This window comes from Tubulanus polymorphus, chromosome 5 (genome assembly GCF_964204645.1).
Source record: "Tubulanus polymorphus chromosome 5, tnTubPoly1.2, whole genome shotgun sequence".
Classification (NCBI taxonomy): domain Eukaryota; kingdom Metazoa; phylum Nemertea; class Palaeonemertea; order Tubulaniformes; family Tubulanidae; genus Tubulanus; species Tubulanus polymorphus.
The window spans coordinates 2272663-2395562 of NC_134029.1; the positions used below are offsets into that span (position 1 = coordinate 2272663).

Genomic DNA, 122900 nt, shown 5'->3' on the forward strand with positions numbered 1-122900 from the left:
GCGTTACACATTATAGAAATCTCGGATTAATGGCCCATGAGTTTCAGTTAAAAGCTCTATTGCGTCTAGCCTTCCCTCGGTTAAATCCCCATCAGTTCATTCGAACGGTGTAATTTTATGGTGGTTAATCTGTATTTGATTGCTAAGGAAATCTGAAATTTTAAATTGCATAACGTCACCATTATCTGTAGATTTATTATCGTAATTCACGACAACGCTCGTGTACATGTAACTGAGTTCTTTGAATCAGTTTAATTTGAATATTGATGAATATGATATACAGGTTTGTTTGTTTGTTTGTTTGTTTGTTTGTTTGTTTGTTTGTTTGTTTGTTTGTTTGTTTGTTTGTTTGTTTGTTTGTTTGTTTGTTTGTTTGTTTGTTTGTCTTTAGATGCTCGTGCATTCGATATATATGTATATATATATGTATATATAAATATATATAGCTAAAGGAAAAATATCATGTTTCGTCCTCGCCTCTCCTTTGAATCGAAATCCATATATTTCTCTCTGAAGTTCAAAACTTTTCCATCTATGCGTTCAGTTTTATTTTCATCCGATTAGAAATCAATGTTAGAGGCTGACTCCAGTATGTTTGTCATCTGATGTGTTTCATGCAATATTGTGTATGCATATTTCTATTTTGAATGATAGACGTTTCGATGATTGATTCTATGGTGGTGATAAACCGTCTGTTATACCACAATATATATCATCGTTTTAAGGCTGAGTCATTTTAGTTAAAATGTTGTCGCAAATTTTGCAATGAATGTTTCATCGATTCAAGAAGAATACGCGTCATTCGGGACGTTTTATATTTCCATTTTGCCTTTGAGAAATGATCTCTCACGGAATGAGATTTTGGTCCGTTTTAATAGTGGTCAAGCAAAACATTTCATTTATTCATTCTAACATTATATGTATTGTTACCACTATAAGATGTAATACAGTGTATATTTATTTGTATTTTACAAGAAAAAATAATCTAAAATGAATTTATCGATTCAAAGCTCTAGACTTTGATGTCGAAATATGACGTATATTTTAGCCGACCAATCGGCTACATCGCGGTATCGATTCAACCAATGAACATATATCTTTAACCTAAAACTCTACGTCATTGATTAATTGATGAGCAGACAGATTCTAATTTTAGTCTCGTATCTATATAGATTATTGTTTGTTTATGGATAACAAATAACGTATAGACGCATGCCTAGTCTGAGAATCCAGTATTTAAGAATGCATGGTAGTCGTTAGTTTGTTCATGGACTCTAAAACGACTTCGTTTTTGAGTCCATGGTTCGTTGAATCAAACGAAGTATTTAGCCCTCCCCCAAACAGAATTTCTCGAATGCGGAATTTAGAAATCTCCTCACCATCTCCACTTAATACTACCAGTCCCCAGGGCTCCATCTCCCTACCACCAGTCCCCAGGGCTCCATCTCCCTACCACCAGTCCCCAGGGCTCCATCTCCCTACCACCAGTCCCCAGGGCTCCATCTCCCTACCACCAGTCCCCAGGGCTCCATCTCCCTACCACCAGTCCCCAGGTCTCCATCTCCCTACCACTAGTCCCCAGGGCTCCATCTCCCTACCACCAGTCCCCAGGGCTCCATCTCCCTACCACCAGTCCCCAGGGCTCCATCTCCCTACCACCAGTCCCCAGGGCTCCATCCCCCTACCACCAGTCCCCTCTCTGCCCTGTCCTTCGCTGCTAATTATCTTACGACAAAAGAATCTGGTTGTAATCGATATAAAACTTGGTGATGGCGTCGTCAATCGTCGTATCGTAAACAAACATTACAGCATGGTGTTATTAAATGCCGGTGTGCCAGTATACAGTAACTATACACTCAGCTGAAAATGCGTAATTTTTTCGCACACAAAGTCAACAAGATTTGCCTTTATTGGACCTGACTTTGAAACCACGTGACTGTAGGAGAATCGATGATTATTTCACGCCGTAAGAATTACTAAAAATCTTGGAAATCTCTGAAATCGGCCTTCAGTAGAGGTTATACACGTGACGTTACAATGCGTCATATTGACCGTCTAACCGATGTGTAAGACGGCTATCGCGGAAAATATGACGTTGTGAACGATACGTGGTCTTTCAGGTCTAAAATGCGACCCTGACTTTCGATATGAAAGCTGAAGTGAAGTCTCCGCGAGTCTGAACAGTAAAACTGCAGCGTGTATATAGAAATGCGATCTCCCGAGGGAACAAAGAGAAAGAAGATATTATACAAAAAAAGTTTCATGTTTCGAATGTGGACAGGCGTGAGAAATTAAAATCCCAGATATTTCTGCGACTGTTGAATTAATACCGTCTCAAATAGCAAGTTGTGTATACGTAATGTGTTTTTGCTGTAATTGAAAGTTTGCCATTATGTTGACACATTACACAGTTAACTGACGGTGAAAGTGTCTTTCTATCTTGTCAATTGTTCCTATTCAGAGATGGATGACATCGAAGCTAAAAAGGTCATTATTTCTTGACTTCGTGAATAATCAAATGATGGATTGAGGTTTCGTCGAATAGATACCGCGTCGTTTTCACTTCAATTTGAAGACGTTTGGTGGAACCGAAATTACCAACTACGAAATATCAATCATATCAAATTACAAAATGTCAAAATTCTGGCCAGTTACTCATAGCTGTATTATCGCATCACATAATTTGAAATTGTATAAAGGTCGCCCCAAAAGCCTGTAATTAGAATGATGTATATAGCTGTTAACTGCATTTGGTGTGTTGTATCTAGGGGGTTAGGTGTTACTTCTACACTTTCCAGGCTGTTATTGGAAAGTCAGTCGCTCTTAGCGAAATGAAATTAAAAATGTTACTACGAGGCTCGTAAAAAACTTCCCTACGTCACATTCGCGCGTGAATATCTACAGATGAGATCTTTTCCTATGAAGCGATGAAATGAACCATTTTTATTTTTGAATCTTGTCTAAAATCTATTTCATAGCGAGAGATTAATCAAAGAACTGACGTTTGTTTTTGAAGCTGACTTCGTAAGGTTTTTATCGCTGTTTACCGTAAAAAAGCGAAAATAAAAAATGAGTTGTTTTGCTTAAATTTCAGGTTTCATTCGTAAGAGAAAAAGTTCAAAATGAACTAAAAGTCGTTTCATTGCTTCTGTTCGTTTGCTGTTTACAACCGACCTATCTTGATCCATAACTTACCATCCATCAATAGATCAGAGGAATCTAATTCTGATGTTCGCTGTTCTAGAATTTTTTGATTGTACTTCGAAAATCCATAGTTTTGTAGTGAACTCTGTGTTAACTCTAATGACTCTTGGTAAAAATCTATAAACCACTATATATTGCATCGTCGCTTGAAAAATCTATTTTATGCACATTTAAGTGCATAATCACTGGAAATTTCTAAATGTTTTAACATTGATCTCGACTTCGCGGTTTGAATCATAATAACAAATAGTTATATAGTTTTAACAGTAAAAACCGTGGACCTTCCTCGTCACGAAACGTCTCCGAAACCTGTCGCGTATTTGATTCCAATCGCGTTTGTTCAATAAATCTTCGTGATGTTTAAATTGACTTTCAATGTTTGACAAATTGATTACTCGTCGCAGCCGTTTCTCAAATATGATTTAAACTTGTCATGCGTAGTTTTAATCGAGTTGTAGTGATTATTCTCCCTAGTCGCTCTGTGATTAACCTGCAGCCAGTTTCAGTCGATTAGCTATAGAGATATATGTTGTTTATTCTATTCGTAATGTGTACATTACAACAAGCCATGTTTTAAATAATCAAAACTTTCTAAGCCTTATCACTATATAAGCTATAGGCGTGGGGATCCCAGTACCATATTCGGGGACCAAGAGGTCGTTTCAAAGACTATATAAAACTTCCTTAAATCATGACTAATAACCCGAACTATGAAACGGGTTCCCGATATCTTCGGCTGCATCTACGAGCAATTAGATAGCTCGTAGGTTGCATGAACCCAAAATATTGAGATTGGAAGATATCGAATTAAACCCGCTTGATCACAGCAGCTGCAGTATTTCTGATCAAAACATTAAGACGAGAGGTTTCGTCGGTTTATATAAAGACACGAGTTCCCTTTTTAATGATCTTTGTGAACGATGTTTTTAGATCGAATTTCTTGGCAGCAACGAAATGATATTTGAAGTTACGCTGTCTTTTGAAGATTTTATAGTCAGATTGTTTGTTATCAATGGCGCCCGCGATTCCCTGAAGATGTTTTGATGTAATCTTCCTTTACAAACCACCACGTTGTCTCGTAGGCTTCTTTACGAAGGTCAGGACTCTCATTAAGGACTTTCAAAAATTCATTTTATAGTCATTTGATATCATGTCATCGTGCCTGCTGTATTCAGTATATTCCGATGCGTTAAAGTGGTTTTAGTTGTCGCTCAGAGGCAATGGAGAGATTTATTTCATAAAAGCCTATTAATTCAAAACCGATTTGCAGCGATCGTCTACCTATATTCGGAGTACGTCTTTATTATGACAGAAAATAGATGGATATTTTTTTTCGAATATATGCTCGGTTTTGTTGCGCGCTAATGCAGCGCTTGTGGTTCTGATCGAAAGATCTAGAAGTGACAGAAGTTGAATTCCCCCGAAGGAAATGTTGACGAAACAATCCATAATAACATGACTACATGTAATAAAACACAATAGCGCATTGCTTACTTCATCCATTAACGTGATATTTACCTCACCCGCGGGGCTGAAAATGGTATTCGTATATTTTCAGTGAATCTTTGTCTACTCTTTTTCTTGCGTAAAACATTGCTGGAGAAGTCGACTGCCATTTCAATCATCGGGGGCCCCAGGTCCCGGTTAAGGTTTAAGATTAGTTGCGATCGACAACTCGCAACTTTTTTCTTTCACTATGAGAAAGAAAAGATACGTTCTCGTGTTCAAATATAATTCGCTCGGTTATAGGAAAAAAGGACGCTTAACTCTGATTACGTGGCCTGATCTCCCTTTACATATACACTTACTGCAGGATAGGCTGAAATTAGATTAGGAAATAATGATTAAGCCTTGAATAATTCAAGATACTATTTGTGATAAATTGAGATCGTGGATTTGTGGTCAATAAAACCATGCGCTTTCGGGAGGCGCTATTCTGCTTCATACGTAATTAATTTGGTGGATATCACGTTCAAGAATCTCACCAGATACTTGACTGTCGCAGTTGTAATTACGGATTACGATTTACAGCGAATTGCTATATGTCGGCAGTAAATCTGCCGCCCTCATCGACGCTACTGCTGCGCTCAGAGATGCGGTTATTTTCACTAGTCGTGTTGGTTTTTTGTCGATGATAATCCGCTTTACACGTGTCTGTCAGCCAGGAATGTGTGAGGAAACGATACAACGACAATCTCTTCGACCCATTTCAACAATTTCTTTTCACATTCCATAGATTTTCTTTTACAGATGGGCACAGAATGCATTTCGCAGCTCAAGTTCCGCTTTGAGTGAAAAAGAGTTAATCTCCAATGCCTCTTTTAACCTATTAGTCAGACCGTTGAACTCTTTGGAACTGGGTCCTGAATTTGAATATTTCCTCACCCCTAACCCCCAGTGTTCTCGAGGTGAGCCGGACGAGAATTTGTGGCTATATTCTCGGTTGTACGGTGAGACTCCGGTGTACATATATACAATACATTAAGCCTTTGTTGCCGGAGACTTTATTGAATTGAGCGACTTTTTCAAGCTGTCTATCGATTCTCATCGATAATTGAATAGCTCGACAGAATAGACATACGACGGGTAACCATCGTGTATTCACTAACACCACCATCACCACCATCACCAGCGTTCATAGGATGTTCGGCTACATCAGTACGAACTGAATTAACTCTCGCGAAACGACGACTTACATCGTCTCTGCCGCTCACTCGATTCAAACATGTTACTGACAAGCAATCAACCGAGTCATTTATAGGTACACTAGCTTATCTTCTGCGGCCCCGCGGAAACATTCACAATTATGATTAGTTCCCCGCCAGTGTCTAATTGCGGCGCTGGTCTAATTCTGTGAATTAATTGGACGATTAACCTAGCTGACCATCGCTGTCAATCATTACTGACTGTTTAGTATTCGGGACGTTGTGCGTCAGTGTCAGCGGTTCGCAATCTGCCTCGACAGTCGACAAATCTGCGGTCACAGGCTACAATAATCATGATTAACTTCCCGGGGATCCAGCACCCGAACTCTGACACTGTTTTGACATAAATTCTCGCGGTTAAGGCAAAGAAGAAATTTATCGTCGATGAAGGTCCATCGCTAACCCCTCGCCGTGGTCCATTTATTCGAAACCGTTTTAACGAGTGTCGAGATCTCACGATCGATCCTCGCTAGTCATACCCCGCATTAATCTCGCCTCAGAGCCTTCTTTTACTCTGCCCTAGTACTCTGGAATATTTTACCTTAGTCTAATCAAATCCATCAATCGATTAACAATAAAATCGAAGAAATTGCATCCAACGAATTGAGAAATTGCGCCAAAGGATCAACTCGAAATAAAGACGGATGTTCGACACGTTGTGTTAACTCTCGCTCGTCGTTACTTCTATATATCCGCTTTGACCTATCATTTGATGAGATGGCAAAAATTTCTTAATCAAAATTCCCATCCCCTGATATCACATAAAACATATTGCGTAGTTTTTGACATCAGCGAATGCAGAAATAGTTTATGACTTTTCCCTGACCTCCTGTTACTGATTCATCGTATTAACTTCATCGAGGACTCAACAAAAATATCAGCAAAGGATAAAAGTGTAGTTGATAAGGAATTAGCCAGGTCTTGTACGAGAGTATATCGGGGGTCACATTATACACGTATCATGTTGATGGTGATCGTCTCGCCTCTGATTTGTCAATTAAGATGATTTATTTCGCTATTATACCGTTATTAACTGTATTAAGCGAATGATTACCAGGGAGGCATGAATCACGCGCGGTTTGATGGGTCAACAACTTAATTTGCGATCGTAATTTTATTTATGAGTAAAAACAACAAAAATTGTGCCCTAGGTATTTGATCAAATGTGTAAAAATTGGAGGCAGTTCAGCATGCAGTGTAAGGCGATCTTAGTATAGCCAATAATATTGAGACCAGTCCTATGATTCAAGATCATTGCCTTTTTGGACCTCAGTCGAGATTTTTAACCGGGCACAGGTTTGTATATTGGTGGTATTTGACTTCGATTCAACATATTTAGATTACTCACAGACTCTTGCGCGTATAGTCGTATTTGAATAGTTGGTGTTAGACACAGCAGTTTAGAATTTATAATCTATAAATTATTGGGTTTTTGTCTCTTTATTCTTACACGTACGAGCATCGTGACAGGTGTTACTGACACTTCAAAATGTTTATCTTTTCCATAACGGCTGCTAGTACAATCTTACGCGTGTCTATGGATTGATATCTGATGATGGTTCATATTAAATTCATATTCATATGAAACACGTTTTCATAACGACAATTTTCACCTATGTCAAGCGCGCTAATATTCTATCTATTAATGTAGTATGTATCTAATTAGAGTTACGTAGATAATATTCAAGTTTCACAGTTGTGAATTAGATTAATCTCTAATGGATGAAAATTAAATCAATTACGGTACATTTCAACAACTGCGGGTTCAGTATTACTGAATGTATATTTAAATAAATGAACGATGAAACATTCATTACAGCGCACTGATATAGATATGCTGAGAAAAATATGCAAGCTGAGGGGGGGGGGAGGGGGGATTGTTTGGGGTCGTGGCTACAAATAGCACGTGCATGTTGTAAAAATAAACTAATATTTTGAACAGTAATCATCAGGATTCAGTTTTACAGTTGCGGTTTTACAGTTTACAGTTCAGTTTGAAAAGGTAAAAGAAGCCCATTTTAAATTGCTGACTACGGGTTCAATGTATGATGATGTATATTATTAGATGACGTAACATCTCACACCTCTCTGTGTTTAGATATATGATGAATAAACTCACCCGGAGATTGCGTTATTGAATTGTTTACCGAGAGAATGACAGGTTGAACGATAACGACTCTTTGCTACCTGTTAATGACACTTGAATTAATGAATTTATCCATTAAAATCTGACAGTTCTCTTCATACATACACTCACTATGTATATATAGCTGTATACACATGTATAAATGAATTGTTTCAATGTATATTCAGAAATTGGATTTTCAGATGAATTTTGCTAAAATATATATAACCGTTTTAAGTGCGTTCAAAACAGCTGTGGGTACTTATTGTGGCTATTATTTTCATCATATCGTGGGTTTTCCAATTCGGTTATAGATGGTAATTTGTCTATGGAAACCAACATGGCACCCACGAATTTTAGACTTTTTCCTACAATTTTCGTCGTATTTTGTCCTTTTACCAAACGTTAGACATTTCTGGAATAATTATGTCTGCTTATCTTTGAACAAACTGCAGATGTGATTTTTGTACATATCTTACAGCAGTTACAGCACCCTAACATTACCCTCCATACAGCCAGCCTTTCATCTTTCACTCAAATTATTGTCCGTCGATTCTAAGACATGACCAATCAAACGCGTTATTGAATATTAGAATCGGCGTCTAATACCTTACAGCTATCATTCGGGTTCACAGAGCTTTTCATCTTCGGAATAATCTTATAACACAAACTATAATTCACATAAAACGCATCATTTGGTCGCGCGATGGTAAAAGTGACTGCGGTTTTTTTTGCCAATATTCACGACGAGTGTATTGGCAAACATAACCTGTACCGCGTATAGTCGATTGTAAAGTGGTTGTAAAGAGTACTCGGTTCGTATTAGCGGTTATAATACTCGTGAGTTATCCTATGACTGGGACCTATTGACCGATACTCTGATAAATTGCTAGCGGCGGACCGGGCAGCAAATAAAAACGCATTGAATCAAATTTGTCAGTTTGCTGACCGTTCGGACATCGATGTCGATGATGCTCTAAATCTCCGCGGTAATTGCTTCATTTAATACATTGTCATATTTACCCGATGCCACTGTTAGCTTTGATAAGGCCAGGTTTTTGCCATCTCGCTCATAAGTGCGCAGAAACAGCCCTCCACTAAAGCGATGTCTGCATTCCAGATGAAAACGCAGGAAATTGGATTAGGCGTCTTCATTCGATTATTTCTGGAGGTGGTTCGCCATGAAAAATTCGTTATTCGTTTAGCGAGATGTACTGCGCATTAAACCGTGATACCCATACCATCGTGCAGGTCATCGCAGTAAGCCGAGATACCGATAGGACCATGCTGGTCATTTCAGTTCTCCTCAATACAGTCTCACAAAATTATCTTCGTTTATAAGTTTTTGTTTTCTATAACCCTATTTCTGAACATTGAATGCAGTAAACTACACGTTATTCGGTTGTATAAGGGCTGTTGGAATCAAGGAACTCGATAGCGTTGTTGAGAGTGCTGTAAAGATTTCACTTGAGTTAACAATCAGGGAAATACAAAGTTTCTCCATACGTAATAAGTAATAGTTTAGTAATATACATCGACATGAGCGGTTTACCGAGTTGAGAATCATGGAAATGGAAAGATTTTCAAAAAACGTTAGTGTTCACCGACTTTAACGAATCAGGCAGAGTCTACACACGAATACAACCATGGACGTATAAACGACGTTTATAAGTCTATGATAACAACTTTAAGAATATAAACTATAATTAGACGTGCTTGTTTAAATGGAGCCCGCTGCGGGGTTATTTCACCACATATCTTCTTTAGGAACGGATTCGTTTTAGTTTTGATCGCGCCCGATTTTTATGTCTATTTCAGAAAAAGCAAATATAAATCAATGATGATATTCTTTTCTATCTTGTCTTTTACAGATTGTGCGACAGCTACATCAATCACTAACGAGAAGGTCATGAATAACAAAGTAATCGGAAATGCGCTGATTCGAATGAACGAATCGTTGTAAAGAGAAAACATCTCTACTACGAATTTTCTTGCGTATAAAGATTCAACCAGCGACAGAGATGGAATTCTGTCAAGCTTTAGCGATCTACTTCTTGTTGATGAATCTTGTGCATTTGCTTCTGGCCTTGACCGACCAGGAGATTCTGTTTCGGCTGCCCGAGGAGACGCAACCGGATACGTACGTCGGTGAGGTGCTATCGGCGAGCAATCTGAAAAGCAGATTCAATTCATCGGTGCAAAATAAATTGCGTTATAGTTTCTTGAATCCGGACGAGCCGGGGGTCAGCTATTTTCGTATCGACGAAGCGACTAGTGTCATAAAAACTACACAAACTATAGATAGAGATACGTTATGCAGTATAGTACAGACGTGTTGCCCCTATTCGAATGGTTGTTATATAATGTTAATTATAAGCATCCGTCCAAGGGCTTTTTTCACGATGATCAACGCTCGCGTCGACATATTGGATATCAACGATAATCGGCCCCAGTTTCCGACAACTTCGTTGACGGTGAAAATGTCCGAGTCGACACCTGTCAACTCGTCGATTATCATACCGACGGCTATCGATATCGACAGCGGTTCAAACACGGTCCAGCGATACTCGATCATCTCTCAAAACGGATATTTCGGTTTACGCGTCATGAAAAGCGGCAACGAAATCACCGATCTGGCAATCGTCAACAGAAAACCCCTCGATCGCGAAATGTATTCGTATCATCAGGTGAAGATCCTCGCTATCGACGGAGGTCTACCGCGTCTGACTGGAACCTGCACTGTCACTATCATGGTCACCGATACAAACGACAACGTCCCGAAATTTCGCAACACCACATACTCTATGACCGTACGAGAAAATATACAAATCAACTCGTCGATCTTACAAGTGTCGGCTACGGACGCGGACGACGGACCGAACGGGCAGATTCGTTACACGATCGGATACCGGGCACCGGACTGGATCAAGTCTACGTTTACGGTGGATCGCATGAACGGCTGGATTACCCTGGTTAAACCGCTGAATTACGAGAAAACCAAAGAATACCGAATTCCGATCGAAGCGAAAGATCTAGGTCCGGGTGCTATTCCGGTTCGGACAACGGTGCATCTATACGTGAAAGATGTGAATGACAACAGCCCGACTATCCGCATGAATCTATTAACATCGACCGGTAAAGCTGAAGTCTCCGAGTCAGCTGATATAGGGACGTTCGTCGCTCATGTTTGGGTTCAGGATATCGATGCCGGTTCGAATGCTCGGGTAAGCTGCGCTATAGACAACCCGTATTTCTCACTGATTAGAGAAGGTCCTCCGAAAGACGACGAATACAAATTATTTACTGCTGCGAAACTGAACCGTGAAATCACGCGCGAGTATCAGGTGACGGTGATCTGCGAGGATCAGGGAATGCCGCCGTTAGAAAGTCGCGAAGAATTCACCGTCAACGTTTTGGATGCGAACGATAATGCCCCACAGTTCACGCAGAGAACGTACACGGCGCGAGTGGCCGAGAACAACCCGTTAGGGATGTTCCTGATGCTCGTAAAAGCTCGCGATCGCGACGACGGAAACCGCGGTGACGTCCGATACGAAATAGCTGCTGGAAATAGCGGAATGGTGACTATCAACCACGAGGGGAAGATATTCGCTAACGCCGTTTTCGACCGTGAACAATATTCCGAAGTGAAATTCCGAGTGATCGCCGTCGATCGTGGAATTCCGCCGTTAAGTTCGACCGCTTCCGTTATTCTAACGATTACCGATAAAAACGACAATCCTCCCGAATTCACGAAACGATTCTCATTTTCGGTCACCGAGAACGAACCGCCTCACACGAGCGTCGGGACGGTTACAACCACGGACAGGGATCTCACTCCGAATAACATTGTTTTTTATTCCATGGCTAAAACGCGCGGTTCGGAAAATTTCGAGATTACCAGACGCGGAGTGATCAGAACTGTGAAACGACTTGATCGTGAATTCCAACCAGAATATCAACTGGACATCATCGCTACCGATCAGGGCATTCCAAAAATGTCGACGAGCACGCGAATTCCTATACGAATCATCGACATCAACGACAACGCTCCTGAATTCTCCTTCCCCAATAAACTCAACAACACCGTCTATATCTCCTATCTCCAAAAAGAAGGCGTTCGAATTACGAGAATTATCGCTAAAGATCCCGATGCCGGTAACAACGCTAAGCTGACCTACTCCATCAGACACGGTGATACTAAGGGCTATTTTCGAATGGATAATCGGACGGGAGTGATCATACTAGCCAGACCTCTTACTACTGACGACGCTAAGGTTAATAAACTGACAGTTGAAGTAAAAGATAACGGACATCCTCCTAATAGTAACGTTCGCACTTTGAATATAGTTATCGACGGGACTGGTAAACCAATAGCTATAAACGGCGCCTACATCGAATCACCTCCGAGCAATAAGAATCTAATTATCGTTATTTGTCTAGCGACCGTATCCGGGGTATTGGCCATCATACTTATCGTAGCCATCATTTGCATACGACAAAAAGATATCAGCAACCATAACTACAACGTGAAGGCAGAAACTCAACGGATTTTTAACAACAAACCGCGTCCTGAAAGTTGCGAGAGTTCATCGGATGAGTCGAAACCACCGTTACCGCGGAAAGAAGTTAGCTTCTCACTGGAAAACGATGACCCGGCGGCAGACACGCAGACTAGTTTCCTAAAAAATCCCATTCCGTGGAACTCGACGACGATGAACGATAAAAACTATGAGGTGAGATTTTACTGGCAATTTTTTTTGTGGTGTTGAGCTTTTTGTTAAATTGGTAAAAATTGTCATTAAGGGAAACGATTTCCTTTTTATCCGTTATTCGGCGATATTGATTTTAAGACACAGCAATCGCAATCCCAGGAGGAGGGAGGTTTTGAAACGGGAGAAAACTCCATCGCATAAAAACAAGTTGTCAATTATCTAAAGTTCAAATTCATTAAAGTCACAGTATGCTCTTCCTAGAACGTGATTTAATGTGGATCCCGTTCACCACGCTTCTTTCTCGTTACACCTAATTGGCATTAATTTGCGTATACATAATCCTCGACAGCGGTCGTTCGTTGAGTCGCGCAAAAATTAAAACAATTCCAACTCATTTATCGCGTTGCCAATTAGGAAAATGTAGTTTGACAACAGTGTCTGATAATTCGTGTGACAGTCTAACTGGTGGTATGCGGTGGATTCCTGCTGATATACCAGGGAATATACCTCCTCCTCTTGTCTCACCGAGTCGTGTCGCTAATAAGAACATCAAACTAAATTACTATGGGTCTCTTAAGCGACGGTCGCGCTCGATTTATCAAATTGTTGTAATCAATGTAGTCAATTATACCGAATTAGGAAGAGCAGATTAATTTTGTATCGAATATTCGTCGAGTGAGGGATTGAAGTTGTCCTATTCGTTGGAAGGTTAAACGGGTTCAAGGGCTCAAATCCTGGTGGGGTAGAGTTTCTTGACTGGCCTATCAGAGATACCCCGAACCTGCTGATAGTGTCCTGGGACTCAGTGGGTAAAGGGAATTTTTTTTTGTAAGGTTCGTACGTAGGCCTACATCTCTGCTGTTTGATTCAAACCCCAAACTATCTATTTGCGAGAACCGAAAGCTTATTTTGGAAGCGTAGCTTATCAGATGGGCTAACAGATGATTTGTTGTTTCGTGCGAGGCTGACGCATGACGTCTTATATAGACATGTCAACTATTACTTTACTTCAAAAACATACATCACGAAATGAAACTGACATCCGTAAATTACAACTGTTATTTGTCTGATGGTGATGAATGTGTAAATGATGACTTGTATCTATTTGTATCCCCGTGTTGACAGGTTGACGTCAAAAGGCACGAACGAAATTAACACTTTGAAATCATTCATCTTTAGATATAACGTCATAGATAATATTCTCGTACCTATCAATTTAAACCGTAAACGAATAACAGGTTTCAAATTGTGGACTTGTCGTCGCTGTATTGAAGGGTTGTTTCAAACACAGCCAATTTGAAGTCCCACAATAGAGTTTTATTTGTAATAAATTAATGTGTTAGAACGAAACCACAACATTTCGGTTATCACTAGGTGGAATCACGTCATCATTGCCACCTGATGAAAGCTGTTAGTCACCAGCCGTAACGTTTTGGTTTCGTTTTGGTTTCATCTTAATTCATCTACAGTTTACACGGATATTAGAGTGTAGCCAATTTGATATTAAAGTCATCGATATTGAAATGGGTTTTTTGATTAGATGAACCATGTTTGAATCATGAGCTCCAGACATTGCTCGCTGGTGGATCACAATGAATAGTTAACTAACAGTATAAACCTCGTCAGTTTCAGTGTGGTCTCTCACCTCACCACTGGTTGCGTCGTCCATGCCGATCGGTCGTGTCAGGTTAATTTAACTAATCAATATACCTTATACGGTATATCGTTGCACCCTTGAAGTCAATCTGCTGCGTGTCTGGTAACGGAGAATAGATTCCGTGCGCTGAAAAAAATATACCCTAGAGATTAATTAGCGACAGTCGTCGCAATTAACAGCACGGTCTGTCGAGATGTAGAGCGATGTCGGCTTTGCATCTATGTAACTGCCAATTTGAAAACCAGAAACGGAAAAATGGCTTGACTTCTTTTTGTGCGCAATCGACTTCCATGTTGTTCTTAATAACGTAGCGTGAACGCGGCATTAGTCCTAACAGCGTAAAGACGTAGATCATGGTTATTATTCTGACTTGTATATTTCATTTCATAAATAATTTATTCTCTTCCATTCTGATTTACCTGTAGGAATCGTAAGATAGAAGCATATATAGTGATGATTCTTTGATAAACGTTGAGTTCATATATATCCCGGAACCTGCAACTTCCGGATCTAGTATTAATCTGCTTCACGAGGTTGCCTCGGTGATTAGCTAATTGGTCTAATACGGATACACGAATCTAAGATCCACGAAGGTCTCCTGTTACGTTCATATCATGTGTACTCTTATATAGAACTCGTTTACAGCTACAGCAATCACTCGAAATTACGTCATTCAAACACTTTTTCTAATCAGTAATCTTTGCCCGTGTAAATACAGCGACTCATCCTCTGGGATTCCGTATCTAAACCTCACAAAAACTTTCAACAGACCCAGTTCTCACATAGCGCAGAAGAAACAATCATTTTAAACTGAATTCTTCGCATGGCTCGTTCCCTAGAATATCCCAGGAGTAAAAACGAATTCAAGAAGTCGACATTATTTAACCTCGGAATCTTTCAACTAAGTAGTGTCGTCTCCGGTGGTTCTCCGATGCCATCAATTTCCATCCGTACCTTGTTCTCTTATTTTACATATATGTATATATTAAGATAAAGGAAGACAAACGACGGTAGCATTTTTTTATAGTTTTGTTGTTGAGCATTTTGTCGCAAAACGATTTATGCTGTTCTTGGTCAAAACTTAGTAACTTTCTAGTTGTGCCCGGGGCATGACACAGACATCAATTTAGAAAAAAAATAACGTTTCGATCCATGCGTTTAGATTGTATTCGTCTCCGGATGATTTAAAGCCAACGTATTTCTTTTCATTCGGTTGAGGATTTAAAAACATTTTCGTTCTGACAAGATCAAGTGAAAATTTGGAGAGATTTCACCTGAGGGAGGCATCGACTTCTTGTAAACGCGGAATCGATGTCTTAACTTACACGAGCCACATCAAATGTTTATTTTGAATGATGTATCGGCGACTGAACAGCAATTCCACTTCAAACATCAGTCCACTTTCAGCCTTCATGTACGACATTCTTTTCATTTCTCCGATGAAAGTGAAGCGGACATAAACAAAAATCAACATAAGCCTCTTCCAGCCGGCACTGTTGAGTAAACCACGCCTGTGGATGGTTGATTCTCACACGCGTTTAGAGACATGTTTTGGTCAAACTGTTATTTCGGAACCTCAAGTGCTTTTCGCTGTCATTTTATAGATCGAATATTTCGGGAAAATACGCTTTATGTTACGAGTTATGATTTTAGGACAAAAAGATGTCCGGTTCTATTAGTTATTATTTTATGACCACTGATATTTTTCCGTCGCTCAAGATGTCGTGTGTCGCGGATACTTGTGCTAAATCCAGTCGAGTTGAAATGTGAATGGAGATGTCCCGTGTTTTGTGTACGAGCAATTAACTTCATTAACCACGTTAAATTCATATATATGCAAAATACTAGTAACCTGTTCTAGGTATGACAGTGCCAGTGCACAATTCAACGGTGTTGTTTTTCAATTTCAAACCAAGTTTTTACGAATTTCACCTATTTCTATTGTTTGTTCGGTAATTAAGGATGGATTTCGCTGATTGGCCGCGGTTTTTTCGGCAACTTCTCGTAGTAGGAGGTAAACATGATATCATCGTCTTCACAAAATATATGTAAGACTACTCAGTGAGACTGGTCTCTGAAGACAGTGGTATACATTACTAAGACCCTAATCGATACAACGGTTTTATGTTGATTCAAACATTGTCCTAGTCCAGATCGATGTTAGAGGTGCGTGTACTCCTTATTTGTTCTTACAATAATGTCTACACCATTCTCAAACAGTAAGCTTAGATGTGGATTGTTTGTGCCTCGTATTCCGGCGTCGATCCGAATTCGATTAAGACAATAAATTTTCCATTGATGTATTAGAGCTTACGATAATTGAGTAAATATCCCGCAGTCTGTTTAACGATACCGCGCTCTTTAAATGTCTCCAGATCTCCAGATATTTAACCGTTTGACTTGAAATATATAAATTGAATTATCAGACCCAGTGGTAGGAGATGGGAACCTGGAAGTTTGCTCCTGTGCGTAAAGAGGAGTTGCACATAAATATAGGTTTTAGATTCTAGAAACAAGAAGGTTATTGGAAGGAGACCATTTTATAATAATTCGGTTCCTACTCTTTGGTTACATCAGTTTCAGCTTTCAAATCCAGATTGAAAACATATTGGTCAATTCTACCTTGTAGTTTTGTGAAGCGCACCCTAATATACCATATCATTATGATTTAAAGTATTATGAGGTAGTCAAAAAAGAAATGTCGTCGAGACTGGAAATACCGACACCACCCTTGTGTATACCACGTATATGTAATCGAGTTATTTCGAGTTGCCCTCAAAGCTGTGACTTTCAAAATGCTGTATAGCTCGGCTTCCCTCGAGTCACTGTTACTTTTAACGGGGCTAGTTTCAAATTACGCGGCATTCAAATTCATACTTGATGTGTACAAGGATTGCAGAACTATTCATACCGTCAAACTCTGCTACATCATCACCATAGATTATATACATTTTTTGTTATTCATCTTGTGTTGGGCATTAGGCCTGAAACCGATCGGTTAGTATAGCCTTTTGGTTTGACTATTTTGTCCATTCCCCTTTTTATATATATCCACTATAAGTAGTTATGGTGAAAATAATTTTTTTCAAAAAGGAGATATATGATATCAGCATAACTCTCCGCTCCAGTTACCGATCATGTTTGGAGTTGAAATTATCCAAATTTTCTACCTAACTGTGGTAAAACGACATTTAATACGTGAATAACCTTCTAAACATATCGCATATAAGACGTTATTCGAAACGAATAAACACATAAGCCGGGCAAATCTTAGTAAGTAGCAAATTGTCTATCTCATATTTCTCGTTAAGACGTAGTTATAACTATGTGAGTAACAACCAATCGGCGCTATCATATTACTGTCTTCATCACATGTAGACACCTATTAACAACACCGATTTTTCCCAATCATCTTTCACTGACGAGAATCATTCTCGCGAATCATTTTCATCGCCGATAAGTCGTCAGTCACCAGCACGAATTTTTTGTAAACCGATTCGATTTGATTACTCGGTAACAATGTAGCGACCGATATTTTCTAAGTTTTCCATCACCGTCTAGTGAGCGCACGCTTTGCGCGCGTGAATTCTAATGTAAGTTGTATGATTTCTATGGTTTTTCTGCGATATTCTTTCTCTATTCATATAGATTTCCCTCCTTCAAATCATTCACCCGTCGGCGCAGCTGCGACGTCACACATTAGTCTCCGTACTCTCTCGGTCTCGATGGTCGTATTTTCTTCTATTCCCGTCTTGACAATGATGGACACGACTCATCGTAATCCGCGACACTTTACGCCGTTTTGCCGATAGCATTTGTCCAGTTGAATGCTTCAATTTCCCGCGTACAAACCAATCTAACCGCCGTATGATATTCAGTTTGCAAACACTTTTTGACGGCTGCGTACGAAAAGAAGTTCGAGGGCACCGGACATCGTTTGTAGCGCGGTTATTACGGGTTGCGGTGGCTTGTAGTTCGTGGCAGCAGCCAATGTTTGATGATTGATTATCCTTAGCGCGCTGGCAATCATGGCGATGCTATGATCGTTAAGAGAATGGTCGCGTTGGGAGAATTTACTCATACATGGATATATATATGTGTCTACTACAAACTGTCCGACGATATTCATCATCAATGAGCCACTTATTATTTACATGTCTCGTGGGATTGAGCGTGGATATAAAATCTAGCCCGATAATATGTCTGCTGAATCTGTGGTCGGCTTAGTTGCCATCGTTAAAAATCGGTCTCCTCAGCGCTGTTTCGAGTCGGCGCTATTCATCTTACAGGTTTGTGTCTGGTTACGGATGACAGGTCAGACAGGACGTATCTATCCCCGGTGTCTTAACGCACGCGCGCTGTTTCTTTCACGTTGTCGCGCGCCGTGAAAAGATCGAATTAACTTTGTCGGTGATCGAGCGACGTTCGCACAGACTAATACATCGATCTTTTCATTGTAACTTGATCCCGACGCCATTAGACTCATTTCCAGGTGTCAGTTTGTGCAGACATTCGTTTTTGACTCATCTCGAATATGTGTTTCCGTGCTCGAGCAGTCCAGCCACGGATTGAGTTACGCGAGAGAGAAACCTCCATCGTGGCTTATTGTCTACAAATCCCTCCGAAAGCCATTAGTCACATTATTATATACCCGTTCACTGTGTAAAGGTGAAGAGCGGGCACAACGTGCATCCTCAATTCCTCATACGTCATACTTGTAATTCTGAAGTGTGTAATCTTTAGCGTATTTCTAAAACGCACGATTTCAGTTCAATTAGACATCCTCATTACCGATGATATGGTGACGGTTGTCTGAGTGTATTCATACTCGTTACCAGACATCTCACTACCTCGTGTTCAAGTGTTCTTTCGCTACCAAGATTTTTCATCATCGTTAAGAACTAGTTTCTATACGAAAAGTCATAAACTACATAATATACAATATCGGAAACGAGGTTTCTACATGAAACCATGAATGAATGTACAGCGCCCTTTCCGCAGAGAATGTTCAAAGATGCAAGGATATCATTGCTCGAAATTCTTGTTCACGTTCTTAATTCCTTCTAGAAGGATCAGATGTATTTGAGGATATAATATCTAGTTTAAATGTCGTTGATACAATCAGGCATGTTTGTAATGATAATGTTCGCGATGACGGTGGCGGCTCCTGGACACCAGAACTACAGCCACTGAGTCCCTCTTATTAAGTTGATTGACAATATCAGAGTTGTTGTTGTTAGTTCTAGACTAAATCACCCACTCATCTACTCACAAAGTAGCCGTTGATTTCTTGCTAGACTAAGCTAATGTTATATGATTTGTAGTTGGCGATGATGACAATGTTGGTCACAACGCGACGAAAAAATCACCAGTCCGAAAGAAATGCGTCTAAACGAATATTTCGTGCGGCAGTAAGAGTGGCCAGGATTACTAATCGTAATTGCATTGCTTGTTCGTCCGTCGCACTGAAGATGTGTCCGAAGAGGCATTGATTGTATTGGGAAAACCATCTGATCTTTAAACCCTAATGTCATTACTGCGGATTCTGGCGCACTTAGTTCTGGTTTCAAGAAGCAATTTGTTTCATCTCGATGTCGATGAAGAATTCCACCGCGCTGGCCCTGATGCGCGCGCGTATATACTTATAGGATTCATGCGCCATGTATCAAACGGTAAGTCGACGTCAGACGTTCGCCAAATCCGATGACAGAATACGGGCCCGGAGCAGGGCCGTTTATACCCGACTCGTTCAGCTAGTTCATCCGCGGAGAGTCTGATGAGTATTAATAAAATGTATCGAGGCTGTCATCGTTTCGATGTTGTAGTTGTCAGATTTAAGCAAGGTGCACGATGATCGATAGCGAGCTGTAAAAACTTTATGAAACGGTTTGGCGCGGTCGAGATTAAAATCGCATTTCGAATGTGTTCACTGCGCTGTTGTAAATGGCGCTCATAAATTTACCGACTCGAACAGAGAGTGAAGCCGCTCTCGTTATAGCTGATGATGTTGTTTTCTATGCAGCCTACTCGCCTTCTGGTCTGAGGACGTTAGATCAATTTCAGTGCAGTTTCAACGAACCGAACTTTGCCTTTCTCCACCCCACAGGTAGCCAGGAGGGTTCACATTGAAGTCGGTGAACTATATTCTTTATTTTTTCTGTTGATGAAATAAATTCACTGCACCAGATCGTGCAGCACACGTTACCTACCGAGGATTGTCATTGATTGATTTCAAAACATCCAGACACTACAGACACTTGTCGTTTCTTAAAATACACCTAATAACACTACAGACAGACAGACAGATTGTATCGAGGTCTCATAGTTTATCCTCGTGTCCTCTCTCATCCTTCGATATAATCTTCAGCTATATTTTCATAAGTCTGGTCGGATATTCCCTGTGGGGTGTAGTATCATATACGGTAACTATAATGGCAATTGATTTTTGTCGGAGGATTTTAGCCGCCGTAGGAAAAAGAGAATTTTCCCAATGTCTGATGAGTACGGCGTTGTGCCGGTGGTTGCTGTTCGTGGTGACAGGTTTTCAGTAGTAAGCTTACAGACCGTCGCGTCAATTTTGATATTCTCAAAGCGTGATATCTACACCATTAGTTTATCATGGAGGTCTCTATCGTGGCTTTTATTATTTCATTGTTTCATCAAACATTGGACGCCCTTCAGGGGGTATCATGTATAACGATGACGACTAATGGAAATTGATTTTTTTTTGAAAACGAGTAGGCTCGGGGATATACGTGTATCTATAATACCTATAACACGTGAAGGTCTCCGATAGCCGCGGGATGTTGTGGTCTCGATTCATGGCGTCCTAATGCTCCGCACATCAGTGTTTTTTCCATGCGCGTGGCTAAGTTCATTGGCAGCAATTTACCAATTTGCGCCCGATCCACGCTAAATAACAAGGCTTATTATTATGCAATCAATTTGTGTTTGTCTTGGACGTTGTAGCGGGAAAAGTGAGCGGGAATATTGGATTGCGATGAGTATTGTTCCTGCTGCGGCAATCAAAACAAAAACACCTACAACCGACGCGACACACACTGAGACACAAACTTCATTCTATTTAGAGAATTATTATTCGTGTAACTTGTTTCGTTCTATTTGGTTCGATCTTTTATTGAACGATCTTCCCGGACATCAAAACCGTAGGGGTACGTTTAGAAATTGAAGCTTCAATCTGATTTATCTATCGTCTAAAACTTAGACGAATTTTGATTACGAGTTCAGTGAAGAATTTGTAACAGTTTCCTATGAGTTTGTGGTCGATGTTGTGCGTGAAGTTTATTCGCACAGGTGCCAAAATCCATTACTGATTCAAAAGTTTCAGGACTAGGATTACATTAATAAATTCATGTTGTTTTTTTTTTATTACGAGAGAAAACTCGCAGCACGGATTTATCGTTTGTTTATTTACACGCCCTAATCCTACTCGCGTTACTCTAATATCAACCCGTCTATGATCTATAGAAATATCGGTGTCCATATCGTCAGATTTCAGCAGTCGTTCGCTTTATATGAACACATAAAATATTGACGCGTTTCAATGTACGCAACACCTTTCAACATGGAAATCTCAGCTTACATTCTCTTTGAAAAAAAATCTATAATCCCCGATTGTACGGATAGTTAAATCCTCTTTTATCCAAAGAGGTGTGATGAACGATGGTATGTAAGATTAGTAGAATATAAGGCGCGCCGCCAGTATCATATTGAACTATTATCGATCAAAATGTTAAATCCATTTTGTTCTTACCCGAAGTCATTGGTCAGATTTCAAAGTGCGAGTCGTTATCGGAAACGTTAGGTTGATGTTTTGTTACAATTTCGCATGAAATGAAATAGTTGTTTAAATGGTCGATTCAAGGTCTATAGAATACTGATGAAATCTAGTGTGATTCGCGTGGGATTTGAAAAAGGAGTCAAATCTGGTCACACCTCGAAGCGTGAATGTGTTTCAATTATTTTGAAAATTACGATTTCTCATTTGCCTTCCAAACTTTCATTTCCAATGCCAATAGGTGCTAGCTATTTACAGTTCGGTTTTGCCGATCAGGGGCTGACTTTGAGTGTGATATTAAAGTATATTTTAATTACCTCCGGTAGAAAAAATGATTATTACAGCAGAATTTCTAATGCGTTTTTATTTCTTAATCGGCTTAAATTCTTTTTCGAAAGTGGATTTCAATATCCATTTTCCAAAGCATTAATGATAAGATAAATGAACGATGTCTTTACGAGTATATACACAAACTGCATGTATTTAATGACTTTGAAGCTAATAATTATTTATTGTTTTCTTGTTTTTGCTATTTTGTGCAGCCAACCAGGAACAAGCACAACGCATGTAAGTGATTTACATTAGACTGTTGTGTATTAGCATTTCCCTCAACCCCGTAATGAAAAAGCATATCTATATATATATTTCAATATTCGCTTTAAGCATGGCACTTATGTCTTTGAATTTCTGTACTTGCTTCAGTCTAATATATGTCTAATTGTAAAGGTGCTGTCTGTCAAGTTCATCCCCTGTGGTTCAGATCCGGGGTGCAAAATCAAAATACTTCCTCCATTTCTTTCTATATTCTCATTCTTTTTCAATAATATCAATGCATGCGTTTTAATCGTTCAGTAGTGTTTCACCTTCAGTTTGTTTATTCTCTGTTCTTCATCACTTCTTTTGAGACTATAATTGTCACCATTTAATAATTCAGAGTTTTAGAAAATAATTTACTTCCACGCATTTTGAGATTTAATGAAACTCGTGTAGTTAGATAGACTAGATCTGCTCTAGTATAGACGGTTATCATACAAGGACATGCGTGATAGACATTTTCCATTGCATTCGAGTTGTTTCAGAGAAGAAACGCGTGTTCTCTGCAGTGCTCTATTTACACCCAATTCGTCGTGAAAAGCACGGTTCCGGATCAAATTAATAAATTTCTCGAAAAATCCAATTTTCTCCAGCCAAATTTCATCAAAATCTCGCGCTCCATTAGGTTTGCCAATAATGCCGGTTCGCAAAACACATTCAGGCAGAAATAGAATAGGGATATTCGTATAAAACAGACTGTTATTCACTTGAACAGGCCATTCCCGATAATGCGAGTGGTGAGAATGAGATATGAGAGAGAGTGAGAGTGAGAGACTGAGAGAAAGAAAGAGGGAGAGAAGACGAGAGGAATATAGAGAGGGAGAGAGGGAGAGAGAGAGGGGGGATGAGAGGGAGGGAAAGGAAGAGGATAGCCTTGTCAGAATGGGTGTCTCTACCTTTGAAAGAAACAAAACGCGCATTAAAGAGACTCCTAGAATCAAATTCAAATGCTTTAAGCAATAATCAATATTCCGAAATATCAAAATCATTGACGTGATTAGTTCCAAATCCTGAGGCTGATGTCTACCGCATTTACTGTGTCTTCTAGCTTCCACTAGCTTCCATTATCTTTCTCCTAGTTTAAGATAAATGTATTTATTCTAGAACCTACTTTAATTGATTTAGATTGAATTGAAATTCGACCTTGGCCTATCTAGAAGAGAATGTCATTGTCGTAATTATTACTGGCGGAATTTCAGTTCGATTTCAGTACGTTTCAAAACGCGTCGTAAAACGTCATTTTATCCGCTGTCGAAACTAATCCGAATCCGAATCGAAATCTGAGAAAAAAAACGAGGCACCGATTTTGAAGTTTTTATCGTTGAAGAAGAACGTGTCGCTTGATGAATAGTTAAAATTCTTCATCATCGCCGCCAAGAAAACGAGAAACGCGTGACGATGAAGGAATTATATTTTACAGCTCGTAAATCAGCGCTTGTGAATCCGACGACGAGGTTTCGACGACGGTGAGTTTTCTCTAAGATTTACGACGTATTATCGGCTGCTGCTGCGTCGTCGTCGACGGTCGTTAAAATTTGTAAATTATGAATGACCGATTTTGCGGCGAGTTGATTCACAGCTATGAGAGTTGAGTTAACCCTCGATATAACGATTAATCAATGTCATCCCCGCTTGAAATTAAAGGCACAATTTAAGCCTTAATTGCGCCGCTGGTGCCTCGGCTCGCTGCTAATTTAACGAACGCGCAGTTGCCATAAAAGTCATCTCGGATCCCGATACGATTCCTGTGGACCACCGTAAATCCCGATACTTAAACACAGAAAAACGAATCGACGATCTTAAACATCGATATAGCGGGATACAGGCCATAATGTCTGGCTTACGTAATGTCGTTACATTGCGAAAATTCCAATCAACTCTCAGTGATGTTCACCCTATTGGGTTTAGACTTATTTGCGTCTGGTTTTTTTTCTAACGATAAGTATATTCCTATAAATAGTTTCAATAAACTTACCGCGTTCAGAGGTTAATAAGTATTCATACATAATTCAATTGTCACTTTGTCAGTGGTTGCCCACTGGTCGACTTCAACCAATATTCAAGACCGGTTACCTGGGTAGGGTAGCCTCAACCTAACGACCCCCGGATACTTTTGTATATAAGCGCAGATGTGCTGATGTGTTTAAATTCGATTTGACAATGAAAGTAATTAAAATCGACCTCGGCAGATCGTCGTAGATTGTAACGTCCTAATTGAGAATTTCCTGTTAATCAATTTGAATTTGTGTTATCCGTATCTCACACTTCCTGTTCGTGCGCCGCTCGTGCTCACGTCTTTTCAGCGTTAAAATTTAATCATCGCGAATTCGGTTTAAGCTGTCACTAAGTGACAAAAACGAATTATATACCGTTGAATCCGGACCCGTTCGAATTCTACTATTCTTCAATCGTCTCAGCTGCTCTGACTCAACAACGATCGTTAAATCCCGTGAGCCGAATTAGCGGGTTTTTAGAGTTTTTATGTTTTACACGTCGGTGCACCGTCACCGTGACGCCTAATCTGATAATTATACTCGCAGCGGGATCGTGAATTTTAAATTTCTCTCCCAATTACGATGCACTGTATTATTCTTCATATTCAGTGTTCACTGAGCTGAATTACAGATTGTAGAATGATGAAGTGATACTTTATACGTGTAAACGCCACCCCGGGAATACCAGCAGCACTCTCTCCCCATCTCTCCTCTCTCTCCCCATCTCTCCTCTCTCTCCCCACCTCTCCTCTCTCCCCACCTCTCCTTCTCTCTCTCTCTCTGCAGCCATCTCTGCTGTTGATAAGCCGCGATCACACGAGCATTCGATCCGTGCCAGCCTGATCCGTGCCAATTTGGCCGGGGCCGAATCAGCTCCGTGTGATCGCGGCTATAGTCTCTATAGTCGAAAATAATCCGCAGACTTGTTCATCTCGACCGCCCGAAATTAAAGTAAATTACAACAATCCCGAAGAGGCTGATGGGTAATCGCGAGTGCACCGTAAAATTCATCAATTATTGGAATTATTTCTGAATTGTATTTATGCACCTGACGTACTGTCCCCTCGCTGAGGTTCGGTCTATAAACCCGCAAGTGTTACGCTCACATCGCTGTGGTCGGCCGTTTATATACGAGGACTAGTAAATAATTACTCATACAACGTTGACACAGCAGGAGAACAAGATACGATTCTTAAGCGATGATCTTGATTTTGCTGATTTCTGAAGGTGTTGCTTCCTTTGACCCTCTCGCTCTCTCTCTATGTATATGATATTTCATTATATCCCGGAACGGACGACAAAATGATGATCAAAATAATCACATTTTGCCCGTCGTGTTTATCGAGGATTATTGTTTCAGATTGAATATCGACAACAATAACAATCTCCTTTCAACGCCTTCTTCAAACAATATCTACATTCTATCCTTGATTGAAAACGCAGAAACCAGATCGTTTTCCTGATGATAACGATTTCTCTCGCGGCTGAAATTTATTAACATTTGTAGAAAGCTTTTAAGAATATTTACTAGAAACCAATTTGTATTTAATGCGTGACATTTTTATCCGAATAGGACACTAGGTAGAAAAACACATTTGAATATAATACGAAGACTTGTTTTTTTCGAAGGCAACCGAGTTGACTTTTTAAAAGCGTGATATACAGGTATAAAGTAGTCAGGTGTGGTATGATATGTGCGCGGCGGAAACACGAGTTTCACGCAGAGAGGGTATACTTGTATATATAACGTTACCGTTTAAAAGCATCTTATTTCGGCCGGGAATCAGCACCGTCAACTGAGTCCCATTTCAATAAAACAGCCGCTACTTGTGCACATTAGCGACTGGTGAAACTGACTCATTTGTCACAGAGATGAGGACTTATTTCAATTAATACGTAGCGCGAAAAACTAACAGGCTCTTTCTCTCCTCTCTCCCTGCTCTCCCTCTCTCAACTCACTCTTTCGTATCGACAGTTCTGACAAAACGCATACCTTACGTCCTCAAAGTTATGGTTATCGGAGGAAACCTTTTTATGTATTATTTAGAAGGAAAATCTCATTTAGAAACTTCTAAAGTGTTCTTCACGGTGAACCATTTGGCTTTGAATTAATGATTAGGTTTAGCAATTTCTGAACACAGTAAACCCACTCGATAGACGCTTAGTTTTTTCCTGGAATTCAGAACGTTGCCTTGTGCGATAGGTTTATATGAAAGTAGATTTATAAGTTTTATCCACGGCATCCTTGAGAAAATGGAACAATCCCGTATACATGTAAATATATATATATATATATATATATATATATATATATATATATATATATATATATATATATATATATATATATATATATATATATATATATATATATATATATATATATATATATATATATATATATATATATATATATATATATATATATATATATATATATATATAAAGTCTTAAGTTGTTAGATTGGAATAAATAGAACTAAGTTGGTCGTTGACTGGAGTGAACTGCGCAACCGCAGTTTAGTTTAGTTCCGAAACTAGATGATTACGTAATATGTTGAATTACAGGTTGACACCCTCCTAGAGACGATCGATAATCGATAGGTAAAACGTAGTTCGGTTTAGTAAAAAAAAGAAAAATAATTAGAATGTGCCTGCACACATTGTCATTAGGGCAAGCGGGCGAAGTCGTATTAAATTTCCTCTGGCAGTAATGTCAACCTGGCGCGGTTAAACATGACCCTGTGATTGTATATCCGGTACTTAACCAACGATGTGCCATGCAAGAATACTCCACAGGAAATGGATATGTGACATGGTTATTGATGGTGCCAATCAGAGAGTTGCGTCGAGCCCGCTGCTGCTGCACAGCGGTCGTTTTATCAAAAACTTTTTGATTTTCGCGTTCGAACACGTCATGACAGCCTGACATATCCTGTATACGTGAACATATCGGATATGAGTTGGAATATTCCCCGCTAGCGATTTATATGTATTTTGTACATATGTCAGTTATGTTTATACGTCACAGACCTCTGGGCGGGTACCTTTAACTCGATGGATTCGATTATAACAGAAACAATTCCAATCGTTCTATATTTTGTATGAAGTAGACTAAATGATATCTTGCCCAGAGCTCAGCGCTTACAGCAGATTTCGCAACTTTTTTACGGGCGATTTCTAAGAATATACATCAAACAATTTTGTTGTATCTCTTTCATAGTTTGATATAGTTATACACATGTATATTCATGGCCTTGGATAAGGTACAAAAACAAGTTGGCATTTCAACATTCGGAAGCTTAATAACAACTTTCCTTCTCGTTCCGGAGACATTTTTCTTGACATAAGATAAGATAGGATTCCGTGGTTAATTGAAAGAAACTGCGCTTGAACATGAAAACTTAGATTCATTATGAGGCAGCCATTTCTTCATATCAAAGAACCAAAAAGGGAGCGTTTCACAGGATGTTATTAAAGTGTCATCCTGAAGTGTAAGCAATTCTGTTAAACGGTCCCTTGATCCATGCATGATCTAATGCAATTCAAATGGTTCTCGGTATTTCATTGCAAAATAGTGTGACATTTTTTTCTTTCTTTTTATTTTGATGTTATTTTCAACATTGAGGTTTTGAAAACATATATATATTTATAGCATTTCTGTAATCATTAATCTACTGATCGCCTTACAGCACGTTAAGCCGACCCGAGGGCGCAGTAAAAGACACTGTCGAGAGATTCGTGCTTTCTTGCGTATTTTTCATATTTCCATCAAAGAGATTCTTCAAATTGATACATAAATCTATAGAGAACTCTAATCAAATGTTTGACATTCAATTGATTCTTTTTTTTGAATAATGGATATATGTAACGTGTTACTGTATTTAGTGCCGCGTCAATCGACTTTTGATTTTCGTTGTACAGTTTCGCTCAGTGCGCGCTGTTCATCATATCGAGTGTAAAATAACTGCGCGATATAGATTTTCAAGGTTAAAGGATATAGAATATCGTTATAAGGATGAATATAACAAAGCTTACAGCTAGAAGAAATTATTGATTACGCGTAGATGTATCTTATAAATCGGGGTGGATCTGGTGTAATATTTTACTGTTCAAAGAGTCGTATTTACACTTTAACTTTCTGCATTAGATTGTGCATTATTTGCTCGAATGTTCCTTACGTAGATAACGATGTAACACCTCGTATAGAAATAAGAAAAAGTTTAATACTTATTTATGATATATATCTACGAAGAATTTTTCAAACTAGCTATATAGTATGCGTCCCTAATAATATATATAGATGTAGTGAATATGATAGGCAAATATTCGAAACAGGTAAAATAACACTTCAGAAAATAAAAACCGTAAAAAATTTTACCAAATTTCTATCGTTTTGACGAAATGAACGAAAATCGTTTTAAGCAATCTATCTAGCTCTAGCCATGGTCACGAGTATTTCAGTGCGGGCAATAATTGAGGGGTTAACGCAAGCTTCTGCAGTAAGACAGATCATCCTTGGATCGCGCGCACATGATGTTTTTGTATTGCTTTAAATGCGGCATCTGATAACTTGAGATGCGAGGCTTATAATCAAACCGTCGCTTCATTCGACATTAATTTTAGTTGCGGCATTCAGAACTCCCCGCGGAGAGGTTATCTAAGCTATAACTCGTATTCTTATAGGATTTCATAGGCCATTAGTGAGGAAATGGTTTTCAGGAAATGACTGAAGTGAAAATTCATAAATCACGATACAACGTGGAATTAACTTATCTACGGAGCTAACCGCAGACATGTTTTGGAAGCGTAATAAAAGTGAAAATGCCATAAAAGTGAAATCTTGGTTGAGTCGGGTTGTTATAGAGGCTGATCGCGAAACAAATCTGCGGGCGCGAAGAGAATATTCTTCAATTGATTTGATTCCATTCACTGCGTGGAACTGGAATCAGCTATATCGTACTATTGAATATAGCACAATAATCCACTATATTCAAATCTAGAAAATGAAAAGCTACTCGTATTAAATCAAAGATTGAAATGGTTCAGACTCTCGATCGTCAGGTAACTTCAAAGAGTCCGAAACGTCGTGTATTTCTTTAATTCTTTGATTTTGAATCTTTTGATGAATTAACTTCGTTTTTAGTGAATATTTATCTATTTTCTAAAGCTTTTTCATGATAGTTTTTTGGTATTTTTATTTTTACAGGTATAAATATTATTGCATTGCAGCAGTTTGGTGATTTATGATTTATTTATATCTTAAACGCACGAATTCGAAAATGATTTCCAATGCGGCATTTTATCCGATTGTTGATTCAATAAAATCCTAAAATTCACTCTTATTGGAGATTCCCGATGTTTGGTTCCATGCTAGCTTCCAAGAATATCTCAACTTACATTTGTATGTGTAATGTAGAGGGTCCCGTTAAACAGCGTGATAATTATATATTTCATTAAGTTCCAACGGTATTGTGTTATTATGATGAGTGACACTAAGATTGTTCTTTAAAGCACCCCCAGTGCCATTATTTTAGGTTCGAATATTCAATGTTCGAATATGAACTAATTTCATCTCTGAATTGAACTTAATTCACGAAAATCGAGACTGCGAGTCATACGTTTGTATAACTCCTTTGAACGTCACACGAGCTACACATTCCTTATCTTAGTTCGTCTAGTTTTCTAATTGACTTCGGTTTTTGTCGCGAACAACTTCAACATCGTTAGGAACGAAGAGTTTGTGACATCGTTCACCGAGCTGGAAGACTCCAGACTCGAGATACGAATTTACGAAATGAAAATATGATTGATCAAATCGTAGATCGAAGTCGAACAAATTTGAGTCAAATTTCTCAAATTGCTCGTCCGTGTTTATCTGAGAAACAATCAATCAAAATTGACACGATTTGACATTTTTGACAAATCTAATTCAAATTCTCAATGAAATGAGTCTCTACTCACAGTGGTGATGCAATCACAACTGTCCCGTTCTTTATATCACAACGCTCTAAATCAACGCCGACCTCATTACAGCATTTCAATTTTTTTCTAGCCTTTTAAACGGTAATTTTTTTAAAAAGGATTTTTAAATCTTTTTAACGATTCTTTCCTCATTAAATATATCACTTTTATCTCTTAAGTATATTCTTCCACGAACAAGGAAATTTTTCTCATTGTAAAACGTTCAGCCTTAAAAATGTAGAAAACATTTAGCAATTTAATCCAATCTTCTAATGAAGAAGAAACAGAATCTTCGTAAAAAGCGATCAAAGCTTTCAATTCTTCAGACGTTATCTAACGAGCTTATTTAGATTGTAAAGAATGAAAAAAATTTGAATGAATTCAGCAATTTAATGAGGGGATGATTTTCAAAAATTCTAACATCTCGTTCAAAGCGAATTGAAGAGTAATTATGTTGAATTAATTTCTATGTAATCTTCTTTATTAAAATGTAAATTACGAATTGGATAGAATGCCGCTGGTAAATCTGAAAGGTGTTTATTTCTTCACCGCGTATCGGTTACTGAATGAATATCTGTATGTGAGCTTATACCCAGTGACAGTAACTCTAAATCACAAAATACAATCCAATTCAAAAGATAAGTATACACGTGAACGCCTCAAGTCACGAACAATCCCTTTTTGGATCTTGCTTTGATGTGGATGTCGTTCGTTGTCATAGCCTGCGATTTATTAATTGTTACTCATATAATTTTTGATAGTATTCGCGGATTGAAGTTACCACCACTGCGATAAGCTCACACAAGCTTAAAAAGAAAACATGACCATGTTTTAAACTCGATTCACTTTATTCACGATTGTTTGTCGTAGTGGTTTTGTTTGCCGTGTTGTTTGTTCTGAAGAGATGAGATAATGGTGGTGGTGATGACGTCTCATTCAGTAACATTTACTCCACATTTGTTTCACCCGTCGTTTTATTTGAAAATATCACGCGTTTCTTTTCAGGATTTTAATTTTGCCTCGTGCAGAGATCAGAAGTTGTTTGAATCAACAGAGCACGAGTAAAACCATACATATACTTTAAAGTATGGTTGACTTAAACTATTTATTGAGTATTTGGCCCCTGATGCGACCGCTTAGGGATAGCAAGCCTCAACATTCAACCAATGCTTCTACTGATGGTCGCTATATTATCTGTTACTATATTTGAGACATCGCATTTTAAGCGCACTATTACTTAGATCAGTGGTAAGCGAACACGCGATTCCGCTTGTCAGTTTTGAAACTTCCATAAAATTGGAAATATGTGTGCAAAAACTTCAATTGGTTATCCTGAAATCCGTCTAATATTTGGGTGTTTACGCCTCGAGTTACTATCGATAATTATAAGGGAAATCTTTGAAGAAACTGTTTATATTTTCAATATTTTGATTCGATTAGAATCGTTCAACAGCAGCCGCTGCTAGTCATCAGTTTGCAGGTGATATTTTGTTTTTCACTGAAATGTGAAACAGCAGTACCAGCAGTACCAGTATACCAGCAGCACTAGCAGCACCACCAGCACCAGCAGCAGCTGCAGCCTGCTGTTGAGAGAATTATCGTCGATTTATTTTCGGCTCTTGAAACGACAGGATTTTTATCTCGGTTCACGCTTCGATTAGTCTTCTGTTTTAATTGCAGGTTGAAGCTTGAATCCGATAAAACAACAGTATTTAATTATCGGAAATCCATTTCTCGGTAGATCATACAGTGCTATATCCGTCCTAGTTTTCTCGTACATTGTCTTAGCTGGAAGTAATCTATTATCCATGTGAAAATCTGATATCCAAAAACGGTGGCGTCGGGTGGATTAATTTCTACACTCTCATCACCGTTAGAGCAGTGGGTGAGATTGGAATATTGTTTGCTACATCTTGTCCGCAATAAATAGCTTAAGTTATTAGATTAAAGCTTCATCGAATACAAAGTTTAGTTATGTTTTTGTAGACTGACCGCTTTTTTTAAAAACGAAATTGCGAATTGTGAAAAAAGAGAAAATATCTGAAACCGTCATAAATTACACTCAAATTTCAATGTCTCACTGTTAACGCCTATTCTCTTTATAAGACCGAATGTACTTAGCGAGTTTTAATGCGGTGTCCTTTTATGGATTTGAAGTAGTGATATATTACCGGCGACCCCCCGCAGTCGAGCAGAAGGTTTTACAGTCGGTATCAGTAAACTAGTGATTATCGTTGATTATCATCGCCCAGGATTTCAGTAGATTTATGGTTGGATATGGTTTTATTAGACTGTGATACGGAGTTACGAATTGACGAGCTCGCGTTTTACTTTGATCTGTATTTCACCTGCTGACGAGGTTCAAAGTGCTCGTAAAATATACGAGTGACAAATTATTTCGCACAGTTTTGTTTTCTCGTGTGGCGATCATTCGACTGATACGGTTTTTATGATTAGGTCTATAAAATGCAGCTGCAAAGAAACGATAACTATACCTCGCAGGGGCCAGTGTATATACCTCGCAGGGGCCAGTGTATACCTCGCAGGGGCCAGTGTATACCTCGCAGGGGCCAGTGTATACCTCGCAGGAGCCAGTGTATACCTCGCAGGAGCCAGTGTATACCTCGCAGGGCCCAGTGTATATACCTCGCAGGGGCCAGTGTATACCTCGCAGGGGCCAGTGTATATACCTCGCAGGGGCCAGTGTATACCTCGCAGGGGCCAGTGTATACCTCGCAGGGCCCAGTGTATACCTCGCAGGGCCCAGTGTATACCGCGCAGGGCCCAGTGTATACCTCGCACGGCCCAGTGTATACCTCGCACGGCCCAGTGTATACCTCGCAGGGCCCAGTGTATACCTCGCAGGGCCCAGTGTATACCTCACAGGGGCCAGTGTATACCTCGCAGGGCCCAGTGTATACCTCGCAGGGCCCAGTGTATACCTCGCAGGGCCCAGTGTATACCTCGCAGGGCCCAGTGTATACCTTGCAGGGGACAGTGTATACCTCGCACGGCCCAGTGTATACCTCGCAGGGCCCAGTGTATACCTCGCACGGCCCAGTGTATACCTCGCAGGGCCCAGTGTATACCTCGCACGGCCCAGTGTATACCTCGCACGGCCCAGTGTATACCTCGCAAGCCCAGTGTATACCTCGCAGGGACCAGTGTATACCTCGCAGGGGCCAGTGTATATACCTCGCAGGGGCCAGTGTATACCTCGCACGGCCCAGTGTATACCTCGCAAGCCCAGTGTATACCTCGCAGGGACCAGTGTATACCTCGCAGGGGCCAGTGTATATACCTCGCAGGGGCCAGTGTATACCTCGCAGGGCCCAGTGTATACCTCGCAAGCCCAGTGTATACCTCGCAGGGACCAGTGTATACCTCGCAGGGGCCAGTGTTGCTCAAACTTGTGTAAATACAATCGCAGTCTTGCGTCTACGAGTGATAACAGCTGATCTAAAAACGTGTATCAGCGCTCGTCCAGTCAGTCGTACGTACCAAACGAGAACGGACTAACTAACGATAGTGTGAACGCACGGCTTAAGACCGTGATTAGTTCGTAAAAAAGGTCAAATAACTTCCTGCACGACGAGCCACGCTGCCTTCACGCGCGATCTCAACTATATAGCAATTCAATTTATTGATGAAGTTAATATAGGTAGGAACAGTATGGCGCAAAAACGTTTCCCGGGTCGTTTCTTTGTAGCCGAGGTCTACCGGCGGAAATCAAATCGTCAGTTCAGTAATGAAAAATACCTCGCTGTTGATGTGTACGCGTATATATGTCTTGCAGTGTTCGAATTCGATATAAGATAAGTCTTGGCAAAGGGTGATTTTTAGCCGGCCTCATTTCCTTAAAATACAGCTCAGGCTAACTTAATCAATTTCTTGGATTATTTCGCGCACAATACCACTTTGAATTCGGCCGAAATATGACCCGGAAAACGCACTGCGACATATTCCTCTGATATTTTTAATTAGGGTACCATCACAACAAAGTTCAAAGAACGCCGTTAATACTGTGTTTATGTGTGCGTGTGTGTTTGCGTGCGTGCGTGCGTGCGTGTGCGTGGTTGGGTGTGATTTCATTCATTAGTTAGGAAGCCGTTGTAGTAATGTTTAATTCATTATTTGTCCACAACTGTTTCTTGCCATGAAACCTTTTATGTTCAATCTCTCGGTTCGTTGTTTGTTTGGATTAAACAGCGACTGACCACCGTGGCTGCATCCATATCCACAAATTACACTCCCAACGAAAATTACTCGTTCGATTGTTTTTATCACGAACTACAAACAGTCGAAATTGCTGTGTACCGAACTTGGAGGTTTTATCGAGTGCTCGCGATCTTATTCTTGAGAGAAAACTAATACAGCTGACGTAATATTGACTTTGATAGCGATATTGTTTGTGTTCATTAATAGTTTTAAGTGTTCAATTCATGGTCAGATGTTTAACTCGTTTTGACCAACTATTCTGATATTTGATTCCACCGCTGACTTTATTTGTGCAAACTGGAAAAATCTGAAAATAGAGAAATTCGAACTTATGATCAATTTCCAAAGGAATATCGAGAGAACGGATTACGAGTTTGAATCTCCTGTTCATAGTGAAAATTATTCATCATTTCACAACTAAAGGCGCTTTTTAGTGAATTTTACGGATGCATATTCGTGTATACTGATAATGTCCAAAAAGCCGCCGCAGCAGCCGCAGCAGCAGCAGCTACTATACTAGCAGTACGGAGAGATGTGATGATAAGGCATAAAACTCATTGCTTAATTGGTAGATGATATAATGCGTTTATGTAAATTTGATGCAGGTCACTTTATGAAGCTCGTCGTGTATTTACGTTGACATTTACGAGTAATAGACCAATTCCCTGATGGAACCGTTTCCAAATTTAGTTAGTCAATATACTACATCAGTTTTGCAACATTTGCGAACGGCACTAACTGACTTAAAAAACACAAAGCTAATGGCAAACACGACGGCGCGCGGTCCACTGCTCAGATCGGTAGCAAATATTTAACCGGCTTTTACGATATTCAGTCGTGTCTTGCATCATGCGTATTAGGTTCTTCTATAGATGAAGTAATTTCTAATCCCGGTTTGAATCAGAGATAGAGCGACATAGAGAGAAAGAGAGAGAGAGGAGGAGGGTAGATTATAGAGTGTACTGATTGAATGAATGCGTTCATCCCTCAGGATCAAATCCCTACATTGAAAATATGCATTAGAAACATGAAATACGTCGATTCTTTTTTAAAACATAACATCAGCGTCCCCGCGGTTAAAATCAGCTTCAGTTTATTTTTGAAAATTACGGGTAAAAAGTTCAGTGGAGATTATATTAGTAAATAGATACACTCAGAGTTGTGTAATTCCTCCGAGATTTCAACTGAAATGTCTTTCATTACTTCAATAAACTTTCTCTAATGGATGTTCTGATCAAACTGTATATTCTATTACTAAACGATGATAAAAGTATCGTATTTTTCGATGTTTTTAATGTTTGATGCGAAAAGTTCTCTCGGGCTTCACATTTTAAGTAGACCTTGCCGATTGAAACGATTCTAGAATTTAGTAATAGCCTTTTTGTAGCTTTAGCTTTTCAAATAACGATAGAAAATTCTGATTGAAAATACACATCGCTTTTTACCGCTATATGAATTCTTGTTGGGAAGATTTTTCGATTACCAAGCGGCCATGATCCATAACTCTTTCTAGCTCCTGTATCGGGGCGAGAAATGCGCTGCTGAACTCACCTCGATATGCGGGCGATTTTTGTCAGTAGCTAAATATCTATCGTATTTGATAGATAAGAGGCCCTGAAACTCAATTCTACTCCAGACATTCTACAATTTCAGGCAAAGCGCGGCACCTGTTTATCGAGTCCCGATGTTTTTAGATGAAGAATTCATTATAGATTCATCGCCGAATTCGCAATCAATTTCTATCGTATTGTTAAACGTATCGATAATGATACACGACCATAACAGCGATGATAAATGCAATTCACAGACAGTATCCTGATCATTGCTATATTATATTGCGCCATCACGAACAGTGAATATGTGTGACAGATTAATTGAAAAGTGGGATTACGCCGTCGATGCCATATTTATGGAAATTCGGAATTTGCTCTCGAATCTTATACACAGTCGTTATCGCGCAGGCGCCACGAGTTCGAATATCGGTCCGATTTGAACAAATACAGCAGGATCGCAAACGTCATTAACGGCGGGTTTCCACGGATTAATCTTATCCTCTTTCGTTATGATGGTAATTTGACCGAAGCCATCATTTTCAGACATACTTTAACATATGTCAGATTGGCACCAGTTAAATCCGAGTCCTCAAACGAATGACGTATATTATTGTTCTGAGTTTACAATCTTGTCGGAATCGTTTCATGTTATCATTTATAATATGTAATGCCTTTTTGGTGAAAAAGCTGCCCTCATCCTCGCCATTATATGGTCATATTAGTGAATGGTCATCACACCTATATGTACCTAGATTATATGATCGCCACATTGGCCGAACGAGGCTAACGTTTTAGAAAAGGTCTAACCTTTTGGTTATTTTTACAGCTAGCTGTCGTGGGGTACCTTTTTGTGGAAATTCCCCGTCTAGAAACAAGAACTATACCCTTGTAGAGTCTGATGTTCAGTCGCAAGCTGCATTTCTTAGATGGATTACGATCATATGCGTTCGTACTCAGTGTTGTTGATGACAAATTCAAAATTGCCTCTGGGACTGTTCATCTGTTACAGTAAAGAAATCGATCAGCCTAGTGCCAATAGCTTCTTAAATAGCATCCAATTTTGAGAACTCTCATAACCTCACTAAAATAGATTACCACACGTTTGAGAGTCTATCGTGAGAATTAGAGGCAAAATATTGCCTCATAAATACAGTTTTGATTGCAGAGCGTGCTTTAGCATATAACCGGCACTGTATCCTAATACTGTGTTAGTCAGTTTCAACAAACTGCATGAGATATAGAAAGACCCAGTATTTATTAATTCGTTCAACTTGTCGTTGAAGTTTGTCGTCAACTTTTTCCTTATCTACGTGTATCGTTCAATAATTGTTTTTCTCGGTAAGACTTTTTAAACGTAGTTAGAGGAGTTCTTACGTCGATACTATACTAAGTGATATTCCATATGATAAGCTGTTTGAAATCTGATATATCGTTGAGATCCACGTTATGTAAATGTAGGCAATTAATCGTAAAAAATCCTCCATATTGCGCGTACTAATCATCAATATGAACCGAGACACCGGATCATGAATTACCGAGATCCGTTATCAAACGAACTTACTTGGGTTTGTTGCATTCATTGCGCTTGGAAAATACTTTGTGCAACGACAACAAAACTCGAATATTCCACGACGTGAATCCGATGATATCGTTGATTAGAAGAAGATATCTGTAAGATTGATTTTCAGAAATCCGACACTGAGGAAAAATTACATTTGCTGTTTTTATCTTCTTTTTTTTAATCGTCTGAGATAAAACGTCGTGCGTCAATCTTTGTTCGATGTGAAACCGATATAGAACGAGTTCTTCGTCAACCTGATTAAAAAGTTTATATATATAGATACAGAACAACATAGCGAAAAAAACCTTTTCATTTTGGGAGTTTCTGGAAAGCAATTTTCAGCTTATCTCGCCCACTCTTTCATCAACTGGTGCGGTAACATTCGGTCATTCGCGAAAAGTATGACAAAAGATCACGGATAGAGACGCAAAAGCAACTTTAATCTGGTTTTTGATTTTGCCTTTAGCGGTTTTCTAGTCGACCTACAAAACGATTGCTCGCGAATATCATATCAAAGCGAGCTAATCAATTAGGTGATTAAAGCCAACGCGCAGATGAGGCGCATGAAACGATAGTTGGTTTAAAAACGATGGTTTTTCATTTTCCGCACGATAGACTTGGTCACAAAGCATGTCGGTTTTATTGGCTGATGGCGTATTGATCAAGATCGTACAGCGAATCCCGAGGGTTTGAAACTTTCGATTGTTGTTCTACAGCGGACTAACCACAAACTCGCTCGCCATGTCGGTGTATTTGTCTATATATTTAGATGCATAACCATCAATCTACAAAAGTCTTAAGTTCCATCTCAGACCCTACCGTAAATACCAATCGTTTCGTCTGCAAATAGAGCTAGAATTTCTAAATTTCGTCGGAAATTCCTAATTTCTAATTTCATGGTCAACGCATCATTAGTTTTGGTCGATGTAGAATTTTCGGCGTAAACGATAAGACGGTGATAATTCAGTACACGCCTGTTTAAAGATCGCCGGGAGACTCGTCACAGCTCCGTGTCAGCTTATGAAACTGTAGTTGAAAACTGTACCCTGGACACCGATTGTCATCATTAAACGACGAACAAGGAGGCGAGTGCACAAGACACCGGCATGCAAACTAACCATCTTATTTGTTATTTCTCCAACCTATTTGACGTACTGTATCACTGGTAGATCCACCAGGTGTTGGTCGGTGTTCTACGCTTCAATTTCCTTTACATTTCGATCAAAATCCAACCCATATTTCTCGTAAGTTAATCAGCTTTTTTGTATTTTCAATGGTCCAGTACGAGGTATAATATCGTGGTGGTTTTCGTGCGCTAATGAAACGTTACAGTCATCAGATTGTTGATGGTGTCCTCGCTAGTTTCCTGCGCAGTCGCGAGTCCATTAAGCCGATAGTCAACGATTTCATTATTAACCATCGCGAGGAAAAAATACGTCATTGTGTTTTCTGATTCGTGATGCAGGCGGCATAGTAAAGTGATTTTCTGTCAGAGTGCCTATCCTGTCGTATATCTTCAACATTTCCTGCAGCACAGTCGAGACAGACATGTCTAATCGAGCAGCTCCGCGCGGTTCGTTCCTCCTACAATTTACTGCCTGAAATTTCCTAGTTTGAGTCATTACTCGAAATCACTTCTTATTTCCTTCGTGTCAGTTATCAAGGGTTTATTGTCGAGAAATATTTTTGAAATCGTATATCGTTCAACGGTCCTTGATACAGAAAAACCTGCATACCTTCCAAACCGGATCCTTTAAGACCCGTAGGTGAAAATCACTTTTATCAAAAGACTCGAGCCTAACTGACTCTGATATCCTGACTATTATATCCTGATACTCGAATCTACTTTTTAACCATTTACGTAATAGTGTTTCTTTCCTTCGAGAATGTGATTACCAAAGATGGGATTAGACAGCTAGTAATTATCAGTGACTGTGTGATATGTTATTTGTAAGAGTTGGTCCAGGTGATTTACTGTGTTGTGATAATGGGGGGTATTTTCTCTGACGTTCAGACGGACGCTATATACTCTATGTAAAGACCAATTAGCCCTACTCACCGCGGTAAATATATACGACGTATAAGCCAATAATTGAAGCGTCGGTTTTTATCATCATTGTTAATTCAGGTCCCTATATCAACCTGTATATGTGCGAGGAATGTCAGTTGATACACAATGTCACGGACATTTCATGGTCAATTCTTTTTAATCATCGTTTCGTCGGTAACTCGAAAATATTGTGTTTTATGGCCATTTCGAGTTATTCAGAGGCCGCAGTTCGTCGAAAATTGGCTTTATCTAAAGATTAAAGAAAAATTCTATGGTCAGTTAGCCACTGATAAGCTGCAATCTCCCACGAGTTCAGGTATGATTTGTGTTATCGTTTACCGGTACTTTACAATTGATTCCCTCCGAGTCAATAATTCTTTTTGTTCAATATTTATTTCTCGCTCATAGAAATCTATTCTTACAAATTCTTTTAATTAGTATCATATGACTGGCTCACAATGCCCGTGTAGGTTTTTTCATCATTCGATACACTGGAATATCGCAGCAAGAAGTTTGAAATATCAGACACTGGTGAATTCATAAGGACGCACTGTCTGTGCTGTGTGGGTGTGAAGGTGTTATTTCATGCTATTTTACAGCCAGTTTCTATAGTCATAAATTGCCTGAAATTCGAACCGTTTCTCTCAATCTAAACGCGAATAACGGCTGCAGTTATAACCTTTTCACCGGTTCATGTCGGCATCGAATGACTCAATAAAATTAATGAAAATAAATTTCTATCCTTTCTAATAAATCTGTCTCGCAGTTCACCGCTGGAATGTCCATTTATACAGTCGAGAGTCTCTAGTCTTCGAATAAAACTGACTTAGTTTATTCGAGGAAATTATTGGTAGAAGATGTTAGAACAGAATAACTTCTTATCTCGTCCAATTAAAGAACTGATTTAAGTACTCGTTAGTCAGTTTGTTTTTGATTCAAGTAGGAATCTTTAATTGTTTTCTTTGCAGTCTGCTATTGCTGTATAGGGATAATGCTTTATAGTATGATATATAGTCTAGAGATGCTTCGTTTTGTATGTTTGTAACAATAGAAATGACGATAAAAATACCTTAAAAATCGATGATTTCGATTTGACGACAGGTGTTGGAGTACGATTTGGATATACAGACATCTTTATGGTCGATACTTGCTCGTGAAATATCCATCTAATGCTAGATGAATATTCATCGCTATATCTGCTGCTGGCATCATATAGTTATCTTTCTTCAACATCTGCCTTTAAAAAGGATTATTTTTAATCTGATATCAAAGATTTATAACCAGCTGTTGCGACCGGCGGCTTTTACAGAGCGGTTTGTCGCTCTATCTCGAAGCTTAATCGATTTGTGCCGCTGTCTGCGGGTTTTTGAAATGATGTTTTCGGTTTCATTGCGACGTCGCGGTTTAGAAAAATGATTCGGCGAATCATAATTAAAGATGACGCTGGGTTGACTGATTCGACATGGCGCTGGGGTGTTCGAGTCGAGATGGCGCTGGGGTGTTCGAGTCGAGATGGCGCTGGGGTGTTCGAGTCGAGATGGCGCTGGGGTGTTCGAGTCGAGATGGCGCTGGGGTGTTCGAGTCGAGATGGCGCTGGGGTGTTCGAGTCGACATGGCGCTAGGAGAGATAGCCGAATCGATAGATTGATCGCTATTTCGCAGTCTGCACCGAACTGTGTATTAAACGCATCGGAGCCCAGTCATCACTGATCAGAAAAACCGTATGCACCGAACATAAATAGTGAAAGGCAATTTTCTTCATTTCTTCGTTCGGTATTTCATTCGACGCATGATTTGATTGCTATTTATTGTCGTCCCATGACTATAATAGCAACAGCAGCACTAACCGCTGAGTTAAAGAGCTTCGTCCTGATTCGAGTCAGATTGACTCGTGAGACCAATCTACACCGTTTATCTTCTGTTTTATCATTGATATTTCAATTCATTTGATGATCCTCGGCGGCTAAAGTAAAACCGATGTCCCGGGTTGGATTTGTCGGCGATTGTTTGTCGTGCGCTTGAGAGTCTTTTCTATCGAGTTTTAAAGTTATAATTCTTGTTTTTACCGATAAAACACTTTCCATCTACGCGATGACTGACGAGAGGTTTCCTTTTTTTCTCCGAGTTGAAACTTTGAAACGGAATTGATTTCTCAATAAACATTTCCCTCAGTTTTCGATTCGACCCGAACTATTTCATTTTGCCATTAGTTGCAAGAAAGGTAAAACGTTAGACAAAAGGACTAAGAACACCGGGACTAATGACGTAAACTAGGAATTGCACTCTTGTAGGCATTCGTTTCAAGGACTCTCCGACTTTCTGCTTTATCAAATTCCCCATTCCCGAGAAACTGACTAAAATAATGAACGACAGATAAATGATGGGTGACTAAACAGGCCTCGGATTAAGCCAAAGGTCAAACTGAAATCGCATTCAACGGATGCGTCCGAGTAGAACCACTACGAACGGAGAGTGGCCATAAACAGCGAATAAACTAATCCATCAAATATGATATGGCCACTTTATCAGCTTCGTCGCAAAAGTGCATTACGTCGTCTTCATCGTCTGTCATTGAGACATCAGATGGACCGAGCTATAAAAATTGGGGATCTATATTTATGACTGGCGACAATATCTTGTCATCGTGGCCAGCAGTCGAATGCGAGCGTCATCATCACGATGGTCGTGTGTGGTTAATGTTTATAACTAGTGTGATTTAATGAACGCTTTGCTGTTGTGTCCACTGCTTTTATCGGCAATAATTTTCCCCCCGGGTGAGGATTAACGCGCTGCTACACGTACCTGTGTCCAGCCATACAGGAAATGAAAAATATGTAAATATCCTCGCATTATGAGGTGCGGCAAATGTTGGTAGAGATTCAGTAATACTCAATCATATCGATGGCGGTGGTGCAAGCGGGTTCCAGCCCCGGTATCGTTACAGCTATTCGGGCGGCAATATGGGTGTTAACCGGTATGTTGTTTATGAACGGTGAAACGAGCGAACAGTTGTGTGATAAGAATAACTAAAGACGTTATGAATATGATGAAATCGTTTCATTCTTGCAAATGATATCTTCTGCTGCTACAAACACCTCTCTCGCCAACAAACTTCTTCGCAATCGTTTTGATAATAAATACACGCGTGACTTACAGTAAATACTAGTAACATGTGCGGATACATTTCTACTACTTTAGATTGACATTAGAATCGTGTTCATTCCCGATGTTTTAACCCGGACTTGTTTGAACCCCAAATCTAAACTCACAACTTTAGAACTGATTCCATTGGTCAAGTTTCGCAAACAAGCCAACTGAAAAAATCTTTGGTTCAGTTGCTATTGAAAAATCTATACTTTCATTATCGGCAACAGTTTAGACTTAATCCGTTTAACTCTAACTTTTATTTTAACTTTAACGTTATTTGACAAACTTAATATTGACAATCATGAGCGGCATAACATTACCAGCGAAATGTACAACTCTTTTATGACACCGGGCTCTGAATTCAATTTCAATCGAGAATGATCGAGTCTTTTTCGCCAAAGAATCTAACCTTAAATCTGAGTCATGTTAATCGCCTTCGTAGTTGATTAAACTTATTTTACAGTTGAGTCAAAACCGTTTCTACCGTAACTTTCAGCAGTTTCAGAGTAATTTCAGTGTTTTTCATGCATAGCTCATTGTGGATTCAGGGTGAGACTGGCGGTTTATAATTCCCATGGTCCGTCACCGGTCTCTGTGTGCACGCCGTTTATATTTCAAATGTGTTGATGAAGTATCGAAGCTCGGTTCTTCTCACTGGAGACATGCTAACTAGCATTCGCACGAATTTAGAAAATTGCTTCTCGCTCATGGCGTATGCGAGGCGGTTTATTCTTTTGCTTCAGACGATTTTTGTCACGCAATTCGTCCATATAATAAGCTCATTTCGAGCTCGGGTACCTGTAACGACGAAGCAGTAACGTTGTCGTCACGATAAAATTGCAGAAGTACAAACCGGTTCAGCTGGGATTTAGATGTCAAATAATAACTATGCGCAGAACAGGGCTAGATTTCGCGCAGAAAGTTACAGCGGAGGAAAAGCAAATTGAAAACGGTTCTGGTGGCGATGAGACTCTCTCTCTCTCTCTCTTACTGGTGTGACACACGCTTTAACAATGTGCCAGCAGAGAAGAAGACAGATGAAGAATATATTTCTACGATGTCTTTGGCAATGTTCACACGACAACTCATAATTGATTTTGCTTGTTTCGCGCGCTGATGCAGCGTATTCACTTTTCAATCCCGGCAGAAGTAACCGCTGTTCACAGATTCGTATTAGACTCGTCGAATGTTCTCCAGTAAAACCCGCCGTTTAAAAATCGGATTACTTTTATAGCGGTAGAATTTCTGCAATGGCCGGAATATCATATCTAAAAATGGGCTTTCACTAGTAATCATTTGAAAATGGAAACCAATTTGAATAGTACTGTATTAGGTTATCGATTTTGGAATTTATCGGATTCCTTTAACCCGCTTAGCCTGACCTTGACCGAGTTAAACTAGAACTCATCTTTTCATGTTACCGATGATATTTTGCAGATAAGACGCTTACAAGATTTTGAAAGGTTGTTTTATTGTTTTATATCCAGAGATGTCTTTTATACCCAGTTCCACAGTTTCCAAAAAAGTTCACGTCTATTGTTGGGAAAAGTGAAAAATTAGACGAAGTTTGATTACCACATCCTGGATGGAACTTTCACGAGTGTGCCCCAGTTTCCTCTAGACTACAGGAAGAGTATAATGTTTGATAGGTTAAATCGAGCTGTACTGCGCCACGGCAATCAGACAGAAGAGAAAAAACCCTATGACCGCTAGATATCAATTTGATCATCTGCGTGGCGTCGGCGATTGCTGTAATCATGAATGTGGCTTCACTAGGACTCGTCGCTGATTGAAATCACATTCATAAGCTAACAATGCAGAAAATTGACCGTAATGGCACCAAGAACTATACCTAATATGACTGTCATTGACGGTAGAGTTTCAGCGTGGACGATGCGACCTAACTGGAGACCGTATTCGACTACATCAATCATCAGCTTTATTTGCGGTCGACAGTGCATGCGCCGCTCAATGATTCGTTATCGCTGATGATTTCAGATATAATACTCTCTCAGCTCTCGCCAAATGTTCCCCATATTTGATTGGATTCCCGAATGGATTTAGTCAGCGGGGAATTTTTTTAAACGTCTCAGCGGTCAACTGCAGCGGGATCCTGTACGGGGAGGGAAGGGGGAGAGGGAGGGGGTATTAAGGGTCGTTTGTTTGCGGTACGATGACTGAGCGTGAACTGGTCATCGCCGGAGTCCACTATTCACAATGAGACCGAATTGAATAATTCGATCAAAAACCGACTAAGCTCCTAACAATGGCGATATGGTGACTTCCGGGTCCTGTCGTGTAAATCAATGACGTCATATCGATCACGTGACTAAGACACACAGCCACTCGCTCCTAAAACATCGGGGAACTTTTTAGAGAAAATCAGAATATTAGATTTATTTTTCTAACTGAAAACTTTTGGTTCGCGCCGCTAATGATCATACATCGATTAGTATCGAATACATTTTGCGATGTCTCAAATGATAGCGCACTTAATAAGAGGCATAACGCGCGCGCTAATGCGACTTGAAAGTGAAAACTGATTGAGGCTTAACAACTAAAAATTGATGCGAAATGAGCCCAATTTAATGATCGGAAAACACTTCCTCGCCACGCATTCATATTCGGACGCGTTCGTTGCGCATTTTTCTGTCAGTTCTTTGTGTATTTTTTTCGTTCTAATTGACATCATGTGCGTTCGTTATATTTTGCAGCGCCGACGCACGTTCAACTTATCGACAAACGGCACTACGGAAAATCAGTCAACGTATGACAACCAACGTACGGCTATAAAGAACAAACAGTTTGAGATGCAGGTAAGGTCAACTGGTCACTACAACTGATACTTGTCGTATTGACTGTGAACATGTCACAGTAGTATTGTCAGAAAAAAGAGCACTAGTCCACTGGCCCCAGGGGCACCAATTACCAAAACGTTGATTAAACCACCAGAACCCAATTTCCACAATTTTGGCTTAGATTTTGACTCTGGCCTTGTTGAAAAATTGGAAATGTACTAATTATAACTCTGATAACTTAACCGACAACCGATGATGCAATTTAAATCGTCACTATGTCAACACTATCCACTATAGTGAACTCTGGGCAACTGGCCCTGATTTTCTAAACTCACATTACCTCATCATCCTCATTCTCCTCACGAATCTATTTTATTCTCTAAACGGAGCTGTTATCATCATTGTGTCGATGATATTGAGATAGTTGGATCTCCGATCTCAATAATTCAAACAGAGAAACGATCAGGTCACTGTGATAAAAAAGAAAGGCTTTTAGCCTTAAAACTTGCTACAAATCTCTGTCGTGGTCTATTGCACTGGTGCAAAATGGGAAACGTATTTTTCGATTTCATTAGCTGCATATTTTTGAGTTAAGACCTAACTGGGAGTTAGAGCTAATTTTCACTGCTTAGAGATAACTGAACAAGTTCACATGGCAAGGTGTGCGCTTTTATGCCGCATCTGTTCCAAGGTTACTGATATAACCACAAGAGCATCTTTAAACTGAAATTCATTAATTTACTACTGCATAATTCACATCTATTTTGTCTTTTGATCAATCAAGTCTCAAAGGCAAAACTGCACCGCTGTCTATGTGACTGTCGACTGGTGTCTTTCTCAATTACTCACGATCCGACTTCCCGCGTCTCCAGATGATTTTAATGTTTGAAATCGCCGGCGGCGTTTGAGAAATTTAAATGATGAATGTAAATAGCTCGTTCCTTTGAACCTTGCAAGAAAATTCACCGCCTTCAGCCGGCTTCCACGAACGCGCTACCGAGATGGGCTTAATGAGGATGAATTGTAGACGATCTCTTAATTATCGCATTCGGTGGAAATTGAGCTGTGAGTGTTGCGAATCTAAGACGATCGCTGATCGAAAATGAAGCCTTATTCAGTCGATTTCACCGACTCAATTCGTCGGATATCCATCGGATAATTATCTGATTTTTCACCGGCCGGTCGTTAACTATATCCCGTACTGTCTAAGACCCTGCGGGCAGATAGACGACTGGATCATGACCGGGACACAGTGAACACATATATTGCGACGTAGTCAAAATCGCTCTTTTAAGACTGGTCTTAAGTTTCATTTTAAAAATGGTCTTAAGTTGTCAGATTGGCAGTATCACCCTGGCCTTAAAGTTACTAATGTGCAACTTATAACTGAATTATGTTGCCTTACGCAGTTGCTTAGAATTACGATATATTTCTACAAATATATTCCAGAACACTGGACTGAATCTAACTCTGTTCGAAAACAGTCAACTGTACAACTGGATCATGTGTCACTCTGTGTTGGGCATTCTTCAGTTATTTCCAAGACATCACAAGATATCCTCCAGTTCTAACTCGCCAGTTCTATGCATCACAATCGTGTACATCGTCATTATCCATCGAGTCGATGCCTGCTTTACCTTCCTATCGATTTCTTCATGATCTGGGAATATCATCTCTGAATGGCTTACTAAGCCAATACAACCTAAAAACCTGTATAAATATCTGTGCTGTTTTTAACGTATCCGCGCTGTATTTCATGCTGCAACGATATAAAGATCCTGAAATAACAGCAGATCACCTCGACTAATGATAAGAGTAATCTTTGGGAGAGAACCGCACGCACTGGGCAGCCACCACGAAAAACCATTTGGTCACAAGTAGTTTGTCCTTCTCAAAACTAAATTTGTGCTCAAGTTTCCGGAGATACTAATATTTTTATAAGCTTTTTAATCTTTTATAGATGCTGACTATACAGGATCAGTTGATTGATCTATTCGATGTATTTATACCTGAGTGTATACCGCAGAGATCCTCATATAGAAGGAATCATCTGACCACCCTGTTGTATACGGCGATCAGTAAAGCTTTGATCGAGTCCAGCAAAAGCGTGTTTAACCAGTTCGTTTACGTTGTATTCTTACAGTTGATCGAGCAGTTAGAAAACAACAAATTACTGAAGCGTATCTGTGATAGTGAAAGTGAAACATCCACAAACCCGAGTAGTTTAGCTGATAGCGGACAGGGTGGCAGTGTAGATGATTGCAGCAGTAAACATGCTGCATACATGCTCAGTGTTGCCCAGCCTCCTTTAACCACATTTAAAGGTAAATAGTAAATTCCTCTCGTAGCCAAAATGGAGAGGGAGGAGGGTGACTTGGAGCTTTCGATTTAGGGGGGGGGGGGCGACCGAGGCCTACAAAACAATAAATCTTCTCTGTCTTTGTATACATGTTTATTTTCCTAGTATAATCGAGACCACAAGCCACAGATACAACCTAAAAACCTGTATGAATATCCGTGCTACGATATTTAATAAAGATACCATATCAAAATGTTACTCGACACTAGTTTACTAAATAGCCCTTTGAGAAAACTCATTCATGATCGGAGTTTGTGGCCTAGTTTGAAACTTATCTTTTACGTATCCCGATATTTGAAACGTCGAACCGAAGCAACGACAGGCTTCATTAGCCTTGAATGATCGTTACTTTCCAACCGCTAGAAAACATTTGAATTAATCATGAAAACTGAGGAGAGGAAAGTTTTCTAAATTGATAAATTCACTGGTTTTTGTGTTATAAGTTTTACCGGCAAATTAATCAAGACTTCATCAAACTGATCGACAGGATAACAATACGCCCTGGTGATGAGTTATCTAGTTTTCATTCAAATTTTTATCGCTATTTGAGTCATTTCACAAAAACCGTCTCCGCTGTCCCTCGCAATCACAGTCTGCTAGACCGGTGTTGATTACAGTCGATAATATGAGATGAAAAAATATCATGTCGTATTCCCCACGAGATGAACGGAAAGTTTGTTTTGGAAAAAACCTCGAGCTTTCGACGGAAAACCTTTTTTTTTCGATTATCAAGTGTGTAATGTACGATACTAGTATACAGAAAAAAACCTCTAAGTGTAGTAGAATAGTGCTATAATCCCCGAGATAGAATAACAGCCGCTTTTTGTCCGCTATACAATAAGGTTTTTTTCTCTTCTTGTTACTTAAAACGTTGTATGTTTCTTTCTTCTCGCAAACAGGAGAATGCGTCAGCGGAACCCAGGTGCCTTGGATGTCATCATCAACTATAGACATTAAAAACGTCAAAAACAGATTTACATCGTCAAAGTTCGACAAACTCGAAGAAGCTTCACCAAATTTCGACAAGGAAAATAATAAATGCCTTCGAACTAATCTGCATTCTCAAACTCGTGCTGTTCCGAATAAGCCAACGGTGGATACTTATTTTAATATTAATCGTCGATATTGTGAAAACTCATTGTCACAGAAGAATCCGGGGCTCGAACCGTCTCAGTCCGACGGTCGCGCGACCCTGGATCGTGTCGTCACAGATTCTTCGTCATCTTCATCGAAACAAGGCTTCGTGGACGCCGAAAAGTTATGCCACGATATTCAGTCTCTGTTTTTTACCGATGTTTAGATATAACACCGAACAATGAGTCGCTTGTGTACGCTTTCACTCCTCCACACACTACACCCAACACATAGAAATCATTGAAGTTGAAAGTTTAGCGAATTTTCTACTGGGAAAGAGACTTTCGTATACAACAGATACTCGTGAGAAATTGTGCTCTGGTGAAGAATTCATTTTAATGAAATAGTTCGTGTACAAAAATGTAAAGATGCCGCCATTGTTTTTATATCTGTTTCATAAGTATGTGAGAATCAGTAATAGTATAATGTAGTCACCGATGAAATAATATTCAAGTGGAGAATAACAGTCGAACTCACTTATAGTCGTCGTATAATAAAATTATCCGATGACGGCTTAATCGAGTTTGACCAGTGATTTGAGTGATAGGAATGAACTTACTCTAAACACACACACACGGGAATATTACAATATTTTTATAGTTGCCCAAATTAGTAATAGAAATAGTCGTAATGATATAATAACGCATTTCGAACGTAAACGAGAACTAATTTGAATAACCAAAATATAAAATGATCTCTGATTGGCCCTATCATCAAGTATATATCGACCAATCAGATTACAATGTTTAGAATTTCGTACTTATTTCATGGTTCCGAAACCAATATATGTATGATGACTCGGTATATCGCTAAAACCGCGAGCTGTTTCGTCAGAGATTTTGTTCATACATTTCGTTGTTATTATCCCTTTGTTGTCATTCTTGGCCCGGGGCTTGTATTTTGTTATTTTCAGCCAGAAATGCAGTCCTACGGCAAGCTGAACGAGAGAAAAAATATTGTATAATAATTATCCAATATTGACATATATTGATTTCGAAATTATTATCGCTATTCTCTTTAAATTGATAGTGAATTTTCAACTGTGCATTGATTGTCTACATCTAAATAGTAAAAACATCATCAGTAAAAATAGAGAGAGGGAAATAGATCATTGCCGATATCTGAAAGAAACTTTTCTTATCGAATGACGTTTTCACTTACATGTGTGGCTTATTATCATTTCATCTCTCGCGTTGTTAAATCAAACCTGTTTAATCGGCATCGCGGATAAAAAAGACCCGCGCTGAATCAGGTTTGACCTAAAATGTTAATTGTTTTGTGTTACGATGTATACCATCTGTAGTTGATTCATGACAATGTAGGCACTTGTTTATTAGGTTTAGAGCACCTGTTGGATTAATTCCAACTATACACCTTTTATTCATCTCACAAAAACCGCCGAAGTCGACAGTAACAGTGTGATATTAGTTTGTACATTTTTAGCCCAAATTCGAACAACGGAATTATGGCCATGTTTAATGAACTATATCTATGAACCGCTATTTAATCTTCCTAATCCACTATCATCTGAGCTGTGTATATTATATATATCTAGCAGCGACGACGCATGTGACGGGTAAATAAAAATCATACAAATTTGATAACTACTGAATCATAAAGTGATTATATTAAACCCATTTCGAGATTGGTTTATCCAGTCGCATGGTTGGAGAATACTCGCTGAACCACACATGAGTTGTGTACGGTATTTGCGGCTTAGTTGACTAACTTGACGACGGCGCGTGAGACCGCGATTTTGCGACTGTGGAGTTTGTCAGGCTCACCATGACAACATCATGACTACCTGTCACAGTTTGACAAGGATAGATAACAGACGGACATTCGTATATGAGACTTTAAAAAAATGTCTTTTTATCAGTGCCGTGGCTTATCTATAGACAACCAGTGGAATAACATTACTCACAGCAGCAGCACTCACTCCCAGACCCTAATAGAGTCTCAGTGACACTCACTCCCAGACCCTGATAGAGTCTCAGTGACACTCACTCCAAGATCCTAATAGAGTCTCAGTGAAACTCACTCCATGACCTTAATAGAGTCAGTGACACTCACTCCCAGACCCTAGTCTTAGTTACACACTCCCAGACCCTAGTCTCAGTGACACTCCCAGACCCTAGTCTCAGTGTCACACTCCCAGACCCTAGTCTCAGTGACACACTCCCAGATCCTAGTCTTAGTGACACACTCCCAGACCCTAGTCTTAGTGACACACTCCTAGACCCTAGTCTCAGTGGCACACTCCCAGACCCTAGTCTCAGTGGCACACTCCTATAGAAACATCCTTAAACTGTTTAGATTTGTTGTCATGAATCAACGTACCTATTGAATAATGTTTTCTTTTCAAGACGAATTTTCGGGATTGTTTTTTGAAGATTAATTTTATAAAGTAAACAAATCACGTGAAATGTGAAAATTCTAAGATTAAAACACCACACAAACACCGGTCGCTATCTACAACTAACGTATTTTTTATATCGGTTAAAATATTCAAATAAGAACAATTGTGAATAAATGTTGATGAACAATGATATGATATGATATGATATGATATGATATGATATATACTTGTCTTGAAAATCAGTGCTCAAGTATGTAATGATATTTGTATATGATATTATAGTATAATATAAACTAGTAAATTGTACGCGTACAAGTTCTGTTACGGGGAAATGTGCAATGCTTCAGGACCTTACGTTATTTCACAGTTCAGGGTTAGAATATCAGTCATCTAACTCAACACGAATAACTGTGGAACTGGGTCCTTGTGATCTTCGATTGTCAGGGCTGTGAAGGCCTGTGATTTGAGAACACGAAGCCTGACACGCCCTGGCATGCGAGGATAGCTTTATGTATATACGGCCATCGATATCGTGTCAGATGTGTAGCTTTTCGTCTCGCGCAAGACTTTTCAAGGAAGATTCTTTCGTTAGTTTACCAAAGCCCAGGTTGCTGCAGGCTCAGCCATTTCAGAAATCAGGTTTTTGATTAAATCTCAATTACCAAAAATGGTTTTATAGACCATTTAACTCTGGCTTCGACTAGATTACTACATAGTCTCTCACGCCAAATCCTGCAATTTTGCTTGTGGATGAAAAGTAAAATGTGCCTGTAACTATAGTATATAGATTTGTATTTCATAATGATAAATCTGCCAGTTGTATCTTGAAATAGTTATAAATAATGTAACATCGTGTACAAAATAGTGATGAACGAAAAATATTCTGTATTTGTTTTATCTAATAAATCAATTGAATTGAAAGGTTTGTGACGTCAGGATCCAGTTCTACAATTTTGATTTGATATTGAGTTTGACTCATAGATTAGAGATCAAATTAATCGAACTTCGCTAATTAAAAAAAAAAACAGAGTTAACTGCGGAAGTGGGTCCTCCTCTGGAAGGTGAATGCCAGTTTAAAGTCGTTTATCTGTGTCTGTTAGTATAAACCAGGTAAGTTAGTTTCCTATCGGTAGACCTTTGATTTACTGCAACAACTGAAATTCAATGAGCACATTTTTTTTTTAGTTTATGTATATTCAACTCGCAGTGTTTGTCCGTATTGCATTTATTGTTGAATGATGAATATCATTATTAATTATTAATTAACATAAGTTATTTTCAAAGCCCGTGCGAACTGGGACTAAAATATATCGGTTTTTTTCTTTTGTAAATAAATGAAAGAGTATGCATAAATATGATATACAACGTGTCTTTTGTTCTTATGTATTCGAAAAACTAATCCTTTGCGGCGGAAAGGGATCAAACCCGCGGTTAGTCGGTGAAAAATTTAATATTCTTAACAAAAGAAAAAAAAGGAAGAGGATTTTTTTGCGAATAAAAGGAGGTATCCTCTGTGAGCGGTGAGGTAATGGTATTTTCAACAAGCCCTTGGGATACGAGTTAAAAGTTCTACGCGAAGTGAAGTTATCTGAATGGCTTAAAATTCTGATTCATACAAAAATATAAAAGTAACACTTTGCGCATTGGGATTATTTTTCGAGAGATGAAATTTTTTTTGCTCAGTCATAAAATATTATGATGTTCAAGACGTTTTGTTCAAATCGCTGTAGATGTATCAAAAGAAATCCACAGCCACAAGTTCTCATTACTGCATGTATGTTTGTGGACGCGGGAAGATTGTTGAAACTGTAAATAAACTCCGCGCTTACCTCGAATCTCGCTGGGCCAATAATGTTTCTTAACCAATGTTTTTGGAAGCTTTTCGTTGTGATAGTATTAATTGAATCCCACAAGAACAACCAAAAATGAAGTCCGAAATGTTTCTTTTAGTCACCTTCAGGATAAAGTCGAAACTAGCTCATGGAAAAATTTTGGACTCCATCTTTTATTCTTAGTACGGGTTTTATACTGCCGTTACAACACAATGTTTCATCAATAGTTTTCATTGCGACCACTATCGGTATTTCTATGAAGACGAGCTGTGACCAGCATCGTGAACTTTTATCTCAGGTAATAGAACACAACATTCATATTTCAACGTTCTTCACCCTCTCCATTCGCACTAAGTCAAATGGTTATCTCTACTTCACCAGGTAACATTATCAAAGCGCATTGCGGCGATTTATTTCGAATTTTCTTTTTGTTTCCATCCTTTTAACATTTCGATGAATCTGACAGCCGATGAAATTTCCTCTTCCGCACGTCACAGTGATCGATCACACACGATGACACGACACACTCGCATCAGACGCACAGAGCGTGCCTGGCTTTTTAACCGAGTCTGCGGCTCTGCGGCTTACAACGGCGCCAAATGAACGCCGGATCTCGGCGACAGAGATTTTTTATTCCAGTTAATAGTTTATCTGCAACTTCTCGACTCGTAGAGAAATAGGAATTTTTTTGAATGTGCGATAGAGAAACAGAATTAAAGCTTCTTAGGCAGCAGCGTGTGGAAGTTTGAGCACATATTTTTAATACTGTGGTTAGGTTCAGGAGCTCTCTTCGGTTTCTGCAGCGGAGTAGAATCCCACGCCACCAATGGAGAGGGGAAATTCACTTCTCACTGCATTCAAAATGCAACCACCGTTATTGTTTCAGTAATCAGAGTATATGTGTTATTGCGTGGCTAGATCTTTTCTGATATTAATTCTATCTCGAAAGCTCCATTTCGAAACAAACGTGAATAATAAGTGATAAAAACAATGGTAATAGTTAATAGAATATAGAGCGACACAATGTAATCTTTGCAAAGAAATATTCGATATCAAGGCGAATATATATTTAAAGGCCTAAGTGCGCGTTGACCAGCGCTGAAAGTGAATCAGATGAACATAAGTCTGATTGGTGCGAGCAGTGTTTTATGAGTGTAATTCCCGAGTGTGTCGTTAGACCCCGGCTGATAAATTGTGGGTGAGTGTCACCTGGGGTCGAATGCGCAGACGGTATTTTATTCACTGTCAATATGGTCGCTCATTCGTTCGTTTATTCGTAGATAAAATTGATGAGAATTTGATAAGGTGGTTTGCGTAGGTGTCGAATATGCTACAATAGCCCGTGATGTGTCTATCACTACAACGAGTAAGTCAAAATTCCGAGTTGCTCATGTCCGAGTGAGGAGAGTATAAGGTCAAGTAAGGGCCTAGGTTGGCCCGGGGTGCCACCGATCGACTAGATGATTCTGGACAAAAGGAATGCGGAATGTCGTCACAGTTGATACTTTTGCACCCAATATATCTATAAAAAAGTGTCAATGACAAATTTGATAATGATTTTAGTCGAGAATGTCGGTTAGAGGACTAGACTGGTTGCCTGTCCTATTCCGCGCCACTTGCTGAAGGTAGAGACCGGACACCGGTCTAACTGAGAACGAGCACTGGTGCGTGGGTTCGAGTCTCTCTAGCTCGTGGTTGGAATATGTCTAAGTTCTACTTTCTTTAATATTAAACGCCCTGATTTATAAGATTGACATTCACGGAGAAGCATTTCATGCAATGTGCGATGATACATTATAACAAATTTGATCCGATTTTACGTGATTTAATGTTGACAAAATGCTATGATGTAGACCTATATAGACTTTAAAGGGGCCCGACCAGAGCCTAAAAATCAGTGGACGATATTACCAGTCATTAGATTAATGTAACCAGTAATAAAATGAATAAACTGTTACAGAAGTTAAACTGATGAGTACATAAGAGGCTCAAGAGGAGTCCTTTTTGTTGACTTATGAGAAAAGTAATGTGTCCATTTTTCTTTTTCGAGTCCATGTGTTAATAAGTAACATGGGATATATGTATGGTATTGCCGGACGTAAAAATCACCGGCACAACCGACATCCGCTCGGGTTTAATCACTATTAAACAGTCGTGTTCAGTCAACACGGAATCTATCTGTTCAAGCACGGATGGTTTAATCGACGAATCTGTTCATCCGTCGTATGAAAACACAAAATCTTTTATCATATGCACGAAATATGATTCCTGACTCTTTCGGAGATCGTGGGGTAAATGTAAATAGCTTTGTCGAATTAGCGAAGAATTTCGTGCACCTTCGTGAAAGGTCCAAGGCTATCTACATGTCTGACTTTATGCAAATGAGCTGTGTATGTAGGCGACTTGGAAAATCTGATAACGAAGAAACTTCTATAATTATCGCTAAATTTGCATAAAGGAACCGAATTCAACCTTGTGTCTTATTATTTGTTTAGCCCAACATCTCACGTGCAGGTTACATTTCATGTATCTATCCAGTGTGATTAGTGCCTTGTTTTTGAGATATATTGTAAGAGAAGATCTATGCCAGTACTGAAACATTATATATCTCCCCGATGACCTCGGATTCGTGGCAACTTCCTAAAAACTTTTTAAACTTGTTTACACTTGACGTATGGCCAACGTTTAATATCAACATTTCAAAGGCGTTGACAGCAGGGGGTAGGGTGTGCGACCCCCCTTCCCCTATTTCCTGCCTATTTTGCGTCCGAGGGACATTATATGTGAATAGAGCTTGGAAAACGTTTCTGTGGGCTCGCATTTTCTCTGAGGGTCTCCATATTCGATCAGTCCTCGTCCGTTTGACGATCATGTTTTCACTGTTGTTTTTGTGTATCATAAATAAATGAGAGATTATTATCGTGGGTATAATTAAATCAGGCGACAGAAGCATGACACACAGCGAACGGTGTTAACGAAGAGAAACCGCTGCTGTCGCTGCTGAAATGTTTGGTTTCCCCGAGTGTTACCGATTTAATATAAATTCCTACGAGAATTAACGAAGGAAATCCCTCAATAACCGCTCGAAATGTGCTAATTCTAACCGTAACAAAGTGCACCCTTTAAAAGAAAAAGTGTCTGTAGTGAGAATATTTTAAGGATTTTGTCGCCGTTTTAATGGATCGCGATGAGTGTTGGTAATTAAGGATTATTCATATCGAGAAGACGTAGATAGTACCATCACTTAAAGAAGGCTGTAAAAAAAAAAACAAAGCTGCATTAGTTGCATTAGTTAATGGACATCTAATGAACTGTTATTTTAAGACTTTTTGTAGTAGATATAGTTGATACTAGTCTGCGCTGGACTACTTGTCATCACCCCAATAGTCCGTCTCGCTATGCAACAAATTTCGATGGATTCGAATCCCATTCCCGAAAAAATCTTCAAGTTGCTTAAGTTGTCAAAGGCGCTTCAAACATTAGCTTAAAAAACAAATTTGACTAGAATTCTGAGCGGATATTTTCTATACAACGCTAAAACTCTGTGGAAAAATTGGATTTTAGCCAAAAGAGATTAGTTTTTATAATCGATTTATATATTTAGAAGGTGAATTTCTCGTTTATGAATAAATTCTAAACAAACATAGATATCTGGACATCTTTTGACCAGACATCCATCCACCCCCAGAGGTAATACCATCGACGATGCAACTACACGACACACATATATACATTCGTTACCTTTTCAACATATTTTATTCAGCCTAATACGGGTAATATTTCAACGAGATAGTGTGTGTGTGTGAGTGACGTCACTGATAAAACCCTCGGGAAAATCTTCGGCGAAAAAAACCGAACGCCGGCAGAATTTGCATTGAAAGGAAGAGGTGGAAATCCCCTCGTGTTCCTGAGCTCTTTGTTTCCTCGACTTCCTTGAGCATCTTATTAATCTATAGAATGAATGGTCACCTGACAGCTGCTGTTTTGTGATTTTAATACAGTCACGCGGAACTGCTGCTCCTGCAACTGGTTACAATGCGGCCATTTCTTTTTGTTGTTATGCGCATGTTAAATCGATGTAGCGCTGCTGTTGTATGGAACCCTTTCATTTTCATTATATCGAAGCCGCTTATCGTCTATTTACGCGCTCTGTTCCCGATGCGGCGACGCGACTTTTGTTCTTTTTTCGTCACTGCATTGGCGTCATATGACATAAATGCATCCTCTATTGCAGCAGGTCTTAAAAGTGTCTTGACACCAAACGTAAGCTGAAACTGATTGAACGCCTTATAATATAAAACCATATTTGATATGGCAAAATATTTTCAAAATGTCTGAGGCTCTTGAGGAGACAGTAGTACGATTACGGGTTCTGTGATAATTTGACTCAAGAGGATTGACTTTGAGAAACTCGTAAGACAAACTTCAACCGTTATCTTACGATGTTTGTTTCACTTTCTATTAATTAAGCGAAAAAGACAACATAGACAATTTTGCACCGCGTAGTTAGACGTCGCGAAGTCATGTGCCAAAATTCCACCAGATGGTGCCACACCTAATGATGTCAACATCCCGCATGGTCTAGTGGTTAGGATACCTGGCTCTCACCCAGGAGGCCCGGGTTCGATTCCCGGTGCGGGAAGTTCGTCTTGGAAAAACCAGAAATGTCTACTAAACGGCGTGGAATTGTTTTTTGTCTTTGTTGCGGCTTTTTACAAAGTGAAACGAAACATCGTGTTTTTGAGGGCAATTGTTGCCCAAATATGTCCCTGCTTGAATCTACGTATATATATACATGTACCTGTTTCACGGCGTGTCATAGTATCGCGTACCGTATCACGTGGTTTACTACGAGATGGTGATGGTCGCGTATTATAAAATGTCCGGCACTGAACGTCATCAACAAGGTCCAAAAGGCAGCAATACTACGGCTGATTAATTGACTAACGCATGCAACTTGAAGCAATCAGAGACCAGTCCGCTGAAGCGAACATGATCTAGCTCGTACTCAGGCGTTGTTTTCTTTAACGTGGACCTGTTTTCTTTTGCTAATCACAAACGCAATCGTCGTCGTCCAAACGTCCATTCGACTAATGAAAGCTACGCGTATCCATGCGCGCTATCAAAGTTCATCGCAGCGAAAATATTGCCCATCTCTGATGAGAATAATAATCATAATTGTCCCCATTTTTCTCGCAGTGTTTCGTCTATTTCACTCGTTTCTCGTGGGCTAGATGAGTAAGCGATGCTGGAGAGACATGTATATTAGATTGGCGGCATTTTCCGTGTTGTCTTTAGTTGGTAGCGGTCAGCGCAGCCCCTTTACCCACGGCGTGGAAACACAAAGACGACTCATCCGTACTCGAAAAACGTTTCTGGTCATCTCGCATAGTAATATAACCGAAGGCAAAGACGATGCAATTAATTCTAGCTTTTTAGTCCATCTTGCGACGGGGAAATGGATGGATATGAAAGGTTAGGTAGATGTTCGGACGGACACCGCAGTAAACGGCATACACGCATCGATGTTCGCTTGATGCCACCGGCGCCAAGAAAGACCACATGCTAACGTTCACAAAACTTAAAAAAGAGCTGCAGTCTTGTAAAAAATATAACTGTGGCTCACGTGGAGGCATAAGCGCTGAAATCCTTGATTCCCTGGAGATAGTTGAGATATGTCTGTGGGCTTCTTACACCGGTTACAGATGCATCGATTCATCCGTGTAATGTTTTTCGTATTTTCAAGAAGCACCGGTTTTTCCATGACTGCAGTTCACTTAACGAAAATGGAAATTTTTCCACCGATCGAAGTCATCTTTAAGATGACGCGGATTCTAAAGTAATCCATATGAGATGAGAAACATGTCAAGAGGTGATCCCCTTCGCGGATTCAAACCTGGGACCTCCAGCATTCGAGCGCACCTGGACGATGATCTCTAGTGAAAGTTCGAAGCATCGTTGCTGTGTAGTGGTTTTAACACTTAGTATAGTCAGTCTCGTTGACTATAGCAATATTCTCTTAATTTTTCATTTACAGCTTTGAGAATGTTTTTACGAATATAATCCCAGTTACGGATAACGATCTCCACCATATTTGCTTAGGGGTGGGCGTCTAATATTTGCGCTGATTTGTAGATGCAGATATCGGGTGTTATTTTCTTCATCTCAAATCGCGTGAGAATGTGTATATACACTGCGCGCTGTGTGAAGTACATAGTGCCAGGACTGCACTAAATGAATTAGAATGAATCGAGAATCTGTCAGGTTTTGATAAATTGACACGCCGCACACTTCAGAATGTAAAATCAATTTACCAGATTGGCTATTATTTTTTTTTCTCACACAGCAGAATGACTATACTTTTCGACGCCTTTTGAGGTGTTCGTTGCTAATTAGCGCGACGGCGATAAGAAACCGTCAGCGCAGCCACGACTCGCTGAGAATCGCTTGTGATGCGAGACTTTTTTCACGCCGATAAGAAATGAGAGTTTTCCCGTCCTTTTCCCGAGTTCCGCCCATCTCTAGTGTGACTCATAAATACAGACGAATGAAATACAAAAGAAATATTAATTGCCTAATAGTTTTTCCTATTAGTCCCGTGCAGGCAGGAAGCGCATCATCGGCTGAGGTGTCCCCAGTTCAAACATCGATCGACAAAGATATGAATTCTACAGCTCACTACCTGCGAGGGTTATAATTGAGATTAATGATAGATCTATTGATAAACATAATTACTAATTACTCCTACAGGACAGGATTGAGTACGTACTGAAATAAACTCACAGTATTCGCCCGTACAATTTGGACGGACAATGTTCCATATAACTAGGTAGTTTTAAAGACTGTTTATATTATACTAACACGCTGAAATAAGATAATTCCAGAACATTTTGAGACGTGGTGATTTGATGTTCCTTGAACGACAAGGATCTAGTTTGAGATAGTACCGTTCTCAGTGTGTTCATTTGACCCCATAGTGAAATGAATTGATCTAGATCATGTTGCCGAACGAACATGATAGTCTCATGATAGGTGATCGAATCGAGTGGATATTGTGCATAGATTCGGAAGCCTAAAATTCCAGTTCGAACTTCATCCACGATGATCTAATTTTTACAACACGTAAGACTCGTAATGCCATCTGGCGGGATAACCGATCTAGCAGCACCCGAATTGTCATTATATCGAGGTACTCGACGTATATAATATCAGTCCGCCGCCGCGTTATAGTTAGATACAGGAAACTTAAAAATGCAGTCCACGCCTGTAAATCTAGAAAAGGACAGAAGAAGCATATGCATGATTATTGTAGCGTTTCATCTTCACATAATGAAATTCCGAATTGACAACATCTACCGCATAAACGAAACCAACGACACTTTGATGTTATCTTTTCTCATATGATTTGCATTGTATTTTTGTCTCTCGATTCAGTCGTATCCTAATGATATACGAGCCGCTTTTTCTCAAACGCATCTCATCATCAACATCATCTAGTGTCTCATATCCTATAGTCCCCACTCGCTATTGATAGGCGGAGTTCATTGTATTTTTAACCAGGTTTCGCGGCACCGAAAGAATAAAAAACTACGCAATTAATAAATAAATAAGAAGGATACGATAGAGATAGCTAGCACAGGATACTTCACTAGCGACTGGCGCTATTGTTTCGTAGCGCCAGTCTGCCGCCGACTATGGAGATCACCTACTAATGAAATAGTTATCTAGAATCTATATCCACTCAACTGGAAGCGAAAGTTTTCTGCTCGAATTCGCATAAAAAATTCATCGAAGACAACGAAGACGACATCCCTGATATGATCATTTTCGAGTTTGTATACATACATGTATATATATACGAAGGAAATATACATTTAATTTCTGTAGGCAGTGCGCATCACATTTCATCAGTATCGTCTTCAAACTAAGGGCGTGGATGAATATCTTCACTCTGCAGTAGAGACTGATATTTCAAACTATACTTGATCCGATAGATTACTGCCGACTAAGCGCGTTCTGTCGAGGTTTTCAGCCGAAGGTTTCCGAGTCATATTCTATCAGGTCCCTTTCTAAATGTTCAACGATTCAACCGTGAACGATGTCCACCGTGGCCCTGGGTGCCTTGTACTGCGGGTCAATGGCAGGGGTGGATCATAGGGGTTTCGAGGTTCTGTAAATGTAAGGTATACGGTGATCTTTCAAATTTATTTCCACACAGGCTCTATAGTGTAGCCCCATAACCCTTTTTATTCGGTTTGATCTTGCTTTCTAAATTCTAGACTTCATAGACCGACCTTCGACGTTCGTACGAAGATTTATACCTAAGCGTATGTATAGCAATTGCTTTTTGATAAACAAAAAAAGCTTTTCTAAAAATTTGTATTCCGAGAGTGTTCCTGACAACCGGGTGGCGAACATTCGACACTGATTAAAAACAGAGCGGGAATGTAAATTGAATGCGTTGTCGGTGATCGCGGGTAAAGAAGTCTTCACCTGAAACAACGAATTTCTCATCTCGTGATACAAAATGTTCAGATGTCATAACGTCGCGTATCAATTGAATTAAACGTCAGTTTCACATGATATCCAATTAGCTAACGGTGAACTGAATATAATAACAATTTTACGATGTTTCAATGCGTCTTTGCATGATTGAACTAAATTATTTCCATTGTAGAAAATATAGAGCCGAATATATTATAGCGGCCGCTTATCACGCGACTTGGATTCAGCATGCGAGCCATAAAATTGCGCCAATTAATCAACGCTGTATATCGTCGCGTTTCGTTCTTTTTCTCCTCGGCGGTGCAGACATCGGCTACGTCACTTGTCACCAGTAACAGGACGATGTCAACGTGGCGCTGAGACGGATCTTGGTGGCTTTTTCTCAAATATCAATTCATCATCGTCATCAACGATATTGTCTATGTCGTTGCTTAAGCCGACACCTAGTCGCCCGTGGGCGCCTCGATTATCAGCAGATTCTGAAAATATGAATTTTCTTATCTCAGTTAATTAATACGTCAAATAAACTCATTAACTGAACCACCACAGCGAAAGCATCATAACTTCCAAGTATGTCCGTACAAGTAACGTTATATGCCGCTGAGTGGTCAAATCAGTAATTTGCAAGTAATTTGATATCCGATGTCCATCTAAGAGAAGTGGCATAGATTTAGTCCTGAGAAGAAACATCTGTAGCTTATTATCTGAAATTAGAGTCTGTTCGTGCAATCTGTTTAAGATGTGAAAGAAGATATATTAATCTATATACTGATGTAAATCACGAACGAGAAAATAACTTCTTCATATTTCGGCTGAAAGGAGAAATGTTTAGATCTCTTGCATGTAACGATAGCCCTACTCGATTTCCTACCGCAGCAATAAATAGCCTTTAGTTCAGTTGCACAGTCGAGAACGTTTGTTAGATGCAGGGCCAGTGTTCCATAACCAATCTAACGCCTTGAGTCTCGGGATTTAAAACCACTATTTGACCTCGATCATTGACTTACTGAAGATGTTACTTGACACATTGTTGCACGTGTAAGAAGTACCGGTACAAACTCGAGCGTTTACGTAAGGAGATTTCTATGGCTTAGTTTTGGTACAAGAAGTAGGAACATCGAACTGCGTTAGATTATGACCGTCTGGTGCTGCCCCTATATCAACCGTTGGCGGCGATCTATACATTACTTCCGATAATACGTATTTCAAAACTACTACAAGATAGTAGATCCGTGGTAGATCAAAGCATCAACTGCGAAATAGAGCAGCCCAGAAATCTATAATAAGTACGTAGCCCACAGCAGCCCAGAAATCTATAATGAGTACGTAGCCCACAGCAGCCCAGAAATCTATAATGAGTACGTAGCCCACAGCAGCCCAGAAATCTATAATGAGTACGTAGCCCACAGGCCGACTTTATCTAATAGAACATTTTCACGAATAAATCATAACCGTAAGTTGCTTCATCATCATCACACGCGACAAACTCTTTAAGCTTATTAGTCTGAGATTTGGTCAAACTGTAATTAATGACATAGCTGGAAATGTCTCCATATCGATAAAACGAATAGAATATGAAGGACAACTCTTCACTTGACATGTAGCAGTTCCTACACAGTGTCCAATCGACGCGTCACGAGGGGAATGCGCGTTGGGAATTCGTTTAATTGATTTATAATGAAAAACAATATGTTTCCTAATAGAACGATGCGACCTTCGTGACATTCACTGAAAAGGTATTCAAAATATTGTCACCAAAAACCTCCAGAGTGAAATATGGATGAACAATATCTGTTATTTTTCTTCATCCTAACCTGTAAGACAAGCAACCTTTAAATTAAGAATCTGAGAATGTTCAGAAGTTAATCTGAGAAACTATGACGCATTCTTGTGTAGCGAAAACATACACTCAGTTACAAGTTTTCTAGCCTCTCGAGCATCCCAGTCACTATCATTGCATCTCTCCCAGGAATCTTACGTTATTGCCAGAATCATTCTAGTTCTTTTCCTTAGACTTCGCACTGTTAATGCTTTTTTGTACGAGCAAGCTTCTCCATATAGATTCACTCTACACTTGAACTTGAACTTTTATTTTATTGCTCCGAATATTGACAAATCAAACATAGGAAATGCATGCAATAAAATATTAACAACAATACTGGACTATAGGACATATAGAGTTTATAGGAAACCAACGTAAGCGCTATCTTGACGCCGTGATGTTACGTTTTTAAGGCGTTTAATGAAAAGTTTTTTCATTCTTGTATCTATTACATTCGCTCGTTGACGATTTGTTTCCTGCTTCAATTTTTCATCCCTCTTCGCGGCGACGATCGCGGTGAAAGACGACATTCATTAGTCGCGCGAAATCCGTATCAACCGTGGAACCGCGGTGAAAGTGTCGGATATATCTCAGTCTATAATCCCTAAATATACCAGTAATAAATCACTAATCAACTTCCAGTAGCGGCGGATACAATATTTCAGTATTTCATGTCGGATTCTAGATATTAAATGTAACTAATTTCTATCGTCTGATGTTATGGTGATATTTAATGCTGTAAGAAACGTTAATCCTTTGTTAGTTTATATATAGGCATTCCCTAGCATATAAAAAAAACTCGTTGCAACATCATTTGGAGTCCACAAAGATCTTCCTCTGAAAAGTAGACATGCCTGAAGTATGATATCTTTAAGTTCTTCAGTGTGTTCTTTCAAACGAAGACTCGGCGGTTTTTTTTCGTATGGCCAGCTTGTTTTCGAACGCATCAATAACGACGATGTTGGTGGGTTTGGTCGGACAGGGGTTCGTGTATCACGACTAGAGTCTCAGAGGTTCAAAGATAAATATTGATATCAATATTATAATGATCTCTGTTAAGAATTACTGGCAGTAAATCCTCAGAGATCGGCAATAATCTAATTGCATAAGGATTATGATATCTGCACGAAATTTAATGTGAATGAGATTTGGAGGAATTGGGAGCGTATGGGGTTAGCCAGAACCGAACGAGTGTGATAGACCCGCACCGTACACGAGAATGCCCGTTAACGCTCATTCTAAATCAATGATCGATCATAACATCATTATTATTTTCTATGCTTAATGACAATTTCATCTGAATAGCTGAAAAAATTCAAAACAGCGTCGTCGACATTGGCATGACTCATTTGATATTCTTTCGTTTGTTCTATTCGAATTGTAGTAATATTATAATGTATGGTGACTAGGAACGTGTAAACAACATCGTATAATAGTCGTTTGTTTTCATGGTCGATGAAATCTGCGACCAGGGACTGAATAATTTCATCATTCAACACAGAATGACATTATTAATGTTATAAGTACACATTTATCATTCGGTAAATCCCCCGTTAACGATATTTCGATTCTTCATTTTCAACTATAAATTCAGCCGGTTGTGTAAATAAACGCGCTTTCTAGTAAATTAAATCAACTCAATATAAAATGATGATCGAGTGATGAGGAGTTTGTATAGCGGCGTGCGCTTCGCAGTCGTGACGTCACATCAGTCGAAAATACATAACACGATTCAGAATAAAAATGCGAACAGAAAATATCAAAGAGTAATGCTATCAATTCATTTTATCTAGATCAGGAGATCTGTGTAACATCCCCTCCCACCAATCCCACATTTTCAAATAGTAAAAACTTCGTGCAGAAATGTCAAAGCAATTAGATTATTGTCGATCTCGGGCTCAGATCCAAAGAACGAACGTGAACGATCTCTATGCAAGTTAAACTATAACATTCAATATAATTTAATCTGTTTACACCCAAACCCATTACAGGTAAAACTCCGTAGACAGGTACCCCCTCTATCCTCTCCAAGGTTAACTAAATCTGAACCCCGTCCATGTGTACCCTCACTCATCAGGTAACCCCAACCCTCTTCTCTTATGTAGTTGTCAAATTTCTACTCTTCAAATCGCGAAAGCGTTCTCAATTGTGTAATTATCGATGATAACGAATTCATATACGTCGATATATATGAAAAATCCATAACAGATTAAGACCAAAACGGGTTTGCCTGTGAGCAATAGAGCAATTACAAGACTGATCCTTCCATAGAGAACGATACGTTTCCGTTTCTTATTTTCACATGTATACGAAATTGTCTAATAGTTGTTCATGTTCTTTTAGACAAATTGCCCCTCGATGCGACGCGATATACACCCATACATACATATATACCGCCTGTTCAATGGTTGTGACTTCCGTCGAAGCGGCCATTACATCTCTCACCCAGTTCATTTCCTGCATCCACTTTTCCTGCTATTAATTCATCCGTGCCCGCGCTAAATGTCGTCTAACATTAGACGCACTGAATCGCTACCGGAATCACTGGTTATCTTCTGCCCGCGGATATATACGTATTTTACGTTGTTCAGTGGCCAGAACGTCCTCGGAGAAAAATCGTTTGATTCGTTTCTGTCGCGTGTGCAGTTTTGGATTATCAGTTTATCAGGTTATATACGGTATATTCTGTAGCGCGGTATAAGATGTCGTATTTCTATGTGATGGCTCTTATTAAGGTTTAGGTTCACGGACGAGGTCGTCGCTTTCAAAACGTTCTTAGATATTAGAAATGCAAGTTTGACAGGAGAATTACCATCTGATAACCATTGATGAAACACTGTCTGTGTTACGATAATATAGAAATAATCCCTCTATGCAGATGAAAGAAAAATCAGCCTCTTAACTTACCTAAGGCTTCCAAGCAGGGCGCAACTGTGGTCCCGAAATTACGGGAAAAGGTTAACAACTTAAGGTCGTAGAAATCGCAGAAAAAGGTGTTTTTAGTTTATGTAAACCTCTGGCTTATGTGTCAGAGGTACAGTTCTGCAAACAAATGATGTCTGGCACTATGACAAGAAAGATAAGGCTCGTCTACCAGCGCCGAAATAGTTTGAAGCGAAAAGTATATACTTCTCCAGGTAGGTTCGTTCACAAATCAGCCGAGGGGCGGAAAATTAAAGAAAAAAAAACGGTTTCGGTAGATAAGAGATGGGAGCTCAATAGCGACCTGTAGATTTTGATGGCGACTTGTTGAAGCAGGCTGACTACCAGTCGATTCATCGTTAATCGTTACGGATAAAAAAAGGGAAACCAGTTAACGGAATAATTTACCCTCGAAGTTGATTAATGAATAAATGGTAATCATATACATCACACATCTGACCTCGGATCCACAGTTTACGGGTTCGTTATGAATCTGAACCTCTTCCAAAGTTGTGTGGGTTTTAATTGACCCTCGATCCACTTCTGCACAGTTAGTTGTGTGGGTTTTATTTGACCCTGAATTCAGTTCCAGAATTGTGTATGTTAGATACTCAACTCCCGATCCCATTTCACAGTGTTGTGTGGGTTCAATTCGAATATTTGTAGTAAAATACAACTTAAAAAAAAGAATGAATACACGTGAGTTAGAAACGTGTCTTTTGCTTCATTTTCACGTTCAGTTTTCTGTGTATAAAATACTGATCGACTCATTCCTCTCTCCTCACTGAATGACGCAGGAAACTTGCACTACGTGACCGCGTGTTGATCAACGACTGCAAAAAATGACGGCAATTATCCTGACGACGAAACTCGTCGTAGTTTATACTTCGATTATTTATACCCCGACCGGCAATATCAATTGTCGCCGCATTAAATCAGAACGACTCAGTTGTAAGGAAATATTTGCGATTAATTCGGACTCGTATTCACACGATAGAATAGTTTAATTTTTGCTGCAATAAACCCATTTAAGAGTAATGTACCGGGAATAATATAAAATAAATAGATTTATTGATGACGCTATTGCGTATTGAGTGACTGTACTGAACCGAGTATACCAGCGTACCAGTTCACCGTGTGCGCATGTGCGACGTATACGTGAGGTGTGCTTCTCCATCGAGTTAATATCTTACAATAAACATTTACCCAATATCTTCGAATTTCCTTGTTTAACAAACTTCAGTCACCACCGGTTCACTCAGATTTCTAAATTTGCTCCGAGGTAGGTAAGAGTGGAACTGAGTTCTGAGTGGAACTGGATCCTGTACCGTGGAACTGGGTTCTGAACTGTGGAACTGGATCCTGTACCGTGGAACTGGGTTCTGAACCGTGGAACTGGGTTCTGAACTGTGGAACTGGATCCTGTACCGTGGAACTGGGTTCTGAACTGTGGAACTGGATCCTGTACCGTGGAACTGAGTTCTGAGTGGAACTGGATCCTGTACCGTGGAACTGGGTTCTGAACTGCGGAACTGGGTTCTGAACTGTGGAACTGGATCCTGTACCGTGGAACTGGGTTCTGAACTGTGGAACTGGGTTCTGAACTGCGGAACTGGATCCTGTACCGTGGAACTGGGTTTTGAACGGTGAAACAGGTCAATGATATGTATTCTTCTCTGGGATGTCTCAAGATATCTGGACCTAAAATTGACGCTTAAGTTAAAATTAGTTCTTTCTAAATGGATTAACTCTCATCGACTGCTTTCAAATCTACGTCAAATCTGAACTCATAACTGATGAACTGGGTCCTGATGAACTTTACTAAACTAAATGATTATTGTACAACGGGGCCAAGGTCCGACAGAACTATTCATTGCCTCGTCCACACGTATCCAGTGTTACTTCGATCGAATCATGACGTCTGAGACTGATATAAAACCAATGAATGGATTCCGATGGTTGTATTTATTGTGATCGCGCGGAGTGGTGAATAGTAAGGCTGCTCAGTAATCTGGCCCGGCTTATTGTCATCAATCCCATTAGATTGTTACGTACAATGAGCAAAGATGCCTCGATCGTCCGAATCGTATCCAGGGTTCACGTTTATCCATAGAATCCTAATCCTAATCCTAATCCGGTGCTGCGGGAATTTTGTTTATATCGATCCCGAACCTGTCAGCGAAAAAAAAAACGGGATTTATCGCCGCGCCTGCGCACTCGAGCGAGTCCGGATGGCTCGCTGTGTTACTAAAACAGGTGTTTTCATTTACTTAACTGTGATAATCCAATGAACTTTAATGGATTTTGATCGTGAAAAATTGCCGTTTTAAGCATGATAAATGCGCCTAATACCACAGCGAATGGATCGTAAATCACCTATTACGCGATGACAATGTAACGCTACCCGTATCCGTTGCCAATTTTAATCATCGCGTCTTAACGCCGGGAAATTAATGAACACCGTTGAAAAGAAACGGAGGTTGAATTATGTTTTGCGTGATAGAAATCCATAACTGTCCGCGATTAGAGAAATTTAATGAGTTCGCGTACGCGCGCGCTCTCAGAAACAGCGATGAACTATCAGGGGGTCTTATACCACACGGTATTGATACTTCCCTCTTCGATGAAAGCGCTATTAAAGTCAAGCGACGAAATTGATTTGCGTTCGGTTGAATTTCGAGTTTATTTTAATGACGATGACGACGTCGTTGATTTTCGATAGTGATTTACGATTCAGAGTCGCGTCTTGCACCCGATATTCGAGTGTTTGGCAATTTGCATCGATTTGCTATTGATTTGAAAATATCCAACGGATATCGAATCCGAAGAAGAGATTGGCCTAAAATCCAGAAAATAGGGGGAAAACTATATATAAATGAATGTGTGAATGCCCTAGAAACAGCGAAAGTGATTTTTTGTTGAATTACTGAGAAGGATCGAAGTTGTGTAGTGACGTGGTTGTGTAACGATGACGCTAGAATGAGACGAGATGTAGAATAACATCGCTTTCCCATCACTCGCTACTTCTACCATTCGACTGTAACAACAAGAATCAGTACGCAACACTAAACAACGACATTCTCGTGTTTTCACGTATTTCTCCATTTAGATAAAGGTTCGGGTTGAAGCCATCGTTTTACATTTCAGCTGAACTTGTACCCGATGCAGGATAGCAACGGGATGTCAACCGTTAAGTTCTGTGTGCACGGGTTCCCGGTTGAGAGGATTATTGTGACTTTTTAGTCTTCTAAACTAACTCTAACTGCATTGTTTTAGCATCGTCTCACGAGGACATGAATAATTGAAATGACAAATTCGACTATTTGAACTGACAATCAGAACCCTGGCAAATACTCAGTGAAAACGTGGAATGATTTGTCGTTATATGTAGCTGTGTTTGTGTTGATTTGATAAGCTTTGCGCTTGTTGTACGATCGTAATGAACGATCTATAAGCGAAATGAAAAGAAAACTCGTCGCAAGAGGCAATAATCCTCGAAAAAACAACCGACTAATCTTTAATACAAATGTTTGGTCACATCTGATTCCTGTATCATGTCGGCCATATAGACACTAGCAGTGCATCGTCCGAGCAGCATCATCTGTTGGAGAGTCTCATTATATTCTCTGTAAAGAGAGTATCAGAGTGCATTCTCGAATTAAGACGAATCCACGCCATTGTCAAACTCATAATGAAATTCTTGATAAAGGGCCTATTTCCATAGATGCAGAAGTCACCAGACGTAGAATATACAAAATATCCAATGATCGGTTCACTGATTCTTGAAGACGCGTAATATCTCTGATCAGATAATATAAGGCTGAAGGTTAATTGATCATATCCAAATCCAGCTCATGACGTCGACAAAATGCGATAATCTCTTAATGATCTTCCGGTTTATGAGTTGTCAAGGCCACACACCATTTAATCGGCAGAATTTTCTGGCTTAGAATATCCGGGCATTTATTTCCCAGGTTTTAGTGTTTGAATTTAGAAATATCAGTAATAGTTGCATCTGCCCCGAAAACAAACTTAGTGCGTGATATTAATTCATATAATGGTAGCGGCAAAGCCTCTCGTCAAACAACAGACGTTTCTAGATATATCTCGGTTATTAAATGACTTTCAAGAAATGTTTTAAAAGTGCACGATGTTTTTATTTCTATCTGTATGTCAGTATTTAGCCGTATTCCGTACTAATACTTTAACAAAAGAAATATCAAATATCTAATCTTATCTGTAGCCGGGCTCGAACAGGAACTGAATGTGTCTGTTTACATCTTGTAATATCTCAACGCTTTTCGACAAAAATATAGATTTATATATGCGATTATTAATTCAACGTGAAAGTGTCGTTATTCATATCAGATCTAAATCACCACCATCGGATCTGAGACTGACGATTTCCGTCTTCAGCGCGCCTCCGCGTGAGGAGCTGTCGTTTTAAAAGAACTAATCCTCTTACCAGAGGAGAACTGTTCCCTGCCGTTATAAAGTGCGGGGTCTAATTATAACCAAGCCAGGCTCAGGTGTCGGCGAAACCGACCAAGTAGACTTTCGACGCGTTACTAGAAACATTGAGTACGCATTAAAAACTGTCGATTCGATAGCGAGCCCGTAATCGAATTGTCTTATTTTTCCTACTTTCCAATAAAACCAAGCGCGTTTCTGATCATTTTGGGTTGTTTTAACGGTAGTTCGTGGCTTGTACTTTGCTTTTAGCCGTGTGAATTGCCTCTCCAGTGTAAAATCAACCTCGATGTTAACATCTGGGACCCGGTATGAAGTGACTCGACTATCATCGACCAAGTTGATGACTGCAATTTTCTCCGTAACAATTTCTCAGTGCTTTAGTGTAATATATACGAATGAAAGTCTTGTGCGGGATTAAGTCTAATTATTTTCTCGCTGCTAAATTGGCTTGATTTCAGACTATACGAAGTTACAGATGATGAGTATTACTTTCTTTTCTCGTTATTTACTTCAAATCTTTTCATCTCTTTAATGTACATATATTTCTGTGTCTATATACAGGATTCGACAGCGACTGTTCGCGCCAATGTCTCTCGGCGCGTCGCGATTTCCTGCAATGAAAGTGAAAACCGATTAAAAGACGATTCTACTCCGGTTATAAGAAGATTCAATTTTATCCCGGTCGAAAATTCAATTTTTCTCAAAGTAGATTCAGCGATCGGAGTTGATGTTCACCCGGCGTCAATTTACACCTTTACAAAGCGACTGTGATTGATTCTCGTCTGGTGTTTCGTGAAGCGTTCGCTGAAATTAGATTACTCGTTTAAAACGCACCGAAAAAAGGCTTTAAAAGGATTTGCCCGCGAAAACGGTCGCCAGCAGGTTCTATCACTCCGGATCTCATTCACTCGGTTAATAGAAAGTTCAACCGAGAAATTAAACTTTGAATAGTTTTCTACTTCTGTCGGATCTTCGATAGTTAAACTCTACAAACTGTCTAATTCTTAAGTTCTGCCAATATAGTTATAGCCAATAGACTGTCTAATTTAGAAATTCTATCAAACCCATAGAGACAGCTTTTGTCTATTTGTGAAAGTCATGCCTAATATAGATTAGTATCAGCCACTGATTGTCTATTTCTGAAATGATAATGTCCATCGAAACCGAGATGATTTCACATGTGATCGTTATGTGTTACTGGGGCAGCCAGTCGCGGTCGTTAAGTTTATAGCAGGCATTCCCTCCTTAGAATCGAGCATTTACATTAGCCAGTCGAACATTACCGTTTCCTGTAAGGAAAAACATCATCGCAGTCTATGGCGACTTATCTTGTTCGGTGATCTGTACATTAGCATCGATAAAGGTTTCCGGAGCCCATCGACTTGGACAGAATGACGAAGAATGTCCTCATCAACATCCTCGATTGCCAGGGCCTCTGTTTATCTCAGTCTCCCCGGAGGTGCCACTATCTACCTCTCGAGGAGACCCGTTGTTATCTGCATTCTCTCCGTTTCCTCTGTCCTCATATCTCTTTCGTATCTGTCTGCGTTATCTTATACAGATAGAACCAGCTGTTTAATGACACCGCTTCACAGGCGTGACCTGTCAACGTTCATCGTCGATTCCAGAAAGAGAGAAGTTTTCTGGTGCCACGAATTTCAATCGCTATTCCTGTTGAACACACAGTGGGATAGTTTTTACAAACACCATTTTTGCAAAACCATTCCCATAAATACCCCTTAGAATATAAAGAATTTAGACCAGTTGGGTGCAGGACATAATCATCGATTTCCATCAATAAAATTCAATAAAAGTCATCACATCCAAAAATGAATTTCAGGGGCCAATTCCATAGTGTTCTTTGTTAAGATTTAACTCTAAGAACAGTGAAATGAATCTAACTTTATAACTCAACAATCATCATGGCACATTTTTTGAATTTACTGACAATGCGTTGAGTTCTGTTAAATTGTTTTTATCATGTCGAATTTGTTATTTTTACATTTTGTACTGGTTGATAATGATTTTATAAACCTCTGTTATTATTAGTAAAATAATTTAACGTTGTATCATGAAATCGATATCGTGCCGAATAGAATGTGATCACATAATTATTATATTCTATATTTCTTATTATGTGCAATTCATTTTACTTCAATTCTATAATTTTGATAATGTTTTGGGCGTTGTAGAATTTTTCACAACGTTAAATTTGTCATATCTACATGTCACAGTCTTATTTCAAAGAGATTCCTTTCTAGTTAGACGAAATATTCATAGATTTTGTAATCCATTGCTTTACAGAAGATAAGACATTTTTCCATACCAAGCGATATACAAAAAACAAATGTATCATATATACCAGACTTTCGGACGGAATAAATATACATTGATTTAAACCTTATTCAGGTTAAATGTCTTCTAGAATATCGGGTATCACTCAACTACACCAGAAACCTTTCAAATTGATTTTTTGTGCATATTGCATAAACACTTTTGGCGCATGAAAAAAGCAATGTGTTTTATTCATTATGACTCTTTGAGTTTGATAGAAACTGAACCCTTTCACAGGCTTTTAGAATCGTGTAGGACGAAAAGCATGAGTTTCCCGATGGTTCCTCGGGCTGATGGCGACCGTTGCTCAAAAGATTCAAACTTTCTTCACGGTTTCATATAATTTTACACTCTTTAATTATTGACTTTAATGCCCGGAGGATTTCCCATGGAGGGAACGACTTTTATCCCAACTGTACGCTCGACTGCCGCCTACTGTCTGCTCGGCGTGATGCGGATATGTTTGACGATAGAAAAATATCCGCCCTGGAAAATCATGCGGAATTATCTCTTGAAACTGTTAATTCGAGCGTGTTGTAAAAGGTCGGTGTTTCCACACGACGCCAGGGTTGAAAATTTCCTTTTTTAAAGAAAAAAGAAGATCGAAGTCGTAGAAGCTACGAGGCTAACAACACCCGGCTGCCGCCGCTGTGGAGCTGTATCAATTTATTAACATTCTCAGATCGTACTTGACTCATCGCCTGAAAACACGACTTCCGAATTGAAGACACGACGTTCCAATAATGAATTAGTGTTTTATTCGCGCTGAGTCGATGTTCAACGGCCGCAGAAAGAAAATAATACGCTCGATAAGAATCCCGGAAGGTCTTCCGGCGTTGTAGTAATTTTGCGGGTTCAGCCGCGGCGTCAACATTGACATAGAAAAAAATAACAAGTTCTGCAGATTTAGAATTTAATACGCCGATGACACGAGTCCATTCCGCGTTTCCCCTTCCATTTGCAATAAATTGCTTGGGTTTTTTCACGATATTTGAACCGAAGAAAAAGAGACATTTGCGGTTCGTAACCTGACAGTCTCAAGGGTCTTGGTCAAATTTGACTCCAGATTCGCCGGTTAGTACTTCCAGCCACCGCGCTTACATGGCAGCACCTGACAGTCCCTCTCCTGGTTACCGGCAATACAAACAATTGTTCGTTCTTGCAGATATCTAGCGGGTATTCTCAGGCGATTCTCATGCTGAATGAAATAGCAAAACGAATTGCGTATCTTGTTATTAACGTAGAACAAGAGTTTGGTTTTGTCAATCTGATTTAGAAAATAAACAATCGCCAATTGTTGTAAGATATATTTTCGGGTGTTTATCCACTAACGAATGAGGTGAATTTAACTAGATTTTTAATGAAATGTGAGTCAACTGTTAACCGCGCACCACCGGGGCCGAATGATGAATAAATTAATATCTAATATTGTTCCGTTCTAACAAGCACTAGGTGAAGGTACTGTGAATAAATGGAAATCAATATGAGCTCAGTCTACTAACTGCAAGGTGTTGCCACCCAACTACAGTACAGCGCTCATGACTACACGTACACGTACAAGTCCCATCTGTGGATGACGGTCGGTCGCCATTTTAACCGATGATAATAACAATGTTTATGCCATAGCGAAATACATCTTTTCTATCTATTATCGAGGTGGGTAGAACTATTATTATAAGATAAACATTCTAAATTACATAACTAAATCACTCGCTTATTAACATCTTGTACAAAGGTTTCATCAATTTCTACAGCGACAATCCTGTGCACTGCCATCAATAATCTTGGCCTTATAGAATAACAATTATAATTTTGGCATTCAATTTGTTATTCAATATATTTCGTGACTCTTATTTCATTTTTGATAAACTAATTTTCAAATACTTTTTTTGAAAGGATACACGCTACGTGATCGATATATCGGGGCTAGGCTGGTTGCTGGTCAATTCAATTCAGTTATGAATATACTCAAATCCATAATAACTAATTATCCTAGATATTACATCATTTATATTACCGGTTCATACGATGAGTAATTATGCTTTCGGGCAATATAGACGTATAGAGGTAGTCTGTACGTGTGCAAGATTTTAATCTATTTTTATTATGAACACGCATTCCATCAAACGAAACATTTCAGGATATATTCCAGCTGAGATAAACAACCCAAAAAACGTTAGAGGGCGAAGGGATCGTTTCAAGAAACGACTGTATATCTAATTCCTTGATTTGAACGTTTTGCAGGGGAAATCTCGGCTTCCTAAATCACGGCTTCGCGATGGAGATGTCTCGAGTTTATCACACGAACTATGTTCGCAATTCCCGAGCGATCGGGGTCATGTGGGGAATATTCACTGTTTGTTTCGGTATCATAAACATCGTCGTTTTTATTCAGCCTCAATGGATCGGCGATACCCCGACCAGTCCCGGTACTGGACACTTCGGTCTGTACGAATACTGCGAACTATTTCAAACAGGCGCTGATTTAGTATGTCAAGGAGAACTGGGAAATTTCAATTCTATTTTGAGTAATAGTTCCCGAGCGTCGACTGTCCTGGTCGGGTTTTCAGTGGTTATTATAATGTTATGTATTTGTTTGATGGTGTTGTTTTTCTTTATAAGCACCGCACTGGTGTTCATGGTTTGCGGTTGGCTGCAGATATTCTCCGGATTGTGCATGTTCATGGCTTGCGTCATCTACCCGGCTGGATGGGACGTCGTGGTCGTGAAGCGAATATGCGGCTCAGCGGCGAAAGGGTTCGCAATCTCAAACTGCGGGATCAGATGGGCCTATATATTAGCGATTATTGGTATATTTGACGCGTTTGTTCTGGCTACGTTAGCGTTCGTGCTCGCTAAAAGACAAGCGAAACTATTACCTGATCACTATGATACCCATAACGGCACAGTTACTAAATCATTCGACTATAACCACCACAGAGATTCATACTCGACCAGGAGCTCTGATAAACTCACTTGCTAAGGAAGTTGGTCATCAATGAACTGGTAAAATCACACAATGGGTTCAATTAGGGCAGCCAAATCTTTGACTTATAGCCGTATGAACAAGTATCCGTTGAAAGAATCCAGTCCAAATTTCCAATGATCTTGATTCAAATATAATCTTATCACTATTATCGAAATAACTATGTTTTATTTCTTTGTACGATTTAACTATACATGTCCTAGCGATTAGACAACTTTTACAATTGTTTGTCCCGTCTATGAATTTCAATGTAAATACATGTAATGCGTAATCATATTTCTATAAGTCATGTTATTTCAGAAGATAGTTCCATAATTTTAATACAGAAGCGACTGTAAAACATTGCGTTGTAGTCCGCAGCAGCAGCAAGCAATTTGTCATCCTCCCTCGGCAGAAAATTCGAACTTCGCGCGCCACGGCAGGAGAGAGCCAGAGTCGATATCGCGATGCCATCAGGTTCGAATCCCTGCTGAGGTAAGATGACGTTTTGATAGATCAGGTCCATATTAAATATCTTACAATGTTTATGAATGAAGTATTTAGGCGGCATGTTTTTCCATCTGCGTATTAGATAATTGTTTCAGTAATGCATGTTCCACCGCTCTTCGAGAGAATAAATAAAGTCAAAATACATTTATATAAAAAAGTCTAGTCGTGACTCCATTCGTTTACGATTTATTTTCGAACTCTAATTATACATGAAAACAAAATCATGATCGAGTTTTCCTTTAAAGCGTGATATTCACAAATACCGAACGCTAGTAATTTCATATATAACTTCGTTATTCCGGACTCCACGGGCCTCGGATCTGGCGTGGCCAATGCGATTTCTCTGAACATTGATTCCCTGTTATTTTGATAATATCAGTGTTGCGAAACTTGTGAGTTAGAACACTTTTTAACTAGATCAGTAAGACCCTATTTATCCGCAGCATTTGCTGTCTTCAGTAATGTTAATTCGATCCGCTCATTTTACGTGAGTTGAGATTAAAACAAACGGAAAGAAACCAGCTCTTACTCAAACTAGAATTAGATTCGAGTGTGACAGACAGAAGGACGACAGCTAGCAACGAGTGATTCATCTTCACCAACTCCATAGGAACACGCCGACAACCTCTATTCCGTCTGTGGCTGTCTTTGAAGGCTAATTTCTTTCATCTATTTGACATTCTTCAATGTCAGTAGATGAGGGAACATTCGGTGAATGCGTGACCGGCGAAGGACCACTTCAGGAAGTCAGAACTTAGAGGAATTCTCGTAGTCACATCGCGTATACCCGCATCTTATAGCACTGTTCACTGATGAATCTTCAGTCACCACGAACTTTAAGATACAAATATACCTATTGCACTATGTCTATGGTGGTATTGAAATTCTGTTTCGCTACACTGGAGGATCTATTATTTTGAATCTATTCATCTTTTTTTATTGAATCGCAGTCAATATCAATATTTTGCACATGAAAATCATAATTTTTTCTTGTACAAAAAAAACATTCGAGTTTCAATTTCTCGTTTCGTCGAACTCATAATTGGAATCGGAGAGACAAATCAATACATTTTTCAATAGATATCAATTCATATTTAGACTATTTTAAGTACTAGGATTCTATTTGAAGTTTTTTGTTATCCAATTTAGAAAAAAAGTTCTCGAAACCTTTTTGCTCCAAGTTGTATATAATACGAGTATTTACAATTTTTTCAGTACAGATAATAGGTAGCCAGGAAATCAATTTGCGGCTAAACATTTTAGATTTGGAAAGTATGTTAAAGTTTTTGTTTCCCGCGGGGTGTATTTGAAGTTCTTTTTGCGATGCATTGTAGTTGATGTTATCACAAAACTTATTTACGAACGAACTGAATATATATACATATATATCTATAGACATATTTATCGGAAAGTCAATTGTACAATTGTGTTAGAAAATGTCCGTGACCCTCATACAAACATTACATTTAAAAGAATAAACTATTTGCGTAAATATTTTTTTCATTTTCAAAGAGATATAGTGCGATGGATCGATTGAGACTTTAACGATGACAAAATACCAATAAACTGAGCCGACATGAGTTGATTAAATCAAGATTGAATTGAATTGCTCGAAATGAATATTGAAAATTCGAACTAGGAACAAAGTGTACGTGATTTATTCTTACATTGGATTTTACATATTCTAACATGAATAGAAAGCTTTAAAGACATATTGCTACGCTCCGGTTATTTCAAGTGAAAAACAGCGGATTTTAGACGTCATTATCTTACGCAAAATTAATGCCCGACACGTTTTTGAAATTGACTTTTCTTTGATCGCATCTTGCCCCGATACGACAGATAATTACCTTCGATCCGTTTGAGATAATTTCACAGTTCGACTAATAACAAAATAATGACATCCTGATAAACTGAAAAAGCCACGTATATATATATATATGAAGCCAGTGGCTAGTGAAGTTTACTCTGCCAACTAATTACACAAAAACGCGTAAGAAATTCCGCATCGCTGCGTCGACGAGTTTTATAAAGATTTTAATGATGATTCAAGTCAACCCGAGGCATTTCTATTTGATTTACAGCCTTTTGAATTCATTTTCAGTTACTATTAATCTTTTTCTTCCAACAAGTGATAGGTATTCCGGAGATGCGCCCGGGGTTTCTAATAGGCATACAAAATATCGAAATTTCTTCGTTCATAACTTTTTTTCAAAGAGTGCAGAAAAATGATCTGCGAAATATGCTTATTTCCCAGAGCCAAATTCTGAATGGCGGGTTACCTCGGAACCCTCGGGTCGACTTATTCGATTCCCTATAAGAAACTCTAAAATATTGAAATCGTCGTAGATTAATAATTCAAAAAGAAGTCGCGTCGAATTCTCGATTAGTGGCGAGAAATTTCATAATAGGTTCAATATATTCTAATCAGCGGAGACCCGATTTTACCCGAGGCCCAACACTCAATCGGGAAGGAAGAGTTTACGACTCGTAATCGATATCTCTCACACACCCAAAGGATGAAAAGTTTCTGCAAATTGAAAGTCACACTATTTCGCTATCGTCAATATTCGGTAAAACGTATATTCGTAGAATTGCCGCGAGTGACTTCTCAAAATCAGAATGCATTCTACATTAAAATCGTCTGTTCATTCGCTAATAGATCTGCAGGGCATTTAGAAAACCCAATATCTTTTAAATGCCATAAGTTTTCATCTAGTTGATTACGAGATGATATACACGCGTTGTATGTATAGAAATTCAATTGTTATAGACAATGTACAGATCCTCCGCTACGTTGAAAAAAAAATGAGTTTTGTAGTTTGTGTATTTTCCCGGTGTCCCCTTTACAGGAATGAATATCCAATACTCAAACAATGAGGCCACGTCGTGTTGGCTGTTTCCTAGATGTATCATCAGAAGTTTGGAAACGACTGAAAAATTGTAGTCGCAATAAACATTCTTAGTCTTCATTCAATATGGTGGCATTTCCAACGAATTATTCCGTTTCAGTAAAATCGCAATTCCTATAGAAGTCACTGTTTATATTCGGTTTATAGAGATTTTCACTAAACTTTAAAAATGACCCCGTAATGTAATATAATAAATGTGGTATTTAGATGTTGTTTCTATTCCGCGTCCGTGGAAACCGGTTTTTTATTCTCAAATATTGACAGATGACTCCGGATGAAGTGTTTCGGTTTGTACGGTATTTGTCATCACGCATTAGTGGCTGAAGTGTCGTAAAAAGGTAATTTATGTCCTCACTCGATGGTTGTTCATTTTTCCTGCTCGCTAAATGTACGTACACTCGTGCCATTCATCGTGGCACCGTTCTCTGTTTCCTATCGGTTTCGTGTGGCCACGCATTCTGAGTGGAGCACTGCAGCAGCGAGTGGTGCAAACCATCAACGCCGCTGAAAGTAATACCTCACTTTTTGTTCGTATCAACTCGTATGTCTGGTATTATTTAGACAGCGGTGACAAAACCGTACGAATTGCTGAGTTATTTCCTCGCTATTCTCGCCTATTAATATATAATGATGGAACTAGATTGACTCAACTCACTGACGTATAAAACACGTGCAACTCGATTACATTTTCTTAGAAATATGAAAATGAATTGCACAAATAATCAGCATCCAGTTCCACAGAAATGGGTTAAACTGGACATAATTGTATTATCAAATCAGAATCGAATTGGTTGCCCGATGGGCATGTTATATCTGACTGACTGATTACTGATAAGCGCTAAAAATATATGAGTATATGAATAATTCCTATTTCTAAAAAGAAAAAATCTATATCAAAGATGTGTTTGACATAAAAAGCTATGACTTCATACAAGCATTGCCTATGGGTAGATTATCAGAGTAATTGTAGTGTAGCGACAATTCCTAGTTTACTATACGTCTGAAAAATGACTCATATCCCTCCCTGTTAGAGAGAAAAAAACGTACGTTCGTTACGTATTGACCAAGGGTGAGAATAATGAGAATGTGATAATTGAGAGACAACTGGCGAATTAATTGACCATGTTTACCAGCGTGAAGCCTGACAGAATCGACAAGTCATCACGAATCTTCCCTGTAGCGCCTAGTGTCTGCCTTTCAAAAGACGAGCAAAGAAAGCTGATATACATCACATACTCGGTATTGAATGCAACAATCCGGTAATAATTAAGACCGTAGAATGAATTTTGTCCACGGAAAGTTTTTTTTCCGCGAGCGAATGCAATGCAATAATAGATGATTACGTCATCGGAATTATAGATTTCAATATTACCACGTAGACCGACTGAGGAGAATTTCGTATAGATTTCCGATACGTTCATTAACGGTGAGATTAAAACCAAGACTTTTTAATCATTTTCTCATTAACGAATGTCGATGTCTTTTGACGCCGTGATTTCAAAGGTGTCAGCGCCAGGTGAACACAGGTGCAGACGACAGACAATTCGAGAAGTTTTCAATTCGCTCGAATCCCGGATTAGCCGCGGTTGATTATTAGCTTTTGAGACGGATGATAAAGAAAATCGAAACCTGGGAAAAAATCCCGAGTCGCCTCGGCGCGCGTCGTGGAGTCAAAATCGATCGACGCGTGCGCTTAATCGAATCGGAGCGATGACCGCACATGTGCTGACCCCTAGTGTCAGTTTGATTTGCGAGGAAGATTCTCCGGGGTTCGCGGGTCATTCCTGTTCGCGCATCGGTCTAATTAGATACAACCGCCTCGTTACAAACTAGCCGTCCGTGTAAACTGATAAAAACTTCCGGACATAACGTGTCCCTCGCTTACCGCTGCTCGCTTCAGGCTATATTCACCGCTATATTGACGGGATGCGTTATAAATAAACTTATTGATGATTTCATTCGATTTCATTACGGCTCAGTATTCAGTCAATAAACACCAGCGGTGATCTGTAACTTGGTCAGTAACGAACAATAACACGCGACGATATTCAAGACAACAGATCTAAACGACTAAAGCCATCCGGTCCCCTCGTGCGCAGTCGACTTGGACATCGACCAAAAGAAAAGAATATGCTTATATACTCATTTTCAGAAAGTTTCAGCGTAAAATAATGATCTCTATTCATTAGGATATTTCCTATAAGCAGTATACAGTGGTGGTCCGTCATTATTGCCAGTTATGATATGGGAACAATTTTTTTTCTCCAGAAAATCCTAGAAACATCAAGGTAACACAAATTCAATGAATTTGTCATCTAGATTAAAATTGCTGCTATCGTCACTTATACTTTATAGAGTCTGAAAATTCTTCTATTTGTCCTGGAATCTACAGGTTACAGCTCGATGACCATCCCCGTATTACTTCTATTCGACCGCACTATACTTCCGATGCTGTGCTGTATATCATACAAAGATGTTTTCCAGTTCCTTGATTTTTGTCTAGTGGAAACAATTTTTCACGATCCGTTGCGCAAAGACTCGTGCGCTGACTTGTGTTCGCCGAGTCATAATTTCATTTAACTATCTGCAGAGTCTGTATGTGTGCAACTAAGGATAAACCGCCGCCTCTAGCAGTGCGGGTTCCAGCGTAAAAAATAATCTATTTTGAAGACAACGGGAGATCTATCATACTTCAGCGTAATTACTCTCCGAAAAACCAGTTTTTTTCAAAAGACAATTTTCTAATCGCTAATTGACCAAAAATAAATGTGAAATTGTATAGGAGCGCAAAGTTTCCGAAAAAAAGGATTCGAACCTCGAGAAGATTCACCTGATATTCGGGAGTCGAACTAGCAACCAGTGTTTCACTAGTTCCGGTGCCCTTACTACTTCCGTACATAGACTTATAATGTAATCATATCAATGAATAAATCCAAATGTTGAACTGGTTCTTGGTTGAATTAATTCTTCAAAGAATCCTGACTCAATACTACAGTCGCCAGTTCAAAAAACTGTGCAACCGGGTCCAGATGTTTCTGAGATTACGTAATAGATGTTATTCGAACAGACATCAATCTTCATCTAGGAAATCAGTAGATTGTGTGACTGACGGTATTTTCAGTACGACAGTCAGTTGATGAGGAGGTACGCTTCAATACGTCATGTAATGAACTGAATGTAGTTTGTATTCACATCAAGATTATAAATCATTAGCAATTCGCTGACAGTCGATTTAATTACACTCTACTAGTCAAATAGAACTCTTTTTTTTCAGCACAAAGTCGACTAAATTGCCTCTGTTACGCGCAGCACTGACCAAGATGTCTCAACCAGTGTTTCATTTGACCGCCAATTGACCGGCACTTGAGTGGTTGAACCATGGACTCTGAGTCCATGATATGAGGAGTTCTATAATCTCAGCGAGTGAATTATATTTGTGTAAATACCCCCTTCTCCCTCCCTCCCTTCGTTCCTCCCTTCTCATTGTATGCGGGTATAAGCGATATAATAAATCACATCAAACTCGAACACTCTACTGACCGGAACCTGGCACAGACTCTTATGAAATGATGAAAAAAAAACAAAACCACAATCAATTGTAAAGTAGTTTAATGTCTCACCGATATCAAGTACACTATTGGAATATTTTCTGTATTGATTTTGGAATCTCGTGGGAAGTGAATATCGAGTTCAAAACCCCAGAAACGATTAATGCCGGAACTTTCTGGTACTTCCTTGCTCGAAAACATGCATATTCTTTGTTTCCGAGCTTTTTGTGTGTTTTGTTTTAATGTCAAAACTTGCTTCCTCATAATCTAAGAAAGTCTTTGACATTTCGATGAAATTCGTTTTATCGTCGATTTCTCTCTATTTTATCCTGGATCTTGTTCTAGCGAATCTCGAACAAGTTTCTATGAAAGAAGCTCTAGACAAATAGGTCGTTTTCTCATCAAGTGATTTTTCTCTTTCGATGGAAAGAACACGGTTTTGCTCGGTGTATTGAATTTTTTCCTCTCTGTCTTTTTCTCTTCGTCTACGAAAAAAATTCCCCATCGATCAAAATGCACCGACGGACGACAAATTGTAGCCCTTTCGACTGAAACGATGCGCCGCCAAACCGTTCATTACTCTCTATTACAAATTCAACGCGGACTGAAGGAGTTTATCGCAGTTTTCCCCGATGGATTTCAACCGTCTCTCACCCGTTTGGCGAAGCGATTCAAATCTAGCTTTTTACCATTCTTCGTCGTTGACAAAAGAAGTTAGCGAACGAAACGCCGGGCATAAAAACTGCCGTATACGAGGCGGGTGATAGTGTAAATTACGTATTAGTATTCCGATCCTGTATTACGGGTATTCATTGATATCGGAATACATAGAAATGGTCACGAACGTCGCATCAGTTTAATGAATTTGTAACTTCTTGATGGCTGTCATCGCGAATAAACGGACCGAACCAGTAAAGCCTGATGGATAGCTCTAGTTTCCTTATCGCTATTAACCCCTCGTCAACTAGATTTGCGCCGTTTACGTTTCGTGATCTATTCAAAGCCGCGCCGGCGCCCGATTTGAAATTTTCTTTTTCAAACGAATGAATATTGAACGATATTGAAACCGATTTTAGATACGCGCACGGTACGAGATATCACCACCGCCGCCGCCGCCGCCAAATAGACGGTAGTTTAATGTGAAAGGAAAGTGAAAGCCAATTATAGGATTTTGTTTACTGATCGAATTGATGAATGATGCTGTGTTTGTTTGATGTCGGCGTGCGGGAACGACTAGATGAGTCTCGGAGACCAACCGTGTCCGGCTGAATGCGCTAATACGCTGCTGGGTCTCTGACATTAAAACCGTGTGACTCGCCACTGGAGCGCATTTTTTCCTGCATTCATCATTTTCCAGTTGCTAACTGTTTGTGATGTGCGTTCAACGGGAAATAGTATTCACAAGTTATTCACGGCTGCAGTAAAGACTGCATGTTTACCGCTGGTTGCGTCGATCGTGAAATGTTGTCGTCACTGTTTAGAGAAAATGCTAGAAGTCAATGAATGTGAAAGTAAAGACATTCTATATACGGTGCATCAAAATACATCCAACTCCTTGTCTGTGACAAATTTCATTACTGTTCAATCGATGAGGCACAAACATGGAAGGGCAAGGGCCGATTGCAAGAATAACCATCTTTTTATTCCAGCATAGGGTCTTCGGGGCTTGGTGGATAGGAAGTAGAGACTGACGCGTTCGAGTCCCAGTAAAACCATGCAATTTGATCGGGACAGTGTCGGTGTTGCCCAACTCATTGATTTATCAACAAAAGTCCAACTTCCTCTGTGCAATTTTAGGACCAGGACCCCCATTCAGTCTCACAGATACCGATCTCAACCGATCGCACTGAAAAACATAATTCCATGCATTCTAGAATTTCTCTTTGGTTCACTTGTGCTAAGAACTTCGATTGGCATTGCTCGAGTGAAACTGAAGAATATGACCTATCAATCTACAAATAGTAAGTATTTGAATAAAATGCACATTTCCTGAGCCCAATCCGATCTATTGGACGCCATCGATCTTTTCCCAAACGCACCTGGGTATTAGCCAAGCTACTGCGTGTCTATATTGGTTTTGAGTCTCTATTTAAATTGCCTTGATTCATATTCCAACCTGAGGTCGATGTTCCGTTCAATTCTATATTTAATAATAACGCGATTTACTGATTTACAGTAATTTCATATCAGCCTCTGTTGACGTAGGTTTCAAATTTCACGTCTAATTCAGAGGTTATTTAAGTATAATACATCAAACATACAAGAGAGAGAATAGAGAGAGAGAAAGGGAGAGAAAGAGAGAGAGAGAGAGAGGAGGAGAGAGAGAGAGATCAGTTTCATTCGTTTTGATGCCGCTATATCAATTTCTCTGAAATACAAATTCATTAAATCTTTCACAAATAGATTTTTTATTTATTTTCATCTAAAAATATAAGCTGGAAATTAAATTTCGTTTGGCATAACACAAAATCCTTGACATTAACTGAGAAAATCAGTTCAGAACCTTTTCATAACGACTATAGCCTTCCACAGTTCCCGGTTCTACAGATTTGTTGTCAGTTTTAAGTTGGACTAATAGAGTTGAAATTATTTCATTTCAAATGTTTCAACTGTAGATTCAGACTTAAATCTAAAATGTTGGTAATTGAATCAAACTCAAGTCGTCATTGGAAAAGTCGGGTCTATTTTGGAGTCGGCAAGTTCGAGTATTTCGAATCCAATTCAATTTACCTGAGCATAAGACGGCATTTTGTCGTAAGTCGTCAACATAATGATCGTCTCAACCACGACGACATTTCGGTATCTAATTAGTGACAAAGCCCTGAATAAACGGAATAAACCAACAATGACAATTTAATGTTTCTACAGTGGCTATATTTAGGAGGTAACGGATTGTTGGCGATGTGTTTCTGGTTCTACCGTCGCAGACTGTGTTGATTGATGGAGGACTGGGATTACACACTTGTATACCGGGGACGACTCAGTGATGACGCCGATGTTTTTTTTTCTCTCACTCTCTCTCTCGTGCGAATACAACGACAAATTAACATCGGTCAGTCAGCGAGTGTTGCGTAATAATGGACGTAATGCTGACGAATAGTGAAATAATTACATTTTCTACGCGCTGAAAGCCGGTGTTTATCAATGGATCCGTCGCTGTCTGACAGATATAGGAAGCCACAAGATATCGCGCTATCATCGGATACCTACTGACGAGAGATAAATAAATGCCGTTAGCGGAACAACATTTTTATCATCAACCCGACTGACTGCGTTTCTATCCCGAATCGTAGAAATGTATCGTGCGAAAAACGCTTTGAAATCCAAATTTCAGTCAGTTTCCCGTTTAAATAGAATTTCGATTATGTGTTCAAGGTGCGTGTACTTAGTGTGCATCCTTGATGATCGAATTCAAAGATAAAACACTCATCACTTATATATACAGAATCTAAAATGGAGTGGAGTTTGTTATTTGTGTCGTAGGTAGTTTCGTCTCCGCTTTATTTGTTTGTTTGTGACTGAATATCCTGCAGGCTAATTTGGTCAATAGAAGGGCGACGTGGTTTATGTGTAGACGTAGGAAATTAAAGTCCCCATCGAGTGAGAGGGAGAGGGAGAGGGAGAGGGAGAGGGAGAGGGAGAGGGAGAGGGAGAGGGAGAGGGAGAGGGAGAGGGAGAGGGAGAGGGAGAGGGAGAGGGAGAGGGAGAGGGAGAGGGAGAGGGAGAGGGAGAGGGAGAGGGAGAGGGAGAGGGAGAGGGAAAGGGAGAGGGAGGGGAGAGGGAGAGGGAGAGGGAGAGGGAGAGGGAGAGGGAGAGGGAGAGGGAGAGGGAGAGGGAGAGGGAGAGGGAGAGGGAGAGGGAGAGGGAGAGGGAGAGGGAGAGGGAGAGGGAGAGGGAGGGGAGGGGAGGGGAGAGGGAGAGGGAGAGGGAGAGGGAGAGGGAGAGGGAGAGGGAGAGGGAGAGGGAGAGGGAGAGGGAGAGGGAGCGGCAGTTGTACATAAAAATTGTGCCTCAATGGCGGAAAATCCTCGCTCTCATCGGCCGCTATTGCGAGCTATTGTCACATCCTATTACGGGGATTTTACAGTAATTGTATGGGTCAGAGATCGTGCTTCCATTAAGGATTAGGGATACGGGCAGGATTAAGATGGTCAATTGATTCGCTACGCTCCGCACGGATCGATAGAAGATTTAACGCCGTGTGTGAACAGCTTCACAATGCAGGATTACAGGATCGATGCTCGTTCGAGAAGCGCCATCCACAGTAAAATTAACCTGACATCCCGTCTATCTCACTGAGGAGGTTATTTGTAAGATTACTATGGATTTTTGTTACCGAACAAAATCACTTGATTCATAATTCTATACACACGTCACGTGATTACTCTTACGTTCGACTGTGGCAATCGAGGATTCCGCTTGTGGCAATCGAGGATCCACGAGGTGTCGCTGGTGTGCGTTTGGACAAAGATGACGGATTTCTTCTGATTCAACTAAAATCTATCCATTATTACTCAAATTCAATGAATGATGAATCGCGCAACTTGAACCAAGTTGATCGGGATTCGTGATTTACCGCGGTAATATGTTATAAAGTGCAGGGATCTAGCTCGGGTGGGACGGGTCGTTTAGATCACTGTAAACGGTTTACTCCAACCTGAAATTCACCTTAAGCGTCCGATTCACCTTTGTCATCATTCTCTAGTTGGAGTCTTTCGAATGCGTTGACTCATTTCTCAGGCTTTACAAAAGAAAGAGATAGCTACGAAGCCCTTAACGTTTTTTATCGAACGACGACCAACTGAATAAACAACAGTCTCCGAGTCACTGACAATCCACTCGCGCACTACTCATACGCGTGACGGATGTCAAGGTCGGATCATATTGAGTACTATCTCGACTTTGGGTTGTTTTTTGGACGAACGGAAAAGGTTTTTATTAACGTCGTGACCATTAAAGCCTCGGTAGCGCTGTTAGTCATAACACGGTGCGCCGAGTGACTGAGGTATCGTATCCACTCATCTAATATTTATGACGAAAACTGCGCCGCTAGCACCGGTACAATAACAGTTATAAGGATCGTTTTCACTGGATATTATCATTATCGTAGATGAGAGTTGTGTCAGCGTGACCTGAGGTCAGCGTGAAAGATACCTGAGTAACGATTCACGCCAGTGAAGTGGTACTCATATCTATATTTCGCTAACAGGTGATCATGAACTCCGGTCCTTCAACCGAAATCACTGATCTGCCATATTCTTAAAGATTTGTCGATCTATTCTCCGGATCAGCCTCGTCTCAACTAAATCACATACTCATCTTTTTTCGGGTTCTATGACCCGCGGTTAATTCCGGGTTGTTTTTTTTTTCAAATTTCACTTCAGGCGGTACCCATTATGCAAATGGTATGGGATGGAAGTGCTCCTGAGCCACTCCCGAAAATATACATCAAAAACTATTGTCAAAAGAGCCTCACAACCTCGCGGCGGTAACACATATATAACCCGCTCTCCGACCTGGAAGTTATTCTTATTTATGTCTCTCGTTTACTGATATTTTCTTTTATGTCAAGAATATCATTTCATATCGCTCAAAGCTGTTTGTAATGAAGACATCGAAGCCAGAAAGATCTCTAACCTGGTGCTGTGACGTCATACTTATCTAAATGAAATGTTGCCCGAGGATGTGACCTCTAACTCCTATATGTCAAACAGGAACCACGAGTGAACTGATCATCCATATCTCCGATCGTTATTACTGATTACCAGTTTATTTCGATGTATTTTTATGGATGTATTTGTGTTCGTCGCTACTTATAGATATCCATTTCCCAAATGATCTTAAATCAATTAAATAACTTTTATCTTGATTCGATCTTGAAATAGATACATTGAGTTCAATCTCTATGTGTATACGTTTATCATGTAGTTTGAAGCCAGTGCTTTTAAAGTGTTTGTAGTTGAATATTCGCGCAATAAGACGAACTGTTTTCTGATGTTTTAATCTAAAGGGTAAAGGGTAACGGGTAATCAATTGATTGTATGAATTTTCAATCGATTTGAAGCCGATCGAATCGTGATTAACGCTGGTCACGCGAATCGAGTGCGTTTAAGTCATCGATCGCAAATTTTCTTGTAGATTGAAATTTAGAATTCATTTCAATGCGTATTGATTAGATATAGCGACACAAAAGATACGTCTCAGCAACAGCTCCGATGGGCAATCGGGCATGTCCTAATTTCCGTTTGTATTACGGGTGAGTGTTAAAGGATGAAATTACACGGATGTAACATTTCGAATTTCCGAAATGCGATTTATATTTCTCTTGCAGCGCCAGACAAGGCTGAGATGAACTAGAGTCTGTTAAGACTGTATAGGTGTTTGGCAATTAGGGAGAACCCGATCCAAACATCAAATCTATTTTTCAAAATAGCGATCTCTTACAACTCAGCTCATGTAATATAAACTTTATATTCAAAAAACTTGGAATATAGATCCGAAATACTTAGATCCAACAAAACTGAAACAAAACATTGATAACGCAAGATTAAGCGAATAGAAAATTGTTTTTAGCTCAGAATTGATTCTCGAGAATGTGCTGTCATCTCGGTCTGTGACATTCAGAGGATTTGTGAATAATAGATATCATCGAGTTCACGAACACATTCTGTAACGTGTTTGTTGTTTACAGGATTCAGTCCTAGTCGATGACTCGAAAAATAGCTAGGAAATCTTTGCACAAGAGCTTCATTCCAATCTTTTTCCTCCAGAAACTGTAGAACTGAAATCCATGCATGAAATCATCCTTTTTTCCTAAAGTGATAACAATTGATTTCCCTAAATTAAGGTCTTGCCTCAGTGGATATTGATTTTAAAGCGTTTGTGTATTGTAGCTAATTCTAGCCTAGGCGTGTGGTGCAGAATCGAACATTCAGTGAATCGTGAACGAACAAATATCGTTAGTGAAACTATAATATAAAGCATTATTCGTCATCTGCTGATGTTTTATTGAGAGAGAAAGAAAGAAAGCGCGTTATTATTAAAACCTGATGCGAACCGCGACAGCCACAAACACCGTGCAAAACACTGATAATGACACTGAAAGTAATTAAAGGCAGTCGTTCAAATGGAATTCTCTTCTAATTGCCGTGCGGCGAACTAACGAACCATGTATGAATGTGTCTGCTGATGAAATGAGACTGAAGGGAGTGTTTTCTATGTTGCCGCTCTAGACTTATAATCCGTATGTTACTTTGACTCATGTTGAAACCGACAGAAGGGTTAAAAAGTGCATATGCCAGGAAATATCTTCTCTGTGTGGTTATTTGTATTTTTGCCATAATATGTTGTTTCTGGTGGATGGACAAATGGTTTCATCTCTGGTAGCTCGTCTTTAGAGTGTAGATTCTTAAGCAGTTATTTGCGTATGGGAGGACAACATAGCGCTTCGTAGAAACCGAAACCGTTAGTCAACTATTTACAAATGCTATTCATTTTAGATTTCAAATCTTCCTACAATGGAAATCGAGCTAATACATTTTTCGAGAGACTAAGCCACGGAAAACATTCCAAGCCTGAAATTTCGTTTTCAAATGAGCTATTGCTGCAGGTAGGTATCTGTCCTCTACTTAGCGAAATATTCTAATTTGCTCGCTTCCCTGTGGCTACTACGCAATGCGGAGCAGTCCCACTTAGGGGCTCGAATACTTTTGACTATGATCGGCCGTTTCTGTATTGTGGTTCATGGAATCGTTCCGATATGTGTACCTTCGATATTTTCTATTTCAATAAAAAAAACCACAAAAAAAAACATAAAAAGCTGAATGACGTCGTTTGTTTCCGACGAAATGAAACATGCCCGGTTGTGCTTCGCGGCTGCTCCGCAGATTCCATGAGTTTACAGGTGAAAACATCTGTTTCAGTGAAATCACCCGCCGTCTTCTCCCATATAAACTACATCTGTCTAACCCGAACCTAATGGTATTTATTGTTTTTTTCCTCTATTCAACGATAACGAAGAAAATATGTGTGAAAGTACATTATTCCTTCTAAAAATAACCGTCTATTACTGGCTCATATTACCACATGTATCGTTGAAAATAAATCAATGAAAATTCACGAGCGAATAATGATTTCATGGGGTTCGAACCTACCTACCCATGATCGATCCATATGACGGGATTCGACCCAGCCGATTCGACTGATCATTAACCATCGTGACCCAAGCATCCTCCCACCCATACACTGAAGCTGTCTATTTCTGTGCAAACCCTCGTCTACAGGTAGCAATTACGAGAGCTAATCTATTTTTTAGTTGACAACCTTGCCTCCTATTCAGCGCTGGTTTCCGGAGTCGAGGATGATAATACACCAGTACAATTGAATATGTATAGCTGGCATCAAAGTCTATTTACCGAACCCCCCCCCCCCCGTGTTACTGATGAACAGAGGACGATCTATTTGATTTCCGGAGCGAGTTCGTATCTTTCATATGAAGTATTTGTTTTCTGCTCGATTAAGTTGAATTCGTGTTATACTCGTATGAAAGTTGCCTATGGCGATATACTGCGCTGCGCATCATAGATCAATGACCCTAATCTGTTTGCAATATCCGCGTCTGTCTCTCTCTCTCTCTTTCAGCGATACTAATATTGAAGCCTCGCAGATATTTCGTTTGTCTAGTTGCAGGTGATATTATATTCGGGTCGATCTCCCGAGTATCATGTGTTTCTCGGATGCTGATCGAATAAGGCTTACTAAGTAGAGGCTCACGATACACTTGTTGTTTCCGAAACTGGAAAATATCGATGCGGAAAAAATGTTTTCTTCTTTCTAGAGGCTAATCATGTCGGGAGACTAGATTACAATGCATTTACGACTAGCCAAAAGCGAGACGGCGACGACGCACTGAAGAGTGAAAATCAAAAAGTTCTTATTTGTAAATTAAACCTTTAAATTGATTCCTAGCATATACAGCCACCGGCGTTTAACAGTGATACGGGCGTCATTTTCCAAGCGCGAATGTGAATCGGTTTTTGGATACCGGGAACGTGTGCAATAGAAGTAACTATTGGTGAAACAGTCTGAGACGGCGTGTTGTAACGATGATATAAAATCCCGCACTGAGTCCGAAAAGTTTCCTTCAGCTATAAGAGTTTATTCAAAGTTTCGACTTTATGCTATTCGGGAATGCTATTATGTTATAGAATGCGATAGAAGTATCGCTGTAGTTACCTTAGTCAGTGTGCCCAATTCACGAAATGTCTTACACGTCACACAGTGTTGAGTAAGATCAGGATTCTAGACCTGTCTCCACTCGACGGTCTAGAAATGCTCGGTAATCGTTTGTGCGGGAAATGAGCTGAAAAGCTCGCATTGATTGCCTCCATCTTGTTAAATACCTAGAGAATACGACTCTTTCCCGGGCAGAAAGTTTTATGGCTCTCTTTTATGGCATCCTGACGGCGTTTTGTATGATTTCTGTCGATTTCTGGGATTTACGGTTATTTAAAGGTTGCTGTGATTTCGTACATCTTTGCATTTGGTTAATTGGATCGACTGTCGACTCACCAAGTGGACGACTCTGATCCAGCGATAAAACCGATACTTCGCCCGCTCTCTACAGCTCTTAAAACTGTCTCTGTCTCCTTTTCGATTTTACTGTGATACGGACAACATTGATTTTACTCATACCATTTGACATTCAGAGGGGGATTGATAGATAGTCTCTTTATTTAATTATTACTGTTATTAGAATGACAGAGATGTTTTTAGACGATACCACGACTACAAAGTTAACGATGCGTATCACATATCAATGTCTGCTGGTGCTGCAGCTACTGCCACTGTCAGTGCCACTGCTGGTGCTGCTGGTGCTGCTGCGGCTGCTTCTGTTGGTGCTGGTGCTGCTGGTGATAACTGGGTACAGTCCTTTAACATCATATCTGACGGACGCTTGACTGCACCGATAATAGGTACAAATTATCAAAATGATCAGATCAGTATAACCCAGTTACTGGAAGCTGAATCAATATATCATCGTTCAGCACTATGGATGAACGCGGCTCTCTGCCCGGTAGACGGAAATATCATCTCGCGTATTATTGAAAATGTTACGTTATTTATATCACGTCCAGCTGTGTCTGGCGCGTGACTCAGGTATTATAAGCCAGGCTTAGTTTGTTTGTGACAAGTATTCCAGAAAAGGTGCTGCGTAGATCTCTCGCTTCTTCTTGAGTTCACATGAAAAAAAACAAACTTTTGAAATGCTTAATTCGGCTATCAAACCCTGGCAAGCGAGGACCAGCCTACGTTGTATATTTTCGTTGTATTGGGCTACCGGTCATTTTTTGTGAGTGACGTTTTGTTTTGTCTTGTATTGTATTATTATCGCTATTAACTTATCTGATCCTAGGAAGACGTGTGTACTTAACGGAATTAATAAAGATTAATTGACTTGAATTGATTCGTTATATAGAACTGTCACGGTTCGGTATTCCCACTGTGGCACGCGAGTTATTTAAGTCTGAACCAGTTCATTCTATCAACGCTAAAGCTTTTTTGATGAACAAACTGCTTTTGACAAACAGGTTTCTAAGCCACTTATAATAGAACTAGGCTTAAGTCGTTTTCTCAGATATCGATGAATTGAAATGAAAACCTGAGCCAGCGGAGGCGACTAACGACTTTCTATAAACCAGCTATAAATTCTAGGCACAATTTCCAATTACAGGTGAAGAGATAAACATAGATATAAACAATACCTTGTTATTTTCATCAGCATCGGACCTGATATGAGCCACTGAAAGTGCCGTGTTCCCCGATCTCACTAGCAGGACATCAAACCTGTGGTGATACCACTAAATTACTGTTACTGAACCCTTTCGAGATTAACTTTTAATGTAGCATCTTTATGAGTCTGATTATTCTATTATTGTCTGATTCCGTGAAGTTGTGATATGAGAAATAGCAATAATATTGAAAATATGAAATATCTTAAAAAAGGGTTTCGTGTATATCGAGATTCTACCCGTGACGTCACAGTGTTCCTTTACTTCTTCAATTCCTCTGCGTTTTTCAGATTTTCTTAAATTTCTCCACGTTTGTTCCACCTATGACGTAAGGAAAACATACGCAAGAAGTGTTCGCTTCTAATAGATTGAGAATTTTGTTATTGTTTCCCATGTGACAATTTTTTTCTGTTACACTTTCAAAAGGGGAAACTATCAGAGATCATAAAACTAGAAACGGCGTCGCAGCCGCGGTTGTGATGGTGCTTGATAAATGCGTAGTCATGATTTATGGCGTTATTGCTATTGTTCGGTTACTTCTTGTCGGGAAATAAAAGGTAGAAACGGGGCGGGTTTATGGAGGTTTTTCTGGCGGTTTGTTGACCGGTTACTGCGTCTAAATACGGCAATCTGAGCGGTTTAATGGCCGCAATTACGATAGAAATCACTTGCGCGCGATCAACGCAGTTATAGCGTTTTCACACCATTCTATATAGATTCAGTCTGTATTGCGTTCAGATAGGCATAAAGTGAGTCGGTTTTCTGATACGCTAAAATATCAGTTTTAGTGAGCTTACTAGGATATTTTATATTCAAAAATTAAATAACCTAGATTTAACAATGAAAATCGTTCGCACGGTCAAAATTCAGTTGCTCAAATATCTATGTTTTTGTAACGATAAGCTTATTAAGGTGATTTGTTGTCATTTCATTACAAAATATCATTGAGTTTTCCCATGATATAGCTAGCAATGTTTAATATAATTATCTATGTATGATTGTGCAGGAGTCAGTTGTTGCCAAAAACTGAAAATGAAATATGAAGACGTAGTTTAACGTGTCTGTGTGCCGGTTGATGACGGTTTTTGAACGATCTAATTTGTCCAGTGTTCCCCAGTACAAGTCAAGGACAACCAATAATCATTCCGCATTGTGAATTGTGGTATTAATCAGTTTCGTGGTCAGTAATTGAAATTTCCGCAATTCCCATCGACCTAACTCGTCATAACGTGTTCATTGACCCTCTGGTGCAAATTTGATTTACTCATTAATCTGATAATTGAATCATATGTACACATCTTAACGTCTCCTGCGCCTCGTATGAGCAGATTTCGTCTCTTCTTCTCTACTGGACGTTAATCACATGCACCGTAATTATCTCATTTAAGATGGACGCCGTAAATAACTAAACCTGACAGATTGATGATGGACAGGAAACATGATCTATCTGAGCATCATCTTCTACCATATGCTTCTTACCAGGAACCCTAGAAATGTCCATGAGTATATATAACGTATTATCATGACTTCAGGATAAAACATTGAGAATTAACTAATTTCAAGTCAAACCTAATCCGAGAACTGCTGAAAGATCCAGAAGCTGCACATTGATTAAATATAGTGGTATAAATGAGGTCCCACGAGTAAAGGATTCCTATCTATTGAAGTACTGTACACAAGAGACAATTGCTATATATAGTTTGAGGTGTCAATACCGACTTGACGACATCATTTCACTTATGGTGTCCATAGCTCCCCCGTAAACACAAAAGGGGAAGCATCCCAGCGGAGCTTCGCGGGAACTGTTCAACCACTCGTAATCAGCAGGCACTAGTGGTCTTCAATTAGTTAGTATGTCAGGTGCAATAACCTCTTCATTGATCACGCTGTCACTTATGACCGGTACCTTTCCACACGAGCGCTCAATTGTTCGTTCATCTCGCGTGCTGAATTTGGTTTCGTTGATGCAGAAGAAGCACAGAAACCAAAACAAGCTTTTCCTTTATATATATATATATCGAAGCTGATTGCGGTCTGGTGCCGTCATACCGCTATCCGGGCCACACAAGGTTACATAATGCCCAACAAAAATCTCGGAAATACCTGAAAAATCTAAAAACGGTATGAGACGAGGTATGTTGGCATTTTTGTCTATTTCACTTTTCAAAGTCTTTACCGATCACCTCACCGCACCAGACATCGTTAGGCAATGCACTGGTCCACCTTGTTTTTACATCGGTTTTATTTATACCCCAGTAACACGAGTAACATACGGTGAAATTCAATGTCACTGTTGTCATTGCGAACAGTAGAGCATTAGTAACTACAATGAAGAAACATGATTCTCTACTATATGCATAACTCATTGACAAGATTGTTACAGTAATCTCTTCAAAGCAATTATTGGTACGCGTTCTTCCTTTTACTAGACGTTTATGGCACGGCAGTAACATGTACCATCCTCCGTACTGAGAGCAGCGGGATGGATATAACCTAGGGCGATCCGCATTTACGCGCAACTTACCAAGTAGACAAGGAAATGCTAAAGTGGTCTTAAATTCCATATCCGACGGCTATGTTGTGCAATTTTATTTGCTATATTGCATGTGTGTGATAGAGTATGATGGCCAATTTGGTTCATCTAAGAGGTACCGCCAACTAGATTAGCGTGCGCTGGTCAGTGGTGTTTATTCCCTGTGAGTTTCTTAGCCACTGCATTTCCTCTTCGGCTTAGGCCTAAGCGTTTATCCATAATGCATGGTCGAGCTTGCGTTAACTGCTCTATTGCATTGAAACGCCCGTGCGTGTGGATTTTCTTGTGTCATTGCTCCTGATGCTGTTACCAGGGACAACAGCATTCAGCGCACCGATTCAGGTGAAGCTACTATCGGGAGAAACATTTTTTCCGAATCATCGGAACGAAAAAAAGTCGCTATAGTTTTTTTAATGGATTGGGTACCACCCAAAACAGGCCCGTGGCCAGCCATTACGTTGTGGGATTCAACTTCCACGAGAAAGTTTACTTTTTCTAAGGCGCACACGCTAATGGTGCGTTGTTGAATCGGGGTCCTGGTATGCTACTCCAGAAAGGTCGTGAACATTGGATCGAAATAGGAGCGATTTCAGACTCAGTTTATTGGGGTAAAGATGGAAGAAGACCAACTTAATTTTCCGACAATTTGGCCGCGAATCAATAGTGAGATTGAAAGGATAAGGAGAATTTGCTGCCATCAGGGTGGACCCCTAAATACGGGCCTGCATAACTATGGATGGTTAAAAATAGAATACGAATAAGTTTATTTGATTGTTATATGAGCGTAAAACGCGTGACATACATGGTCGATAAAGGTTCAAATTTTAAATGATTCAAGTTCTATTTTCTCGTTCAATCTCGATTAAGATACGACACGCCTAATATTTATTTTGTACCGCTCAATTCAATAACGTTTTTAATCCATTTGACTTATCGCTGCAGGTCTAGCGTCGTGTCATTATTATGCGGTTGCTAACTCGAAATCGATTCCTGATCGAGAAGTCCCATGTTATTTTTTTTACTTTCGTGTGAAATTTCTGATTTCCTATTTCAAATGTAAACGGTCGGATATTGATGTTAAGGAGTGCGTGAATTGGTATTGTTTGGGGCGGAGGTTGCGTTTGAAATGCTGTCTGCTTCGTAGATGCACTTTCCTTATTGAATTCGCTCGAAGTCGAATTATTAATAATAATCCTTTATATAAGTGGAACATATAATTTACATACATATTTCTATGAGTTCAAAATTGTGCTTTATTACAGGGATAAGCTATAAAAGGATTTGATAAAGATCTCTCCACCAGTTAAGGGCGAACATTCAAACGCCCTTTATCAACAGTATCACCCAGTAATTTGTCTGTATAATTGAAGCACAATGCTTCGATGTCGTCTTTTGATCATCGCTGTTCTAAAAATCATTACGGCACTCTGGTAACGTCTTCATTAGCTTCAATTCGTATTGAAGGATAAGCCATATTGAATTACTTTTTCCCGTTTAAAAAGTGCATCGATTTCTAATTCAGCGTTTATACATACATCCATTGCATTGTCAGAAACATAACTAAACATATAAATCATTATATACTGTTGTCAAATGATTCATGTTTAGAATCAAGGAAACTCATTTGTTCGAAGTTTTCTAATAATAGCAATGCCCAAAAGGTATTGTTATTATCAGTGATCATCGGCGAAAAGAATGGGATTTTTTGATGGTCTGTTACAAAGTCTAAAAAACATCACTTTGATTTATATAAAGGGATATATGATCATGGGATTGGAGAAAATACACAGTTAGTTCTTTACTTTATTAACGTTGTAAACTGCAGACCATCTCAGTATTTATCAACTTCTTATAAAAGGATATAGATAATTGGTCTCAGTTCAAGTTTTTAAGGTGGATTTCAGGGGTGATAGTTTTTTCGAATCTGTGTGGAAGCCTATGAATGCCTCTACGTGCATGGAGAAGAGATGGCAAACTACAAACTGATATAGAATCCCTACAAACTAAGAATAGAAATAATCCAAAATTTGTCCAAAAGATAAGGATATATTCGGTGTTTCGACTGTATTCAAATAGTGATCTTTAAGAATACTGTACTCGACGAAAACAGCATTCCTGAAGATGACTATTAGGATATAGTCTAAACGTCGAAAAAAATTGAAGCTCAATGGCAGATTTAAAACTGTTTTATTCTGTATGGGATTTTACATGGACAGAGTGTTTCATTAAAGGTTAGCATCCTCACAAAGCTGGTCTCGGACACCCAGTCTCGATGCCTATCTAGGCACGCTGAGCATTCAACAATGTGAGAAATTGCCCTTGACTCTTCGAATCTAGATCACTGTTTATCTGTACTTCATGCATTTATGAAGTTGATCGATGTTTCGCGAGGATTTTATTTTATCTTTCAATTCACTGCGCGCAAACACCGTTAAAATACTAAAATAACTTTCATTAATATCAGTTGAATCGATTTCTGTTACTGTTTGTGAAAAGTTTTCAGGCGCTCGTCGCACGACTGAACAACAAAAGTCAATTCGAGCCCCGCAGGGCAGACATTTTTCTCCAATGAATTTTCAAGTTTCAGCGACATAAGTTTCAGATAACTTTTGACATCATAGGACAAATACAGCTATGAAGTCATGTTCTGTTTTGAGTTTGTCATATTGTATCAAAGTTGTTGTCGTTGGCATTTCGCGATACTCTTCGCTGTACTGAACATGTCGAAGTTTATTTTCTTCTGGAGTAAGAATCAGGCGGCTTAATAAGTGATGATCTTATGGATTTATCTTTATGTACTCGGATATCACCATAGATAACAGCTGTGTGGACCGATATCGACTATAACCTGGATTAAACACGACTTTTTAGTTTTCTGCAACTTTTCCGACGCTGGGAAATATGATCACTTTCTGTAAAGCTAATGATATGGATGTATATTTGGTTTTTTTATGATGATGTTTACGGATGAATAAAGTTAGTGGCTATCGCGTTTTATCAAAGGCATTTATCGATTTAGCTTCTTCGTCCTAAATGTTTACGTATAATTTTAAGGATTATAGTTGGTTACGAATATTTCATCAAGTAAGTCGCTAGTCACTTCGTGCATTTATTGGAAGCTGGACATTCAGTAGTAGTGAAAATGCGTATGATTGGCATTTATGAAAAGAGTTGTTAGAATATGATGAAGGCTTCCTCGTCACATTCAGAAATAAGGCAGATGATAGCTTAATTTCTGATAGCATCATTGATTAGGGTTTCTGGGAGAATAACATGAACATGAAATGTTTTTGAAAATGACATTGTCTTGATTACCCTTAGACATGTAAACCTATATACTTAAAACCAAACAAAACACTGTCCAGGAAACAGTTCTTGGTTATATTTAGTTTTAAATTGAATTGTGTCATTTCCAGTAATCCTAGAGGTACATCTTATCTTACAACTGATCAACTTGGTCCAAAACGACAAAAAATCATAATTTTTCCCATGTTCACTTCTTTCATATCTTTGTATTGTGGAATTGACTCCCATAATCTTTAATGCAGTTAACAAGATAAATTTTCATTGAGCATTATACTAGAAATGTTTTTCCAAATAACAAATTCTACAATACTGTGCAGCTATGTCGTAGCCTGTAATTATGATTTTGATGCTTCGTAAAATATCACATTCAAATTTCTGACAAGGATTTTCTTTAATGACTTTTTTTGCGAAAATACAATTAAGATATAAAGAATCACAATGCCTCATACAAATCAACAGCTTATTTCAAGATGATCGCATAAAAAAAAGATTTCTAGAATTATCTCTTGTCAAAATAATAAGTATAAATGAAGTGAATAAACCTTGTTCGTTTGAAGAACGAAGAAAGCTATGTTTTGATATTTCCACATAATCATTAGTTTGAAATCTACATAAGTATTCGAAAATGAAAAATATGCATTGGAATTTAAATCAAACGAAATGAATGTTGGAAGCTTTGGTCGATTCTAGAATGTTCTGTGAACGTTTATTGTGTGATGGGAACCGTAGGCGATTAGTTCTTCAATCGTATACAAACCTGTGCTATCCCTCGAGCGCTGAAAGTCGAATACGTTTGAACCAAAACCCCTGAAATATAAATAAATATGAATACTTTTCATGTTTGACATGTATCGGGATACATTGTGATGTTTATCTGCATTTTTTTATCATAACGAATTTTATTTCGAATTGTTGCAGGGAATCATTTGTCATGTAGAGCAAACGCATGTCAAAGCCTGTCAGTCATGTAACTGTAGACGCTCGTGTATGTCTCGTTAATAACCTGTAGGTGAATTCTAATTGATCGGTTTTAGATACAGAAATATCTTATACTAGAAACCCTTTAAACTCTCTGCCGCCCACTGACTTAGATTCCATACATCGACACAACCTTCCATTTGAAATCACTTTTATTTTATGAATAAGCTTAACTTGAATCCGGCTGATGTGAACATGAAGCAAACAAAATGTAAATATTAGTTAAAGTCTTAACATTTCTTACACATTTCAAACATACGTCAAGCCGAATTTATTGGCCTTATTTCCAAAGCGAATTAATATTTTTGAAAGCGATATTTTCCTGATGAGAAAATATTTTGTAAGCTGTATGCCTTATAATATCTCAAATTGGGGGACACCTGTTATGATCACGTTTGTAACAGGATTTTGTGTATTTTAGGTGAACATTTTCAGCATATATTAGCATATAATCCTGTATCGAACTGTAGCACTTTAGAAAGATGTAAAATGTATTCTCTCATTTCAAAAGGGGGAAAATGTTTTAACGTACGTACACAAAAAAAATATTCTATTGACTTCTCCTAATAGTTACGGATATAAACTACCACTTTTATAACTAGAAAGGGTGTGCAATATGGAAAATGGAATGTTGTTTCAAATTTGAATTGAGTAAAAAGTAAATTGAGTGCAAATTATTGATTTCGAAAGACGTTTTATAGATTCTGTAGTTATGTAATAACATGTTTAGATGTTGCGTACAATAATTCCGTACAAGTCAAATATGATACCTATAAAACAAAAACAAGATTCGCCTGATCACTATATTCTAAACCGGGAAATTAAGACTGGAATATTGTTTAGATTTAGAAAGCAGCCCCTGAGAAGCAATGAAGCGACGATAGAGTCAAATGTAGTCAATATCGAAAGTTAAAGCAAAGCAAAGCAATACAAAAAATATATACATGTAATATTGATAACTGTATTTTATTTCTAACGACTGAAAAGTTCGATTTATCTTGCACCAGCTCCGCTACCGCACGTGTTATGGAGCAGTAGTGTATCAGTTCATTAAGAGAGTTGTGACTGATCAAAGGACATGCGATATGTTCCATCATTTTGTGTCAATGACAGCAGAAAATCATCATCTTCTCTCGCGTATTAATCAAATCTTTGCATTCTGCCGTCTGTGTCTAATTATTTGAAATCTATTACTTTGATTCGAGTTGAATGATACGGCGTGAGATCAAACGTTTCCTAGCCGCGCATCTGCCTGAAACGACGAGTGAGGGAGTCGTCGCCTTATACACGGAAGCCATCAGTATCTCATCTCTGACTGTTTCATTCATTTAAAAAAAGCTCAGTCGCACCGTCATGAACTCTACATATATCTCTATATAAAAGTGAGAGCCTGGTGTCCTGTTATAAAAAAAAAACTCTTAGGTTTATTACAGAGTGGTCACTCAGATGCCTTGTGTTCAGTCAACTTCTTATCTATTCATCTTCCCAAAATATATTTCAAATGTCGTCTATAGATCTAGATTCTAATATAGAGTGAAGACAGGTTCTATCGTAAACTGTTAATCTGGAAATCACGAGGAGAAGCTTCATCAGGCAAATGATATACGTACCTGATGCACTAGTAGCGAAAGCTCGTAATTTCTGATCTTAGTTAACCTACTCTCTACACACAGTACTACTTGTCTTCGCGTTTGTTTTGACATCCTCGCTTGCCAGGGGTCCAGTATCACTCCCGAACTCACTTCCACCAGCCCCCTGGCCTCACGAAGCGTGATTTCATTACTGGCGCTGTTGCGCGTGACGTCATATGTCGATTTGCGAAATACTTCCTTGTTCGGTAAAACGTTCGCTGATTGGTCCATTTAACGGGAAAACCAACAGAAGTCTACTGACGGTTTGTTACAAGCGCTGTGATTGGTACGACCGGATTCTGGTCGGCTAGTAACGACTCCAACGACTCGTGAGGTCAAGGGGTTCGGGAACAGCTTTAGCGTAGTGGGTTCGAATCCCTTGACGGGTGAAGATGTTGTTTTGATGCTCGGTAAACTCGGCTTTTCTACAACTCTTCTCATCTTACCTTAATCAACTGAAAAAATATCAAAAGAAAGATCGTTAAAAATTGATGTTTCTTCTGAAATTGTTGGCAATCTGGCTTTGAATATATATATTGATTTTTTTCTTATCTTCTTTCATTCAAAGTCGTATGGCCACTTTGTACGAAATGAACTGAATATATAAAACTAAGCAAAAACCCGACGGAAAGATCAACAACAAGGAACGGATATGAATAAAAATACATCATCAAAACAATAATGTCTGATTACGACGTAAAAAAGAAAAAAGTTGACGAAATGAAGATGTACTTTCGAAGCTGAACCACAGACGCCTTTGATCAGGACGCAATTTGATTGTTTGTCTTTTACAGTCTGGAGAAATATCTCAGTAACTGTTCATCTATCGATACAAAATTGATTGGAAAATAATAATGAGATCCATGGAGTGTCATACGAGCTGCACGCGTATACTTGTATAGGTAATCCATAAAATACATGCTATATATATATATACATATAATGGATAACGGGACAATGCTCGAATTTGACGGCCACACGAGACGCCTCCGACATGATGAAAAAATGATACTTTGATGTTATTTTTATTCCCAGTCGCGCGCACTTCTTACCTGTAGAAAATAAATCGATATTCACAGATATTTCAGTCGATTATTTGATTGGGATTTTTTTTCTGTATAATGAGGGAAGATTATTATAGACGATTTGTATATAAATGCGATCACAGCTCCGCGGACGAGACAAAAATAATGGAAGCCGATTTTGCGCTTTTGTGAGAAATCCTTTACAAAAAACTGACTCAAGATACGTATAAAACCACGAAAATATGACTGAAACAAATTATTTATAAGGGCGCTTCAATAGAAGCATATTTGAGATAAATTCTGGAGATTGAACATGATGATGATTTTAAGCATCATGATTTACTGATTTCATCCCTCAATCCACTGAGTGCCACTAGGGAGCGCCACTTGTTGTATCGGGTCCGATGTGTCTTTTCCTCTCGACCCGGTGAGCGCCATTCGGGCCATTGTTACAGCAGGTTCGACGTTTCTTATGCCGTAAGGGATTTTCAACCGTTTGGGCAAGAACGACTGGTGAAAATGAAGTTAATGATGAATTCAAGAAGACAATTTGATTAATCAGCGCATCACTCTTATTCTATCGATGAGATATTCTTAGGGCAACTTTTATTGTTGTTAACTCAGTCAACATATCGTTATCGTTGTAATAATCTCAAATGGCTGGTTTTAGTATTTCGACTGATTGGAGTTCTTGTCCGCGTATTAATAATCGTTACTTTACCCGTGTATTCGTCCGTCTTGTTGACTCAGTTTACTGTACTTTAAACTTTATCAAAGGACAAATTGATGGATACGTTGAAAGATGCACATCATCGCTATTAAAGAATGACATTACGATACCGATTAGTTGTATAGTGTTAACATGGCTTCAACCCGTACAATTATCGGCGACTTGGTCGTTTTCAGTTGAATAAGGCTTCAAACGACAGCGGTTTTATTTTAGCCGAGTAAAAGCTTTGGTTGATCGAATAACAAAATACTAAACGAATCGGTAACGCGAGAAACCTTGACATTTCTAATTCTGTTTAGTCAGTGTTATTAGTTGACACAGTGTAGAGGCGGGGGGAGGCTATTTCACAATCCTTCAACCCTTTATTTCACTAAAAGATTTATTAAGATGAGTTGGAAACTCAAATACTGATGGGGCGTGAATAGTCACTACGACTGTCATCATACTCGCTGACTGATCTCCACTCTGATGTTCACTGCTGCTGTGGTCTAGTGGTTAGCGCGATGGTCCGGCAAATGGGTGGTTTCGGGTTCGATTCGGGCCCCAAATTTTCATTTTGGGCCAGATGAGCTCTTCAGTGAAAAATGTCCTTTTTGGAATAAGAAACTTTCACTGGAAATTCCTTGGTTAGTTCTAACGTATTACCTTTACAGTCAAATTAGATCCATAACCATCGGAGCTAGATGTGGAATAAGGAGATGAGTTGGAGGTATTTTTTGATGTTCTAACGATTTACCAATAATTGCAGTTCCCCGCTCTTATTTCCAGATAGACCGATTTTTCAGTATTGAAATGACGCACACAAAGAGCTTTCTGCGATTCTTCAACAGTTTTAAAAACGCCAAATCAATTCTCTTACCGAACGTGCGAGATTGAAAACCTGAATACCTCATCTTGTCATCCGTCAATATTATCAATACGAATCGACTTTCACTTGCCTATCGCACTTTGCTTTTGACTTTCCTTTTCGTCTTCTAACTTGGAAAGGAATTAGTTAAAAACAACTCATCAGATCCGAAATCAGTGATATTATCTTTTTCTTCAACTTTCTGACTAGGATAAGGTGTGCCCGGTGCACTGCTCTGCTCTACGATTCTCTACGATCCTATGTACCCAACCACCCCGAGTCATACGCTGACACTAAAGTTCTCAATGTGAAGATAAAAGATTTATTTTGGAGTGTGGTTTATGCGAAAGAAACAGATTTTCTGAATTTGTGGATACTCAGTTCTAATCCGTAGTCTAATCCTTCTGAAGGGTTTCAACCATTTTCCAACGCGCTGTTGTGACACGTTCAGTTTTCTAATGACCCAGGGTTGGTTGTACACGACACCACACAACACCCACTACTACCAACGATTTTCAGGCCTCATAAGAACCGCATCAATAATTAATAACGTAGCGTTTTGAACGAGTGTCTCGCATCGGGTTTTGTTGATTGCACTTCACACCGTTATTATTGCCAGTAAAATCAATATAGGGTTAGAGCATTAACGCAATCGTCATCCGCAGAAAACGTATACACAGGAAAAAATTGTCACAAACCAATTACGTGTACGGTAACGTGAAGTGTTCGAGGTAGCAACTCTGTGTTCCCGAGGTGTGCGCAATTAGTGTTCACAGTCTTTCTCTAAATATCCAGCGATAATAATCATGACTAAGATACTACGCATTTAGTAAAAACTTGTAGCTACATTTCAAACGATTAATTATGCAAAGATATACAGTTATTTATGTTGTTGTTATTATTATCGCAAGGCATAATTCATGTACGAACGTTATATAGTAGTTTTTGCGCGTATAATATTTCAAAAGACGTTCGTTCGGAATGATGGATGTTTCTTGTTGCATTCTCCCCTACAGCCGGTAGTTTTGATGCCAAGTCGCTGTAAACGAAACATTGTTCGAGTATTGGCGAAAAAACTTCAGGATTCATCGTCAACGCCAACAGCAAACATCGAAAATGAATAGAATGAAGAAAAAAACGTAGATACAAAAGCTGTACTTCGCCAGCTTCGTGTTGAGTGTGCACATTATTTTAGCAGCACACGTGGCATCTCTAGAACCGACACAAATAACTCGTTCGTTCGTAATGAATTAATTGTTGGTCGTGCTGTTGTTCTCTTCATCGGCAATTTACGATTCGCGTTGCACTGAACAAATTTCGAATAAGCCTAATGAAAACAAATGATGATGTATTGTCTTTTAGTCTCGGTGATTTACTTTCATTACGACGCACACGCCCGACAATCGGAGCCACCCTACCACAGACTGCCACGGCCATTGTGTCTATCAATGTCTTAAACGTCATTAAATATAATCCGTGTGCGAGCGTAAACAGCATTAGAGCAAGAGCTTACCGTCACTAATCTATATATCAAATCAGACCCACACCCAACATGTCTACAGCTGTATCCATATACTTTGTCGAGTGTCAATTTTCTGAGCTTAGCGAAAGAAAGCCTCGACAAACTAATATAAGATTATTGAGAAATTAAGATAGTAGATAAGTTAATAATTCAGAAGAAATTGTTGATGGTTGCACATTGAAGTAATTGTTGGACCAACATCACATGTATATCACCAACCATTTCACCACTTGTCGCTCGTATCAGTATTTTACCCGAATCGTGAAAAAAATCTAATTTTGCAGCGAATTCTTCGAAAGGTTGCCGCCAGTCTTGTTTTTTGAACGAAAGAAATAATTCATGTTTTCGTTCTTTTTTTCAAATCGTAACATCGATTTCGATTTGTTTTCCAATACCTGTAGGCGTTCGGTCTTCAATCGTATAAACATGTGCCACTGACGTCTGAAGAAATTGATCTACGTTATTTCATAGTTGGCGCCGTGTTTTACCTGTCACCCGATTCTTAATAGGAGCAACGCGTATCTAATGTCATGAATAACTGATCGGTGGTTTTTCGTCGTGTTTCGCTGCTCAAGAAAAACCGCTATATATGGCGCTAATTTTTGACGCGCCGTACCGAACTGGAAATACAAGTAGCCAACCGCTTAAATAATAAATCATGAAATCCATAGCGCTGGGGTGTACATGTAAAAACTCTCTTTAGGCTATCATATTTTGTGCGATAAGCTACCTACTAAACATCCAATACTGCATCAAATATTTATACTTTGGTCAGGTTGATATTGTGAAAAGTTTTGTTACCGATGTTTTTCTGTGTAGAGGATGGTTTCGTATTGAGAAAAACTCTAATTTACAATGAACGCATTAAGTTACTTTCCGCGGTAAAGTAATTTATAGATATTATTGAAAAGGACGGTTTTTCTTACCGAGACGATGAAGATTTCGACAAACTATATTTTTGTGAAGAATAGAACATATGTTTCTTCGTTGAGGCCCTTGGGGAGAGTTTCTACCAATTTCCACAATAACTGGCCATCTCAAGGGAACAGAATTTCTCAATAATGTTCGGGAAAATGTATATACAGTCCATACTAAGATCGCATTTCATTTCGAAGGCTATTGCTAAGATGATCTGGCCTCATATCCAAATAATTTATGAAAGTTCTCGTCTTTTTCGTCCTTTCGAACACATTTATACATATATATATACATGAAACTTTTGCAAGAAATGGATTTCAAATATTTCGAATAAATCGATAGCAGGAACAGTGTTGAATTTCTCTGCGTGTCAAAATACAATATTTTCCATTCATTTTCAAGAATTAATTTCTACAACGTAATTTTCTGCGTAGCAAACATAAGTCAGATTATCTTTCTCAAGGCCTAAGGCTGACCACATGTCTGTGATGGTGCGCGAAAGGCCTAATCTCTGTCGAGAACTGTCGCAAAGACCTGCGCAGCTCTTAATCCGTTTGGCAAAGTCTCCAACGCATATCATCGAATAGTGGATGAACGGTCAGTTTTTTTTATCCATACAATCGTGATGACTGTGATAACACTTGAGAGTGTGTACGCGGGACACGGGAACATTTCTATAATGCTATTATAAGATCAGTAAAGGTTTGGTTGTCGTTTGAGAATTGAGCGGCTGTGTTATGTTGAACCGGTGAGTAATAAATAGATGGTCGCTCCTCAGTTCCACCGCGTCGTTTGGTGATGACATAAAAGCCAATAAAACGTCGTTTGTAAGTCTTAATTTTCAACTTTGTTGATTGTCGTCACGTTCTACGCGCGTTTAACACTAACCTCTTATTAACATACCTGCGTCTGGATCGAGAATTCAGACAAACAGCAATGATAGAAATTACCTCCATTACGCCCATTGTCTTGTTTGATCTCTAAGTAAGAATCTAAGATAAAGCTGAATGAAATGAATGTTTGGTTTTCTGTAAACAGGTTTAATGTAGTGTGTGTCCTGAAACTAGTTGTAGTATATCTCAGTACTATCGAGGTTACCGTCCGTTAATACATCACGTTCTCCAGAAATACACAATTTCCGCTTTTCTTTTTAAACTCGTCGGAATAAATGTACTGTATATAATATTGCACAGAAAAATAAACTAACAACGAACACGAAACCAATCAATGTCGTTGCTCTTGCTGGTCTTTTATGTAATCGAAATAAAAATATTTCTATACGCGTGCGCCGCAGATGACGTATTGTTTTCAGATATATTCGTCTTCGTGTATTCGAGTATGTGTAGGTGTCGTGTTCCTGCGTGTGGTCCACGGGAACCTGTATCCCCGGGAGAGGGGAACCTGTATCGCCGGGAGAGGGGAACGTGTTATCCCCGAGAGAACTTGGGGATCGTGGTCGGACACAGGGATGACTCCGATCGCACGGATGGTGCGCGACAGAACGAGCTGATATTCGGCTACAGAAGACCGCTGCGAATATAAATCGTAAAATAAAGGACAAATTAATTCAATAGAGAATTGATACTAGACACTGTAGAGGTAGATTTCTTTTGAAATAATCGAATGCGCGCCGAAATATCGGGTCTTCTTTCATTGCTGTAATAAGAGGCCTCTATCAGGTAATCTCAGTGCTTATTCCCGAAGTAATGTCGCATATATTAACAGCGCTGTCTTCGGTATCCTCGCTCTCGCCCTCACACTCACACCCTCCTCCCTTCTCCCTCACAACCTCCTCCCTCCTCCCTACCTCCATTCCTCCCTCCTTCCTTCTCCCTCTTCCCTCCTCCCTCCTCGCTCTCGCCCTCACACCCTCCTCCCTCACACCCTCCTCCCTCACACCCTCCTCCCTCACACCCTCCTCCCTACCTCCATACCTCCCTCTCAGAAATAGAGCTCTGATGACAAATAAAGCTTTTATATGATAAGAACAAGTATAATGCTGTTTGCGATTCGGGTATAAACTCATTTGTATGCTACATATCTGAGGGGATTTCCGCTACTAATGGACAGCTAATGGTGAATCGTTTCATTCATATGACACCTCGGGTACCGGGCATTTATTCTTTTCTTCGACTTCGTATCATCGGCCCCGAGAGTCTCGACGTGTTGACAGAAAACGCAGATCTGGTTGACGCAATGCTCGCTGTGGAGTCTGACTCCTCGCGCGCATCCACGATAAACATATGTATACGATGCGTTGTTTTACATCGACGAGTTGAGCACTTTTAGTAGCTATTTTGATAAGACTTTATACGACACTTTCCCATCGGAGAGAGATACGAGAATAGAAAAGCTGTCTTTCGAAGGGAAAAAAGCACCTTGTCTGTTACACATTGCGATCGCAGACGCTTAGATGTTTTGTCTACGTTTTTCAATCAATATAATGAAATAGTATATTGCTTTTACACTTTTGGGTAAGGTTAACTGATGTGGATGCGTGTTTAGTATATAGGCTGTAGGGTGGAATTTAAACGGCTTATACAGACTACATAAATGATTCAGTAGATTGTCCCAAGGCTGAAGAAAATCGAATAGTATAGTTACGCAACGCTTAAAATATCCATCTACAACGTTATTTACAATCGTTAATTGAGTTTATTGAAGTTTAACGACTTCCCATCGGTCAGGGGCAGCTCCGGGGTAAGGAAACAGTGGGAGCTCGTAGCGATGTGTATAATATGACATCATCTTCGAACAAAAGCCGAACGCGTGTAATCGAATAACTGGATTAGGTCATTTTAATTCTAGGTTTTCTGCAGATGTCGTTGGTGTGTGAGAAAATTGAGGAAGTTATATACGGCGTGAAATGAACGAATTATTCGTGTTGATAATGGAGTTTCACGTGTTCAAACTTTAATTGTTTAGAATTCAATTCGATGCTCATTTCTATCAGACACAATGAACAATAGTATTACAACTATCACACACATCGAACGTGATTTTGATACAATTGTATTTTTACGATTACGTATATAAGACTACTAATTTGTCTGGTCAGAGAGGTGGGAATTGTAGCCCGTGTCTTCCCCTCTCAGTTAGTTGTTACATACATTATCGGCTATTAACCCGAGGAGGGAACCACACACTCCTTTAGAGGAACAAAAAATAATAGTTTTTGATAATTAAGAAAACATGAAATGGAATGATACGATGAAAAACGACGTGATGTTATTTTTTTTTTTTTTTTTTTTTTTTTTTTAATCTTAAAATAGGGATTGTCCCTGTTGTTTATTTGGTTTGTAAATTTCGTTAGATTTTTTGATTGAGTGTCCCTTACAGACCCACCACACCTGCCGGGAGCGAAACAGGGGGTTCGACGTGATGTTATTAGATAGATTTGAATCGAATGAAAGAAACAGTAAAAGAGCTATGTGATATTCATGCTGATTGTCGGTAGTCATTTTACGGTGGTCAAACAAGGTTTTTTTTGTAAGAGTTGTGTTTTTAACGATTGCTCGTTACGGACATTAAGCACGGTTTACCAGCAGGACGATTGTTCATCTATCGCTCGAAGGCACATCAGCCGCGCTCACGTACTATCCTCTTGCATCATTGCCCGAGTCTTGAGTACCCTATTTATTCCGCTAATTCCGTCTTGATTCGGGTACTTGTGGCTAATATGGGTTCGCAGTTACCTGCGCAGAATCACAATTACACTGAAATCCAGGTAATGCCCACTATACGGAGGTAGTTACGGACATCATCTTATGTTAGTTATCAGGCTAATAAACTAGTTTCTATGTGGTAGCCGGATCTACTACATTTTGCTGGGTAGTAACAAGATGACCACGGAGTTTTCTTACAATCATTAGTAATACATATTGATGGATCAAATGTTAGGGGATTATCAAAGTCCGATATATTGTATTTCTACCTGATACGAAAAACGTCCATAATGTCGTCACTCACTAAGGCATTGAAGAATGGATTTTTAAGCCTTACTGATGATGAACCTCATGTTTCTGCGAAGGCCATTCGTTAGGATCAATTATATTTTCTGTATTGATCTTGAACGGCGCAAAAAGCATTCCTATTAATGGAATACAGATATATTTCTGCGCTTTTATCGAAGAATTAGCATCGGTTGAAGCATTCAGAAGCGAGATATCTCCATTCTTTATCTGCGTCGTATTTTGTGCCGGGGGCTTCGCTTTCGTTAGTTATTAACAATATATCTGCTAATCTGATGGCTGGTTTTACTGTAGTTTTTATATCTACACCAGCTGGTCCCTAATCACGTATTATTAACGATATGCTTTGCGAACACGGTCTCTATTAAATCCCTTACAGAAAAGTAAATTCATTTTGACGGGCTTTCTAGCGTTTTAGCTAATGAGAAGGAACGGTAGCTCGGGGCTAACTTTACACACACGTTCAACACACAATCGCAGTACTGACGAAGTTGGCGATGTTATGGTATTGACGACCTATAATCATGTGTATGAAATTACTTAGATTTATGTAATCACTGCCGGTAATCAAAACTTATTCAGTACAATAAGCAAACAACGCATTGATTACAATTTGTTTCTATGGGGCAGAGAGAAAGTTTGCTAGATATGTTTAGATATGCCCATTTCAATAGACGGCGAAATGAATGAGAAAATGTGATGATGAAATATGTGTTATTTATTTGACCATTTGAATATGTGCATCAATAGACTGTGTCTGTATTATAAATCACACCAAATATATACATTACAAGACATGCATTGCAATTTTGTCTTAAAGCGAGAAAACGAAAATAGCTGACCAAAAGAGCACCTTTCTCTGGTTGGCGCAACAGTCTAGGCTATGCGTTAAAATGGATTCAATATGAATAAATGAAACTGAATTGAATTGATCCTCCCTGGTGAAATCGATGAATGCATTTAATACTTTGGTGAATTAATCGTGAAAATCTGAGTCCAAATATCCGCGAGCAACCCCCAGGCATAGGCGATTAAATACGTAGAACTCAACTACGAAATTTACTTTACTGGTTGCGCTCAAGGTTAATATTGTTAGCACCACATGTAAACATAGGAAAAGCAAACACGAGGAGTATCAATAACAGTTTAAAGCCATTAACTTCGTTATAATTACCAATAATCAGAATTCCTATATATTTAATCGTATTTAATTGACCTGTTTGACACATTTTTGCGTCGAAATAAATTGATTGTGCTGTTTTTTCTAGATTGAGTGTCACGAATGATGTCGACAATGCTACTGCGGTAGTCGTGTCAATAGCGGCCTTCATTTCTAGAACACCGGGGTATGTTAACACTACATCGCGTAATGGCTATAATTAATCTATTGGCGAACTACTACTGGTCGTGGTGCGCAGTGATTTGTAAAAACCAGTCGAGACCTACTCGAACAAATATAATTAATGATGGTTACAAACAGTAGGACTTCATCATCAATTACAGAGCAAACTCCCCTGATTACTAATAGTCCACTGTGATCGTCTATACAGGTACATTGTAATTATGATCTAAGACATTATAAAGGACTGGTAGAGTAGGGTTTCCTATATGACACCTGGTTCAAATAGATGCTAGTCGCGAACCACGATAACAACGTGTTTATACCCTCGACACACTTGAGTGTGCTGCCGAACGCAGGGGTTCGTTTTGCGATACTTTGAAGAAATAATTTGACACCTGGGCCACAACCGGCGAGACAGTCAAGTAGACAATAATGGTGCCGGCACAATGACCCCCGACGTCTTGTGTTTTCTGTGATCGAAACAAAGGAAACTTGTTCGCAGATAGTTTACATAAATAACCTTGATACACACTTGAAGCGTGGAGCTTAATTACTAATAACAATCATCACAGGGTTCTCTCCCTGGGATTCCCTGTTCGATGTCTCATTCACAATATGTTTAAAGATATGGACTCTTGAGTCGATGGTTAAACCCCTTGTGATGATATCTCGATGGTCAAAACTAGAAATCATGTACGTATTTCTCTCGGCGATTTTCTAACGCAGTCGTATTTTCAAAGTAGAAATATTCTTAAAATTCGATCGCTATTCAGTTATATCTAACTAATGGACACTTTATGCTTGTCTATATCTCCCTCGAAGGAGTCTAATCTATCTGTATCTGCGCGTTGTAATACAGAGTAATATGAACACTGCTATTAGTCTTCAATGATCCTAAATGTCATTTAATATTTATTTAATCATACTCCTCCAGTTGTTAATGTGTCTCTGTCATTAGGGATTTAATACAGATGCAAATCATATTTATTCATATATATCACACATGACGCCCTACTGGTGTCTGTGCGAGGTACTGGCCATGAGCCAATTAACATGACACCTTTATCAGAGAACGAACATTTTCCCTTTACCAAATATGCTTGATGGATCTGGAGAAACTGATGATGTGATTGTCCGATATCTATCGTATTCGCTTAATTAGGCAGATGTTTACCTATATCTACCACCAGGGGGTTTCTACCTTGAGGGATGTTTTTTCCCAGAAGGGCCATACCTCGTTATAAGATTACCAAGGAATATTTACTACTGTTGCGAATGACCACCGGTCAAAAGTATTGTAATCGTATTTTTTTCGGCGTTTTGACCGATGAATGTCGGTTCTCATGGCGCCCACTGCAAGACGAAGAATATCGAGGCACTTTATTTTTTTTTCTGAGTAACGCGCAATAATTTCCTATATTTCGGTTTAGCCAGGTGCATATACAGTAATTAACGACTAAAGAGCTTTCGCGTACGTGGACGCGTGTATAAGCCGTCGATATCTGAGTCCACCTGCAAATACTCTCCATATTCCTCGATCTATTGTCAGTTTATAAATAATAACGATGTATTATGATAAGCGCTGAGCGAATATTTCTCTAAATCGACAATTTCAAATGAAAACCCGAACTGTTGTCGTTGTCCTGTGGTTTGTTCGTATAATGTACGTCCTTTCATCTAGATATTGTCGCAAATATTTGAGAAGTATTTTTCAGATATTTAACTCTTTGAATTCATATCATAAGCAGATGGCGTTCTATTTCGCGCATAGAAACGTGGAACGTTTTACATATACACGGATAACTTTCTGTAGCCAGTTCCACAGAATTCCGTCAAAATTTGGATCGATCGAAAATGAACTAGTAATCTGGACCTGATTCGATACTTCTCGGTTTGAATTTGACTATGAACTTATCTCAACTCAGTGTCGAATCTGACCAACACGTGGAACCGGGTTCTGGGTCGAGTTCCACAGTTGTTGGCACATAGTTCATTTTCATGTTTTAACCTTCAAAATGAAACATCAACCGTGAACTAGAACGCGATGGTGGAATCGACGATACTCAGTTCAAAAACGAAATAATTCAATTCAAAATCCTTGAAATTAGACTTGACTTCTCTGTATCTGAAGTGTCACTCTTACTAACTAACTCAAAACTGTGTCATTGGGTCCAGATATAAAATCCCCGAAGGCGAAACTGGATAAATGCATAAATTTGAAACTAAAGTCGGCCGTGATGACGAATATGAATTGAATCAGAAATATGTAAGAAGATCACTCACCACCGAGTTCGTACATATTTACAGGTTTTAATGCGTTTTAAGCCGCGCTAATTCATCCGCGCTAATTTCTAGTCGGCAGAAGATGGAGTTGCCTAAATCGAGTGGTTTTGGAGTCGTGAAATCGTTCAGGAATCCCTCAATGAGTCAGCTCGCTTTATGAACAAAGCTCCCCATATCGCGCTGTACAGTCATTCATATAACGCTTGTCCATTTCCAATTCAAAATCCTTACTTTCTCATCTTACAAATGGTCACTTTACTACAACGTATAAGACCTGAGATTTATGGATTAGCTGGTGACTGGTGGTACTATCTAAATACCTCGCATATTGCATCTCGATTTAAGTCATTGTCAACAACGGCAATAAAGCTCTCTCAAAATCAAGGAGCGTCAGTGTGGAGAAGAGAGGAGGAGAAACCTACCTCAATACATCAAGTCTCGAATCTATCAGGACCCTGGTCACTTATAAGCGCCACTTTCCCTAATACTGTTGTTTCTCCATTGACCCGATGAAGCTACTCATTTATGTACTAGTATCGAAAGCTCGTGAAATTGACAAGTGAAATCCTATATCGGTACCTGTTCATCGGAACCCTTTTCATTTATCTCTAAAACCTTTTGAATACCTGCAGGACGCCCATATATACCCAATATTAGTAAGCGCTGAGATGCCGTAAATCCAGTTTCAGTGTACACATCGTCCATGATGTGTTTGCCTTAATTTTCGTTCGTCGAAACAAGAAGATGAACGAGCCTCTTATAGCGGTAGACGTTTGTTCAGCTGGTTTGAAATATTACGATGCAAAAAGTTGAGAACGAATATGATTCAATTTCCTTTCGAGTAAAATCGACAAAAACGGTGCACGCGCTGAAAGGTAATTCACCGCAAAATGGAGAACAGTGAAAACATCGGCGCGAGAAATAAAAACGATCGAATTCGAAACGGCTACATGAAAAAAGAGAATATCGTCAATGGCATTACCGTATGATTTCATATGATAGCTATCTGGTGAAATATAAGACATCTATTTCCCGGCGTCAGGGGATGGATTAAAGACGTGTTTCTTTGACAATTACTAGGTAAAAACCTCGACTTGCACAGATACAAAAAAAAAATGTTTTCGAAAGTGTCTGAATAAGTAAGAAAAACTCGGATAGAATTAAGAGTGAATGATGCTAAAAGGATTATCTACGCTTCGACAATTACATAATCAGTTTTTGAAAATATTGAATCAGGTTAATGTGCATCTTAGTAGCATAATTTGCGCTTTGTTCTTCGGCGTTTAAGGTGTTAGTAATTCGATCGTGTTGTGTATAATGCTTTCACAATAAACGAAACGCGAAAAGAGAAATGTTTCTATAATATCCGCGCACACATTTTGCTATTAAATGCCGGCGAGTTTACCGAGCATGACCGATCTACGTGTTACTGATCGAAGAATCTTTTCTTCCGATGTAAAACTGCCTGTAGGCTGCGCTGCGGGAGATACAGTCAGAGAATCGAGTCGGCAGAGAAAGTTGAATCGGTAAAAGAACTTCTCGGCTCTGCGCCGATCAACCGCGCTAGCCAATCAGAATACGCGCTGAGTCACATGACTGTCGCAGTGAAAATTGAGCGCATGGAGGAGCTGGCATTGTCGCCGCGATCAATGTATGTTTCGGAGCTAGCTAAAGGCACGTGTGTCTCACTTGTCTCTTCTTGTCTATCAGATTTTTACTGACGAGCGCGCGCGCACACGAACCAACTACTTGCGTTTCATTTCATAAAAAAAGGACAGCAAATTAAGTCTGGAATATTTATGCGCACAACATCTGTTGCTGGACGAGGTAATTTACTTCTGTTTATTATTAACTGTCATTAGATTTTATGTTATACATCAATCTCTATTCTGGTCCTAGTTAATGCACTGTCACGTATTATGGGTTATTTAGACTTTCTAATTTTAACCGGGGGCTTCTTATAATACTTTCCCATCTCTCAGTTACCCGGTGTACTTTCTAATATCTCCCTGAAAATGTTCGTGGTTTCGTACAATTCTACGTAGTTCATTCCTGAGATCTATTACTGTTTCCATAGAACAACAAACAACCAAATGATAAATATATAACGATGGCTAGTAGTGAGCCTGTAACGTGTCGTATGATAATTCTTTGATTATTACACATTTCGCTTTTGAAATGCTGAATTTGTAAATACTGAGTTCAAACCGTAACTTAATTTCTCAACAAGTTTTGAAAATATTTCCCTCGGCCATAGTTCGTTGTAACCCTTCATTTGCAAACTGAGTCAGAAAATTTCATTTGCACTTTAAATAAATCCTACTCGTAAATGTTATCAAGTTTATATAAATACAAATACACAATTTCCAGGTCGGAAATTTCTGAGTTATTCGTGTACTTAGGCGGCCATTTTATTGTTTAAAGTTTCGAAATATTGTAGAGGACAATAATATTGTTTACTAGTACATGCCATTTGGGACCTGCACATGAATATCCATTTAAGGCAGCATTGAGAATACTTGTCATTAGCGAATATACCGCATTTTCCCATTTGATTTAATTCGAGTCTGACTCAGTCATACTTAGTTTTTATTTTTGTCTGAATTAAAGTGATTTACATCTGAAATTCATAAAGAATCGCAACCGATTATAAATCATCTAAAAACCTACAAACGCCAGATTTAATACGATTTTTAATTGTCGGTTAATAATCCGACCCGGTAAACGAGGGGCACTTAATAGCCTAAAAATCATCTAAATTGTTAGTTTTACTCATTGGAAAGATATGAAAAATGCGTAAAAATATCCTCAATGAAGATATCATAATCTGAAAAGTTCATGCATGGAATGAAACCAATAAGCTTTATATATTCCATAAATTCTATAGAATTTGGTATATTAGAATGATGTAAAATTGAAAATTAAACTGAAAAAGAATAAACGTTCCGACGAAGATACGTCATAAAACTGATATTCAAACGTCAATAAACATTTATGATTCTGTGCGTTAATGAAAAACAACCAATCCATTGAGGAGAATATTATGAACAGCAAGTGTTGTTCATATATTTGGACGGTGGTTCTTTTCATTTGCCTTGGCTGAATACGCTGATAATGCCTCACATATGCGAGCCATTATATATTTTGAGAGAGGATATAATATAAGTAGATTGAAGCCGGTAAAAACCTTACTAATCCAGGGCTTTTCAGGCAGTTCAATATCTCTGGATGAAATCCGATAATTCAATACTTAACGCTAACTAAATAGTCTGGAGGTTCTTTATAGGCTATCAATCGGGTGCTAATGGTTTTCACATGCAGCTCGCATTGTCCGTCATATGGAGCCCGATCACGTAAATGTCTGATTCCCAGCTGTTGAATCGTTAGGAGAAAAGAACGATTTCTACCAGAACTAATTTAGCTATTAACGCATTAATTTCGCTTTAACGCCGAGTGTCAAAAAGCAGAAATTTCCCGGTATTGACAACTCGATATTGATGATACATCGATATAATATCATATTTAGTAAACTACAATGCTTCAGTAATATCAAATCCGAATTTTGCATGGGACAGTACCTGCTACTTAATATCCTAAAAACATTTAAATCTGCAATATCCAGACTCAGATTAAGCGCACACTCTCTACTAATCGAGAAAGGGAGACACCTCAATCTAGCAAGGGAGAATAGGTTATGTGATAAATGTTATATTGTTGAGGATGAATTCCACTTTGTTATGCAATGTTCAAAGTGGTCTGACAATAGAAAAACTCTCCTTGAAGAGTAATCTAGAGATTTTCCGGAATGCACGTCTTCCTTAAATGAATGTAAAATTCAGAATCGTAATGTCAACTGTACAGATGGCGTATAGCCTTGAGAAATTTGTAAATGCTTCTTGCTGGATTCAGCTATGTGTATGTATCTGATATTATATGACGTTGTTTATTGAATCAGATTTTTTACTTGTATATACTCATATGAACAGTCTCGGACTATTGAATCCTAGTCATAAACTAGTGACTTAAATCTCATCTCGTTTCTTTCATCTCCTGATATATACTACTCTTCTTTTTGACACTTGATTCTTGTTCTCCTCTTTATTGTAAAAAGCCAATAATGTTATTTATCTATTACGGTGCTATAATGATTAGATTGCATTGAATTGAATTGAGTATAGTATATTGTAATGTATGGCGTAGTTAGCGCCTTTCCTATTGATATTATATATTCGTACTTGTGGCTGTGGCTTCGAAATAGCAACATAATTAACACTATTAAAAAGCGTATCCTTGTTACTCGATGAAGTCGTTAGTTGCTAGTTGACAATTTAAACAGTAGGTATATATTTACGTCGTGTGTTTAGTCGTGTAAACACCAATAGTATTGATGATTGAAGGCGATTGAGAGGTGCTCCGTAAGTCTTGGAGAACGCGGATACCAAAACTATCGCTATGTGTGTCGCAATCATTTGCTATGATTATTACGAGAATAATCACGACTGTTCGGCTCGCTACCGATAGAGTCTCGAATACACCTGCAATGAACGAGAGGTTGTTGTTGTTGTTGCTGTTGTTGATGTGATTTGATGTTTACTCGTGAATCGCTGGTATTCATCGGGTCTGATATCGGGTAGCGATTTGGCTTCTGATTCCACTTTCGCTCGTATGAGTGCGAGACCGTAGTGGTCGCGTCTCTTATTCGACCATCGATGAAGTTAATAGAATCTCAGAGCGACAATTTGATTATGACAAGTCGTTGTAGACGTCGCTGTTTCACCGAGAGTTTGTGGGATGATGATAATGATGACTCCGAGTGAAATTTCTCTCCAGAAAACTGGCAGCCATGATGATTTGACCTCTATGATTTCTGCGAGGTCATCGTTTCGCAGACGGGGAGAGGAATGAAGTATGTTGGTCAGTGACATGAAGCCAATTACGAGTTGACTCGACGCTAATTCAGTGGTCGGTCTTTTTATCCTCAGAATCAAAGAGCCATGTCGCTTATTTGTCGCGCTCGGTAACGTCGGTTTTACGAATGACCCCAAACTAGAAACTGTTTCATCTGTGAACGACATCTTCTTCCATTCTGAAAGATTTTTCCGTAATCATGTTGTCGAGCAGAGACCCGCCTGATTGGACCCTCGAGGGTCAGCAGCGTCTTTGAAAATCGACTTTGCCAATTATGAACTCACTAAACACTGGCTAACTACGCGTAGTGCGACGACGTCTTGCGTCTTAGTTCCAGTCTCTCCAGTGCTTTCGGTATCGACTTGATATTGATGGCGATCGCGTTGGTTCGATCGCTGTGACTATCTTTCTGACAGTTTATTCCCTATTTATCAACATCCCATCTCAGAAAACTCTATTATGTCTTCATATATACAGTAGACTATTTACGCTAAGACGTTGAGAGTAAAATGGAACATTTTGCTGATTTGAATAAAGCTTGAAATGCATAAGCGTTTTCATACAGAATAAAACGTGAATCTAATAGACTAATCTACGGTTCACATGATGTTATAGCTGAGTGGGATTGTATGGCATTTATCGTCATCATTTTTTTGAGAGTTTTGTTTAGAAATTTCCGCAGCTTTCGTGGAAATCTTAGCGCTCATTCGTACGGTTAAGCTGATACTCGGGCGATACATAGTTCTGAAGAAAAGTCTCCAGCAGTTTCTTGAACAATATAATGACAGGTTGAGTTTCTATGACTTGTCAAGCATTAATAGTTGTAATTGCTTTGTTCATACTTACACCATCTCCTCAAACTATTACTGAATATCAATGGGAAAAAATGATATCGTGAATATGAAATGTCAGACAGAGACATTTGTGGCAAACCAGCAGATCTATTTTTTTCTAGAAATATAGCCAATTACTAAAATGTTAGAATGTTATGCATTAGAATTCATATGCTTGAAATTTTGAATATATATATCTGATTATTGAAAATATATTTCGATTTTTTCTATCACGCAAATATCAGAGGCGGTGCGTCTGAAAATTAGATATCATTTACTGTAGACGTTGCCCGTTAAAATATGTGAACTTCTACCCCTTAAGGGCACGGTCGGATTATCCGCATGAAAAGACTAGAAGTTGTATTATTCAACGGTATACTCGAAGGCTGGGGGCAGAGTATTGAAAGGGGGATTTGTTCACCAATTTGCTCTCGCGTTAGGATTAGAGCTCCGAATTGCAAAGAAAGTAACCACTTATAAGTCGATAAACAGATTTCACTCCTTTTTGAAAGCGTTTTGTTATTCGATTATAAAGTACTTGATAATTTATGACGTTAACAAGATGAAGTACACACCGCACATGCATTAGCTAATTTGTGTAAAAATTCTTATGGGTCGTTAATTTTCGAGTGATGAATATTTTGCCGAAGGAGACAAGAATTCTAAAAAGGCATTTTTCCATCCAATTTGCGATGATTCACGCGTACGGATTGCTGCCCATTTGGAAATTTAAGTATGTACCTGGCTTACGTGAGATCGGTATTAGACAATCATCTTAACCGATATATTATATAGCCTTATCTAATCTGATACTCCGGATTCTAAGATCTTGTGAAATTCCCGGTATTTGACTCATTTTCCAATTGAGATTGATACGAACATCGACTATGATGATTTCTCCTATTTCATTCGCTATTATAACGATATCATCACCAACAGTTTAGAAAATTCGCATCCGTCGAAATCTCCGCTTAGAAATCTGAAGCATGAACAACAAATCGGATTTCGCCGATAGATTTTTGTCTCATGTCTGTGTAACGTCGATTCGGTATACCCCTCCTTGCTGGATAGTGTTACAGCAATTTACCTCTGACATTAAAACTAGAGTCGTTTATATCTACTTTTTATTCAGTGTTAGTCGATAATATTTCAATATTTCTCGTGAATTCGGTTGATCTCACTTGACTCTTCAAAAATATAAGATGTCTGTCTCGGAGAAAAATCAGTGATTGAATTTTCTGTTGATTGAGGTCTTAAAGTATAATTCAAGATGCATTGAAAGTTACCTCAGTTAGATGAAGAAAACAGTTTTGAAATGGAAATATCGTTGAGAAACTTTGAGAAGTAAAAGTTAGGTTACGTTTAATGCATAGAAAACGTCTTAAGAAGTGAAATTTCTGTGATGTAGTTTCGAAAAGAAACAGCGAACAGAACATTCCTTTCAAATCGATTCTACGCCTTTTATCAAAAAGTCATATATATATAAAAACTATAAAATTCTATGATATTTTGCTTCGGCGGGACCT

General features: G+C 39.1%; 1 protein-coding gene, 1 non-coding gene and 1 pseudogene across 2 annotated transcripts; all 3 read left to right on the forward strand.

The window, feature by feature from the left end:
* The first annotated feature begins 10055 nt into the window (after nucleotides 1-10055).
* LOC141905316 (protocadherin-11 X-linked-like) lies at nucleotides 10056-49741 on the forward strand. The gene is made up of 4 exons (XM_074794155.1): nucleotides 10056-12770; nucleotides 45999-46100; nucleotides 48226-48406; nucleotides 49341-49741. The coding sequence occupies exons 1-4, from the start codon at nucleotides 10056-10058 to the stop codon at nucleotides 49739-49741; spliced, it is 3399 nt and encodes a 1132-aa protein (XP_074650256.1).
* An 8595-nt stretch (nucleotides 49742-58336) lies between these two features.
* Trnae-cuc (transfer RNA glutamic acid (anticodon CUC)) lies at nucleotides 58337-58408 on the forward strand. Its single transcript has one exon. It is a non-coding gene; the product is annotated as a tRNA-Glu (tRNA).
* A 16941-nt stretch (nucleotides 58409-75349) lies between these two features.
* LOC141906006 (LHFPL tetraspan subfamily member 3 protein pseudogene) lies at nucleotides 75350-103650 on the forward strand (annotated as a pseudogene).
* The last annotated feature ends 19250 nt before the right edge of the window (nucleotides 103651-122900 follow it).

What these genes read in the sequence shown, in the direction of transcription:
- LOC141905316 (XM_074794155.1), top strand. Translation starts at nt 10,056, where the DNA reads ATGGAATTCTGTCAAGCTTTAGCGATCTACTTCTTGTTGATGAATCTT. An exon ending in ACAAACAGTTTGAGATGCAG is followed by an intron (nt 46,101 to 48,225) that starts GTAAGGTCAACT and finishes GTATTCTTACAG; the next exon opens with TTGATCGAGCAGTTAGAAAA. An exon ending in TCCTTTAACCACATTTAAAG is followed by an intron (nt 48,407 to 49,340) that starts GTAAATAGTAAA and finishes TCTCGCAAACAG; the next exon opens with GAGAATGCGTCAGCGGAACC.